This window comes from Saccopteryx bilineata, chromosome 2 (assembly GCF_036850765.1).
Source record: "Saccopteryx bilineata isolate mSacBil1 chromosome 2, mSacBil1_pri_phased_curated, whole genome shotgun sequence".
Lineage (NCBI taxonomy): Eukaryota > Metazoa > Chordata > Mammalia > Chiroptera > Emballonuridae > Saccopteryx > Saccopteryx bilineata.
In genome coordinates, this window is record NC_089491.1 from 173,932,232 (window position 1) to 174,076,410 (window position 144,179).

At 44.9% G+C, this 144,179-nt stretch overlaps 2 protein-coding genes and 1 pseudogene across 7 annotated transcripts; 2 read left to right on the forward strand and 1 right to left on the reverse strand.

Annotated features, from left to right (window-relative positions):
* The first annotated feature begins 25,653 nt into the window (after positions 1–25,653).
* On the forward strand, positions 25,654–81,605 carry SLC6A13 (solute carrier family 6 member 13). Its single transcript, XM_066258645.1, is given in 15 exon segments — positions 25,654–25,721; positions 26,807–27,013; positions 55,116–55,250; positions 62,517–62,657; positions 66,183–66,267; positions 67,205–67,337; positions 68,214–68,348; positions 74,632–74,735; positions 76,000–76,124; positions 77,754–77,866; positions 78,158–78,295; positions 79,034–79,136; positions 79,615–79,715; positions 80,680–80,850; positions 81,159–81,605. Coding segments are annotated over 15 exon segments (1,833 nt in total). The 5' UTR covers positions 25,654–25,702; the 3' UTR covers positions 81,282–81,605.
* Positions 34,880–36,945, reverse strand: LOC136325006 (zinc finger CCCH domain-containing protein 14-like; annotated as a pseudogene).
* A 6,375-nt stretch (positions 81,606–87,980) lies between the features above and the next one.
* On the forward strand, positions 87,981–117,275 carry SLC6A12 (solute carrier family 6 member 12). Of its 6 annotated transcripts, none has more exons than XM_066258651.1 (16): positions 87,981–88,023; positions 90,290–90,374; positions 92,357–92,599; positions 98,026–98,160; positions 104,318–104,458; positions 104,748–104,835; positions 105,773–105,905; positions 107,210–107,344; positions 109,970–110,073; positions 110,423–110,547; positions 111,048–111,160; positions 111,699–111,836; positions 112,578–112,680; positions 114,476–114,576; positions 115,088–115,258; positions 116,858–117,275. In XM_066258651.1, the coding sequence occupies exons 3-16, from the start codon at positions 92,386–92,388 to the stop codon at positions 116,999–117,001; spliced, it is 1,845 nt and encodes a 614-aa protein (XP_066114748.1). In that variant the 5' UTR covers positions 87,981–88,023; positions 90,290–90,374; positions 92,357–92,385; the 3' UTR covers positions 117,002–117,275. The 6 variants fall into 6 exon arrangements, with proteins under 6 accessions (XP_066114748.1, XP_066114743.1, XP_066114747.1 ...); XM_066258646.1 differs by lacking the exon at positions 87,981–88,023 and adding an exon at positions 88,265–88,523; XM_066258650.1 differs by lacking the exon at positions 87,981–88,023 and adding an exon at positions 88,718–89,163.
* Positions 117,276–144,179: the final 26,904 nt, after the last annotated feature.

Genomic DNA, 144,179 nt, shown 5'->3' on the forward strand with positions numbered 1-144,179 from the left:
TCAGATAAGTGACTTTGTATCAGAGATTTTCTCGTTTGAATATTGGATTAAAGGTTTTGATTCCTACACTATAAAGTGGGGCAGACTGGGAGCTTGTTCTCTCTCGGTTCCTGAGATTAGCATTAGAGAGGAGAGCAGAGAGAGGCCACATGGAGGAGGCCAGGAGAGGCAGCCAAGATGGCGGAGTGTCGAAGGAGAAGCCAGTTTGTGCAGAGTTTGTGCAGGGAGAAGGAAGGAGATGGGGAACAGGGGTGAATAAGTTTGGTGAGCTAGAAACCTTTGATCCTAGGAAACTCAGATAAGTCAGTAGCTTTGTGAGCACTGAATGAGTGGGTTTTAGAGCCCAGTGTGTGTTTTTACTTGCCCACTGGGTGCAAGCTAGAATTAAAGATGATGGCCCACTAGTGCTTGGCTCCATTGTTTCTTTACCGACTGTCTGAATCCAATGAGAACCTGCATGGGCCAGGCGGCTGTGATGGTGGCCATACCTATTGGCCACACAAGTTCCTAGTTGTGTTTTTCAGTAGCTTTGGAATATTGGGCAATTTACTTCACTGTGAAGCTTAGTTTATATAGGTATAATGTTAATCTTTGGGTTGTCAATTAAGAATAAATAAGAGAATGTATATTAAGGTGCCTAGCCCAATTCCATACCTGCTAATATTGAGGACTTTATGTGGTGCTAAATTTTGGTAGTAATAATTGTTGATGAAGAGATGAACATTAATTTATTCTGGCCATTATAGAGCTCTTTTAAAAAGAAATAATAGGCCTAAAATGGAGTCATTTGTGCTAAGCCCCATGTCAGCAAACCAAGATTTAATAACTACCAATGGGAGATGACGTCAGAGTAATGGCGGGGTAGGAAGCGATACCGATAAATCTCCCCCAAAACTCAACAAGATCTTCAACCAGAAACAGAAAAACCTATCCTTGGAGCCTCCAGATGTTTCGCAATACACCCAAAGGTATGATCGAGCAAAAAATTGGCTAAATAACCAAACCCCGAAGGAAATAGGGAGTAAGAAATGCTCCGCCTTCCTCACTAACCTAAACAGGGCGGCTTTCACTGGAAACTGAGAATATAGAAACTAAGCCGGGCAAAGGGGGTGAATAGATCCAAGCCACGGCACAAACGGCCGAACCAGGCTGTGGCACGGAGATCCAAGCCAAGGAAAAACTGTTCCTGTGACAACCCGGGCAATACAGCTAACACTCGCGCCAAACCCAGACAAAGAAAGACAAGTGGGGCAGCCATTTTACCTGATCTCCTGGTCAGTGCGTGCAGATAGTGGGTGAAAGATTCCTTCCAAAGTCCCGGGAGGGTATGCTCGTGTTACCCCACAGAGAGGCAGAGTCAGAGGCCTTTGTGTGGGCCGAAAACCTCCGGGCCGTCCCAGCGCCCTGGGAGAGCTGCACATGGGGAGGGAATGAGAACTAATTCCAATACTGGAACTTTTCCGTACAGGCAGGGGATTCACTCAGAGGGTGAGGCTGCTGGTCTGATATCCTGGTCTGTGCGTGCAGATAGTGAGCGAGAGATTCCTCCGAGTGCCTTGGCAGTGCCTGCCCGTGTTATCCCACAGAAGGGCAGAGTCAGGGGCCTTTGTGTGGGCCAAAAAGTGGAATCTCGGGCCGCCCCAGTGCCCTGAGGGAGCCGCGCACAGGAAGGGAGCGAGAGCTAATTCCAACGCTGGAACTTTTCAGTGCAGGCGGGAGGTTTCACTCAGAGGGCAAGACTTCTGGCCTGACATCCTGGTCTGCGCTCACGGAGAGTGGGCAGGAGACTCCTCCCAGCACCTCGGGAGTGGGAGCCCGTGTTGTCCCACGGAGGGGCAGAGTCGGGGGCCTTTGTGTGGGCTGAGGGCGGAGTCTCAGGCTGCCCCAGCGCCTTGAAAAAGCCGCACACGGGGACGAATTGAGAGCCAATTCCAATGCTGGAACTTTTCAGTGCGGGCCGGGGGTTTCACTCAGAGGGCGAGACTTCTGGTCTAACATCCTGGTCTACACACGCAGATAGTGAATGAGAGTTTCCTTCAAGTGCCCCGGGAGTGGGTGCCTGCCCATGTTACCGGACAGAGTGGCAGAGCCAGAGGTCTTTGAGTGGGTGGAAGCCCCAGCTGATTATGCTAGTGGCTCTGACTGACTGAGCCTTACCCAGAGCCCTGTGCTGAGTGGGAATAGAGTGGGAAGTTGCCAGCTCTTTGAGCCTCTTACTATCCAGGCAGAGGTAGCAGCAACCCCATAGCTGGATTATCAGGCTATTAATTGAGGAAGGAAAGACTAGGAGAGAGGCTCCAGGAACATGGACTCTCTCACTGTCGGAGCCTATAAATGCTAATGAGCCTCGACTGCCAACGAGACTGAAGCACAATACATGACATCGCCATAGAGACTTATCAACTGCAAACCTCTACCTGAGCGTGCCAAAGGGGCAGAACCTGGGGTACAGAGTCACCGACCAGGAAGAGGGAGAGAAAAGAAAAAGCAAGAAGATAACCTCTCAAAATCAAGAATAATCCGCAGACTTTATAACCTATCCCATTTTATTATATTTGTTCGTTTGTTTCTCTTATCTTCATCCTTGATTTTTTTTTTTCCTCCTCCAATTTGGTCGTTTAACTCTCTACCGGTCTTACTCTCTCCTCTCCTTGAACTACACTACCCATAAGTGCTACATCTCCCATTATCTTTTCTTTCCTCTTCCTTTCTCTCTATGAGGGTTGCACTCCAAAACCCTTAACTCTCTCTCTCTCTCTCCTCTCTTTTTCTTTTTTCTTCTTTTAGTGGTTCCCTCTTTTTTCTCTCTCTCTTTCCTTTCTCCCTCTATATTAGTATCTTCCTTTCTCCTTTAAGTCTCCTCTCATTCAAACCTCAATAATGAACAAATAATTTTATCTGGGACTCAAACTTATGTTTGTGGCATTTTGGGGGTTTTTTACTTCACCTTTTTAACTCACTAGCAGTGCTCCCATCCCTGGCTTGCCATTTTATCAAGCTCTTGTTCCACTAAATACAATAGTAATTTTTTAATTTGTCCCCTCATTTTCCTGTTTTCCTCTTACTTCTCTCATCATAACTCTTAGTCAACCAACACCTAAATGCAAATCATTTTATTCTTGATCCAAATTTTTTCATTATTTGCTTTTTGTGGGTCCATACCCCCCCTTTTTATTTTATTTATTTTATTTATTTCTTTTTATTTTTTTTCTTGCCCCTTTATTACTTTTCCCCAATTCAGGCCCTCCATTACAGGCATTGTTTGTTCTATTAAATACAAAATTCACAGTTCACCACAAGATTTTCTCAAGAAAGAGAGGAGAGGACAGGAGAGGAAAAAAGGAGGGGGGGAATAATTTCCTTTTTTAAAATTTTTATTTAATTTTATTTTTCTTTATTTCATTATTAATTTAAAAAAACACAACTTTTTTCGATTTTTTATTTTTTTAACTTTTTGTTCTTTATTAAATCTCATTAATACTATCAACAATACCACCCTCAGATGCCATTAAGGAAGAGAAAATCGAATATCATGGATACAAAAGAAAGAGAGATAACACAGATAGATGGGGAAAAATCTATGGAGAAAAAATTTAATATATTGGAAACCTTGGAGTTAAATGACAGAGAATTCAAGATAGAAATCCTAAAAATCCTCCGAGATATACAAGAAAACACAGAAAGGCAATTTAGGGAGCTCAGAAAACAACTCAATGAACACAAAGAATATATGTCCAAGGAAATTGAAACTATAAAAACAAATCAAACAGAGATGAAAAACTCAATTCACGAGCTGAAAAACGAGGTAACAAGCTTAGCTAATAGAACAGGCCAGATAGAAGAGAGGATTAGTGAAATAGAAGAACAAGCAACTTGAGGCACAACAGAGAGAAGAAGAAAGAGACTCAAAAATTAAAAAAAATGAGATAGCCCTACAAGAATTATCTGACTCCATCAGAAAGAATAACATAAGAATAATAGGTATATCAGAGGGAGAAGAGAGAGAAAATGGAATGGAGAACATACTCAAACAAATAATAGATGAGAACTTCCCAAACCTGTGGAAAGAACTAAAGCCTCAAATTCATGAAGCAAACAGAACTCCGAGTTTTCTTAACCCCAACAAACCTACTCCAAGGCACATCATAATGAAATTGGCACAAACCAATGGCAAAGAAAAAATTCTCAAGGCAGCCAGGGAAAAGAAGAATACAACATATAAAGGAAGGCCCTTAGATTATCATCAGATTTCTCAGCAGAAACTCTACAAGCTAGAAGAGAGTGGACCCCAATATTTAAAGTCCTGAAAGAGAGGAACTTTCAGCCACGAATACTATACCCATAAAAGCTATCCTTCAAATATGAAGGAGAAATAAAAACATTCACAGATACAGAAAAGATGAGGGAATTTATCATCAGAAAACCCCCACTCCAGGAATTACTAAAGGGAGTTCTCCAATCAGATACAAAGAACAAAAATAAATAAATAAATAAATAAAGCCACAAGTAAAAGCTCCAAGAAGAACACAATAAAACCAAATTTAAACTGTGACAACAACAAAAAGAAAGGGGGGAGAGGATGGAGATTAACAGTAGCAAAGGATGATGAAGTGCAAAAGTACTCACAAAATAGTGCGCTACAATGAACAGGGTAAGAACCCTTTTCATTACTTAAAGGTAACCACCATTGAAAAAACCACCACAGAAGCACATGAGATAAAAAAGATAGCAACAGAGGAAAGATGTATGGAATACAACCAAATAAAAACAAAAGATAGAAAAACGAAAGAGAAGGATCAAACAAGACACCAAACTAACAGAAAGCAATCTATAAAATGGCAATAGGGAACTCACAAGTATCAATAATTACACTAAATGTAAACGGATTAAACTCACCAATAAAAAGACACAGAGTAGCAGAATGGATTAAAAAAGAAAATCCAACTGTATGCTGCCTACAGGAAACTCATCTAAGTAACAAGGATAAAAACAAATTCAAAGTGAAAGGCTGGAAAACAATACTCCAAGCAAATAACATCCAAAAAAAAGCAGGCGTAGCAATACTCATATCTGATAATGCTGACTACAAGACAACAAAAGTACTCAGAGACAAAAATGGCCATTTCATAATGGCTAAAAGGACACTGAATCAAAAAGACATAACAATTCTTAATATATATGCACCAAACCAAGGAGCACCAAAATATATAAGACAGCTACTTATTGACCTTAAAACAAAAACTGACAAAAATACAATCATACTTGGAGACCTCAATACACCGCTGACGGCTCTAGATCGGTCATCCAAACAGAGAATCAACAAAGATATAGTGGCCTTAAACAAAACACTAGAGCACCTGGATATGATAGACATCTACAGAACATTTCATCCCAAAGTGACTGAGTATACATTTTTCTCCAGTGTACATGGATCATTCTCAAGAATTGGCCATATGTTGGGCCACAAAAACAACATCAGCAAATTCAGAAAAATCGAAGTTGTACCAAGCATATTTTCTGATCATAAAGCCTTGAAACTAGAATTCAACTGCAAAAAGGAGGAAAAAAATCCCACAAAAATGTGAAAACTAAACAACATACTTTTAAAAAATGAATGGGTCAAAGAAGAAATAAGTGCAGAGATCAAAAGATATATACAGACAAATGAAAATGACAATACGACATATCAGAATCTATGGGATGCAGCAAAAGCAGTGATAAGAGGGAAGTTCATATCACTTCAGGCATATATGAACAAACAAGAGAGAGCCCAAGTGAACCACTTAACTTCACACCTTAAGGAACTAGAAAAAGAAGAACAAAGACAACCCAAAACCAGAAGAAACTCATATCTGATAATGCTGACTACATTAAATAAAAATCAGAACAGAAATAAATGAAATAGAGAACAGAAAAACTATAGAAAAAATTAATAGAACAAAGAGCTGGTTCTTTGAAAAGATCAACAAAATTGACAAACCCTTGGCAAGACTTACCAAGGAAAAAAGAGAAAGAACTCATATAAACAAAATCCAAAATGAAAGAGGAGAAATCACCATGGACACCGTAGATATACAAAGAATTATTGTAGAATACTATGAAAAACTTTATGCCACTAAATTCAACAATCTAGAAGAAATGGATAAATTCCTAGAACAATACAACCTTCCTAGACTGAGTCAAGAAGAAGCAGAAAGCCTAAACAGACTTATTAGTAGAGAAGAAATAGAAAAAACCATTAAAAACCTCCCCAAAAATAAAAGTCCAGGCCCTGACGGCTATACCAGCGAATTTTATCAAACATTCAAAGAAGACTTGGTTCCTATTCTACTGAAAGTCTTCCAAAAAATTGAAGAAGAAGCAATACTTCCAAACACATTTTATGAGGCCAACATAACTCTCATACCAAAACCAGGCAAGGATGGCACAAAAAAAGAAAACTACAGATCAATATCTGTAATGAATACAGATGCTAAAATACTAAACAAAATACTAGCAAATCGAATACAACAACATATTAAAAAAATAATACATCATGATCAAGTGGGATTCATCCCAGAATCTCAAGGATGGTTCAACATACGTAAAACGGTTAACGTAATACACCATATCAACAAAACAAAGAACAAAAACCACATGATCTTATCAAGAGACACAGAAAAGGCTTTCGATAAAATACAACACAATTTTATGTTTAAGACTATCAACAAAATGGGTATAGAAGGAAAATATCTCAACATGATAAAGGCCATATATGATAAACCATCAGCTAACATGATATGAAATGGCACAAAACTGAAGGCTTTCCCCCTTAAATCAGGAACAAGACAGGGTTGTCCACTCTCTCCATTCTTATTTAATGTGGTACTAGAGGTTCTAGCCAGAGCAATCAGACAAGACAAAGAAATAAAAGGCATCCATATCGGAAAAGAAGAAGTAAAGGTATCACTTTTTGCAGATGATATGATCCTATACATCGACAACCCCAAAGAATCCACAAAAAGACTACTAGAAACAATAAGCCAATACAGTAAGGTCGCAGGATACAAAATTAACATACAGAAGTCAATAGCCTTTCTATATGCCAACAATGAAACAACTGAGAACGAACTCAAAAGAATAATCCCCTTCACAATTGCAACAATTTTTTGCAATTCCTAAAATACTTAGGAATAAACATAACAAAGAATGTAAAGGACTTATATAATGAAAACTATAAACCATTGTTAAGAGAAATCGAGAAAGATATAATGAGATGGAAGAATATTCCTTGTTCTTGGTTAGGAAGAATAACTATAATCAAGATGGCTATATTATCCAAAGCAATATACAAATTTAATGCAATTCCCATCAAAATTCCAATGACATTTTTTTTAAAGAAATAGAGCAAAAAATCATCAGATTTATATGGAACTATAAAAAACCCCGAATAGCCAAAACAATCCTAAAGAAAAAGAATGAAGCTGGGGGCATTACAATACCTGACTTCAAACTCTATTATAGGGCCACGACAATCAAAACAGCATGGTATTGGCAGAAAAATAGACACTCAGACCAATGGAACAGAATAGAAAGTCCAGAAATAAAACCACATATATATAGTCAAATAATTTTTGATAAAGGGGCCAAGATCATACAATGGAGAAAAGAAAGCCTCTTCAATAAATGGTGCTGGGAAAACTGGAAAGCCACATGCAAAAGAATGAAACTCGACTACAGTGTGTCCCCCTGTACTAAAATTAACTCGAAATGGATCAAAGATCTAAACATAAGACCTGAATTAATAAAGTACATAGAAGAAGACATAGGTACTAAACTCATGGACCTGGGTTTTAAAGAGCATTTTATGAATTTGACTCCAATGGCAAGAGAAATGAAGGCAAATATTAATGAATGGGACTACATCAGACTAAGAAGTTTTTGCTCAGCAAGAGAAACTGATAACAAAATAAATAGAAAGCCAACTAAATGGGAAATGATATTTTCAAACAACAGCTCAGATAAGGGCCTAATATCCAAAATATACAAAGAACTCATAAAACTCAACAACAAACAAACAAACAAACAATCCAATAAAAAAATGGGAAGAGGACATGAACAGACACTTCTCCCAGGAGGAAGTACAAATGGCCAACAGATATATGAAAAGATGCTCATCTTCTTTGGTTATTAGAGAAATGCAAATCAAAACTGCAATGAGATACCACCTCATACCTGTTAGATTAGCTATTATTAACAAGACAGATAATAGCAAATGTTGGAGAGGCTGTGGAGAAAAAGGAACCCTCATACACTGTTGGTGGGAATGTAAAGTAGTACAACCATTATGGAAGAAAGTATGGTGGTTCCTCAAAAAACTGCAAATAGAACTACCTTATGACCCAGCAATCCCTCTACTGGGTATATACCCCCAAAACTCAGAAACATTGATACATAAAGACACATGCAGCCCCATGTTCATTGCAGCATTGTTCACAGTGGCCAGGACATGGAAACAACCAAAAAGCCCGTCAATAGATGACTAGATAAAGAAGATGTGGCACATATACACTATGGAATACTACTCAGCCATAAGAAATGATGACATTGGATCATTTACAGCAAAATGGTGGGATCTTGATAACATTATACGAAGTGAAATAAGTAAATCAGAAAAAACCAGGAACTGCATTATTCCATACGTAAGTGGGACATAAAAGTGAAACTAAGAGACATTGATAAGAGTGTGGTGGTTACGGGGGGAGGGGGGAAAGGGAGAGGGAAAGGGGGAGGGGGAGGGGCACAAAGAAAACTAGATAGAAGGTGACAGAGGACAATCTGACTTTGGGTGATGGGTATGCAACATAATTGAAAGACAAGATAGCCTGGACTTGTTGATATTTGAATATATGTAACCTGATTTATTGATGTCGCCCCATTAAAAAAATAAAATTATAATAAAATAAAAAAAAATAAATAAAGAGACATCAGCAGTCTGCAAACCAGAACTGTCCAGAATCCCACCCTGATCTTGAACGTCTGGCCTCCAGGACTGTGAGAAATAAATAAGTTTCTGTTGTTTATTAAAAAATAAATAAAAATAACTACCAATAACCTAATTGCAGTTTCAGCGTCTCCCAGGAATGTGACCTTAGACCAGTCAACCTGGGATTACCTAATCAGCACTAGTCAGGTAATCTGCATGGTAGACCCCTGCCATCCCTTAAAGGAAGGTGACCTTGCCTGAAATAGTCTTCTCTTTGTTGGAAACTTCCTTTTTCCTCTACATCTTTCTGCCTTTAAAAACCTTCCATTTTGGCTTTTTGCAGTTTAGGGAAATAGGGAGAGGAAACTTTTAGCACCTGATATTCTTAGAAAATTTCCCATCCAAGTATTTAATTAGGATTTGTCAGATAGCTTGTGCACCAGAAGAACCCACAGCTGGCCCCCAGGCTCAGCAACACTGAGTGGCTTGCTGTTGCTCACACTCCTCTCTGGCTTCCTACCACCACCCTGTGCCTTCCACTTGAGTCCAACTCTTCTGTTTCAATAAGGTTGGAGTAGGGTGCATGCCTGGCTTGTGATTTCCATTTTAGAGTCAGGTAAATGGGGACCCTCTTCCATTTACCATTCCTTCCATTGGTGGGTTTGCTCCCTCTCTAGTGCAGAATACTTTTGAAGTACTGGGTTCCAAAACAGCATGGGGAACTCATCCCACAGAGCACCAGGTAGGCCTTTGAAGTGCAGGTTTTATACCCAGAGCACTGGGAGTTGGGGGAGAAAAAGCTCTCCCTCTGAACTGGATTGTCCATAGTGGGAAGGGATTTCTATTTTTGCGTGGGAGTCTGGGACCACTCCTGAGGGACATGAGGAGTCCTGAGGGATGAAAGACTCCTTGTTCTATGGAATGTGTATGCTTGAGTGTGTTTGGCCTGCCTGCGATGGTAGCAAAAGAAGGAGGCCAAAGCCTATAGCACCCTGCATTACTAGGCATTCTCCTATCCCAGTACTAACCAGGCTCCACATGCTTAGCTTCCACAGTAAGATGAGATGGGGGGGTGATGTTCAGGGTGGTATGGAGGCAGATGCCATCTAGGCCTATTACTATTTGACTGCCCTCCTGCGTGCACACCCCACTCTCTCAGATCTGCTCTGGCTGACCCTTCCACCTGCCCCTCCTCAGGTTTGAAGGGACCGGGAAAAGGCACTTCCTATGGGGCCTGGGATTCCCTCGTTAGATAGTGTCCAAGGGGCAGCCCGTCACCAAATGGTGAGGACTGAGCTCTCTCAAGTGTAGTACTCCAGCCTGCTGGGAACTACCAGTGTCACGTGGAAGAAGCCTACTCAGGACACAAACTTATATCAAGAGGAAGAGAGAGGGTGGCTTGCCAAGGGAAGCAAAGAAGATCTCCTGAATTTCCTTCTCCCTCAGCTTCTATTGATCAGAAGCAGGACAGAGGTAACAGAATTACAAAGGAGGGAGATCAGGTGATAAAGGGAAAGAATGATTAATGGCCATTTTGCTGACATGGAGAAAGGACTAATTTGGTCAATACATTCTTTTTCTTTTGCTAATTAACAAGCACAAAGGAAGGGGCAATCTAGAACCTCTAGGCTAATTTTCCTTCTTTTTTAAAAATTTTATTTAGATAATTAATTTTAACAGGGTGGCATTGATCTTTTAGAGTACATAGATTCAGAGAAAACATCTCCAGATCATTTTGACATTTGATTATGTTGTATACTCATCTCCCAAAGTCAAATTGTCCTCCTTCACCTTCTATTTGGTTTTATTTGTGGCCCTCCTCTCCCCCCACCCTTTCTCTCTCCTTCTTTCCCCTCCTCCTGGTAATCACCACACTCTTGTCCATGTCCATGAGTCTCAATTTTGTGTCCCACCTATGTATGGAATCATACAGTTCTTAGTTTTTTTCTGATTTACTTATTTAACTCAGTATATTGTTATCAAGGTCCATTATGGAAGAAAGTATGGTGGTTCCTCAAAAAATTAAGAATAGAACTACCATATGACCCAGCAATCCCTCTACTGGGTATCTACCCCCAAAACTCAAAAACATTGGTACGGAAAGACCCACATTCATTGCAGCATTGTTCACAGTGGCCAAGACATGGAAACAACCAAAAAGCCCTTCAATAGAGGATTGGATAAAGAAGATGTGGTACATATATACTATGGAGTACTACTCAGCCATAAGAAATGATGACCTAGGATCATTTATAACAACATGGATGGATCTAGGCTAATTTTATAAAGCCTGTTCACATGCATTCCTTTGTGTCTACACAAAGGTCTCTCACTCACACTTTCTTGGTGTTTGCATCCAAGAGACAGTCACTCAGGACTTTTCACTAAAGTTTCCCAATCCAAGTCATAGAGGGTTCAAGGTTAAATGGGCAATTCTCTACACTCAAGATTATGGAGTTCCCACTTAGCTTGATTTGCTTCCCCCCAGAGCTGGAGCGCAGCCTCTCCACCCGGGTAGGAGCAGAATTCCCAAAGTAGCACCAGACTCTCTTCTTCCACGGGCGGGAGAAGGGAGTGGGTCAGGAAGGAGGTATTGTGGGCTCTGGAGTTCCAAGTTTTCTCCTTAGCGTGCCTGTTTCTCTCCCAAGAGCCAGGCTTCTACCTGTCACCTCTCTTCTAGGGCCTTGGTATTTCAAAGTAGCTTGGGATTCCCCCCTCCCAGCTGGGAGTTTTAGGACGCCCCTTTGGGTCCAGGGTTCCCAGAGTGGCAGGTGTACCCTCCCCTGCATGCAGGGAGATGGGCCCACCGGGATTCTTTTAGCAAGTTGGTGAAGGTAGGTCCTTCTGCAGAACTGGGTACATTTCCCCTATTAAAAAAGAAAAGAAGAAAAAGAAAAAAACAAACACATTATCTTCCATTTTGTACAGCTCCTGGGAGCTCCTTTCTACTTTCTAGATGGGATGCTGCCTGACTCATCAATTATTGAATAAAGCCAGTTACACCTTCAAATTTATTCTGTTACCAGAACAAGCCAGGGTTCACATTGCCGGTTGCTCTTTTGTTGCCAATTCACAAGTGACAGGGACATAGTGGGTATAAGAGCATCTTGGGTTAAAATTGCCAGGAACTTGAGAAGACGGGGGAATCAGTTCAAAAAACTGCCTTCACAGTCTCAGCTGGCTGGCCGGTTTAAATACTTTTGGGGGCCTGACCTGTGGTGGCGCAGTGGGATAAGGCGTCGACCTGGAACACTGAGGTTGCCGGTTCGAAACCCTGGGCTTACCTGGTCAAGGCACATATGGGAGTTGATGCTTCCTGCTCCTCTCCTTTCTCTCTCTCTCTCTCTCTTTCTCTCTCCCCTCTCTCTAAAAATCAATAAATAAAATATTAAAAAAAAAATAAATGAGTACTTTAAAAAAAATAAATAAATACTTTTGGGGAGGTTAGTCATTAATTACTGAGCATGCAGTTAATCACATAGTAGAACACAGGTGGTTGGGATCTGGTGTGCAGGCATGTCCTCCAGAATGCTTACTTGACATAGGTGTTCTTTAACTTTGTTTCCAGGGCACTGGTGTCTTGAGTCCTTGGGAACCTACCTGCAAAGCAACTCCCTATGTTCCTTGGAAGGTCATAAAGCAAAGAGTATATTGTTCGTGAGACAGGCTATTTATTCTTGCTAAGAATTATTACTATTGGGTTGGGGAATAAGTTCGTAGCGTTTTTATATTTTCTTTTATTTTACAACGATTTGTTTGCTGTTTGGCAAAGGGTAAGTATTCATTTGATAAAACTCTTTCTGCTCTACAAAACTATGTTAATTGTATTTTTGAGTTATTTAATTTTTTATTAGTTTTGAGGCTTAGAAATCAACATTTTCGACACCTGCTCTTCTTTGCTTTTCATCAAGGTCAAAAAGCTGCCGAAGCAGCCCGGGACATTTGCGACGTGTATGGAGAAGGTGTCATAGGCGAGTCTACAGCACGGAAATGGTTTGCAAAGTTCAAAAATGGCGACTTTGACGTCGATGACACGTGCTGCAGCGGAAGGCCTTCTGAATTCGATGAAGAACTGGGAAATGCTCGAAAAGAATGCCATGGTCAACAAGGAGCTCTACATTGCCCAGCTACACCGCGTGAATGAGGCTATTCACTGAAAAGACCTGATCGACATGGTCAAACCATACTCCTTCACGACAACGCCAGGCCCCATGTTGCACAAGTCGTCAAAGCCGCACTCCAAGAGCTTGAATGGGAGGTCCTTCAGCATCTGCCGTATTCTCCGGACCTTGCACCGACCAATTCCCATCTTTTCCGCTCCCTGTCAAACCATATGAAGGGTGTTACCTTCGATAACAAAGAGGTCCTTAAAAACTGGCTCAACAACTTCTTTGACACCAGACCAGGCGGTTTTTGGCAGAACGGCATCAACAAATTGGTCGAGAGGTGGGAAGAGGTTGTAAACAGCAACGGCGAATATATAATTGATTAACTTATTGATATAATTAGTGTTTTTTGTTTAAATAAAAGTCTTCGGTAAAAACGCTACGAACTTATTCTCCAACCCAATACTTGGCCCTGGCCGGTTGGCTCTGTGGTAGAGCGTCGGCCTGGCGTGCGGGAGTCCTGGGTTCGATTCCCAGCCAGGGAACACAGGAGAAGCGCCCATCTGCTTCTCCACCCCTCCCCCCTCCTTCCTCTCTGTCTCTCTCTTCCCCTCCCACAGCCAAGGCTCCATTGGAGCAAAGTTGGCCCCGGGCGCTGAGGATGGCTCCGTGGCCTCTGCCTCAGGCACTAGAATGGCTCTGGTTGCAACAGAGCAATGCCCCAGATGGGCAGAGCATCGCCCTCTGGTGGGCATGCCGGGTGGATCCCTGTCGGGCGCATGCGGGAGTCTGACTGTCTCCCCATTTCCAACTTCAGAAAAATACCAAAAAAAAAAAAAAAAATTATTACTACTTAACCCTTCAACTCCTTACACTGGAAGGACATGAAGTAAAGATGAAATTCCTTTACTTTACTAAAAGTATATAGTAATTAACTCCTAACATGTTGATTTTTTTTTTTTTTGGACAAGCTGTAGTTCTTGGAGATTGAGGAGAATATCTTTAACTTATTATTATTATTATTTTTACAGACAGAGAGTGAATCAGAGAGAGAGGGATAGACAGGGACAGACAGACAGGAACAGAGAGAGATGAGAAGCATCAATTATTAGTTTTTCATTGCGCGCGTTGCAACACCTTAGTTGTTCATTGATTACTTTCTCATATGTGCCTTGACCACGGGCCTTCAGTAGACCGAGTAACCCCTTGCTGGAGCCAGCGACCTTGGGCTCAAGCTGGTGGGCTTTTTGCTCAAACCAGATGAGCCCGCGCTCAAGCTGGCAACCTCGGGTCTCAAACCTGGGTCCTCCGCATCCCAATCTGACGCTCTATCCACTGCGCCACCACCTGGTCAAGCTCTTTAACTTATTTAAATGATTCAAGTATCTGCTGAGTGGACTGGTACTCGAGGATTTTACTATATTCAGGGGATGACATTGTACTGTCTTGAAGCTTCCATTCTAGTGGTGAAGGTGTGGACTATAATCACTGACTATTAAAATTGGGAAAATAATAATTCTTGGAATGACTGCAGTTGCTGGGGGAAGGAATTATGGGCAGAGCAAATAGAAGGGGACTGATCAGACCAACTATTTCTTTCTTTTTGTATTACAGCCTAGAGACAGCTGTGGAAATTTCAGAAGTGAAACCTAGACACAATCCAGTCTTACCCTCTTATTTTTCACATGAAACACTGAAGACTAGAAAGGTGAATTGACCAAGGTTACGTGTCTGACTGAGGTCATACCCAGGACTAGAATTTTGGAGTGCTGCCTCCCAAGCTATCCCCCCACCCCACCCATCATGTGGAAATTTACACTTGCCCCCTTCACCATTTATGCCCTTTTTTTGCTTTCCCTCCTGACCCTCTCCAGTGGTCAGAGGCGGATTAAGGTCAGTTGAGGCCCTGGGTGCAGAAGAAAATATTGGGCCCCTTAAAAAAAAGGGATACAACCATATTTTTAACCATATTTTTAAGTAAATAAAAAATATTATGTATTATTAATGTTAAAATAGCACATATGAAACCAAACTTGGTGTTATTAGAAAAAAGTGTAAAGTTGGGGTTTTCTGGGGCCCTTCAGAAGTCGGGGCCCAGGGTGCATGCTTGGTGTGCCCACCGTTAAATCTGCTTCTGCCAGTGGTCACCAAGCAGTTCACCCTATCCCAAAAGTTGTTTCTAATGTAGGCTTTTGCCTCTTAGTCAGCTAGTGAGTATGTAGAGTTCCTCAATTGCTGAATTTCTTAATTGGTGGAAACCAAGAATTCAGTCAGCAATGCAGAGCTGTTGTTGACACAAACACAACCCTAGCCAACCACAGCACAAATCATGAAGTTCTCAACACTCCAGATTGACAGGAATGCTGAAAACATCTGAGGAGGAGGAGCAGTGAACACAGTGGGTGGGGTAGGAAATAAGAACTCTTAAGAAAGATGAAAGAATTTGTGATTATTAATCTTGGAGAGAGAAAGGCTGAGGGACGCTTTAAAAGAGTGTCAAATACAAGATCAGTGTAGAACGTCTTCCTTGTGGACAGCATGAAAAATAAGATAGCAGCAGCCAGAGCAGTTAGGTTACTGAGGTTTTCAACTTTAGCTGCCCATTAGAGTCTCCAGGGAGCTTTCTTTTTTTTCTTTTTCTTTTCTTTCTTTCTTTCTTTCTTTCTTTCTTTCTTTCTTTCTTTCTTTCTTTCTTTCTTTCTTTCTTTCTCTCTCTCTCTCTCTCTCTCTCTCTCTCTCTCTTTCCTTCCTTCCTTCCTTCCTTCCTTCCTTCCTTCCTTCCTTCCTTCCTTCCTTCCTTCCTTCCTTCCTTCCTTCCTTCCTTCTTTCTTTCTTTCTTTCTTTCTTTTTTGTCCAAAGATCGAAATTGCTCTTTTTAGATACTGTCAGCCTGCACTAATCCCTCATCATAGCTCTGAGCTACAGTGTCAGGATGTGGAAGCCCTGTGGAGAACTCCATTCACTCAGAGCCTCTGATCACTGTTAATCAGCCAAGGGCTTCCTGCTGAGACTAGTTACATAAATGTTGCTCTCTCCTCTCTGAGAATCAGACAGGAAATCAGGGAAACAGGGATCAGAAGAAACTGGATACAAGTGGAAAAGAACAACAATTAACTTTCTGGAGTTAAAGAGAAAAGCTATGATTTTCCTCCCTTGATGGGGAGGGCAGAGCACTGGGGAAGTATTGTAGAACACATCATGAGATTTAAAAAATACTCTTCAGGGCCCTGGCCAGTTAGCTCAGTGGTAGAGCGTCGGCCTGGCGTGCGGGAGTCCCGGGTTCGATTCCCAGCCAGGGCACACAGGAGAAGCGCCCATCTGCTTCTCCACCCCTCCCCCTCTCCTTCCTCTTTGTCTCTCTCTTCCCCTCCCACAGCCAAGGCTCCATTGGAGCAGGGTTTGCCCGGGCGCTGAGGATGGCTCTGTGGCCTCTGCCTCAGGCGCTAGAATGGCTCTGGTTGCAACAGAGCGATGCCCCAGATGGGTAGAGCATCGCCCCCTGGTGGGCATGCCGGGTGGATCCTGGTCAGGCGCATGCAGGAATCTGTCTGACTGCCTCCCCGCTTCCAACTTCAGAAAAATACAAAAAAATATATATATATTCTTCAGGTCTGATGAAACTTTCAGTGAAAGTAACATATTTCTTGTCATTTCATTATTCGTCTCTTTACTAAGAAGGTTATATTTAATTTCATGGCCAGCAATAGCCCAAATAAAAACAGTACTAGAGCTGGGCTTGTTAGTGTTTTTCTTACCCTCTACCCTCCCACCAGAAATTAAAGTGTAGCATGGTAGTTATAAATAATTAAGGTGACCAATTGTCCTCCTTTAGGGAGGACAGTCCTTCTTTTGTAAGTTCTGTCCTCCCTCGAAAAGTGTCCTCCTACATGTCCTCCTTTTTGATATTGGAAGACTAATCTGTAAATGTCCATATTCGATTGATGCAGAGTCGATCCATTGCGTGTGATGTGATTTATTTGTATTTGACATGACAATTCGTCAAGGATCAGTGCAGTGCCATGAGACGTGATTTTGAGATGCATGTGCTCTGCACGGGAGACCTTGAGAGAGCGGGGGATGTACCGAATGCACAAATGGCTTTGTGTACTTCTTACTGAAACACAACATGGCACATGCAACATTGTAGACTCACGATTATTTCTTTCTCAGTGAATATTCAATAATAAACAGGTAGGCACAATTCATGATTTACAAATTCATTATCTAATAATTTTCAAATACATATAATTTTATTTACAAGTATTTTCCCGAAATTCAATTTTTATTTATTTATTTATTTAAAACCATTTTATTTACTTATTTTAGAGAGAAGGGAGGAAACAGGAAGCATCAACCCCCATATGTGCCTTCACTGGGCAAGCCCAGGATTTCGAACTGGCGACCTCAGCGTTCCAGGTCAACGCTTTATCCACTGCACTACCACAGGTCAGGTCGAAATTCAAATTTTAAAGTGGAAATCTAAGGCCCTGGCCAGTTGGCTCAGTGGTAGAGCATCGGCCTGGCATGTAGAAGTCCCGGGTTTGATTCCCGGCCAGGGCACACAGGAGAAGCACCCATCTGCTTCTCCACCCCTCCCCCTCTCCTTCCTCTCTGTCTCTCTCTTCCCCTCCCGCAGCCGAGGCTCCATTGGAGCAAAGATGGCCTGGGTGCTGGGGATGGCTCCTTGGCCTCTGCCCCAGGTGCAAGAGTGGCTCTGGTCGCAGCAGAGCGACGCCCTGGAGGGGCAGAGCATCGCCCCCTGGTGGGTGTGCCGGGTGGATCCCGGTCGGGCGCATGCGGGAATCTGTCTGTCTCTCCCCATTTCCAGCTTCAGAAAAATACAAAAAAAAAAAAAAAAAATTAAGTGGAAATCTAACCTCAAGCCATATCTATTAATAACACACACTTTGATTACATAGTTGCATAAAACATACTTTTTTAAATTTGAAAATGATAAATACACCCAAATATCACTCCAAATTAGTGGTTTTGTTTGATATTTAGTTTTACTAAATGAGTACTTTATTCTTCCAATTATTATTAAAAATTAATAGGCATGTAAGCATAATTACAGTATAAAATATTACAAATGTTTTTATTATGCATTTATCATATTTTAGTGTATTATTGTTGCAATGAATAAGAAGTTTATTTTACTTATGATATTGTTTTCTTCAATTTATTTTTGTCTTCCTTTTCATTGTAAAAAAGTTGGTCACCTTAAAATAATGGGCTTTAGAATCCTACAAGTTTGAGTTCAAGTTCTGGCTCTACCATTTTCTTTCTTTCTTTCTTTCTTTCTTTCTTTCTTTCTTTCTTTCTTTCTTTCTTTTCTTTTCTTTTCTTTTCTTTTTGATAGAGACAGAGAGAGTCAGAGAGAGGGACAGATAGGGACAGACAGGTAGGAAGGAAGAGAGATGAGAAGCTTTAGTTCTTTGTTGCGGCTCCTTTAGTTGTTCATTGACTATTTTCTCATATGTGCCTTGACCAGGGACTACAGCAGAGTGAGTGACCCCTTGCTCAAGCCAGTGACCTTTGGGCTCAAGCCAGTGACTATGGGGTCATGTCTATGATCCCACACTCAAGCCAGCAACCCCGCGCTCAAGCTGGCGACCTTGGCGTTTCAAACCTGGGTCCTCCGTGTCCCAGTCCGATGCTCTATCCACTATGCCACCGCCTGGTCAGGCTACCATTTTCTTTATTACTTCTTTAAGAGGGCATAATAAAAATTTCTGTTTCATTGGCTTGTTCTGAGGGTAAAATGACAGAATGCACATATAGCATTTAGCACAGTGTCTGGCATGTTGAAGTGCTTAATAAACATTAGTAAGGGTGAAAATCAATGGTATTAATGTTCTTTGTCATTTTATTTCTTTAAGATCTTGAGCATATAGAATTTAGGCTAATTATCCTATCTGAACTCAAACATGGCACAAGAGTCACCAAAGTCTTCAGTAACACCTATGGTTCCTCAGTGTGATATCTCAGCACTTTCACAGCAAGGCCCAGTACCTGGACTGCAACAGTCAGGGAGCAAACCATGATCTTTAAAAACAAAAAACAAAAACTTTTTTATTTTAAATTAATGTTTTATTTATTTATTTTTAATTTTTATTTTATTTATTCATTTTAGAGAGGAGAGAGAGAGGGAGAGAGAGACAGAGAGAGACAGGGGGGAGGAGCTGGAAGCATCAACTCCCATATGTGCCTTGACCAGGCAAGCCCAGGGTTTCGAACCGGCGACCTCAGCATTTCCAGGTCGACGCTTTATCCACTGTGCCACCACAGGTCAGGCTAAATTAATTTTTGACTTACAGAAATATTGCAAAAATAGTACAGAGAGTTTCCATATATCCTTCACCCAGTTCTCCCTAATGTTAACATTTTACATAACCGTAGTGCAACAGTCAGAACCAGGAAATTAACATTGGCTAAGTACTATCAAACTACAGATCTTATTCAAGTTTTACCAGTTTTTACACTAAGGTCTCTTTTCTGTTCTAGTAGCCTATCTAGGATTTTATCCATAATCTCACATTCATTTAGTTTTTATTTCTCCTTACTCCCCTGTAGCCTAAAAATGTTCCTCAATCTTTTTGTCTCTCATGACTTTGATGCTTCTGAAGATTAGCGATCAGTTATTTTGTCCAGTGTACCACACTCTGGGTTTGTCTGTTTTTTCATGACTGTACTGAATTTCTTTATTTTTGCAAGAGCACCACAGAAATTTTGTTGTGTCCTTATTACATCATCTCACAAAGTTCATGATACAGATATTGAAGTCTTACTACTGATGATGACCTTGGTCACTTGGTTAAGGTGGGTTCTACCTTATTTCTTTACTGTGAAGTTACTATCTTTCTCTTTGTAGTTAATAAATATCTTGGGGGAGATAACTTGAGACTGTATAAACTCTGTTCCTCCTTAAACTTTCACCCATTAATTTTAGTATTCATTGGTAAATCTTGTTTATAACAATTATTACAGTGGTATTTGTCTAATGATGATTTCCTATTTCTCTCTTTTCTTATATAGTTATTAATTAAATTCTAGTGTACAGAAAAGCTCTTCTTTCTCCCTTATGTATTTATTTTAGCATAAATTTGTGAATATATTTTATTCTTTGGGTATAATCCAATACTATCATTATTTATTTCGTTGGTAAAATTGTTTCAGTCTTAGAATACCAAAATTTGTTGTTTAGTTTATTATTCCACTTTCCTTTCAGTGTCATATTTGAAAAGAGATGAAAAAGGTCAACAGGTTTCTCACTCCTGTGATTAAACAGAACTATGCCTATTCATGTAAAGGTCTCCAGAGGAGAGAAACCCACCACTTCCTCTACCAACTCATTTCAACACTGAAATTGATGTTGCTTGGAAATACTCTTTTTGAAATGAATCATGTTCCTTCTTCAATTCATTTGCTCTTGTTCCACTTCTAGTAGAGACAACCCCTTGCTGGGAGCATATATCAAGGCTTGTGGTCATTTAACTATCTATGCCCAGGGTTAATTTGTTAGGAACCAGACCTCCTAGCCTGCTTTCTCCATGGTCCTACTTTGTTTCACACATGTGTTTGGGGAGCATAGCTGTCAGTTATTCTTACTAACGATCTGCAGTGAATCTTAAAGCTTAGGCAGCCTCTTCAAATAAGAACTCTTGAATATTGAATCTAGTATGACCTGTTTCTAGGTTCCCTGATCCTACACTCAGGAGACCAAAGAGTGATGGTAGCGTGAGGTCGATGGAAGGCCAGCCCTGCTCAGTCATGATGAACTGTGCTAACTCTCTTCTACCTGTGTAAAAGTCTTCTCAAACTTTGAAAAACTACAGTCAGCCCTGGCCAGTTAGCTCAATCAGTTAAGAGCATTATCCCGAAATGACAAGACTGCAGGTTTGATCCCTGGTCAGGGCACACATGGGAAGCAACCAAAGAAGGCACAACTAAGTGGAACAAATGAATGCTTCCCTTCCCCCTCCCCTCTCCCTCCCTTTCTCTGTCTCTCTAAAAATCAACAAAAAGGCCCTGGCCGGTTGGCTCAGCGATAGAGTGTCGGCCTGGCGTGCGGGGGACCCGGGTTCGATTCCCGGCCATGGCACATAGGAGAAGTGCCTATTTGCTTCTCCACCCCCCCCTTCCTCTCTGTCTCTCTCTTCCCCTCCCGCAGCCAAGGCTCCACTGGAGCAAAGATGGCCCGGGCATTGGAGATGGCTCCTTGGTCTCTGCCCTAGGCGCTAGAGTGGCTCTGGCTGCGACAGAATGAAGCCCCAGAGGGGCAGAGCATTGCCCCCTGGTGGGCAGAGCGTCGCCCCTGGTGGGTGTGCTGGGTGGATCCCAGTCGGGCGCATGCGGGAGTCTGTCTGACTGTCTCTCCCTGTTTCCAGCTTCAGAAAAATACAAAAAATACAAAAAAATTTAAAAAAAAATTAATAATCAACAAAAAGTCATCGCTGGCCAGAAAGCTCAGTTGGAGCATTGTCCCAAAGCGCAGAAGTTGCTGGTTCGATCCCTGGTCTGGGCACATACAGGAGCAGCTCAATGTTCCTGTCTTTCTCTCCCTGCCTCTCTCTCTCAAAATAAATAAATAAATAAATAAATAAATAAATAAAAACTATGATCAATCTAGGCATGACAAAAGACCTGCCACATCCATTCCTTTGTTACAGAGAAAAAGAAATTGGGAATTACAAATCTTTATAAAGCAATAAAACAACAACCAAAATGGTTGGCAGCAATTTTGTAAAAAAATAAAATAACAACAACAAATACAACAGCAACCATTTAAAACTCTGACTGATCCTAATAGTGCCTGATGATCACGGGGTCTTCCTGGAAACTGAAGTCTCCAACTATTCACATATGAGGACACAGGACGGGTTGTGCACCATTGCCAAAGGCTATATGGTGTCCTAACTTCCAGAGTACTGAATCTGAGTCCTCAGTAAACCCCAGTGATCTGGTCATTTTAGATCACAAGTGCCAGAGTTTCCAGTGCTTAGTAGGTCAGTTAATAGGTCAGTAGTAAGGACCATGCACTAATGAGTGAAAATTCTTATTAGCATTGCCTTTGAAGTTGGGCTTTTTGGAATGAATTTGCAGTCTCTCTCAGTTAAATCAGATGCATGGACGGTTAGAGGAGGGAAGGGAAAGGGCAGCTGAGACAGGAGAAGAAGAATCTCCATCAGGCTCCCTAGGTATTATCATGATGTGCTTCCCTGTCCCTGCTTCCACACCTGAGGTGGATGCGGAGTGCGAGGGAGAAACTCCCTTAGACTGTCTGTTTTACTTTCTTTTCCACTCTTCTGGGTCCTTTGGGGTACATTGTCATTATCCCATTCAGTCATCCACCCCGCACTCACCCTCACCCCTACTCCCAACTCATTCTGAGTGCCTGCCCTGAGCCTAGCTCTGCTCTGGGCTTTCCCATCCCCTTCAAGAAAACTTCCCCGCTTACTGGAAATAATTCTTTAAGGATAAATAATAGCTACCTTTTGAGGGCTTGCTATGATTCAGGCTTTTTACACACAGTACACATTATCTCACGAAACCTCACACAGTTATGCAAGGTAAAGACTGTTTGTAGATGAGACAAGATTTGCAGAAGTTGAACACCTTGAGCAAGGCCACAAACTGGAAGGTGACAAAAGCAGGAAGGACTGAGCAGCGCCTGCCTGGGCCATCCGGCTTCAAAGCCTAAGCAGCTTTCCCTTGCACTGTGCTTTGGCAGCCAGCTGAGCCAGGGCTCCCCCGGCCAGCCAGCTGTCGGCGACCTGACTGCAGGTGACAGGAACGTCCTGGCGCACTCCACTGTCTTGGAGCTGCCTCCACCCCTAGCCACTGCCAGCTCCTCACTAATGATGGGATTAGGGCTTTGCTTTGTTTTAAACATTGACACTTCCTTTTCTTTATTGGTTTAAAAATTATTTAAAAATCAATTCTAGCCTGGCCTGTGGTAGCGCAATGGATAAAGTGTTCATCTGGAACTCTGAGGTTGCCGGTTTGAAACCTCGGCCTTGCCCAGTTAAGGCACATATGGGAGTTGATGCTTCCTGCTCCTCCCCACTTCTCTCTCTCTCCTCTCTAAAATGAATGAATAAATAAATAAACCTTAAAAAAAAAAGAAAACATGTTTAAAAAACATTAATTCTAGCACATTATTTAAAAGTTCAAACAACACTGAAGTTTAAAAAGCGGAAATGAAAAGTGTCTCTTTTACTTCATCTACTTACTCCAGTCCTACTCACCAAATGAAACTGCTGTGAAGCTTTTGCTGAATATTTTTTCAGATTTTTCTCTGTGTGTGTGTGTGTTTAGGAAGTTTTCTTTCTTAGAGTTCCATAATCTATGTATCTTTATTCTAAATCATCATCCATTCCAAATTGTAAGCATGCAAAGGGTAAAAGAAATGTACTTTTAAATTAATCTACACAGACCTGACCAAAGAAACACCTATTCTTGATGGATTTATGGGAACTCTTGAGTTGTAGAATGGAGTGAAAGGCAGGATCCCTCTGGAGACCCCGAGACCACCTAGAGGAAAGAACATGTGAACCACAGGGAGTACAGCATGCAGCCAACGAGCTCCCTGGCCGAACTGCCCAGGGTGCACACTCCAGGGGCTGTGAAATCACTCCCTGCCAGTTGTCTGGTGCTGGGGGAGGAGAACGTGTGGGAGGGAGTGGGAGGCAGGAGGGCTGAATGTGGGCTGAGCCAAGTTTAGAATTGCAAGTGCCACAGGGTAGTTGGATCCACAGTTTAAATAGCTAGCACTTTCCCCTGCCCCCCTAGATAATTCTTCTTCCCCTGACTGGACCTCTGTCAGCAGTTTCAAGGAGGTTGGTAATGTTTTCTTCTCTTCTTTTTCTGTTTCTGGGTCTCAGGCTATAGGTTGGTGGGATCCATAGTACTTACAATCAAATGGTTTTCTGATCCTCTCCTAGAAAATGTCTCTGACATTTATGTGTGTGCATATGCAAAGAACACATGCTATTTTCTTTACTTTTTGAAACATCAGTGGCTGTTGTCCTAAGGGACAATGTGATTTGGAGACAGAGAATCCTAGACTGAAAGGAAGGACATTTGGGTTTAATTATAAGAAAAAGGCTTTCTTCTCTGTGAAATGAGTTAAGATAGAAAGAACATAGAAATTTTGACAGGATTGAAAGAAAACAAAGATTTGAAAGCCTGTGATTCTACTCAGTGCTTTTAGGCAGTGAGTGATGGGGCATAAAGCAAAAATCTGAATCCAGGCTTGTTTGACTCTATGCTTCATTTCCTTTCAATTGCACGATGCTGCTGCTGAGAAACGGTACTCTAATGAGGCCAAGGCATGCAGGATAAGGTTACTGCTTTTTATGGGGTCTGGAGGATGAAGAAGTGAAAAGAGGTGTTATTCCTTCTAACCAGGTGGTACAGTGGATAGAGTGCTGGCTGGGGAAGCTGAGGACCCAGGTTTGAAACCCCGAGTTGCCAGCTTGAACATGGGTTCATCTAGCTTGAACATAGGCTCACCAGCTTAAGTGAAGGATTTCTGGCTTGAGCATGGGATCATAAACATGACTCCATGGTCACTGGCTTGAACCCAAAGGTCACTGGCTTAAGTCCAAGGTCCCTGGCTTGAGCAATGGGTCACTAGCTCGGCTGGAGCCACCCCCCTCTCCCCAGTCAAGGCACATATGAGAAAGCAGTCAATGAACAACTAAGGTGCCACAACGAAGAACTGACGCTTCTCATCTCTCTCCCTTCCTGTCTGTTTGTCTCTCTCTCTCTCTCTCTCTCTCGCTTAACAACAACAACAAAAAAAGATGGAAGATATCCATTAGATGCTAAAGGGAGACCCAGAATTGGCACAAGACATTAGACAACCCTCTCGAAAGACTGAGGAATCCTCTTGGAATCAGATGCTTGGGCTTCTCCTTCTTAGCCCACACACTATTCTTGGAGTTCATTCCTTAATTTATCAACTAAGCAAAGGTGCCTACTGCTGTTTCCTGACTTTCTGAATCCCTCGGGTAGCTCAGCTAGGGAGGTAGAGCCACAGGGGAGTCTGTACCCAGATAGGATTCCTGCTGAGAAAGTTCTGTTAATGTGAACTTTTCTTGAAGTGTAGAAAAAAGTCCATGTGCCCACTTTTCCAGAAAAGGGGTCACTGCATACAATGAAGGGAGAGTCATTAGAAGATGCTTATATTAGACATGCTGATAACAAAGGCAGCCAATGTAATAAAGGGATGTAATTGAAAGTATAGAAACAGAGTAAGTTCAAGTCCTGTAACCCAATTTACCACCTACATGGCTGCAGACACGTTATTTAACCTCTTTGAGCTCCAGTCTCTTCACTTACTAAGCAGAGGTAATACTGCTTACATCTCAGGGTTATTGCGCGAATTAAATGAGACAAATGTATGTAAAGTACTTAGTTTATAGTACTTGCTCACTAAATGTGAGCCACATCGAATCCCTTTCTTAATCCCTATAAGACCCTAGAATAGGACAATGAGGGTTTAGAATTGTTGTTCTTTATTCATTTTGCATTGTCTTCTCTACTTAAACAGTTTCCTACATGTGTCATCACCAAGAAGGAAAAGGGCCCAGAGTTTGTCCTTCTCTTATGCTGATTTCAGAGAGAGATGAGGGAACCCTGGAAAGGTCAGCTCATCTTAGCCAGAGTTCTTGGTCCCACTCAACCGCCCTCAGTGCATTGGAAGGATTTTTTGTTGTTGTTTTTCATTTTTTTTACTAAGTTTTATTTTCACATTACAAAATAAAACATGTTATTTGGTAAAAGAAATGTAGAAAATATACAGGGTGGAGCAAAAGTAGGTTTACTGCTATTCATGTGGGAAATAATCTGATAATTAATAAATAATAATAAAAGAATAAGTTCTGTTTTATGTACTTGCAACTATAAACCTACTTTTGCCCCACCTGTAGATAAAAAAATATTTCTATAATCCAACGACTAAGAGAAAAACATTTTGCTGAACATCCTAACCTTTCAGTGAATATAAATGTAAAATAGTTTTTCAGCAGTCATATTGTATGTCTTATTTTACAACTCTTTTCACTTCATATCTTATGAACTCTTTACATTCATTGCATTTTCTTCTGCAATGAAGGAAATTAATGATTATATGCTAGACCATTTTGTGTATATTCCATAATTTATTAATTTATTTACCATTTTTAAACATTTATGTACTTTCTAAATTTTTGCTGTGATAAGCAGTGAACATCCTCAAGCCCAAATATTTACCCACAGTCACAATTATTTCCTTAGAATAAATTCTTGCAATAGATATTGGTGGCTTTGAGGATTTATAAAGATCCCATCCCTTCAATGACCCCCAGCATACAGAATGGAGAAACCAAAGCACATGCTAGTACAGACAAGGCTAGTTTAGGGTGGCCGGGAGAACTAGACAATCCCACGCCCGTGTGAATTCTTCCATGTCCACTAACCCTAACCCAAGAGAACCTGTGTAGTGGAAGCAATGTCTGCACTTCAGTATCAATCCTTCTTCCTAAAACAGGAACAGAATATGTATTTTCAGCAGCTGTCATCCAGCCTTTCCTAGTAAGAGATGCTAAGGAGGACATGGGTCTGCAGATGAGCGGGTAGGAATTCACTCTCTTCCAGTGAATTTATTCCCTTGGAAATGTGCTGGTGAAGGACAGGGGAAGGCTGTCCTTCCAGCGTTCCCAACAGTGACAGTTCCTTGCTTCTTTTCCAGGTGGGATGAATAACCGGGTTTCGGGCACAACCAGTAATGGAGAGACAAAACCAGTGTACCCAGTCATGGAAAAGGCAGAGGAAGATGGCACCCTGGAACGGGGGCACTGGAACAACAAGATGGAGTTTGTGCTGTCAGTGGCCGGGGAGATCATTGGTCTGGGCAACGTCTGGAGGTTTCCCTATCTGTGCTACAAAAATGGGGGAGGTAAGAGCCATTGCACCATCCCACCAACTCCTGGAAGGAGGATGTCTCCATCTCCTGCACAGAATGCTGGAGTTGGAAAGACCCTTCCTTAAGACACTTGCAGGAGACTGAGACCTAAATAGAATACGACTTTCCCAGGGCTTTCTATTATAGCATGGCTTCATAGAAATAGGAATACAGACTTGGAAACAGATCGGTCAGAGTTTGGATTCTGGTTCTGCTACTTTCTCTCTGTGTAATCTTGGGCAAGTTGCTTGAGTCCTCAGAGCTTCAATTACTCCTCATGGGAATTGAGATAGTAATACCCGCCTTTCTAGGTTGTATTACTATCTCAATACAATCTGTTGTAAGGATTAGAGATAATGTATATAAAGTGCTTAATAAACAGTAGCTTCGTGGAAGATGATGTTGACACCAAACTGTCCCATGGTCTTGAAATTGCTTAGCCCTGGCTCTGTGTCTTCCTCCTATTCTTCTGGTACAGGGCATTCCTTAAGCTATTCACGACGAACCCCCCCCCCCCCAGTGTCATAACCTTGATATTGTGGCTCCTCCTTTGTACATATCCCATTGCAAATGTGCATGTGGGGCAAGAACTCTAAATCTTCCCATTAACTCTTGTTCTTTATTGGCTTCTCATTCCCCTCCCTTTGCACCCCTGTTATAGCTCTGCTACCCGCATAGCAGTGGGGGTAATTTTCCCACACTTTCAGGGAATCCCAGATAGTTGTGGGAAGCTCCAAGGGGGTTTCTCAGGTACTGAAGGTTCTGGCGGAGCAGTCGGTTAGGAAGATCTCCTTGTTGGTGGTTGGGCTCCCAGGTCTGGTAATTGAAGTGAGGCTGCTGTCTGGGCTGGAGGAAGGAGAGAGCAGATGCAGGTCACAGAAGAACTGCTAAGGGGAGTGGTAATTTGACGGGCCACAAGGATTGAAGAGTACCCTAATCCAGCAACTACCCTTTTGCTGGCAATTAAGAGCCTCCAAAATGCATCAAGCTCAGTCTCACAATGGTTTTGGAGAGAGAAAACCTCCAACACAGAGTGGAGGTAGGAGGAATGGGGAGAGCCCAGAGAGGAGCTCTGCCCCCCACAGTGTTGTTCTCAGGGTATGGTGATAGGGCACTTGCCGTGGGCTTGGGAGTTAATTTGCACTTTCCCAGAGGGGTGGGAAGGGCTTACACGTCCTTTCTCTCCACAAAGCTTTGGCCAGCAGCCTGAAATCACAGGACTTTGCTCAGTCTGCATCGTGAAGGAAGGAGGAAGATTGTTCCAATTTTGAACTCCTTCTGACACCTCACGTGCTTGTTTAGGAATTTAGGCCTGAGCACTCTCCCTTCAGAGAACTGGGTGGAAGGTCTGGGCTGGTCAAAGGAGAGGGAGAAGCCTGGGACCTAAGCTGGGTATGGAGACTCTGGCTCCTGGTAACCTGCTTAGCTCCTCACGTGGCAGAAGCTTTGGTGGTGAGCAGCTTTCTCCAAGCCTCTCTGAAATTGGTAAAGATTGGCCTAGGAATTGGCAGGAATGGCATGAAGAAGTGGGAGAGTTATTTCCAAGTCTAGTGCAAAACCACGAGGTTGAAGAAGGGGAAGGAAAAGCAGCAGTGTCAGAAGCTGCAGAGGGTACAGGGCTCACCCTGTTGGGGGAGGTGGTCTGCAGTGTTTGGAACTGGGCTCTGCTTCAGGGCTCTGGGATACCTTGGTGCAGACCTGGGAGTGTGTGATATGTCTTGGGTATAAATGCAGGCCCAGGAAGGAAAACTCTTTTCCATGGTCTGTGGTTTTCCACATGGGCGCTTGTGGGGGAGGTAGAGGCAGAAGGGTGGCTGCTGTGGTCCCTCCCTCCCTGGAGAGAGCTTGCGGGCCAGCTCACAGGCATCGTAGAAGCTGGAAGCAATTTTAGGGGTCATGGATCCAGTCATATTCTCTTTATTTATTCCTTACACCAGCACCCAAAATCTCTTCTCCAGGACAAACGCAGGGCCTGAGGACACCTCCTCTCTCTCCCTGCTGGATAACAGCAGCTGCAGGAGGGGTTCTGAGGGACTTTGGAGCTGGAGGCTGATGCCCCGCTCTGCTTGAAAGACATGAGTCATCCAGGGCCACCAGGTACATGAATAGAAACACTCCTTTGCCGAGGTAACCAAGGATATGTACGGTGGTTAGAAGAACTTAGACATGCCTGTTTTCCTGGGTTCTGGTGTTCCCAGTAGTTTCACTCCTGTTACCGTTTAACTCCCCTCATTTCCCAAGCAGTACAAGCTCTTACGGAGACTGGCCCTAACACTTCTTCTTGTCATCTCCTTGTCTCTTTGTCAAGCAGAGACTGATGCTTCTTTATGACAGGACCCTTTGCTGCCACTGTGAGGAACCAGGGTGAAGAGAACAGAGACCATTAGATCGGTTGGGTTCCCTTTCTCCTGGCTTAGTGGTTTTATTTAAATCCACGGCTCTCAGATCGGCCTTGGGCTCTTGGGGGATGAGAGGAATGTTTGGAACAAGTTCTGGGGTAGGGTGCTTGGGGTGTACCATGCTCAAGAAATGTATGCTATCAGCCTGCTCTGGGCCCTTTCTCCGATTTCATAGCTTTAAACAGCTGCCGTTGTGCTTGGAAGTGAGGATAAGGAGGGAATCCACGATTCATATTTGTTCAGTGGCGAGGCCAGGCATGAAAAACTCTCCAAAGCATAATTTTAGTTTCAAATAAAAAATATGAGTGATGTCTTCTTTGGTTCCTTGCAGCTCTAACATTGGGTGGATCCAATCTGAAGTGAGTTCCAGAACAAGAAAAGAGCTGAGACAAGATTACAGTAAAAGAATAGATAAACAGTTAAACTCTGTAGTTGAAAATAACAACACCACCACTGTGGTTGAAAACCAGAGAAGCTGAGAACGTTGTATAAAGAAGCCCACCTGAAATCAGAAGCAACTAGCAGACTTTTCAGAGTGACACATGAGAAGGATGCCTGCTTCAATCTCCAGGGCAAATACCCTCCCTCCAGGACCTGGAGCCAGTCCACCTTAAACGTCTGCCCCATCCTAATGGCTTTCTAGACCAGGGGTCCCCAAACTATGGCCCGCGGGCCACATGCGGCCCCCTGAGGCCATTTATCCACACTTCCGGAAGGGGCACCTCTTTCATTGGTGGTCAGTGAGAGGAGCACATTTACCATCTCATTAGCCAAAAGCAGGTCCATTGTTCCCATTGAAATACTGGTCAGTTTGTTGATTTAAATTTACTTGTTCTTTATTTTAAATATTGGATTTTTTTTTTTTTTACTTTAAAATAAGATATGTGCAGTATGCATAGGGATTTGTTCATAGTTTTTTTTATAGTCCGGCCCTCCAACGGTCTGAGGGACAGTGAACTGGCCCCCTGTGTAAAAAGTTTGGGGACCCCTGTTCTAGAGTCTCCAATATCAGTCAGTTGCCCCATCATATAACCAGCCACCCTGACTGACCCTGACGGTGTCACTTGGTAACAATTACTGAGTACATACCATAAGCCAGGAATTAGTCTATGTCCCTGGGATGCATGTATAAACCAAAAAACCCCAATTCCCTGTTCTTGAGAGCTTATATGCTGTTTGTAGATACTGAAGAACAAAGAGAAACAAGAAGCTTCTCCCGGCCCTGGCCGGTTGGCTCAGCGGTAGAGTCGGCCTGGCGTGCAGAAGTCCTGGGTTCGATTCCCGGCCAGGGCACACAGGAGAAGCGCCCATCTGCTTCTCCACCCCTTCTCCTTTCCTTCCTCTCTGTCTCTCTCTTCCCCTCCCGCAGCCGAGGCTCCATTGGAGCAAAGACGGCCCGGGCGCTGGGGATGGCTCCTTGGCCTCTGTCCCAGGCACTAGAGTGGCTCTGGTTGCAACAGAGCAACGCCCCAGAGGGGCAGAGCATCGCCCCCTGGTGGGCGTGCCGGGTGGATCCCGGTCGGGCGCATGCGGGAGTCTGTCTGACTGTCTCTTCCCGTTTCCAGCTTTAGAAAGATACAAAAGAAAAAAAAAAGAAGCTTCTTCCAACAAACAAGGTTTTCTTCCTGTAAGAGTAATAGCAACATGTGACAATTTGGTATCACTGTGAGTTAATTACTTAACACCAAGAATTGGACAGAGTATTGCTGATTGCAGCATATATACTGATGCGCACTGATTGATTGCTGTTCTGCTCACAGGGAACTATCATCAGTTTATGTCTTTAAAAGTGTCACATGGCACATTACAGGTGATACCAGAGTGTGCTTGTGAGAAGGGAGGCTGGCAGAATGATGCCTTTCTAGGATAGACATGTCCCTTCCATCCCATGTGAAGAGTGCTGGCACATTTTAGAATTTGGGAAAGGAGATGAACATGGTAGATTTGGGGGAGCAGCAGGTAACTGGGAATGCCAAGCTCCATATCCAGGACTAATGCCCTCTTTTACTGGTGGTGACTGGGATCTGGGTGGGGAAAGAGCCAGTGTCCTGCAGGGCTCTTCAGTCTGCACTTTGGTCCCTCAGGGGCTCCATTCTGCTCCTTACTTTCCCCCCACTTTTAGGGCCAGTGGCTCTGCCTGGGGGGTGTGGACCTCATCCCTGCAGCAGGTTTCCCAGATGCTTAAGGAGGGAGAGGAGGAAGGGAGCAGAACGGACCACAGGACCATGAGTTAAACACTGGCGTGGCTTATTGGGGGAAAGCAGGTAGAATAAACATGGGGAGGAAGGTGCTTGTGCTGGAATGAAAACACTCCTTTCCCTTTCTTTCTGAAATGTTTCAGACTCTCAGCAGTGACTTTATATCACCCACTATGTTATCACTTCCCTAATTTTCCCCTCCTGCCCAACAAGACTTGGATTGATTCATATCCTTATCAGACTTAATTGTTTAAGATCTTAATTTCTTTGCCCTAGTGGTAATTCAATGCTTCCCTCAGTGCCTCTAAGGATGCAGAGATGTAGAAAGTGAAGAACTAGAGAACTCTACTCCCTGTTAACTTATATACTAACTAGTTTTATTGAGGTAAAATTGATTTACAACAAATTGTATAGTGCGGCGGACCAGCGCGGTCTCTAATAACGGTGCAGAATTAAGGAAACATACTTATTAAGAAAAAAATGGGACTGGGAGGACTCTTCAAATGCTGATGGCAATATCCAAGTGCCCCATAGCCCCAGTTTGCTTTATTATATAGCCATATGCAAATCAAGGAAGTCCTTGTTACAAAGTTACACATCTGAGGTTAAAGCAGGAACTCTCCCAAGGCATAAACAGGAATCCCCTCACCAGGCATAAGTGAAATCAACCAACATCTGAACAAACAAAGAGGAAGAGGAAGGGCATGTAAATTGCTTCCAGCAACTTAAGGAAGCAAGTGAAATGGGTGCAAATACTCAGCTTCATAGCCAATATGGAGGTGGAGGGGGGAGAACTCAGCCTTTTGCTAAACCTTGAATCTACAAAGGCTTTTTGCCATTTACCGTCCACAACAGTACAACTTGACTGGTGGTGGCACAATGGATAGAGCATTGACCTGGGATGCTGAGGACCCAGGTTCAAAACCCAGAGGTCACCAGCTTGATCATGGACTCATCTGGCTTGAAGTCAAGCTCATCCAGCTTAGTGCAGGCTTGCCGGCTTGAGCATGGGATCATTGACACGATCCCATGATCACTGGCTTGAGCCCAATAGTTGCTGGCTTGAAACCAAGGTCGCTGGCATGAGCAAGAAGTCGCTAGCTTGGCTTGAGCCCCGACTTCACCCCCACCCCCCGTAAGGGCACAGATGAGAAGCAACCAATGAACAACTAAAGTGACACAACCAGAACTTGATGCTTCTCATCTCTCTTTTCCTGTCTCTCTCTCCCTCTCTCACTCTCACACTAAAAAAAGAGTACATATTTAAAGTGTACAATTTGATGTTTTGACACATGTATACATCCTTGAAATCACTGCCACAATCAACAGCATGAATGTATCCGTCACTCTCCCAGATTTCTTCCTGTCCCTTTCTCTCGCCTCTGACCTCTGCCACCCCATCCCAATGCAACCCCAGACCTGTATTTTTGAAATTTATGTATATTTCCAGCTACTGATATATTAATATATAACATATGTAAGTTTAACATGTATAACATGATAATTTAATACATGTATATGATATGAAATGACTACCACAATAAGGTTAGTTAACACCTCCATTCCCTGACATAATTACCCTTTTTTGTGTGGTGATAACATTTCAGATCCACTCTCTTAACAACTCTAAGTATGTAATTCAGTGAGGTTCACTGTAGTCACCATGCTGTACATTACATCTCTAGAACTTACTCATTTTGTAACTGGAAGTCTGTACCCTTTGACCAACGTCTCCCCTCTGGCAACCACCATTCTACTCTGTATTTCCATGAGCTTGGCTTTTTAAAATTCCACACGTAAGTGAGATCATATGATATTTTTCTTTATTTGACTTATTTCACTTAGCATAATACCTTCAAGTTTCATCCATGTTGTTGCAAAAGGCAGGATTTCTTTAGTTTTTTTATGGTTGAATAATATCCCAGTGTGTGCATGTGTGCACACACATCTGTTGGACATAGGTTGTTTCCATATCGGTATTCTTTTACTATACTTCAGTTTGCTTTTCTTAAAATTTTATATAAATGAAATCATGTAGTATATACTTTTCTTTACCCGGTTTCTTTCATGCAGCATAATTATTTTGAGATTCATCCATATTTTCATGAGTCAGTAGTTTATTCTTTGTCCTTGCTGAGTAGTATTTTATTATATGGGTATACTCCAATTTGTTTATCTATTCTGTTGATAAACATTTGGTTGTTTCCAGGTTTTAGTTGTTACGCATAAAGCTGCTAAGAACATTTGTGTACAAGTCTTTGTATAAACATACACTTTCATTCCCCTTGAGTAAACAGCTGGAAGTAAAATGACTGGATTTTGTGGTAGGTGCACTTTTTACTTTTAAGAAACTGCCTCTTTTCTAAAATGGTTGTACCATTTTACATTCCTGCCAGCAGTGTATGAAAGTGTCAATTTTTCATATTTTTGCCAATACGTAGGCAGTTTTTTTAATTTTTAATTTTCTAATTGGTGTATACCATTATCTCACTGTGGCCTGACCTGTGGTGGCACAGTGGCTAAGGTGTCGACCTGAAATGTTGAGGTCTCTGGTTTGATGCCTGGCAACTACGAATCGATGTTTCCCACTCCTCCCCTCTGCCTTTCTCTTTCTCTCTCCTCTCTCTAAAATCAATAAATAAAATCTTTTTTTTTTTTTTTTAGGTGAGAGGAGGGGTGATAGTGAGACATACTCCTGCATGCGCACTGACCGGGATACCCCCCGGTAAACCTATCTGGGGATGATGCTTGAGTACTGAGCTATTTTTAGTGCCTGAGGCTGCTGTTCTGAACAATGAGTCATCCTCAACCCTGGGCTGATGATGCTCAAACCAATTTAGCCACTGGCTGAGGGAGGCGAAGAGGGAGAGAAGGGGGAGAGAGAAGGGGAGAGAAGCAGATGGTCACTTCTTCTTTGTGCCCTGATTGGGAATGGAACCCGGATGTTCATGTGCGAGGCTGATGCTCTATCCACTGAGCAAACTGGCCAGGGCCAAATAAAATCTTTAAAAAATATTATCTCACTGTCATTTTAATTTATATTTTCCTAATGGCTAATGATGTTGAGCATTTTTTTTATGTACTGTACTTATTTGAGCCCACATTTCTTCTTTGGTGAAAACCTGTTCAAATCTTTTGACCATTTAAAAAAAAAGGTTGTTATCATACTATTGCATTTTGAGACTTCATTATGTATTCTGGATACAAGCCTTTTATCAAATATGCAGTTTGAAAATATTTATTTCTTATTCTGCCTTATATTTTTCTTTCTTGGTATATTATGAAAGCAATATATTCCAAGTTTCAGAGACTTGATAAGTTCTATAGAATCTCTTCCATCAGGATGCAGAAACTTTCAAACTTCACAATCTTCTGCCAGGTAGGACTGGTAGGTATTCACGGGTCTGAGGCCAAATCCATTTCAAGGCATGTCGTGGTGGTATAGTCATGGTGGAGTGATAAAACGTACAGTCAGGCTTTGTCCAATGAATGTTGAGCTACAGTGATTTGGATGATAGAAGGGACGTTCCATTTTCTTACAAGCAGGGACGTAATGGCAGGTCTGACTACTAGAAAATGGTGTTGGTGTTATAACTCAGTTCTGGGGGCAGTATTGGAATTCTCCTACTCATATAAGGGAAGGGACAATCTGACTTACTACATTTTGCATTGTATTCACAATTTGAATGGGCAAGCACACATATTCCAGCAAACTGACAACTGAAGAAAGCTTTGCAAGGTGAAACAAGGTGACGCTAAGTACATCTGGCCCCGTTTTTGCAGGCAGGCCAGAACTTGCCACGCTCTAAAAGTTCTTATGGTTTCTGTGTCACACTCAGTTCCCTTATCTCAGCTGGCTCGGTCGGTAGTCTCCACCATTACTGGATCAACCTGCAGCCGGGATAAAGAGTGCCTCTGGCGAGTTCCTTGACTTTTCTATATCATTTCCTTGTGTTTCCTCTTCTTTAATCGGGGGACTTGTTTTAGAGGTCCTGCTTTGTTCCTGGACCATTTCTGCCAGCCATTCTTCTTAAGAAGTTCGACTTCTGCGAGCCACTGGGAATGTGTTTCTGTGAGACTGCAGAATAGTTGTTTTTGTTACCAATTATTGAGCTTTAGATACAACCTTCAAAATTACGGTAGATTCTTGTTAGCTTGATTAGAAGGAGGAAGTGAGAGTCTTCTCTAGGGCTTTGCTGGCGTGGACGCTGCTGGATTTGCCTGCTGGATGGGACCCGCAATCATCATCTTCCTCCTGCTCTTCTCCATGGGGATTGATCTTTTATTTTTTTTTTGTATTTTTCTGAAGTTGGAAACGGGGAGGCAGTCAGACAGACTCCCGCATGCGCCCAACCAGGATCCACCCGGCATGCCCACCAGGGGGTGATGCTCTGCCCATCTGGGGCATTGCTCTGCTGCAACCAGAGCCATTCTAGCGCCTGAGGCAGAGGCCATGGAGCCATCCTCAGTGCCTGGGCCAACTTTGCTCCAATGGAGCCTCAGCTGCGGGAGGGGAAAAGAGAGAGAGAGAGGAAGGAGAAGGGGAGGGGTGGAGAAGCAGATGGACACTTCTCCTGTGTGCCCTGGCCGGGAATCGAACCCGGGACTCCTGCACGCCAGGCTGACACTCTACCACTGAGCCAATTTTATTTTATTTTAACAACTCAGTTTACTACAGGCAACTTTCTCTTCTGAAAGTTTCCTTCCTCAACTCATTTTTACTGAGTTGTTTCTGAAGAAGGAACTGTTGAGTTTCTTCTAAGTTGTTCAGCACTTCTGGTTCTCACAAATGTTCTGTTTCATACCCGGCTGTACTGTAAATTGAGTTCCTTGGCAACATGAATACTGTTTTGCTACTGCTGAAATTGTAACCTGTTTAAAGGAACACCACTCTCTGCAATTCAACTTGCAGGTGAGGATACATTTCAAAAGAAGGACGAGGAGAACCACATATGTCGCTGTCAGTTTTTTTCTGAGATAAGGGATACTTCTGCATAAAATTGCAGTCTTCATCAGTGGGATCATCTAGTTTCGGGCTTAATATCAATCACATCTTTCAGTGGATGCTGGCTCCCTCAGAGGTTTCGCTGTTGACATTAGTTGGGTTACAGCTACATTTATCAAAAGTCTGTCTGACATTAATGGTTTTCTGCTCCTGTGAACTTGAAGAAACTGCAATTTCTTTGCTCAGGTTCAGAGCTAGAATCTGCAAGGGGTGGCACTGCAGCTTCTGCCTTCTCTCATCTCTGACCAAAACTGCTGTTGTTTAAAGCGTGTTGCAATTGAGTATGCTGCTATCGGAAGACTTTAGACTAGAAGGATGAGTTGTAACAGAGCGAAGTTTATCTAATACACCATGAAGCCATATGGTGACAAGGACTGGTCCTCTGTCCTTTGGTCCTTTCTTATTGGCTACCATCACCATATTGTAATCAGGAAGTTCTTCACTGAACCATAGTAGAGGCAAATGCCAGAAAGCCTCAAGCATCCCATATGCAAAATCATTCAATATGAGCTCCTAACTCTGGCAATTTCCCTGTTTAACAAAATGTTTTCATCTATGAATCATGTATTTTGGTTTCACATGAAAGAAATCTTTGCTTACCCAAACCAAAGTCTTATATATTTTTTTCTAGAAGTTTTACGATTTTGGGTTTTACATTTAGGTCTGTAATTCATTTTGGGTTAATTTTTATATATAATGAAGGTATGGATTAAAGTTCATTTTTACAAGTGTATGAGTATCCACTTGTTCCAACATCATTTATTGAAAAGACTATCTTCTTTTTTGTTTTCAATGAATTGCCTTTTCACCTTTGTTGAAAATTAGTTGTTGCCTGACCTGTGGTGGCGCAGTGGATAAAGCGTCGACCTGGAATGCTGAGGTCGCCGGTTCAAAACCCAGGGATTACCTGGTCAAGGCGCATATGGGAGTTGATGCTTCCTGCTCCTCCCCTCTTCTCTCTCTCTCTCTCTCCTCCTTCTCTCCTCTCTAAAATGAATAAATAAAGTCTTAAAAAAAAAAGAAGCCTCAACTCTTAAAAAAAAAATTAGTTGTCCATATGTGTGTGAGCATGTTGCTGGACTATTCTGTTCTATTGATTGATTTATTCTGACACCTAAATCACACTGTCTTGATTACTGTAGCTTTATAAGAATGTGAAAATAAGGTAGAGTTCAGCCTAAAACTTAGTTCTTCTTTGTCATAGTTGGATTTTCGTATGAATTTTAGAATCAGTTTGTCAATTTCTGCAATAAAATTTTCCAGAATTTTGATTGGTATTGCAATGAATCTATAGATCAACTTGGGAAGAACTGCCATCTAAGTAATATTGAGTCTTCTGACCGTGGATAGAAGGGAACTACGCCTCATCATTTATTTAGGTCTTTGATTTTTTTCCTCAGGAATGTCTTGCTGTTGTGAGTATACATATTTCACAGCTTCTGCCAGATTTATTCTTATTTTGTTTTTGATGCTTTTATAAATGATGTTATTTCTTAAATTGAATTTATAATTTTTTGTTGCTAGTATATAAGTATACGATGGATTTTTCTATGTTGATCTTGTATTCTGCTACCTTGTAAACTGACTTATTGGTTCCAGTAGTTCTTTGGTAAATTTCAAAGGCTTTTTCTTTTCTTTTTAAACACATTTTATTGAGATATGATTGACACACAAAAAGCTGTACATAGTTAATGAACACAACTTGATGAGTTTGGAAGTAATATCTACCATGTCCAAAAGTTTTCATCTGCCCTTCTTTTAATTTTTTTTTTTTTTTTGCGATAAGAACACAACATAAGATTTATCTTCTTAGTAAATTGTTCGGGGAACAATACAATATTGTTAACTATAGGCACCATGGTATATACCCTTTGACCAGTTCCTGCCTGTCTGTTTCCCCATTTCTCAGCCCTTGATAACCACCATTCTACTCTCTGCTTCCATCAGTTTGACTACCTTAGATTCCAGAGGACTTTATACATAGATTATCATGTCATTTGAGAATAAAAGAATTCTATTTCTTTTCCAATCTGAATAACTTTTAATTTTTTCTTTGCCTTTTTGCTTTGGCTAGAAGCAGTATTTCTAGAAATTATGTTGGATAGAAGTAATAAGAATAGATACCTTGGTCTGATTCTTGACCTTAGCAGTTAAGCAGTCTCTCTCCATTAAGCATGATGTTATCTGGAGGGTTTTTGTAGATGCCTTTTATCAGTTTGAGGAAGTTTCCTTCTATCCTTTGCTTCAAAATATACATTGTGTTGTATTAATATAAACACTGCAGCTTTCTTTTGCTGAGTATTGGCATGGCAAATCTCTCCCCATCCTTTTACTTTTAACTTATTTGTGTATGGATATTCAAAGTGCATTTTTTCTAAGCAGCATATAGCTGGGTCTTGCTAGTTTTTAAAAACTAATCTGACAATCTCTACCTTTTATTTGGGATATTTAGACTACTTACATTTAAATGCAGTTGTCTACAGCCTGACCAGGCAGTGGCGCAGTGGATAGAGCATCGGACTAGGATGCAGAGGACCCAGGTTCGAGATTCCGAGGTCACCAGCTTGAGCACAGGCTCATCTGGTTTGAGCAAAAGCTCACCAGCTTGGACCCAAGGTCGCTGGCTTGAGCAAGGGGTTACTCAGTCTGCTCAAGGCCCACGGTCAAGGCACATATGAGAAAGCAATCAATGAACAACTAAGATGTCACAATGAAAAACTGATGATTGATGCTTCTTATCTCTCTCCGTTCCTGTCTGTCTGTTCCTATCTATCCCTCTCTCTGACTCTGTAAAAAAAAAAAAAAAAAAAAAAAAAAAATAAATAAATAAATAAATGCAGTTGTCTACAGAATTAAGTTTAAATTTAAAAAAAATATTTTTCTATTATAGTTTATAGTCAATATATATATATATTTTTTAGTTTTAGGTTTACAGCATAGTGGTTACTCAATTATATAATTTATTAAGTGATTCCCCAATAATTCTAGTACCTACCTGGCCCCACACATGGTTATTAGAATATTATTGACTATATTCCCTGTGCTGTACTTTACATCCCCATGACTATTTTGTAACTCTACCAATTTGTTAGTTAAGTTGTCATTTTACTGTTTGTTTTCTAATTTATCTTATCAGTTCTTTCTTTCCCTTTTCTTCTCCTTCTGCCTTCCTTTAGATCAGTGATTTTCAAACTTTTTCATACATAAACTAATTACTAAAATTCTGTATCATACCAAAATATTATATTTTTTCCAATCTGACAAAAAAATCCATAGTTTTAAATTTGATTCATTCATACCAGATGGCTATTATTGAATTGGCTGCTGTCATTTTTTAACTTGACAGTCTAAGGGAAAAGAGGTCTATGCCCGACTAAATAGTCAGGTATTGCATGTCTTAAAAATTGTGTGCATGCGGGAGAGACAAGATGGCGCTGGAGTAGGCGGACGCACCAGCATCTACCTCCCAGAACCAATGTGGATTACAAACTAATTTTATGAACTATCAGCTGGAAAAACCAACTTTGGACTAAACTAAAAGGACTCTTCAACCCAGGAACGCTGAAGAAGCCACCCAGAGACTGGTAGGAAAAGCGGAAACGCGGAGAGGGCTGCCCAGCTTCTCGGAGTGAAGGGCAGCAGGGAGAGACTCGCGTGGCGGGAAGTGAATTTAGCAGAGGGGGAAGGGTCCTGAGCCCCAGGAACAAAGCCCCAGCCTGCAGCCCCAGACCCCAGAAGAGGCGTAAGGACAGTATTTAGCTGGAAACAAGTCAGGATACTGTTTGTGAGAGAGTCTGATTTCTCAGACCCAGGATCCTTCTTAAAGGGACCACGCAGAACATCTCTCTCACAAACACTCACCCGGGGCTCCTGGGGACGGGAGGAGAGAGGAGAAAACCACAGTAACAGGAAGAGAGTGCAATCTAGGAGGCATAGGGAGAAACATTTTGAGAGATAGCCACCCTAACCCCTGGGACGAGGCACTCCCCAAAGCTGAAGTGAATATTTCCCCCGGAAACAGCAATACCAGCAAAGGGACGCAGGAGGCAGCCAAACAAGCTCCCCCGCAGCATTCAGAGCAGAGTCGCATAGAAAGAGGGAGCTTTCGGGTCTACAGTAGTGAGTCTTAGGGTCCGAGCTGCAACGCCCCCACCCACGCGGCTGAGGGCGCACCGGAGAGTGGGCGGCAGCGGGAGACAAAAGCGCGGTTCTGCTGGCAGGGGCGGAAGCCGGCTGGCCACCAGTGGGCTCAGGTGTGAGCTCAATCTTGCCCGGCTAGGGAGAAGGGGGCGTGCAAAAGCGGCCAAGCTCAGCGGCTGGCAGCCTGTAATCCAGGCTCCGGGAGAAGGGCGGGAAACCCAGAAAGGGTAGAAACCAGCCCCGGGGCAAGGGCAGAGGAGCACATCCCTGCCCCGCCCATGCAACCCAGGCTTGCGGTCTGACTTGGTAGCCGGCTCCTCCCGCGAGGGTGGAGCCAAAAGCCCAGAAGAGGCGGAGTTGCGCTACGAAGCTGAGCTTGGGCACGCAGCCCTGCCTGGCGGTAGAGCCAAGGCTAGCAGCTGTTCCTTGAGTGGGATCATCCTGCAAAGGCAGGGCGAAAGCTCGGAAACAGGCGGAGACCCGCAGCTGAGCAAAGGTGCTCGCCAGTGCCCTCAGGACCGAGCATAACGTCACACACGGGGGCGGGGCAAAGGCCAAAGCCACCAACCCTTGTGCACCCGAGCACGTGATCACAGCCACTCTTGTGAAGAGAAAATGCGGAGGCAGAGAAATACAACACAAATAAACCAAGAGAAATCCCCAGAAAAGGACCTAAGTGAATCAGATATAACCAAATTACCAGATGCAGAGTTTAAAATAACGATTGTTAGGATGCTCAAAGATATTAGAACCACCATAGATGGCCACTACGAAAACCTAAATAAAGAGATAACAAATATAAAAAAGGACATTGAAATAATAAAAAAGAATCAGACAGAAATGACAAATACAATATCTGAAATAAAGAATACAATGGAAGGAATTAAAAGCAGGATGGATGAAGCAGAGAATCGAATCAGTGAGTTAGAGGACACAATAAATAAAGGTACAGAAGCAGAGCAGAAAAAAGAAAAGAGACTCAAAAAGTCTGAGGAAACTCTAAGAGAGCTCTGTGACAACATGAAGAGAAATAATATCCGCATCATAGGGGTTCCTGAAGAAGAAGAGAAAGAACAAGGGATAGAGACTTTGTTCAAACATATTATAACGGAAAACTTCCCCCAATTAAGGCAGGAAAACATTTCACATGTTCAGGAAGCACAGAGAACTCCATTAAGGAGAAACCCAAAGAAACCAACACCAAGACACATCATAATTAAATTACCAAAGCTAAATGATAAAGAGAAAATATTAAAAGCTGCTAGAGAAAAAAAGACTATCACCTACAAAGGAGCCCCCATAAGGATGACTTCTGACTTCTCAACAGAAACACTTGAGGCCAGAAGGGAATGGCAAGAAATATTCAAAGTAATGCAGAAGAAGAACCTACAACCAAGACTACTTTATCCAGCAAGGATATCATTTAAAATTGAAGGAGAAATAAAAAGCTTTACAGACAAAAAAAAACTCAAGGATTTCACTGCAACCAAACCAAGGCTGCAAGAAATGCTAAGGGACCTGTGGTAAACAGATCAAAGGAAAAAAAGAATATAGCAAAAGAGAAAAACAGTTTTAAAGAAAAAAAATGGCAATAAACAATTATATATCAGTAATAACCTTAAATGTTAATGGATTAAATGATCCGATCAAGAGACATAGGGTAGCTGCATGGATAAGAAAACAGGACCCATACATATGCTGTCTACAAGAGACACACCTTAAATCAAAAGATGTACACAGACTAAAGATAAAAGGATGGAAAAAAATATTTCACGCAAATGGAAATGAAAAAAAAAGCTGGGGTAGCAATACTTATATCAGACAAAATGGACTTTAGAACAAAGACCATAGTTAGAGATAAAGAAGGTCACTACATAATGATAAAGGGAGCATTCCAAAAGGAAGATATAACCATTATAAATATCTACGCACCTAATATAGGAGCACCTAAATATATAAAGCAGACTTTGATAGACTTAAAGGGCGAGATCAACAGCAATACTATAATAGTAGGAGATTTCAATACCCCATTAACATCATTAGATAGATTCTCAAGAAAGAAAATTAACAAAGAAACAGCAGACTTAAAGGACATATTAGATGAACTTGATTTAATAGATATCTTCAGAACCTTTCACCCTAAAACAGCAGAATATACATTCTTTTCAAGCGCTCATGGTACATTCTCTAGAATAGACCACATATTAGGGCACAAAAGCGGGCTCAACAAATTTAAGAAGATTGAAATCATATCGAGCACTTTCTCTGATCACAATGGCATTAAACTAGAAATCAACCACAATAGAAAAATTGAAAAACATTCAAACACTTGGAAACTAAATAGCATGTTATTAAACAATGAATGGGTTAACATTGAGATCAAAGAAGAAATTAAAAAATTCCTAGAAACAAATGATAATGAGCATACATCAACTCAAAATTTATGGGACACAGCAAAAGCAGTCCTGAGAGGGAAGTTTATAGCATTACAGGCATACCTCAAGAAGCTAGAAAAAGCTCAAATAAACAACATAACCCTGCATCTAAAAGAACTAGAAAAAGAACAACAAGTAAAGCCCAGAGCTAGTAGAAGGAAGGAAATAATAAAGATCAGAGCAGAAATAAATGACATAGAGGCTAAAGAAACAATACAGAGGATCAATGAAACCAGGAGCTGGTTCTTTGAAAAGGTAAACAAGATCGATGAACCTTTAACAAGACTCACCAAGAAAAAAAGAGAGAGGACTCAAATAAATAAAATTAAAAACGAGAGTGGAGAAATAACAACTGACACAACAGAAATACAAAATATTGTAAGAAAATACTATGAAGAACTGTACGCCAAAAAACTAGACAACCTAGATGAAATGGACAAATTCCTTGAATCATATAATCTTCCAAAAATCAATCTGGAGGAATCAGAAAACCTAAACAGACCAATTACAACAAATGAGATTGAAACAGCTATCAAAAAACTCCCAGCCCTGGCCGGTTGGCTCAGCGGTAGAGCGTCGGCCTAGCATGCGGAGGACCCGGGTTCGATTCCCGGCCAGGGCACACAGGAGAAGCGCCCATTTGCTTTTCCACCCCTCCGCCGCGCTTTCCTCTCTGTCTCTCTCTTCCCCTCCTGCAGCCAAGGCTCCATTGGAGCAAAGATGGCCCGGGCGCTGGGGATGGCTCTGTGGCCTCTGCCTCAGGCGCTAGAGTGGCTCTGGTCGCAACATGGCGACGCCCAGGATGGGCAGAGCATCGCCCCCTGGTGGGCAGAGCGTCGCCCCTGGTGGGCGTGCCGGGTGGATCCCGGTCGGGCGCATGCGGGAGTCTGTCTGACTGTCTCTCCCTGTTTCCAGCTTCAGAAAAGTGAAAAAAAAAAAAAAAAAAAAAAAAACTCCCAAAAAAGAAAAGTCCTGGGCCTGATGGCTTCACAAGTGAATTCTACCAAATATTCAAAGAAGAACTAACTCCTATCCTTCTCAAGCCATTTCAAAAAATTCAAGAGGAAGGAAGACTTCCAAACTCCTTTTTTGAGGCAAGCATAATTCTGATTCCAAAACCAGGCACAGACAACACAAAGAAAGAAAATTATAGGCCAATATCCCTGATGAACTTAGATGCAAAAATCCTCAATAAAATATTCGCAAACCGGATCCAGCAATATATGGAAAAAATCATACACCATGATCAAGTAGGATTTATTCTTGGGAGGCAAGGCTGGTACAATATTCGCAAATCAATCAATGTGATTCATCACATAAACAAAAGAAAGGAGAAAAACCACATGATAATTTCAATAGATGCAGAAAAAGCATTTGATAAAGTCCAGCACCCATTCATGATCAAAACTCTCAGCAAAGTGGGAATACAGGGAACATACCTAAACATGATAAAGTCCATCTATGACAAACCCACAGCCAACATCATACTCAATGGGCAAAAATTAAAAGCCATCCCCTTAAGATCAGGAACAAGGCAGGGGTGCCCCCTTTCACCACTCTTATTCAACATAGTTCTGGAAGTCCTCGCCACAGCAATCAGACAAGAAAAAGAAATAAAAGGCATCCAAATTGGAAAAGAAGAAGTAAAACTATCATTATTTGCAGATGACATGATATTGTATATAGAAAACCCTAAAGTCTCAGTCAAAAAACTACTAGACTTGATAAAAGAATTTGGCAAGGTGGCAGGATATAAAATCAATACTCAGAAATCAGAGGCATTTTTATACACTAATAATGAACTGTCAGAAAGAGAAATCAGGGAATCAATCCCCTTTACCATTGCAACCAAAAAAATAAAGTACCTGGGAATAAATCTAACCAAGGAGATTAAAGACTTGTACTTGGAAAATTATAAAACATTGATAAAAGAAATCAGGGAAGATACGAATAAGTGGAGGCATATACCGTGCTCATGGTTAGAAAGAATAAACATCATTAAAATGTCTATATTACCCAAAGCAATTTATAAATTCAATGCAATACCAATGAAAATACCAATGACTTACTTCAAAGATATAGAACACATATTCCAAAAATTTATATGGAACCAAAAAAGAACACGAATAGCCTCAGCAATCCTGAAAAGGAAGAAAAAAGCGGGAGGTATCACACTTCCAGATATCAAGTTATATTATAAGGCCATTGTACTCAAAACAGCATGGTACTGGCATAAGAACAGGCACATAGATCAATGGAACAGAACAGAGAACTCAGAATTAAACCCACAGCTCTATGGACAACTGATATTTGACAAAGGAGGTAAGACAATACAATGGAGTAAAGACAGCCTCTTCAACAAATGGTGTTGGGAAAACTGGACAGCTACCTGCAAAAAAATGAAACTAGACCACCAACTTACACCACTGACAAAAATAAACTCAAAATGGATAAAAGACTTGAATGTAAGCCGTGAAACCATAAGCATCTTAGAAGAAAACATAGGCAGTAAGCTCTCTGACATCTCTCGCAGCAACATATTTGCTGATTTGTCTCCACAGGCAAGTGAAATAAAAGACAGGATAAACAAATGGGACTTTATCAAACTAAAAAGCTTCTGCACGGCTAAAGACAATAAGAACAGAATAAAAAGACAAACTACACAATGGGAGAATATATTTGACATAGCATCTGATAAGGGGCTAATAACTAAAATTTATAAAGAACTTGTAAAACTTAATACCAGGAAGACAAACAATCCAATCCAAAAATGGGCAAAAGAAATGAATAGACATTTCTCCAAAGAGGACACACAGATGGCCAATAGGCATATGAAAAAATGTTCAACATCACTAATCATTAGAGAAATGCAAATTAAAACCACAATGAGATATCACCTCACACCAGTCAGAATGGCGCTCATCAATAAAAAAACACAGAATAAGTGCTGGCGAGGATGTGGAGAAAAGGGAACCCTCCTGCACTGCTGGTGGGAATGCAGACTGGTGCAGCCACTGTGGAAAACAGTATGGAGATTCCTCAAGAAATTAAAAATCGAACTGCCTTTTGACCCAGCTATACCACTGTTAGGAATATACCCCAAGAACACCATAGCACTGTTTGAAAAGAAGAAATGCACCCCCATGTTTATGGCAGCATTGTTCACAATAGCAAAGATTTGGAAACAGCCCAAGTGTCCATCAGAGGACGAGTGGCTTAAAAAGCTTTGGTATATATATACTATGGAATACTACTCAGCCATAAGAAATGATGACATAGGATCTTTTACAACAACATGGATGGGCCTTGATAACATTATACTGAGTGAAAGAAGTAAATCAGAGAAAAACTAAGAACTATATGTTTCCATACATAGGTGGGTCATAAAGATGAGACTCAGAGACATGAACAACAGTGTTGGGGTTACAGGGTGGGGGGAGGAGAGGGAGGGTGTTGGGGAGGGGAGGGGCACAAAGATCATGGCTTTTCATCATTTGCCATATTCCCCCCTTAATCTACAGACTGCAAATATTTACTTATGGTGTTTCCACTATAAAGACTGCTGTCTTAGGGACAAATGCTGATAAACTATTTCAGCAGTTCCTCCTTCTTCAAAGACTTATAAGTAAACATAGAGCTCCATGTTTCATAGGACATACTCAAGCTCACTCCATGCTCCCTGGAGCTTTAGCACAAGGGAATGCCCCCCCCCCTTTTTGTGTTTTTTTTTTTTTTTTTTAGTATTTTTTCTTTTATTTATTTATTTTTTGTATATTTCTGAGGATGGGGATGGGGAGGCAGTCGGACGGACTCCTGCATGCGCCTGACTGGGGTCCACCTGGCATGCCTACCAGGGGAAATGCTCTGCCCATCTGGGATGTTGCTCTGTTACAACCGGAGCCATTCTAGCGACTGGGGCGGGGGCCATGGGGCCATCCTTAGTGCCCGGGGTGGATTTGCTCCGGTGGAGCCTTGGCTGCGGGCGGGAGGAGGGGGGCCTGGAGGAAGGAGAGGGGAGGGAGTGGAGAGGTAGATGGGCGCTTCTCCTGTGTGCTCTGGCTGGGAATCGAACCCGGGAATCCTGCACACCAGGCCAATGACTCCAACGGGTCTACCATATCATGCTTTTTACTTAAAAAAAAAAAAAAATTTACATTTCTTTTGAATGCTGATGAACAGGAGACACCAAATCTTTTTCGCCTGCAAACTACTACCTTCTTTATTAGATCTAGCTAATAACACTGTTCTGTCTTTTTTCCAAATAGCTCCAGATATATGGAAAAGATTTATATAGGCGGATGGGGATCCTCAAACCCCTCAGCGAGATCTTCTGAGAATGGCTCTTAAGATACCTAGAGGCAGAAAAAGCCCAATAGAGATCAGGGGGAACTACCAGCTTTTAGGATACACCCTTAAAGGCTCCAACACCCCAAAGGGGTCTCATAGGATGCCATCTGGGTCCTGCTTCAATAGTGGAAAGGAAGGTCATTGAGCTAAAGCCTGCCAGGCTTACACGCCTCTGCTGTGAGGAAACAGGGACACTGGAAGGTGGGCTTCCCCCTCGCTCCTCTAAGGGAGGGTTCAGTCTCTTCCAGCCCTGCTCCAGCCACCTATGACCTAACTTTGCCCAGAAAGCTGGGGTTTGCCACTGAAGGCTGAAGGTGCCCAGGGCTGTCGGCCCCATCTACGACACTGTGGACGAGCCTAGGGTATTTCTTCCAAGAAGCAGGTAAACTGATCTCATTTGCACAAGGGCCACTTAACTATGTCTTGCCTGAATAGTCAGGTTTTTTATTCTTCCCTCAAAGATCTCTGTTGTGGGTGTTGATAGTCCTATTTTCTGCTGCTTTGCTTAATATATAGTGTTTCCTTTATCCCTCCTACCTCAATGCCCCACTCATATTTCAGGCTGGGACCTACTCTTAATTTAGAGCTCTCTTTCCTCCTTTTGCCAACTTGTATTATGAATTTACCTTTGCCACCAAGCTTAGTGTATCCCAAGGTTCTCTTTACCAGGCCACAGCCACAGAGCTCCAGGGAAAAGCAACCTGGTCTCAACTCTCCAGGCAGAGGAGAACAGGAGCTCCATATCCACGCATGCTGCAAATGGCTTTTTCCAGTCTACCTGAATCATTACCAGCTAGAAGCAGCGGTCATTGGGACTTGGACATGAGCTGCAAAGTATAGAATGGTGACAACAATTCCAGTGCCATGCGGACTTTTCCTGTGGGGAACTTTCCTGGACTCCTGCTCCCTGTGACAGCTCCTAACAGACTGAACTGTGGTTGGGTTGCATTTTTCAGGGATTTGGCATGGTGATGGGGTCAACTTGGACTTGGGGAACATGTTAAGGACACTACTCATTTATGGATTCTTGCTGTATTCGCCAAGAGTTTGCTTAAAGGCTCTTAATCACTGTAAAAAAAAAATAGAGGACTGGATGAAGAAGATGGGGCACATATACACCATGGTATATTATTCAGCTAGGAGAAATGGTGACATCGGATCACTTATAGCGGAATGGTGGAGTCTTGGTAGCATTGTGCGGGGTGAAATAATCGAATCAGAAAAAAACAGGAACTGCAGGATTCCATACATTGGTGGGACATAAAAGCGAGACTAAGAGGCATGAACAGGAGTGTGGTGGCTATGGGGGGTGGGGGGAGGGAAGGAGGGAGAGGGGGAGGGGGAGGGGTACAGAGAGAACTGGATGGAGGGTGGCGGAGGACGATCTCTCTTCGGGTGATGGGTATGCAACATAACTAAATGACAAGATAACCTGGAAATGTTTTCTTTGAATGTATGTACCCTGATTTATTGATGTCACCCCATTAAAATAAAAATTTATTTATAAAAAAAAAAAAATTGTGTGCATGCCACAGAACACCGATAGAAAATTGCTGTTTTAGATTAATTAGGTGCCTGACCGCTGGTAGCGCAATGAATAGAGCGTCGACCCAGGATGCTCAGGTCCCTAGTTTGAAACCCTGAGGTCACCTGCTTGAGTGTGGGCTTATAGCTTGAACGCAGAATCATTGACAAGATCCCAAGGTCACTGGCTCAAGCAAAGAGACACTGGCTTGGCTTTAGCTCCCCTGGTCAAAGCATGTAAGAGAAGCAATCAATGAACAACTAAAGTTGAAGCAACTACAAGTTGATGCTTCTCATCTCTCTCCTCCCTCTCTCCTCTTCCTGTCTCTTTCTCTCTCTCAAATCAATTAGGTATTTTTTATTATTCTATTGTCAGCTTTCTTCTTGTTGGCTTATTAGCTATAACTTTTGTTGTGTTAGTTTAGTGATTGTTAGGGTTTTGTAATGTGCATCTTAAATTTATCACAGTTTACCTTCAGGTGATATACCACTTTACAAATAAGAGTCTCACAATAATACACTTCTATTTTTCTCTTCCTGACTTTGTGCTCTTGTTGTTACACACTTTACTTTTTCATGTATTATAAATTTCATATTACATTGTTATTATTTTTAATAAGTCAATTATCTTTTAAAGATATTTGAATAATAAGCAAAAGTGCTTATGTATTTACTTATTTATATAGTAAGCATGTTCATCATTCCTTTGTATAGATTCATATTTCTCTCTGGCATCATTTCCCTCTGCCTGAAGGATTTTCTTTAACATTTCATGTAGTGCAGATCTGCTTGCTGGTGATGGATTCCTTCCAGTTTTGCATTCCTTAAAAAGCATTGGTTTTGCCTGACCAGGTGGTGGCGAAACGGATAGAGCGTCGGACTGGGATGTAGAGGACCCAGGTTTGAGACTCTGAGGTCGCCAGCTTGAGCACGGGCTCATCTGGCTTGAGCAAAAAAGCTCACCAGCTTGGACCCAAGGTCGCTGGCTTGAGCAAGGGGTCACTCGGTCTGCTGAAGGCCTGTGGTCAAGGCACATATGAGAAAGCAATCAATGAACAACTAAGGTGTCGCAACGAAAAACTGATGATTGATGCTTCTCATCTCTCTCCATTCCTGTCTGTCTGTCCCTATCTATTCCTCGTTCTGTCCCTGTAAAAAAAAAAAAAAAAAAAAAAGCATTTGTTTCACTTCCATTTTGAACAATATATTTATTGTGTATAGAAGTCTAGCTTGACAGCCTTTTTCCTTCAGTACTTTAACAAATGTGCTCTCTCATCACTCTCTTCTTATGCAGTCAGTCATTGTTTCCAATGAGAAATATGATATCTACATTGTACATATCTTTCTTCCTCTTCTGGTTCCTTTTAAGAATTCTTCTTAAAATCTCTTAATCACTGGTATAAATCATTTTATTATAATGCCCCTTGTTCAAGTTTCTTATTTAGCAGTTCACTGAGCTTCTTGGATCTATGGATTTATAGTTTTCATCAAATTTGGAAAAATTTCAGTCATTATTTCTTCAAAAAATTTTGACACCCCTCTCTTGTCTCCTTCAGGGTATCAATTACGAATATATTATGTGGAATCTAATAAACAAAGCAGATTAAAAATAAAGTGAGCCCTGGCCGGTTGGCTCAGCGGTAGAGCGTCGGCCTAGCGTGCGGAGGACCCGGGTTCGATTCCCGGCCAGGGCACACAGGAGAAGCGCCCATTTGCTTCTCCACCCCTCCGCCGCGCTTTCCTCTCTGTCTCTCTCTTCCCCTCCTGCAGCCAAGGCTCCATTGGAGCAAAGATGGCCCGGGCGCTGGGGATGGCTCTGTGGCCTCTGCCTCAGGCGCTAGCGTGGCTCTGGTCGCAATATGGCGACGCCCAGGATGGGCTGAGCATCGCCCCCTGGTGGGCAGAGCGTCGCCCATGGTGGGCGTGCCGGGTGAATCCCGGTGGGGCGCATGCGGGAGTCTGTCTGACTGTCTCTCCCCGTTTCCAACTTCAGAAAAATGAAAAAATAAAATAAAATAAATAAAGTGAAAACAGACTCATAGACACAGAGAACAGACTGATAGCTGTCAGAGGGAAAGGGGACTGGGGGACTGGGTGAAAAAGGTGAAGCGATTAAGTGAAAGGACCTCATAGACACAAACAACAGTATGTTGATTACAAGAGAGAAAGGGGGAGATAGAAGACTATAAGGGTGATAAATGGTGATGGAACAAGGTTTGACTTGGTGGCGAACACACAATGCAATATGCAGATGATTTATTGTAGAATTGTATACCTGAAACATATATAATTTTATTAACCAATGTCACCCCAATAAAATTAAATAACTAAATAAATAACAAGTATATAGGCTGCTTCAAGTTGTCTCATAGCTCACTGATGCCTGCTTTCTTTTTTAAAATTCTCTTTCCTCTGTTTTATTTTAGATATTTTCTCCTTTGTGGTTCAAGTTCACTAATCTTTTCATCTGCTGTGTCTAATCTGCCATTAATCCAATTCATTGTATTTTTTTATCTCACAAATTTTGGGTTTTGTTTCTAGAAGTTTGATTTGGAGCTTTCCAATATATTTTATTCTCTGTTTAACTTTTTGAACATATGGGAATACAATTATAATAACTATCTTAATGTCCTCATTTGCTTATTCTAACATCTGTGTAAATTATGGGTTGGCTTCAATTGATTGATTTATCTACTAATTATGAATAATATTTTCTTCTTCTTTATTTTCCTGGTAGTTTTTAATTAGATGTCAGATCTGGTGATTTTTGCCTTATTGGTGCTGGCATTTTTGTATTTCTGTCTATATTTTTGAGCATTTTTCTGGGACCAGTGAAATTATTTGATCCTTTGGGTTTTGCTTTCAAAATTTGTTAGGCAGAAGCAAAGTGTGCTCAATCTAGGACTCATTATGCCCCACTACCAAGCAAATGCCTTCTCTTTCCAGTGCCCTCAAGTCCTGAGAGACTATCCAGTCAGGCTTGTGGAAACAGTCACTTTTCCAAGCCCTGTGTGAGCACCATAATCTCATTCCCCCCCCTCACCTAAGTTAGCTTCCTTACACATTAGTGCTGACCAGAACTCAGTTGAAACATTGTAGAAGGGGACCTTCTGCAGATATTGGATCTCCCTCACTGAGCAGGTCTATCCGCTCTTGTACTCTATGACCTTCCCTGTCTACTTTGCTAACAGATAAAGGTCCATGGTGGATAAAATGCTAGCGCCTGTAGCATCATTTGACTTGTCTCATCCAAAGATTGTGAAAACAAAAGCAGAAAGGATTACTAAAGGAAACTATGATTTTAGCCACTTGAAAGTTTTTATCTAACACCAACAGCAATTATTTCCTTGAAAATAATTATAGTCTATGGGCTGTGTTAATGCTCCTGGACATCCATTATTCAATGTACTCCTTGTTATTGCCACGAGTTATGTGTTATTTAGGCAATAATTGATATTCAATGAGAAGCAAATCTTGGTAAGAATAGATTAAAACTTCAAAGTGGAAAAAAAAGGGGGAGGGACTGGTTAGGTTCTAGGTAACTTGGTGACTCTTGATCTCTGCTATGTCTCCAGACACCTGGCCAGATGTGGACAAGGCCCACTGGAGGTGAGGACGATGGAGACGCAGTGACCCGACTCCGGGGACCAGGTTCAGTGACGCAGATCTGCTTTATTCAGGAAGCTAGCTAGCTTATATACACAGGTTCAGCCTATAGGGTGTTACAGCGTGTTCTTCATAGCCAATGGCTGAAAAGATCAGGGAGCTGCCTGGTTGGTGCTGAATCACTTCTTTATAGTGGGCGAGCTCCCTCCTGGGTGTGCCTAGGAGGGTTCAGGTGCTGGAATGTTCTCACAGCACTGCATCAGCCACAGCTGCTAGGAATACATGCTGTGCTCCACCCACATTTCCCCCTTCTCTCTCTCTCTCTTTTTTTTTTTTTTGTATTTTTCAGGGAGAGACAGTCAGACAGACTCCTGCATGCGCCCCACCGGGATCCACCTGGCACGCCCACCAGGGGCGACACTCTGCCCACCAGGGGGTGATGCTCTGCCCCTCCGGGGCGTTGCTCTGCAGTGACCAGAGCCACTCTAGCGCCTGGGGCAGAGGCCAAGGAGCCATCCCCAGCACCTGGGCCATCTTTGCTCCAATGGAGCCTTGGCTGCGGGAGGGGAAGAGAGAGACAGAGAGGAAGAAGGGGGTGGGGGGTGGAGAAGCAAATGGGTGCTTCTCCTATGTGCCCTGGCCGGGAATCGAACCCGGGTCCCCCGCACGCCAGGCTGATGCTCTATTGCTGAGTCAACCGGACAGGGCCTCCCCCTTCTCTTTTAATTAGGGCCAATTGGACTTGATGAATAACAGCTTGCTGTTGTTGTCTCTAAGGGCAGAATAATGCCAGGGTGGGAAATGCAGCCCAGACATGGGGGTCCGCCCTCATCTGGGTGTTAGCAGTTACTATAGCACACATAAGCAAGAACAGAGCACCAGGGCCTGGGACCCATCAGGGGCCATTCTCTGGACCCGCCCCACCAAAGCCTCCACATCCCCCCAGGTGATGGGGTGTGCACACCAGCCATGAGGTCTTCTTCTGGAGCGCTGAGGACCTCCTCCCCTCAGGTGTAGTCAGTGTGGAGGAGGCCAGGGCTGTGGCTTTGGATGGGTGAAGACTGAACCACTTAGTGGGTACCCAAGAAACCCTGTCAAGCAGGTTGGGGGGTTCCTGGGATCCAAATTGGCTGAAAAACACAAGCATAACCTCTCCCTTGTGTTAGAAGAGGATGTGATCCCTGCCACTGTGCCATGCCTGGGTCCTTCCAGCATTATTTCAGAGAGAGGGGAGGGAGAGAGTGAGAGTGAGAGATATAGAAAAATAGACAAGACAGACAGACAAACGAGATGGTGAAAGAAAAAAGACACATGGGGGTGTATAGGTTGGCCCATGGGTATACAGCGGGAACACATGTTGGAGTTAAAGCTGGGGTAGAAAATGGCATCTGAGAGGCTGGGGTGGGGCATTGAGCCCCAGCAGGGAATGTGGAAGTAGCGACTTCCGCTTCTTTGGGTGGCAGAGCTGATGGTGCGGTTTCTAATATATCTAGTTTTATTTCTGCATGCTCGGCTGCAAGTCCATCAAATTCGGTGGCTAAACTACTTTCCTCCTCAGTGGAGGGGGGCAAATAGGAAGGTAGGGGCTCCCTAAAGAGAGAGGCAGCCTGTAATATCTTTAGCACTGGCAGAGGGTCCCCAGCAGGAGCACCAGTCAGGCAGGCATGTATTGCTAACAGAACAGGAATGAGGCTGAGAGGGGAAGGTTTGTCCTTCATGTACTTTGGCCAAACGGATGCACCAGAAAGCTTGGGCCCAAGTATCGGGGTCCCAAAGAGGCACATCCTGGAGCCAAGGATTGAAACCTGAGAGGATTTCCCAGTAGGTACAAAGATCCTTTTCACTAACTTTAACTTGCCTACTCTGCAATAGGGCATAGAGGGCTTGAGCTTGCGGGGCTCGGGAGTGAGGGAGAAGGTTCCCCATTGCAGAGGGTCACTCACCCATCCTTTGAGTGCCAGCTGGGATCCTGTTTGAGGTGCCAGTAGTGGACAAGGCCCACCAGGGGTGAAGACGATGGAGATGCAGAGACCCAACTCTGGGACCAGGTTCAGTGATGCAGATCCACTTTATTCAGGAAGTAAGCTAGCTTATATACATAGGTTCAGCCTATAGGGTGTTACAGCATGTTCTTCATAGCCAATGGCTGAAAAGATCAGACCTGCCTGGTTAGCGCTGAGTCACTTCCTTATAGCAGGCAAGCTCCCTCCTGGGTGTGCCTAGGAGGGTTTCAGGTGCTGGAGTGTTCTCACAGCATCATCAGCCACAGCTGCTAGGAATGTGCTCTGCGCTCCACCTACTAACAGAGGTCCCCTGAAGAGTTTCATGACTCTCTCATCTCCAGGATTCTGGTGGGCAGTATGAAGTAGAGATGGGAAAAGATGGATTTGGAGCAGGAGGAGGCTAGTGCCAGGTAACAGACAGCCTGTTTTTGACCCACAGGTGCTTTTTTCATCCCCTACCTCATCTTCCTTTTCACCTGTGGCATCCCTATCTTCCTTCTGGAGACAGCACTGGGCCAGTACACTAGCCAGGGAGGTGTCACAGCCTGGAAGAAGATCTGCCCCATCTTTGATGGTGAGTAAACTATGTGCCTTATCCTGGGGTTTCTGCCCTTAGGATTATAAATGTTATTTGAAATGACTGGGTGGTTTAGCAACCATGCTAAATGAGATAAGACTTGTGTCTTTATGTTAAAATCCTCTGTTTACAAGCTCCATACTGAGCTGGTCTCTCAGACTATCAGAGAATGGAGAAGATGGTTATGAGAGTGGAGCAAAGGCTTTGGGTTAAATAAATAGACAGCAAAATTATTTCAGTTATATATTTTAAAAATGATTTTGTATTTTCAAAATATATATAATCGATTATAAAACATTTTAAAAGAATTTTAAATAAGAGGAAAACATTCATAATTCTACCATCTTGATATAACAGCTATTTAAAATTGAGGGTGTTAGCCTGATCAGGCAGTGGCTCAGTGGATAGAGCATCAGACTGGGATGCGGAGGACCCAGATTCAAAACCCCGAGGTCATCAGCTTGAGCCCAGGCTCATCTGGTTTGAGCAAGGCTCACCAGCTTTAGCCCAACGTCGCTGGTTTGAGTAAGGGGTCACTCGGTCTGCTGTAGCCCCACAGTCAAGGCACATATGAGAAAGCAATCAATGAACAACTAAGGTGCCATAATGAAGAATTGATGCTTCTCATTTCTCTTCTTTCCTGTCTGTCTGTCCCTATCTGTCCCTCTCTCTGTCTCTCTTTGTCTCTGTCACACACACACACAAAAATTAGTGTGTTTTATTTCAATATTTCTATGTAGGATTTTCTTAAGTTTCTATTTTGAAATAATTTTATATTCATAGAAAGTTGCAAAAATAGTACAGAAAGGTCATGTGTACCTTTCACAGTTTTCCTCAATAATAATACAATATCTTACATAACTGTAGAACAATATCACAACCTGGAAACTGACATGGCTACTATCCAGACCTTATTCAGATTTCACCAGTTTTCCTTGCACTCACTTGTATAATTATGTTTAATTTCATCACTTTGTATATGTAGATTTGTGTCACCACCACGATAATCAAGATACAGAATTGTTCCGTTGCCACAAAAATCTCTGTGATGCTTCCTCTACAGTCACATTACCCCTCCCCTCCCCATCTTTAACCTCTAGCAACCACTAATTTGTTCTCTCTATAAATAATTTTGTAATTCTGAGAATGTTCTATAGCTGGAAATATACAAAATATAACCTTTCAAGGTTGGCTTTTTCACTCAGCATGACGCCCTTGAGATTCATCCAACTTGTTCTTGTGTCAATAGCTCATTCCTTTTTATTGCTGAGTAGTATTTCATGGTATGGATATATCACAGGTTACTTAACTGTTTACCCACTGAAGAATATTTAGATCATTTCCAGCTTTGGGGTTTATTTCATTCTTTCTGTCTATATAGAGTTTACGTCTCTATTAATATGGAATTTACACAGTTTACATCTGCTTTACAGTTAGGGTTATTTTCCATTTCCTACATGACAATCATTTAGTAATTATATAAATTTCCATCAAGTAGATATTTGATAATTTACATAATAATTCTTTGTGCCTTTTAAAATTTTCAATTACTTATTGTCATGTGTATTTGTTGAGACAGATTTTTACTACATTTATGAAATTATTTCTTTAGCATAAATTTGCAGGATTAGGATCACTGGATCAAATGTATGATCAAGTTGATGCCTTTTAATCTGGTTTATTAAATTGTTTGTGGAACTTGACCAGGCATCATACCCTTCTACCATTCATAACTGAGTTATGTGTGGTTCTCAAACTTGTCTGCACATTGGGAACACCTGGGTTCTCTTAGGATTCATTTCTTTAACTCTGCCAGTAAGTCTCCTTTCAGGGCTTGCAGCAAATGACTAATCATAAAGGAATGTCTGATGTCACAAGCCAAAAAGTCCTGGCAAACTTCCATAAAAGATCCTCCTTGATCCAGCAGCTAATGGGCTAATGCCTCACGACCCTTCTCACTCCCCCTCCCCAAAGGGAAAAGGGAAACGAGGGTAAAAAGAAAGTCAATTGTCACTAAAGGTTAAAGATTTTTAAATCAAGAGTTCTGACTAGAAAGGAATTGTATGATTTTGATAATAGAAGGTATAAGGTATGGAAACACTTTTGAAAGAAAAAGGAAAAAGCAAGTTGTTATGAAGGCCAGTTATTTCTGGGTAAGAAAATGTATGAAAGTTGAAGGTTTATGTAAGTTGTAGAAGGTTTGTGCAGGTTGTATGAGGTTTGTACCGAGAAAAAAAAATTTTTTTGAACAGTCAGAAAACTGGTTTTCAAAGAATGTTTAATCTGTCACCCTAACTAACAATCCTCTACTCTCCCCACTTATTGGGATGACTCTTTCCTCCACCCTGACCATCTGGAGCTCAGAAACAGAGAAACAAAACCAAACCCTTGTCTTTCTATTCTCTATTCACCTCTCAGCCTGCCTCATCCAATCAGGGGCTTTCAATTTGTGTGGGACCAACACCTATATGTGTCTCCCTACTAATTAGACAGAAACCTGTACCCTAATCTATCTCACCCCAAATATCAACCTAATCCCATTCCATGAGCCTTTCAATTCTTAGTACACTCCCCATCAATCTAAGGTCCAAATGAGCTGTACAGGTGTTAGAATTAATCAGAGTTCAAAAAGACCAGTGCAAGCGTCCCCAAACTACGGCCCTGCGGGCAGCATGTGGCCCCCTGAGGCCATTTATCCGGCCCCTGTTGCACTTCCAGAAAGGGCACCTCTTTCATTGGTGGTCAGTGAGATGAACACTGTATGTGGCAGCCCTCCAACGGTCTGAGGGACAGTGAACTGGTCCCCTGTGTAAAAAGTGTGGGGACCCCTGGACCAGAGTAACAGGCTTTATTAAAAGAAAACCTGCTGGCTGGCCCTCAAGGGGAGTCACGCCAGGCACAGCCTGGGACCTGGGTTTTTAGGATTTTGGGGAGGGGGAGTGAGAAAGGTCGTGGGCATTCAGCTGATTGGCTGCTGAACAAAGGAGGGTCTTTTATGGAAGTTTGCCAGGATTTTTTGGCTTGTCAGACATTTCTTTGCGGTTGGTCATCTATGAGCCCTGAAACAGACTTACTGGCAGGGTTAAAGAGATGAAACCTAAGATTTCCTTCTATTTTATATATATATATATATATATATATATATATATATATATATATATATGAAAGAGAGTGGTTCCTAGAGAGGCTCAAGGGAAAAGGGACGGAGGTCATTGTCTTCTGTAACTTCTTCCTGCTGAGTAGGGGCAGTGAGGGGTGACTGCCTCTCTAAGGGTCACTCTCAGGGGGGTTAAGTCGGTAATGGGAGTATGGGTGTAGAAGCATTTGGTTAAAAGTAACTTGGGTGACTTCATGGATGCGACTTTGTAAAAAATTTAGGAAGAAGGGGGCTAACATAAGTAAGAGGCATACAATTAATAAAGGACCGAGGATGAGGATGAGCCAGGCAACCAAGGGGAGTCTTCTACCAAGCGGGCCGACAGTGGGTCTGCTTTTATGGAGTTTTTCCTGTAGGCGGTGCAGAGAGCTGATGTTTTCTTCTACTAGGACGGACTCATTGATATAATAACAGCATTGCTCCTGTAGGAAGAGACAAGTTCCTCCCTTCTCAACAGTAAGAAGATCAAGAGCCCTGCGATTTTGTAAAGCCACTTGAGCTAAGGATATAAGTTGTCTTTGTAAGGAGGCTAGGGAGGTTTGCTGAGTCGTCCAAGGCCTGTTCTAGGTCTACTTGGAGTTGGTCAGTGGCCCACAAGCTACGAGTTAGTCCTGCTCCCCCAATGCCTCCTGCTGCCAGAGAAGTTCTAGGGTTAGGCCTATTAGGATAGGGAGGATGATAGCTCGCTTATGTCTGTTACTGGTTAGCCTATTTAGTTCTTCCTCCCCATAGAACATTAGCTGTAGTACAATAATTATGGGTATACAAGGTAGAGGTGATGAGGAGTTTATAGTTTTAAAGACAGTCCCATTATACCAGAAGTGGATACCTGTTGGGCTGGTGAGTGGAGTGGTCACCTGTGTTGTCGGATTGCACTTTGGATTAGGTTGTCAAATGTAACAGATTGATAAGTTTTGAGGCAGGTCTCCCCTTAAGAGGGGTCTCCCGGTAAGAAAAAAGAAGTCTTCTTTGGGAGTAGTGGTTAAGGGCTGTGTTATTGGAACTGCCGTCAAAGGGGGGCGATTCAGGAAGGCACACAGGAAGCAATTAGAAATGTTTCCTGTATATGTTAGATTAAGGACTTTGGCACCTTGCTGAATTAGCCCTAACCAGGAGAAGGAATTCGTTGTTAGTAGGGTGGAGAATTGAGCTTCCAGGGCCTTTTCCTGGCCTAGGATTGTGTTGGTTAGGTCTTTAAGGTCCTCCAAAAGGGCCCGTGTTCTTGTAAGTTTTCGGAATATAGTGAATGTACCCGATGGTTGGAGGCTTTGTAATCCTTTGTAGAATTTACCCGTTATTCCTTTTTCCCAACTTTGGTCCCACGGATCTAGAATAGTTAGGAGCCAGGCTTTATTGTGTTCCCAGGAACGATATCTACAAAAGTATGGTGCATGCCCCATTGGGCCAACAGGTAATTCCTCTTCCTGTTGCTTTAAAAATTTCTATAAAAGTAGGTCTAGGGGCAGGGGGACTGGCCACTTCCCTGTCTTATGCCCACTCTCTTTCTCTCTCTCTCTGAAGCCCAACAAATTCGTAAACATGGAATCAGTGGTTTCACACAAACTGGGTGTCTTGACTATTGCCTTTCATTGGTCCAGTCACTCTCCTATTTATTTTTCTAACTTTTAGACCCTGCCTCTTACGTTTGTTCACTAGTTTCTTACAGAACCGCATGCAGACCTTCGCCAATCAGAAAACTGGAAAAATCTACCTAGCCCTACACACCAACCCTGAAACCTGCCCTCGCAAAACAGAAAAATCTGGAATCCTATAAATACACCTCTACCCAACAAGAAGCCCATCATGGCATCTCTTTACACCTCAGTGAGAGTAATCCTTAGAGAGGCCATAACCCCTTACCGCCCCTATTCAGCAGGAAGAAGTTACAGAAGATAATGACCTCCGTCCCTTTTCCCTTGAGGCCTCTCTAGGAACCACTCTCTTTTTTTTATACAGTGTGTCTGTAAAGTCATGGTGCACTTTTGACCGGTCACAGAAAAGCAACAGAAGACTATAGAAATGTGATATCTGCACCAAATAAAAGGAAAACTCTCCCAGTTTCATTCCTATTCAGTGCAGTTTGATGTGGGCTCACGCACAGATATTTTAGGGCTCCTTAGGTAGCTATCCCGTATAGCCTCTACAGACTCGTCCCTGACTGATGGCCTACCAGAACGGGGTTTCTCCACCAAACTGCTGGTTTCCTTCAACTGCTTATCCCACTGAGTAATGTTATTCCTATGTGGTGGTGCTTCGTTGTAAACGCATCGATATTCACGTTGCACTTTGGTCACGGATTGAATTTAGCGAGCCACAGAACACACTGAACTTTCCTCTGTACCGTCCACATCTCGACTGGCATGGCCGTGGGCTGCTCCGCTGTATATATGGTGTTACATCATCATCTGCACATGTGCACATGCTGCCACATCATCCTACAGAAACTGGGAGGGTTTTCCTTTTATTTGGTGCAGATTTCACATTTCTATCGTCTTTTGTTGCTTTCCTGTGACCGGTCAAAAGTGCACCATGACTTGACGGACACACTGTATATCAAATACTCGGGAATCTTAGGATTCATTTCTTTAACTCTGCCAGTAAGACTCCTTTCAGGGCTTGCAGCAAATGACTAATCGTAAAGGAATGTCTGATGTCACAAGCCGAAAAGTCCTGGCAAACTTCCATAAAAGATTCTCCTTGATCCAGCAGCTAATGGGCTAATGCGTCCACAACCCTTCTCACTCCCCCTCCCCAAAGCCCTTAAAACCCAAGTCCCAGGCTGTGCCTGGCGCAACTCTCCCTTGCTAGTCAGCCCGGCAGGGTTCCTTTCTTCCTTTCAATAAAGCCTGTTACTCTGGTCTTTTTAGACTCCCATGGATTCCAACAGGTTCCACCTTCAAAATATCCTGAGGTCTTGTACCATACCCCCAGATTGGGATTTAATTTGTCCAGGCTTTGGAATTTTAAAAATATCCCCAGGTAATTCTAATATGCAGACACATTTGGAAATAATTGAGTTATATCACTTGTAAAAAATTTCACTCGGGCTGTAGATGCATACTAATATGTCATTATTGTTTGATTTGTACACCTGCAGTTATTAGGGAGGATCTATTTATATTTTCTCTTATGTGAATTGTCTGTTCCTGCTCTTAACATGTGGTTTTATATTTCAGAAATATATCAGAGTAATTTCAGGGAACATTAATTATTGGAATCTTAGTCTACACATTTAAAAAACACCTTTGAGTTAGTGAACTTTCAGAACCTGATAAAGATTACAGTGCATAGGAAGCCAGGATAGGGCAGCAGAAGGGTGACTAATCGTAAAGGAATGTCTGATGTCACAAGCTGAAAAGTCCTGGCAAACTTCCATAAAAGATCCTTCTTGATCCAGCAGCTAATGGGCTAATGGAAGCACTGTAAGGCTGGTGGCAAAGGCCACCGTGGTGCAAGTTCTCATTGGATTCAGGCAGATGGTAAAAGAACTGTGGAGCCAAAACATGGTGGGCCATTTCGTTGATTAAAGTCTCCCTCATAATGGTGAATGAGCAAAAAGGCAGGGAAGACCACTCCCTCCTCACTCAAGGTTCCCAAAGCCCTGACCCATTCTCTGGACTCTCCCGAACTCACAGGCCCTCACAAGCAAAACAGCACTCCCCAGCCAAACAAGGCTGGCCCAAATTCGGGTTTTCCAAGCCTCAATTCTCTCCCCCCCACCCCCCTTCTCCACTCTTCTGCCCAGCAAAACAGGCTGGGGAAAAACCCTTCTCCAGCAAACAACAGCAAACAGCAGCCCCTCCCAAGCAGGAAGGAAGCCCCAATTTGCAACCTGCTGCCCTGAGGACAGGTACTGCAGCCTTCTGTAGATTACAGTACACACACAGGCTGCTGCCCTAATATAATTAAAAACATTTGTTTACCTAACAAGCACCCAGCACACTTCTGCCTGCTGGGGATGGGGAGAAGAGAGCCAGGAGCCAGGCTCTAGCACTTCTTGTTCTAGGACACTGGCAGGAGCACAAACCCTCTCCTACACTGGGGTGGGTATTGTGTGAGAAATCTGTCCATTGCTCCTGGCTCAATTTCACCCTTTCCCCTTCCAGGCATCGGCTATGCCTCCCAGCTGATCCTCATCCTCCTCAACGCCTACTACATCATTGTCCTGGCCTGGGCCCTCTTCTATCTCTTCAGCAGCTTCACTATTGACCTTTCCTGGGGAAGCTGCCGCCATGAGTGGAATACAGGTAAGGTCACCTCTGGGCCCATTGCCTCCTGTTGCTTGCTACATGGACCAGGAGTGGGACTATCCCTACATCTTAGGCAACCCAGTTCCCAGCCATAATTTGGGACTCAGTAGAAATTTGCCAAGTAACTCATAGAGATCTTATACCAAAGATAAGAGTGAGATTTCACCAGCACCACAGGCAAAATGTCAAAAAAAATGTTTAAAAAGGTATTCAATTTAATGTATTGTGAATTCATGTATTATGCAAATAAAACTGACTATTTATATAATTTAGCTATTTATTTATTCCAGTTTGAAATATTGTATTGTAGGGCCAGGGGCCGCTGCCATGGTAGCCATTCATGAGCAGGTTCTCATTGAATTCGAGTAGATGGTAGAGAAACAGCGAACCGGAGGATAGTGGGCCATTCTGTTTATTTGTTTCTCACCCACCAAGCCAGGCAAGCCACAAGAAAGCCAAGGAAAAAGCAGGAATCTGCTCCCCTGAAGGGCAAGGGATCAGGGAGGAAAAAGAAATCCTACCACACCTGGTGGGGGCAGAAACTCTCTTCCCCTCTGTTCTTTCCTTTCAAAACTTTCTGGTGGGAAACCTCTCCTCCAGCAAACATTAGCAAAAACAATGGCCCTTCCCAAGCAGGAAGCTAATTTACAATTTCACAGACCACATACACCTGGCGCTGCCCAGCCCCCAATGCAAACTGTAAGTGAGCAAACATAAAAATCATATTTTACAAACTTATTTGACCAACATGTATATATTCTTTGTAATTCTTTTTGTTTCTCATGCCTTCCCTTATACTATTTTAGTTCTTTCCAATTCACAATTCATCTGGATTTAACCAGGGAATAAGTTGTTTGGTATGTCATCAATATTAATTTTCTCTTGTGCCTGAAAAACTACCAGCATCACCTACAGCAATAGAACTACTGAGTCCAATGAATTGAAAGTAACAAAAAATAAAAAAATGCCTTGGGTAGTGCTATCCAAAATAACTTTGTGTGATGATGTATGTATCTGGAATGGTAACCAGCATGTGGTTATCGAGCACTTGAAATGGGGCTAGTGTATGTGAAGAACTAAATTTTCAAAATTTTTATATAGTTTTAATTAATTTAAACATAAAGAGCCACCAGCGGTTAGTGGCACCCTGTGGCCAGAGCAGATGAAGAACGTACTGGACACATCCTGTTGGAGTCTCAGCACCACATGCTGCACTCACAGCCAGACACCTCGCAGGGCCTCTCAGCAAGACCTTCCTGTGCCATGATTAATTTCTCTTGTTCATAAGTTACTCAGTTCTGAGCTGGAGTTTGAATCTTTTGCTGGCCAGGGAGGCACACTTCTGCAATTGTTGGCATCATATTTGAGGCCTCTCTTGCCCTCAAACTTTATGCTCCCTTTCCAGGCATCCCCTGGACAACTTCTGCTGCCACCTCCATTCTGCCATTTTTCGAGTGAAAAGTCAGATGGAGGTACTTCCCCCACTATCCCTGGTGCATTAGGTTTCTCTCACATGTCTGGTGGCACCTGCACTGGCCCCTGGCCCTGCTGTGCCTCCTACATGCTTTTTGTCTGTTTGTTGGTCTGGTTTTCCCACAGATCAGCAAGAACATGAAGGCAGAAAAGATGTCTTTATCTCTTTGGCCTTTGGGCCTAGCACAGTGCAGGCTACATTACAGATACTAAAAAATATTTGTTGAATGAACCAAGTTTTAAACATGTTATATTCTCCTAATTTCTTTATATAATACATTTACCTTCCCTCCCTCTCGCCCTCTTTCCCTCCTTCCCTTGTTCCCTCCCTCCCTTCATTCCTTCATTCCTTTCATCTATGTGCACTAAAATCATCTTTGACAACCAGCTAATCGGGTGATAGTTTTATCCAGACCTCAGTGGAGTTCTTCTTGGAAAATTTGTGAATTTGTGAGGCCTAGGCCTATTGCTTTAGGCCTGCCCTTAGGTTGATGGGGGGAGGGGTGTCTCTGAGTCAATTCTGAGGCAATACCCAAGTCTTCTGCTTCTTGACAGTTTGGACAGTTCTAGTGTATCTGGTTTTACTCTGAACCTAGTATCTTGAATAGTATAGGACATCCCGTCCTGTCAAGATGAAACACTTTTCCCGTTGTGCTGAAGCTTCAAGGAAAGTGATGTCTAGTGAAAAGTGTTCGACTGACATTATCATTCAGCAGACACTGTTTAGCTCCCATGGTGCCGGCTCTGTTCTAAGAACAGGGCATGTGGTAATAGTGTACAAAAACAAAGGTCCCCGCCTGCATGGAGTTGTCATTCCAGTGACAGAAGACACCATGAACAAGATAAATGAATACGAGGTATCCTGTTAGAAGTGCTGTGGAGAAAAATAAAACAAGGAGGATGTTTTGGGAGTTTTCATGTGGGGTGTAATTTTAAACAGGCCATTGGTTGAGGCGTTACTGGGAAGATGACATGAGCGATGCTCTGGAGGATGCCGAATGAGCCACTGAGACAGCAGGAGACAGACACTAGGTAGAAGGAAAACTCAGTCAGAAGCCCTGGGGCACCAGAAGAGATGGGGTAGATTGAATAGGGCCTTGGAGGCGACTGTAGGGGTTTTGGCTCTTTTCTCTGAGTGTGATCAGAAACTCATTGGAGAGTTTTGAACTGGGGTGTGATATAAAATGTGCCTTAAATTTTAACAATATCACTCTGCCTGCTGTATGGAGATTGACTAGAGAGACCGGAGTAGAGTCAGGAAGCCAGCTGAGGAGATAGGGGACGATGGTGACCTACACCAGTGGTGAAACTGAGAAAGTCAGATTCTAGATATTTAAAAAATAGACCCCAGTCACTTACAAGCTAAGACAAGCCATTTCTAAGCAGACTCAATTTCTTCATGTGTACAATGGAAAAAAACACCATCTGTCTTAGTATTTGAAGATTATTGTACTAACAAAATATAAAGACAACAACAATAACATGAATGCTCTTTGTGAAACTCCAAAGTCATGTACAGAAAATTAAGGGCTACTAGTTATTCAGTACTTTATAGACATGTTTCATTTAATGCCGTATCAGTCCTACAAATGGCTAGTTTTAGATCCATTTTAGAGATGAGGAATGTGAGACCGAGAGCCACACTGTGAGTCAATGGAGGATCCGACCAGAGCCTCTTTGCTCCTCTCTGTGCTCTTTATCAACTTGACTAACTTCGCTAGAAAGCTGCTTATTGTTCTTCAAAGATTGTGACTTTATACACAACAGTTACCTGGAAATATTTATACTTTGAAGCAGATGGCACGTAGAGCATCTTTCTTGATACCATCTGATCCTACTTTAATAAGAGTATGTATTCAAAAAACATTTAGAAACCTACAAGTAAAAGCATGGAGGAGAGGGTGATGGGGCTCTGTTGAGGTTATGCTTTGTATGGACAGCTTCAGCCCAGTTCCTTCCAGATAACTTATTTCCATTCTCCTAGAATTTTACCCCAAAAAACTGGCTAATTATTTTTCTTTTGCTTCCTTCCCTGGGACCCATGAATAGAACATTGTGTGGAATTCCAGAGGACCAATGGCTCCCTGAATGTGACCTCTGAGAATGCCACCTCTCCTATCATTGAGTTCTGGGAGTAAGTGAAGCCGTTTTTTTATCCCATTGTGGGCTGTGTGCTTGAAAGGAGGGTGCGGGGGGGGGGGGTGTCACACAGTGGGGACTCTGGCCTTGTCACCTAAGTGGCTTTTTTCTGTTGTGCCTATATTAGTGGTTATTTCAGAATTGGTTTCAGCCTGACCAGGCGGTGGCACAGTGGGATGTGGAGGACCCAGGTTCGAGACCCCGAGGTCGCCAGCTTGAGCGCGGGCTCATCTGGTTTGAGCAAAGCTCACCAGCTTGGACCCAAGGTCGCTGGCTCGAGCAAAGGGTTACTTAGTCTGCTGAAGGCCCGCGGTCAAGGCACATGTGAGAAAGCAATCAATGAACAACTAAGATGTCGCAATGAAAAACTAATGATTGATGCTTCTCATCTCTCTCCGTTCCTGTCTGTCTGTCCCTATCTATCCCTCTCTCTGACTCTCTCTCTATCTGTAAAAAAAAAAAAAAATTGGTTTCAGTGGTGAAAATTTTTCAACTCACCTGCTTTTGCTCTCTTATGTGTCTGCTGCCGTGTCTGATGGTGCACACACATATGGTCCATATCTGCAGCTTCCTCCCTCTTCAACTGCATGTGTATTGCCTCTTCTCTTCCCCTCCTCCCAATACTGATATTAATCTAGAACATGATTCCTAATATGAAACCATCCTAAAATCCTGGTTGAGAAAATATGTGTTTGCACCTTCTTCTCTAGGTTAAACTGGTATTCGGCTTCCCAGAGTAAACTAACCTGGGAACAGTTGAGATCTGCCTCTTTTTATACGCCCCCCCCCCCATCTCTGGGCAAAGGAAAGCCTCATGGATTCAGGTACAAAGAGCTGACAAGCTTTATATGGCTCCACTGCCTGAAACGTGCAGGCTGGAAATGGAAGCTGGCAGCAGCAAAAGTGGAGCTGGCTCACCCTTCTCTCTCCAGTAGGCGGGTCCTGAAGATCTCTGATGGCATCCAGCACCTGGGGGCCCTGCGCTGGGAGCTAGCCGTGTGCCTCCTGCTTGCCTGGGTCATCTGCTACTTCTGCATCTGGAAGGGGGTCAAGTCCACAGGCAAGGTTTGTGTTGGAGAGCTTCTGGCTCTCTATCCCAGGATGCTCTGCCCTCACTGGGGGTTCAATTACCCAGGAGTTCCCTAAGTTGTGGTCCAGTTAAGGATGGGAGGGAATGACCTAACGAAGATTTTTGTGTCTTGCCCTTCTTTGATTCTGTGCCTCTCTTGAGTTCAATCCCAAATCCTTCTGGTCTTTGGAGAAATTAAATGGAACTAAGAGGGAGAGAGAAGATGAGCACTTCCGGAGGAATCTGACCTTGGGATATACCACATATGTGGGCACACTGCAGACTGAACACAGTTCCTGTCTCCCTAGTTCATTCAACATTTCTTTGGGGGAAAAAATATTCTGTTAAGACCATTAATCTCAAAATGATTCTCAATCAACCTGAGAAGTCGGGTGGACTTGGCCCTCGAGTGTATGAGATGTTAGAAGGGCATTCTGAGTTCTGGACTCTTTCCTCAGAGGCCTCTAACCAGGCTTCCTTCTTAATCTGGCTGCCTGGCTGCACTAAGCTTGTAAGCTCCGTGAGGACATGTGTTACAGATCTTTTCATACCTAACCGCCTTTGCCATAATTCCAAACATATTTGTTAGAAGAATGCTAACATTCATTCAGTCACTCAACAAATATTTATTGGGTATGTGTCAGGGGAGGGTGCTATAGGCTGGAGGGGGAAGCGAGAGGAGAGGTTGTGGGCTCCCAGCACAGGGGAGGTGGAACTGAACAGTTGCTGAGGTGAGAAGCTAGGAGCAGATGGGAAACTCCTTAGACCTCTTCTGTAGGTGGGGGGCTCCTGCCTCTGGCCTTGCTGCTGGGTCTCCAGCCCCCTCCCTTTTAACTCACTAGTTTCTTACCTCTTATCTGTCCCTTGGCCAGGTGGTATACTTCACAGCCACGTTCCCTTACCTCATGCTGGTGGTCCTGTTAATTTGAGGAGTGACGCTGCCTGGGGCAGCCCAAGGGATTCAGTTCTACCTGTACCCAAACCTCACACGTCTGTGGGATCCCCAGGTAAGAAGTCAGAGACTGAGGCTCTTGCATGGCTTTGCAGGTGCTTGAGGTTCAGACTTTCCCTGTGCTCTGTTGAGCTATCCCTGCTCCTGGCCCAGCTTTAAAGTATCCATGGTGGGTAGGGAGGGTTGCAGATGTTTGTTAGTAGCTGTTTGTGGTCCCCTTCTTAGCTTACAGTTGTCAGAAAAGCCCTGAGGTCCTAGTATCATTCCTCAGAAGCAGCAAATATGTCACTAACAGCCTTTACTCAGGGGCTAGACCCATTTTCCCACATCTCTACCCATTCCCTTTTTGCATTTTTTTCCCTTGGCAATCTTATTTCATTCCTTTCTCTTTATTTCTTTTCTTTTTTTTTTTTTCCTATTTTTCTGAAGTTGGAAATGGGGAGGCAGTCAGACAGACTACCGCATGCACCCGACCGAAACCCACCCAGCATGCCCACCAGGGGGCAATGCTCTGCCCATCTGGGCCATTGCTCTGCCGCAATCAGAGCCAGTCTAGTGCCTGAGGCAGAGGCCACAGAGCCATCCCCAGCGCCCGGGCCAACTTTGCTCCAATGGAGCCTTGGCTGCGGGAGGGGAAGAGAGAGACAGAGAGGAAGGAGAGAGAGGGGTGGAGAAGCAGACGGGCACTTCTCCTGTGTGCCCTGGCTGGGAATTGAACCTGGGACTCCCGCACTCCAGGCTGACGCTCTACCACTGAGCCAACCGGCCAGGACCCTGACCAGTTTCTTATCATCTCCTGTTTGGCAGCCATTTTGAAAGCTGGCAAAGCCAGGAGGTGTCAAGGGCCGGGGAGCATGGGTCAGCTTCCCTGCAGACTCTCTAAGACGTGTTACCAGCTCCGTGCCCTGCCACGGCCTCCCTGGGGAGCACGTGGACAAGTTAGAGCTTCTCCCTTGGTGCTGGAGAAGGCTGTCTATGCCAGCAGCCCTGAGGAGACTAGGCTGGGAGGTGCCCAGGACAGAGAAGGTGAACAAGTAGATGGCTGTTTAAACTTTTTAAATAGTAAGGCACCAGCACAGGCACTGACATTACTGAAAGGAGCAAAAGGAAAGGGAGAGGCACACACTTCCACAGGTCCTCCAAGGCCGGGATGCAGTTCACACAGAGGCGACGACTGCCCCTTGTCAGAATTTGGGATGACTCAGCAGTTCAGTTATTCTCAGCCTCCCAGCCACCCTGGCGGAGTTATGAGTTCTTCCATCCGGGAGTCTACCAGGGCTGCAGGAACTCCCACAGTCAGAAACATCCCCAGAGGATCAAAGAGCCTTGCATCCTGGGTATTCTTCAGTGATCTTCTGGTGGGACAGAAGCTTATCCTTCTCCTTATCCCATTTCTTAGATGGCGCAGCAGTACAGATTGCTGCTGTGCCATCTACACACGGGGCACAGGGTTGCAGTCAGGCTTTGGAGTCAAACTGCAGAGCCATAAACATTGGAGTTAAAAGGGCTTCAGAGGTTATCAAAGCAAACTCTACATTGCACAGATGAGCAAACCAGGCCCAAGGTCACACAGCAAGTGGCAGGCCAAACAAAGTGCATTTTTATTTTGTGAATCATAAGCCCTTTGGTTTATCTGGAACCAAAGGTTTGTGATGGAGAGTAGGTAGCAAGCAGGAGGCTGTGGGGCAGCAGAGTTGAGGGAAGGCTTTGAAAGACAAGTGTAGAGCTTGGCTTGGTTCCCCTGTGCAAAAGGGAGCCATTGTGGTTCAGAGCAGTAGAGGTGTAAACCAGAGGTATGGCTAAGCTACAAAGCCCACCTTTACTTAGAGGGCAGGCGGGGAAGGAACAGTCATGTTCAGGCCAGGAAACAGGCAGGTAGGCTGAGAGAGAAAAAGGAGAGAGGGTCCAATATTTCTGGAACAGATTTGTGGCTTCTGTGATCAGTACTTTGTTTGTCCTGATCAACAATTTATAGCTCACAATTAGTGAGGGTTTATAGTGTACTTTGGCATTAAGAGCCCGACAGATTACATGCATTATTTCAGCTCACCCTCACAGCAGATCAACCAGGTATCCTTATTTTATAGATAAGGAAATTAAGGCCTGAGAACGTAAAGAACTTTCCATTCTTACATCTGCACCTAGAATACAGGTCTGAATAATGACAAATTCCACATACTTTATAATCTCTTGAAAGCAAAATCCCCATCTGTATGTGTGTGTGTGTGTGTGTGTGTGTATCTCTCTCTCTCTCTCTCTCTCTCTCTCTCTCTATATATATATATATATATATATATATATATATATATGTGTGTGTATATATATCTCCCAGCAAATATACAGAAGGTAGACCAAATAGCTTTGAGTGTTAATATGGACATAATTCTGTGTCCAGGTTACTACAGGGAATAAGAACTCTTTTAAATCTGCTCTCCGGGATACTGTCTTCCAACCCCAAACAGCTAGCTATAGGCTTTGTAGGGAGCATATGTCTTCTAAGTGCTCTGAGGCCATGGGGAGGACAATGTTTCAAGAGCCAGGCTTGGTCCTGAGCTTTCGAGCTGCCTGCCTTGTTAGCTGCCTGGTCCTGGGCCCATGCAGAAGTGAGGCCTCTGTTGTCTGTGAGCAGAGCAAGCCCTGCAGGGTGAGGTGCCCTGCCAGCGCACTCACTGAATGTACTTGGCATTCCCCAGAAGTGTGATAATTCTAACTGGCATTTGCCTGGCATTTGAGAACGATGCAAAATTCCCGCTAGCCAACACAAAGGCCAAACACATCTCTCTAGCAAGCACTCAGTGTCGGAGTGGGGAGCCAGGCAGAGACAATACTGGGTTATCTGGTTTCCTTTGGCCAGGCTTTCTGTGTGCCAGGTGGCTGCTTGTGTTGGTGCTCCTCAGGGCTTGTCTCTCTCACTTGGGGAACGGCCACTGGAGACTCAGGACTTACCGGTGCAGTGCATGCTTTATCCAGGCACCTGTTTCTTTCCTTCTGTCTGTCCTACTGCACTTTGGTAGATTGGTAAAGGCAGGGGCTGGGGGAGTAGGGTGGCCAAAGGGCTTTTGCTGAACCTTTCAAATCTCCATGCTAAACTATTCTAATGAAGGATTTATTTAGGGAGGAGGTTGGAACCATTGATTAGAATGAGTCCTTTTATTCTGATATCATATACTGAAATCTGTGATACCTCATTATCACAGAAAGGTGGGCTGCTTTCTGAATAACCCAATGACAAACAGCAGCCCCAGCTGACACACATATCTCCTGCTTGTTATTTGCCAAGCACTGTACTACAAAACTGCCACAGTGTGATCCTCCCATTAATCCTGCTGGGAGGTAGATGTTAGTCCCATTTAACAGATGAAGAAGCGGAAGCTTAGAAAACTGAAGGAATTTGCCTTAAACTAGAAAACTAGCATATGGGGAAGGTTGGGTTTCATCCCAAGTAGTCTTTTGGGTTCTGTTGTCCTGATGACCATGATGATACTCACTTTCCAAGGAATATGAATTATTTGAGAGCTTTTAAGGGCTGTTGTCTATTATTCTAGAAGGTAGGATAAAGAACTATTTATTTATTTATGTGTTTGGCATTTTACATACATTATTTTGTTTATTATTATACCCATTTTCTTAATGAGAACAGTAAGGTTCAGAGAGGTTAAGTGACTTGCCTAAGATCATATAGCTCATAATTAATAGAGTTAGTAATTGAACCCAGTTCATTTTGACTCCAAAGCCCAGGCTTTTTCCATTACACATGATTGCCTTCCTAAAAATAGTAAAGGGGGTGGGATTCAAAGTTGAACACATCTTTCCTGGACCTTCTGGAGCTCTCTCTCTCTTCCTCTGTGCCCCCAGAGAATTTTTTTTGCCCACACTCCAAGTGTTTTTCACACTTGTTTTATTCTGGGTTAGTCTTCTGCCCCAGCTAAAGACACACTGGAGCTTGTTCCACAAGCGGGGCTCCGGCACAGGCAGGGAGTGGGTTGCCTGTGGTGGACCAGAACAGCTACTCTGCTGACTCTTCCAGCCTCCTCTGACCCCATTCCTTCCCCCATCCCAGTGGGCTTGCCAGGCAGCGGCTGTGGAGAGCTGGGGCTTGCCAAGCTCCCAGTGAGGGGGCTTTAGTCCCAGGCACCCTGTCTGACTTTCGCACTCTGAACCCTCAGCCCTCCTGCTGCATTTTTCTCTGTTCTCGTTAACCTCTCCTCCCAATTCAATCTTAGTCTGTCCCCCTCAGGGTGAGGTAAACTGCCAAGTCACAATTTTTCTTCCTAAGTCCAAGTTTGCAAAACTTTCTAACCACAGGATTTGCTCCCCCCTGCCAGCATGTGGGCAGCCACAGACGTCTCTGTGGGCACTCAACATCTCCCTGGTAACACGCAGGTCCGTCTGTACTCGGTGTGCTGCCAGGCACACAGAGTGCACATCCTAGATCTGCACGGCCAGTTTGGATCGATTACCTGCTCTCAGGACAAAGTGAGCCCCCAGGCAGATACATGTGGCTGCCCAGCCCTTCATCTCTGACCTGGGGTAAATCTGTGCCTACAAGCTCAGAGCTGCTTGTAACCCCCTGAGTGAGCAGAAAGTAGAAAGAAAAGAGTGCCCTTCAGACAGACAAGAGGTCAGTGAGTTTGCCTGAGATGCCCATCCTTAGAGTGTCTGGGCCAGAGTTTTAGAAGAAAAAAAAAAGGATTCAAAACATCTCTTTAACTTTTGTGACATCACACTGAATTCTGCCAACACCCCCGCTCTTGTCTGCAGCTTCTTTATTTTCATTCCTGCCTTGTCCTCCTTTGGCTTCAGAAATAAATCCTGATGACTCCTCCCCTTCCCATTATAACTTCCCTCAGGTTTAAAGATGTCCCCAGGTGTTTCTATGCCTCGCCTTGTGCTATTTCTTGCTAGTTGGCTTCTGGGTGTGCCTCTGAGCCCTTTCCCTTGGTGACAGCTTCTGCCTCACAGAATTCCCTGGGCGTGAGGGTCACAGTGGGCAGAAGGGACTGGAGGCTAGAGACAGTCTCTCCTTTCCTTCAGCACTTTCCCCTGCTCTTTTTCCATTCCTGCCGACACAGAAATATCACAAGAGGAGTGAGTGCCCAGTGGCTCTCTGTCGCCCACATCTGACTGTTCAGAAAGCTTTAAACATGATACAGACTTCTGGGTTCTCTTTGAGCCTGAGAGTCAGTGTCTGAGCTGGGGGTGTTGGTCAAGGAGTCAGGGTGATTCTGGTGCTCTCCGCCTGCCAGCAGGTGTCTGAGACCCACTGTGATGCTGAATGAAATTGCACTTTGGTAGGGTGGGTGTGATAAGAGAGAAGTAAGGGAGACTGAGGGTGATGATGACAGGAGGGAGGCAGGAAGAGATGGGGAAGCTTAGGAGCTTTGGACAGAAGGAAGCTGAGCCTTTGGTGTGTGTGTGGGGGGGAGGGGACATTGGGAGCATAATAGCGGTGAAAGGGAAGTGGGCACCTGTGTGGGGTCTATTGGAGCAAAGCCAAGCAACAGACAAGAAACGGGACACAGAAATATTGGGACAGCTGTGGGCAAGTAGAGCTCACATCTGAAGGCAGGAGGTGCCTGGGGCAGGTCTGTCTCTCCAAGACCCCACACCCTGCCGAGCTACATGGTTGCCTTGTCCTGTTTACCTAGATGTTCTTTCTCTTTGGGATGTTATTTTAGCTGTTAAACCTAAATCATAACATGTGCAGGCTGGGGCAGCAGCTGAGATAATAACAGTAACAACCATACCCTATGTTTAGGGGAGAGCTCCCCCCTCCCCAAGGAATACAAAGCCCTTTGCAGACACATTTCTGCTCATCCTCTTGACTCTTTGTGAGCTAGGGTTACTCTTCCTCTTTTTCAGACAGAGGGATTTGAGATACAAGGGGCAAAGGTTCATGCTGATGAGAGCAATAATATTAAGGACCCATAACCTCAGAGATCCTGTCCCTGGATTTCTTCCAAACTGGTCACTTTACCAGGAGAGCCCAAGACAGGAGCAAGTGGAGGCAGAAACAGGGCTTTGTTTCCCTGATGAAAACCTGGTGCCAGGTCTGGCTTCGAGCCCCCTCCCGCCATCACCCTCCTCCACCATGGGTCCTTCAGTCTTCCTCGAATGCCTGATGCCTATGTCATCCTGGCAGTGCTCGAGAGACCCCATTTAGGGGCCCGCCCATGGAGCCTCTTGGGATAGCAGGATTGCAGGGGGCCTGCACAGGCTGAGGGCGGGGTTCTTGCCATCACTAGCCAGTGCCTGGCTCAGCCATGGGCCTGTGTGCTCCATGGAGTTCAGATGTCCTTGCTTCCCTGTGGTGCAGCTTCTTGCCTTTCTCTGTGTAGGTGTGGATGGACGCGGGCACCCAGATCTTCTTCTCCTTTGCCATCTGTGTAGGGTGCCTGACAGCCCTGAGCAGCTACAACAAGTACCACAACAACTGCTACAGGTGACTGGGGGCCACAAACCCGCATCGCTTTACTGCACCTCCAGCTGTGCTATATCTGGTATGATTTGGAGGTTGCAGCAGCTAATGGATTTGCTCACCCCCACCCTTCACCCCACTTCCCAATACTCTGGGGCTTCCAGTTGCTGAAAGGGGCCAATTGCAGGTCATGGGTTGGCTGGGAAAGCCCAGCGGTGCCCAGCCTGAACAGGGCTCATGTAGAGGCTTTGGGCTCAGGAGTGTCAGCATGCCTGGGAGGTGAGTAGTCATGTCATGCAGTGGGGCCTCCATCTTGCCTGCTTTGTGCGTTTGCCCCAGCAAACATGAACTCCTTACCCATTTTGTCCAGCTTGTGCCCCCTCCCCATGGTTCCCTTGGCCTACTTGGTTCATATAAGAGAATTTAAGCCAATTTTAATATTAGCCCAAAATGTTGTATCAGAGATTTCAGAATCAAATTTAGATAACTAAGAATTGTGGTTGGCTGGGATTACCGAGGCCTATGTCCTTGACATTAGCATGCCACACTGAATTGTGTCACAGTGATGGTGTCCCAAAGGCGTGGTGTCAACATGGCAGGGGACAGAGTGGTGGGACAGTTAGTAATCTCTAGATTAATATTTTACTCCTTCAGAGCCTCATTCTTTTATTTATTTATTTATTTAAAATTTTTTTTTTTTTCTGAAGTGAGAAGCAGGGAGGCAGAGAGACAGACTCCTGCATGTGCCCAATGGCGATCCACCCAGCATGCCCACTAGGGGGTAATACTCTGCCCATCTGGGGTGTTGCTCCGATGCAACCAGAGCCATTCTAGCGCCTGAGGCAGAGGCCACAGAGCCATCCTCAGCGCCCGGGTCAACTTTGCTCCAATGGAGCCTTGGCTGTGGGAGAGGAAGAGAGAGATTGAGAGGAAGGAGAGGGGGAGGGGTGGAGAAGCAGATGGGCGCTTCTCCTGTGTGCCCTGGCCGGGAATCGAACCCGGGACTTCCACATACCAGGCCAATACTCTACCACTGAGACAACTGGCCAGGGCCCAGAGCCTCATTCTTTTAGGACGACCTTGATTTATTCCAAGTCTGAGTTAGTAGAGTGGGTGTAGCAGAACCGTCCTTCAAATGCTCATTTTAATTCTGCCAGGCAGCCCCTTCTGGCCTGTCTCCTGAAAGGGACAGGCTCCTCTGGGGTTCCCCTTGGCTCTGGACTGCTGGCCTGAGACACTGAAGCCCTTTTCTAACCTGCTTGTTCCTATCTGCCCGCCTCGCCCACAGGGACTGCATGGCCCTCTGCTTCCTTAACAGTGGCACCAGCTTTGTGGCCGGGTTTGCCATCTTCTCCATCTTGGGCTTCATGTCCCAAGTGCAGGGGGTGCCCATCTCCGAGGTGGCAGAGTCATGTGAGTGTTGGGGAGGCTCATGGCCATCGATTCTGTGAGCTTTGAAGCTTCACCAGCCGGATTCCAGAGGCATTTCTACTGTCCCCCTTCCCTGTACATGAGCTCTGGTCACCCTTCAGTGGATGCATCCTGGAAAGAGCTGGTGGAGGACTTAAAACAGTAATTCTGGCTTCAAAGGGTTGAATGGGTACACAGTGAACATTTTTCCTCCCGCCCCCCAATGTTATTAGGCCACCTATGTTACCAGGTTCACATTTATCCCTCCAGAAATAGTTTGGGCATAAATGAGAAAAAAACAACAACACATATCCATAGTACATACACATTCATTCATACATATGGCTATTTCTGTTCCTTATCCACTTTTTAACAACCAGTTGATAACATCTATATATACTGTTCTGCACCTTGACTTATTTTGTTCACTTTAAACTGTACCTCAGAGATAAGTTTATATTGGCTCATAGAGTTTCCTCCCTTTTTAAATGAATGCTTTTCTACCATATTGTCTTGTTTCTTCTTTTAAATAAACTCAAGGACTGGTCCCCTATTGGGTAAACTGTGAACATTGATCTTGCTCTTCCCCTGTTCCTGTGGACCACCCACTTGAACTGGTAACAAGACAGTTCTTATCACAGCATTCGCAAGCACACCCTTGTTACACAGAGAGCCCAGTGCTGGACAGTTAACATCGTTGACTCTTATAAAAAATGATTCAATTTTACTTTTATCAAGCACTTACTATATGCCAGGCACTGTGCAGAGCATCTGCCTGTACCATGTGATGGCAGCTTGTGAGGCAAGTGCTAAGATTGTTCCCATCTCATCAGTGTAGGGACTGTGACTTCCAGAGGTAAAGGACTATCGAAGGTCACAGGGTCCCACCCATTTTTTCCAAAGGAAGGTTCCTATGGATGAACCTAAGCCCTAGTGCATGAATCTGTTCCTGCTATTTAAACCAGATAAGAGGAACATTAATATATTTGAGAGATTGTACATCAGTGGTATTCTGAAATTAATGCCAGTTCACTGATTATAGGGTGACAGAAAAAGCCTCAGGGCAGAGGTGGCCGACTGGTCGCCCCAAGTGCAGTCTAATTTTGGAGATGGGTTTTTTTTTTTTGTTGTTGTTGTTTTTTGTTGTTGTTTTTAATCCATCTCCTCTCTAGAAGCAGCACAACGATTGCCTTAACCTGATTGGGGGCAATGGCTGCCGATCTCATCAGGCCCTCCCACTCTCTCAGTTTACCCTCCATCTTCTTCATAAAGGACATAGTCTGCCTGGACCCTGAATTCTTTTTAAGTTTGAAACTTCTTGTTTGCACAATAGATCTGGAGAGTGAGATTGGAAGATTTGGGGTAGAACTTACAGAAATGTGTGTGATATGCCCCTTTCCGTTTTTCAGAGTCCTTGATACATATAGCCTGTAGGTTCTGTTTCTGCCCATGAGACTACAATGGGTGGTGCCTTGGATTTTGGGAGCAGGTAGAGGTTTGGGTGGCTTCTCCTGGGTGAGGCTGGTAGTGGTGACGGCCACTCTGGCTGCAGTTATCCCATGGCACCACTCCGGGGTTGTGTGTGGCCTGAGGTCACCCAGGCACTGGGTGTGTCCTCTGCTCTGTGTGTAGGCCCTGGCCTGGCTTTCATTGCCTACCCCCGAGCGGTGGTGATGCTGCCCTTCTCTCCTCTCTGGGCCTGCTGCTTCCTCTTCATGATCATCCTCCTGGGACTGGATAGCCAGGTATCAAGAGGTGGCCGCTGGGGGAGGAAGAGCAGTGGGCATGAAGTTGAGCTTGATGCCTTGATGGACCTTAAAACAGTCGTAGACCTGGCGAATGTCAGACATGGACCCCTTCCAGGGACCAAGAGGAGCTTTGGAGGGTGGGCCAGATCTAACCATGCAAGGAGGGCTCTGGGGACCTGAGATAGGGAACCTGGCAGGGCTGAGCCCAGGAGCAACAAGCCAAAGCTAGCTGATGGAGCTTATTTTGGGAGCTCTCTTTCCCTCCAATTCTTTTTCCCTCTCACTCAGTTTGTGTGTGTAGAGAGCCTGGTGACCGCACTGGTGGACATGTACCCCCGTGTGTTCCACAAGAAGAACCGGAGGGAGGTTCTCATCCTTGGAGTATCTGTCATCTCCTTCCTTGTTGGGCTGGTCATGGTCACGGAGGTAAGGATCCAGGAGGCTTGAAAGTGGGGACTGAGTGAGGAGGCGGAGCAAAGGTGGACAGGCCACCTGTCAGGCGGAGCAGGCTGCTGGGCTTTCAGGACACTGAACGCTTTCCTTTCCACCCATAGGAAGCAGGAAGAGAGCAAATCCTTCCTCTGGCCTTTGGGCATTGCCACATACTTTTGGGGCTGGGGGAGGGGTAATTTGGCTCCATGCTGAACTAAGAGGTATAGTAAGGATGGCCTTGGATTAGGAAAAACTGTCTCTCCAGCAAGATCTCATTTGCCAGGCAGCTGCAGTTTTAGGGATAAACTTCAAAGAGAGAAGACTATCACCTGGGGGTGGGGGGATATTCTGTGTGATGTCTCAGAGAAGGAGGAAGGAGATGGAACTTGTCAGCGTGGTGATATCAATGACAGACCCATCCTGATTTTTGCCAAAAAAGTGCACATTATGTCTTGGGCTTCTGGATCCAAGACAACCCGTAACTGTTCTCAAGGACAGCCTGAGAATAGCTATTTCATCTGTCATCCATCCAAAAACAAGAATAAAAAATAATTATTGCCTCATATCTGCCTAGTGCCTTACAGCTTACAAACTACATTCTCCTTAATATCTATCCTCTGTGATCCCTACCAACCATGTTCTGTGCCCTGAGGGTATGAGGCTGGATGGCAAGGGGGCAAATCTGTCTGTTTCCCCTGGATAAAGTTCTGTTTTTCATCCCCTTCTTGGCAGGGAGGTATGTATGTGTTTCAGCTTTTTGACTACTATGCAGCCAGTGGCATGTGCCTCCTGTTTGTGGCCATCTTCGAGTCCCTCTGTGTGGCTTGGGTCTATGGTGAGTAACTCTCCCTAACCCCAGGACTCACCTCCACCCCAGGGCCTTGTCTCACAAAGGAGAGACATCCACTGCTCACACCCACCTTTTCTTAGGTCTTCTCTCCTACCCAACCTCAAATATCTCAAGAATTCTAAATTGCTACCATTGGAAGGGCCCTCCAGAGATTGCCTTGCCTACCCTTCTAGTTATGGCTACACATAGACTCCCCCAGATGGGCCCATATCCTGTCCTGTCCAACCCTTTTCAGCCTTTAGAACAGCCTCAATAACCAGAAAGTTATTACCTTTGCTGCCCAGTGCCATTTTATGCTCTGAATCCCAGGGAAGAGTTTTCTTCCAGCACTGATCAGTAAAGACAACCATGATACCCTCTGTTTATTGGTCCTTGCCCATCCTGGTCTGTGCAGGCCCCGTCCTGATACTTTGGATGCTAAAAAATGTCCTTTCTTCCCCTTCCTTCTTTCTCTTCATGGTAGGAGCTGGGCACTTCTATGACAACATTGAAGATATGATTGGGTACAGGCCTTGGCCTCTTATCAAATATTGTTGGCTCTTCCTCACACCAGCTGTGTGCACAGTAAGATAATCTTTAGGGAAGGAAGCCAGATGAAGGGATAGATAGATGGTGGTGGCAAGAAGCTAGGTAGGCTGTTAGCCTGATAAGAGACTTCTCTGTGGGGACTAGAAGTCATTTTAGATTTCCATTCATCCTCCTGTTGGACTCTAAAAATGACAGCAAGACAGATGCTTCCTTCCCATTTTTCAGAAGGATAAACTGAGGTCCAGAGCTGTCAGACTGATTGACTAATACAACAATGTGAGTCTAATGTTGCCGGCAGAACTGAAACCCAAGTACCCTGGGCTGCTCATAATAATGCTGATCACAGCAATAATATTAATAATAGCAACAGTTACAGAGCATTGACCTTAAGCTGGGCACAAAGTACTTTATACTTTTTAACACACTTAATCCTCACAAAGACCCCACAAAGTAAGAATTGCTGTTACATTTATTTTACAGATAAAGCCAAAGGTGTTTAGCAATTTACCCAAGCTAGAAAGTGGCGTCGGGCTAGGACAGGCCCAGGTGACTTGGCTTCAAAGTCTGAGCCATGAACCGCTCTGCGCTGCTTCCTCTGGCTTAACCCTTTGAGCCAGCAGTTCCCCTGAGCAACCACTGCAGGCAAGATGTAAATGAGGCCTCATGTCTGCCCTTGAGGTATTCAGTCTCCTGATGATGCGGGGAGACCTGACTGAAAGCACCAGCAGGCACACTGTCATGTCGTAATTGGGAGACAACCATGTGTAGAGGTGCCAATGGGCGCGGGGGCCCTGGAGGGACAAGGTAGGTGCCCCTGGAAATACCTATTTGGGGTATGTGGATTTTGAGTAGAATGTGATGGAGTTGTAGGCTGATTGGCCCAGAAGAGCCTGGATGAAAATCTGGACTTGAAGCATCATCCCGGCCAGTTCCTCCAGGGGGTGCTGAGGGCACAGAGCCCCTGCTTCCTAGCCCCTTTCTCTTCTGTTCTCACCCTCAGGCCACCTTTCTCTTCTCCCTGGTCAAGTACACCCCGCTGACCTACAACAAGAAGTACACTTACCCCTGGTGGGGGGATGCCCTGGGCTGGCTCCTGGCTCTGTCCTCCATGGTCTGTATTCCTGCCTGCAGCTTCTACAAACTCAGCACCCTCAAGGGCTCATTCAGAGAGGTAGGGGTTAGCAGGGAGGAAAGCAGTCAGAGGGGAGGAACCCTGGGGGTAATGGTGGATGGCTGCCTGCCAGGCCAGAGGCTGGTGCACACGGGGCAGTGAGCCTGGTGTGGGAGTCAGGGAGGGACACAGTGAGTGTTAAAGCCTCAGAAGGGGACTATAAGGACAGGCTGTTGATTGTAGGGCTGGCACTTGCAGGGCGCCATTGTGTGTGGGGAGTCAGGCAGACAGTGGTGATGGGGGCAGTGGGCAGACCACCCCCCGCAGCCCGCTCCCCCTTGCGGCAGCCACCTCGTCTCTCCTTCCAGAGAATTCAACAGCTCGTGTGCCCAGCTGAGGAACTGGCCCAGCGGAACCAAGCAGGACCCTCTGGCCCTGCTACAACCAGCACATCACTTCTCAGACTCGCAGTACTAGAGTCTCACTGCTAGGGGGTAGGGGAAGGCCCTTGGACAGTGCCTGTGGGCCTGGTGTGAGGACAGGAGCAGCAGGGAAGGCAGAAGCAGTCCTTCTGTGCATCTCTGTCTCCCACTTGGGGTAGATAAGACAAAGGGGGTATTTTAGAAACCATCTTTAAGGGTGGGTGCCTCCCACTCTGAGTTCCCTGCCCCAAGGATTGCTAAACAGGCGTGATCCCCTTTGAGTCCCCTTTGGGATAGGCCAAGGAGGAGGACACTGGGTGAGGGCTGGTGGGTGGGCTGAGAGGTCTCTTCGGCTTCTGGGATCTCTTACCCTTCACTCCATTAAATGCCAGTTCTTCCCACTGACTGCTAGAGGTTCTGCCTGGTTCCTGCCCCTCTGCCTTGCTGCCTGGACCCCTTCATTACTTTAAAGTTGTGGTTTAGAAGAGTGGTCCCCAATCCCGGGGCTGCTGACCGGTACCGGTCCATGGGCCATTTGATACCAGTCCGCAGAGAAAGAATAAGTAACTTACATTATTTCTGTTTTATTTATATTTAAGTCTGAACGATGTTTTATTTTAAAAAATGACCAGATTCCCTCTGTTACATCCGTCTAAGACTCACTCTTTTTTTTTTTTTTTATAATTTTATTTTTTTTAATGGGGTGACATCAATAAATCAGGATACATATATTCAAAGATAACAAGTCCAGGTTATCTTGTCGTTCAATTATGTTGCATACCCACCACCCAAAGTCAGATTGTCCTCCGTCACCCTCTATCTTGTTCTCTCTGTGCCCCTCCCCCTCCCCCTTTCCCTCCCCCATTCCCCCCTCCCCCCCGTAACCACCACACTCTTATCAATGTCTCTTAGTTTCACTATTATGTCCCACCTACGTATGGAATAATACAGTTCCTGGTTTTTTCTGATTTACTTATTTCGCTTCGTATCATGTTATCAAGATCCCACCATTTTGCTGTAAATGTTCCGATGTCATCATTTCTTATGGCTGAGAAGTATTCCATAGTGTATATGTGCCACATCTTCTTTATCCAGTCATCTATTGATGGGCTTTTTGGTTGTTTCCATGTCCTGGCCACTGTGAACAATGCTGCAATAAACATGGGACTGCATGTAAGACTCACTCTTGACACTTGTCTTGGTCACGTGATACATTTATCCGTCCCACCCTAAAGGCCGGTCTGTAAAAATATTTTCTGACATTAAACCAGTCCGTGGCCCAAGAAAGGTTGGGGACCACTGGTTTAGAAGACACCTATCTCTTTCCCTCACCAAATTCTTGTGGGCCAGGAGCAGAGGGGATTGTTATGAGACCCAACTGAGGTCCTCCATCACCAGAGACTCGGACTGGAAGGGATGTCTCCCCCACCTGTGGCCACGCTTCTACTAGAGTCCCTCTCCTCCTTCCCTCTGTGAAGTAAGAAAGGCAGTGGAGAGGAATGAAAGAGGAGGCCTGAGCCCTAGCTAGAGGAACGCAGTGGAAAGAGTGGTTGGGCTTCTTCTGCTCACATCTCTCCTGCCGTGTCCCTGCCCGACCCTGCCTGCCAAACCTATGTCTGCATGAGCCTGCCCAGGGCTGGGGCTGGGGCATGAGAGCAGCGGCAGTGGCTTTGCAGACTTGAGGCAGCAGGTACGAAAAGCCCTGGCAGAGCAGGGCACTACCCTAGCTCAGCCGGCAGAGGGATCCCACTTCCCTGGGGGCCACCCTGCACTCAGAAGCTGAGAAAAGGATGGAGCCCTATGGGCACCACCAGACGTGCCCATGCAGGGGTGGCCCTGCTGTCACCATGATTGAGCTCTCAGGCCCTGGGCTGCAAGATGAACTCTTAGGGTTAGGCTATAAAGAAGACCCAGGTGGAAGGCCAAGCCTGTCCTACTCAGGGTCAGTGGGCATGCCTTGGCCCCAGAGGATCCCACATGTGTGTCTCTGCAGCCTTATGTCTGAGCTGCGTGTGTGTGTGTAAGTGTCTGAACACACACAACTGCATTTCTCCCTGTGGAGGCTCTGCTGGCTGTTGCCCCACCCCTGCTGCAACGGTTCTTCCGGTGCTGTTCCAGAGGACCGTCTGGCCGTTCCTGGAGCAGCAGGCGAAGGGCGCACGGCATTCCCTGGGGGTATCCTAATTTTTTTTTTAATTAATTAATTTTTTTACAGAGACAGTGAGTCAGAGAGAGGGATAGACAGGGACAGACAGACAGGAACGAAGAGAGATGTGAAGCATCAATTATTAGTTTTTCGTTGTGTGTTGCAACACCTTAGTTGTTCATTGATTGCTTTCTCATATGTGCCTTGACCGTGGGTCTTCAGCAGACCGAGTAACCCCTTGCTGGGGCCAATGACCTTGGGTCCAAGCTGGTGGGCTTTTGCTCAAACCAGATGAGCCCGCGCTCAAGCTGGGGACCTCGGGGTCTTGAACCTGGGTCTTCTGCATCCCAGTACGATGCTCTATCCACTGCGCCACCGCCTGGTCAGGAGGTATCCTAATTTGTTTGTTTGTTTTCTTACAAGTCACTTAGTGGGGGAAAAGCACCATAATCTTTTCCAGTCTTTGGGTTTTGATTATATTTTTTGTTGTTGGGAAAGTTTATAAGAATTAGTAAAAGCAGCCCCACAATCTGTTGGCCTTACCTGCTCCTTCCTGGACAATGACTGGGGTGGGCACCCCCTACGTGCTCGACTCAGTCACCGTCCTAAGATGGGAGAAATAAACCTTCTAGAGAAATGTGCTGAAACTTAAAATACTACACACCTGGCATTTCCAACTATCTGAAAATATTTCCAGAACCCTACTATGTGGCTGTGCTGTGCTCATGACACATGAAGAGCAAAACAGACACAGTTTAATCCTGGCCAATAACTCGGTTGTTTATAGCATCATCCAGAAGCGCAGAAGTTGCTGGTTTGATCCTCGGTCAGGACACACAGGAGCAGCTCTATGTTCCTGCCTCTCTCCATCTCTCTCTCTCTCTCTCTCTCTCTCTCTCTTTCTCTCTCTCTGTTTCTATCTTTCTCTCCCTTCCTCTCTCTCTAAAATCAATTAAAAAACCCCCAAAAACAAAAACATAAACACAGTTTCTTAAGTGACAAATGCTATGAAAGAAAAGAGCAACGTGCTATAAGAGGCCCTGACCATTTAGATAGGTGGTCTTGGAGGGCCATTCTGAGGATGTGTTACTTGTCTCTCTCCATCCAGCTGATCAAAGTTGCAAGAACCCGCTAGGCCTAGGAAGGGATGTAGGTGGTTCAATAACGGCGATTTGAATCCCATTTAGGAGATTCATTAATGGTGGGATATAGTATCAAAATAATCCACTGACATGAGAATTAGGAGATGTGGGTTCTAGTCCTGACCTGCCTCTATCTTGCTGTGTGCCTTTGTGGAAGTTACTTGGAATTCAGGTCTTTGTTGTTGTTGTTTCAGCTGAAGATAATAATTCTGTGTACCTCACCCAGCCACAAGTTTGTCTAGGGCTCAAATGAGGCAGTGGGTGTGCAAGCCCTGAAGTCATTAAACCAGTGGGGGATGGGGTGGGTGCAGTGGATCTGTTCTAGCAACGCAGTGGGTTGACAGAGAAGTTCAAGAGAAGCCACCAGCCTGGGTCAGGGTGGGGAAAGGGAGCAGGAATGTGCAGACTTGGTTCTAGCCAAGGCAGATGTGACCAGGGTAAGCTCAGTTCCGTTTGCTTTCTCTGCCTGGAAGGGCGGGTACCAGATCCTGCAGTTCTCTGAGGAAGAAGACACAAAGGGAAGGGGAGCCCTCCTTGTTCAGAGGCTGCACCTGTTAGAGGAGAAGGGCAGAGGAAGACAGGCGGGCAGAGAGAGCCTGTGGCACCTGAGAGCTCAATGGAGTGACCAGAAGCATAGGAAACTGGAAGGTCCTTGGAGACAGGGAGGGGGAGCCTAATCACATATCCAGCCCACCGGGTTGCCTGAGGCCTCAGATTTCATACCTCAGACCTAGCACATGTCTCAGATCCATAGATGTGCACAAAGACACACTCCCTCATTAGTGTCAGGTAAATCTGCACAAGTTCTGACACACCACCAACAGCTGAGGACACTCCTTCAGAAAGGCTTGCAGTCCTGACAAGTGGGTCCTAACTTCTAACTCACTAGCTCTGTGACCTTGGACAAGTTAATTTCTCCGATCCTTCATTTTCTCTCTATTAAAGTGGGAATAAGAATACTGACATCATTGTTTTGTTAGGAGTCCAGTGGTGAGGAGCTGCCCTGGGAAAGCAATCCGTCCTGTTTCCTGTGGCTCCAGTCCCACCACATTGGGTTGTCAATGAAACAGAAAAGCCCAGGAGTTCAGAGACATCCTTGCTGTCCTCTGGCTTCCTGGCCACACACAGCAGGTGCACTGGGCCCCAGTAAGAAGTCTGCACATTTATTGAACTAAGCATTTTTGCTAGAAGGCAAAGGAAAGGTAGACCCAAAATAACCCGGCTTCCGGTGGGCCTAGTGCCCCGACAGGACCAGCAGTGTTGTCCAAGAAAATCAAGACTGAGTCTTCCAAGTCCCAGTCTATCCCCTGGTTCTGGGAGAGCTGTGCCCTCCCAGAAGAGGGAAGACTGAGATCATTTTCCCCCCTCAAGTTGCATCCATGCATCCATCCAACCATCCATCTGATAAACATTGAGTGCCTACACTATTAAATGCTAAAGGCAGAAACAAAGTTATGAAATGTGACCCCTGCTTTTTAAATATTCAGGGTCTGGGAAACAGCATGCTGCCATAGAACAAGCGTAGATTTTTGGAGCCAAGAGGTGCAGGTTCAAATCCCAGCTCCATCATTTACTAGTGTATGGTCTAGAGGCACATCACTTATCTTCTAGTCACAGCAAAGTTCTCATCTGTAAAACGAAACTAATAATGCCTACATTTCAAGGCTTCCGTGAGGATTAAATGGGATAAAGTCAAGCACCTAGCCTGAGTCCAATGCTTAAGACATAGGTCCTATGCCAGGCCCTCCAAAAGCAGGCATGGGGGTAGAAGGTCAGGAGATTCCATGAGGTTCACGATTTCCATTGCAGCAAGATAACAGATTCATTTGACTGTATTCTATCTGGTCTCTGGACCCTTCACAGTAAGGAAGCAGCCCAGTCTTAGGTAGACTTTCCAGGTAATTTAGGGACCTTAGTTTGGCACAGATAGGGGTCTCTGGGCTCCAGCAGTTTACAAATTGGTCTGAATGCCCAGTGGGAGTTGGAAGTGGCGGGGGTTGGGGTGCACTTGAGTATGTGAGGGCTCAAGTCACAGGGAAGCCAGTTCAGACAAGGTAGCTGATCTCCTACAAAGTGAAGGAGAGATGACAAGACTGCTGACCATGCATATCCCCAGATCCTTGCAGAAAGCCTGGCAAATTGTAGGCACGAAATCAAATTTTTGAATGTATGAGTGAGCTATGGAACCCCTCCACCCGCCTAGTCTGATTCTCTGTTCTTGCTCCCCTTCACGGAGAGGCTGGGTGGGTATTTTCCTCTGGAACAGCTTCATGGGTTTTGGTGTCCCCTTCACAGTAAGCTCCATAGTTGACACATGGTGGCCTGACCTGTGGGGACAAGGCAGATGCAGCAGTGCCTGACTCAGCACCCCAGGTGAGCATGGGGGTGACTGGCATGTGAGTTCCAGCTGCTCTGTTTACGCCCTGCTCTGCCTGAGCTGACCCCAGCCCACCTCTTGCTTTCACATAGGCAAAGTTCCAAGAACTGAGACTCACTCTGGCTTCCTCTTCATGGGGAAACCCACAGGAGGTGCTGAGAGGGGCCTGAGAGACAGTGAAGTGGGTGCTTTGATGGAAAATTACAGACTGAGATTCTCACTCCATACCCAGCCCTGCTTGGAAGTTCTCAAATACGAAGGGGAAGCTCATGCTAAGGGAAATTTCCTTTTCTCCCCTCGACTTCCCCTCCTCCTCACCACCTAGACCTCAGGAAGCATCTTCATTGCCTCAGAAGAGTCTCAGGCTGTTCTGAATGAATGGGCCTGGGGCAGTCCTGTCCCCAGCACTGCAAAGGCACACTTGGGAATAGTGACGGGATCCTGTTCTGGATAAGCTTGCTGGGCACATAGCACAGGACACACATATTATTCAGTAAGTTCACCACTGATAGCTGCTAGGCAACCAGACAAGTCTCGGCTATGTGCCTCAGTACTGAGAGGTTATGGGAGCGGTATTGTGCTGCCTGGGACCACACACATCACTACCCCAGCCCCAGCTTTCTGAGGACCCACGACAGACACCTACAGCTCCCCGTAAGCACCTGTGATATCCCAAGCAGTTTCCCTATTGCTCTCAGCCCTCATAGCCACTCTGCAAAGTGGGCATTGCTATCTACCTTTTACAGATTGATAAAGTGAGGCTGAGACCCTTGCCTCACTGATAGGGTCGGTAAATGACAAGAGAAGTTCAGACTTGGATTTGACTGCAAACCTGTGACCCATGGGTTCCTTGAGGTGTGCTCTGGGCACTTTCTCTAGGAAAATCCCAAGGAGGAGACTGGTTGTGAAGGTCCAGAGCCTGCCTTGAAACCACAGAGGGCAGGTACTTGGTGGAAAAGTCCAGCGTGTGATTCACCCTCCTCCCGCACTCTGTCACTGAGGACAGCTCTCCTTCTGAGGTTCTCAGTTTCCAGCCCGAGAGTTGGTGGCTCCATCCTCCTGCTCTGGTGAGAGAGGGCTGTCCTCTCCTGTCTGTCCCCATCTTATCCTGTGGAAGGAGCCAGTTCTGGCACCCAGAGGGGCAAGGTGAGAAGGGGGACAGGGAAAGGGCAAGGAGAAAGGAGGGGAGATAAGGTCAGGCAGGAGTCTCCGAGCCCCGCTTGGAGGGGTCCTCTTGGGACAGTGCCACTAGGAGGGCAGGAGGGGCTACAGAGGGAGGGAGTGGGGGTGGGGAACTGGGGATAGAGGACTTGACTTACTGAGGTTAGATGTTGTAATCCTGGTTCACAAACTTTTGACCTCAATCCCTCCTGCTGCTTGTGGTGTTTCTCTGCCTCTTCACTTCCCAGTACACTCATACACACACACACACTCACACACACCAGTCGCTTTCCATCCAGGAGCCCCCGAACAACGGCTTGGATGGGATTCTGAGCTGAGAGAACAGGATAAGGAGCAGGGGTGGAAGACAGTTTTCCTTTCAGGTCCTGTGTCTCTGAGCATTCCTGTAGTGGCTTCCCTGGGGCTGTCTTGGGGACCCAAGGCATGGCGTTGAGTTGACCGCAGAAACCGGACTGGGGGCTGAGGTGAGCAGGAGGTGGAGGGCTGGGTCTGTTCTTCCTGTCCTGGGAGGATCATCGGAGGGGCTGGGGTGTGAGGCCCCAGAGGCAAGACTTGGAGTGTGTGTGTCTGTGGTGCAGTGCACTGGAGCCAGGGCAAAGTCTGATGTCCCGGAGCCCTAGGACAAGGGGTGTCCCGGCTCCCCCTCACCATTCACAGCATCTGCATGCTCAAGTGGAAGCCTGGGGAGCAGGAAAGCCACAGGGAGTGGGTGAAAGAGGGTGATCAGCTGACTGAGAAGGAGAGGGCAGCAGACAGTGACCAGTTGTGTGGGAGGAAGAGCAGACAGGAGAAAGCTCGGCCATTCCTGAAGGCCCATGGTCTGCAATTACTGCAGTTAGTGACTGCAAGTGAGGGGTCCCTGACCTTCCCCTACCAGCAGAGCAGAAGCAAGCAGCCTGGCTCAGGGAAGGCATGGGCATACTGGTGCCTGAACGGGGTACCGAGGGGCTGACGGAAGGCACAGGTGGCCACCAGCCAAGCCAGGCAGCCCCCAGGGTATGAAGGACGAGATGGGAGCCAGGTTTTGGTGCCATGCACACAGGTATGTGTGTGCAAAAGGACGTGACGGGATTGGCACCAGTGTGTGTATGGAAACAGAAACTGGTATGTGGATGTGGGTGTGGGCTGGAGCAGGAGCAGGGGTGTCCTGTGCTGGCCTGAGATGTCATGGGGCTGAGCCGAGGCCCCAGCAATCTGTGGGGAGTAGCATTTCTGCACTTGTCTGCTGCTGGGCTAGACCCCGGCCAGCACTCCGGCCACATGCCTGCCTCCTACAAAAGTTTATTTGGAGCTTGCTAGACTCTTGATTATTTCCTTGACGGGCAGCACTCAGCCCAGGGTGGCTGTTGGTGTCTTTGTTTCTAGAAGGCACTGAGGTATGGTGAGGTCCGATGCATGCCCCTGGGGAACTGGGACTGGAAAGGTAACAGCGCTAGGGGGGGTTCTTGGGAGGGGGAGATCTGTGGAAGTCATCTTGATTGTGGATAACACTGTTGTTTATTCCTAGCAAACAGGCTGCTCTGGAAGGCACAATGGGGGCAGGGTGAGGGTGGCAGGAGGGTCCTTGTGGCTAAAAGTAACCCAAAAAGGAGAGCTTATTTTTATGCCTAACATCTTCCTGGACATTTCTTCCCTGAGTCTAACTTGGATCCCGCTTGCTGCAATTTAAGCCTGCTCTCCCTGCCCCACTTACCATGGCCCCAGGCCACCTTTCCTTTTCACATGCCCTTGCTTTCATTCTATTCCAGTTTTTCATTCTTACGCCTAAGTCCTTCCAATAACCTTTTAAACATATATATATATATATATATATATATATATATATATATATATATATATATAATGCCACATTAGTATCAGTTCATCAGTTCATGTTCTCATCTCTCTCCATCACATCTGTGATGCAACTCAAATCCTGTGCCCAAACTGGGCTCTGAGGCTGCTTCTTGATCCCAAACTCTCCTCTGGTTCTGCCTTCATTTATTCTGTTTCCCTACCTTCAACCGTTGAGGGCAGCTTGGTCCTGAAATAGCTGTTCTTGGGCTTGGAACAGTAAGGCTTGCCCCCTGACCATTGCCTTGGCGACTCTTGTGCTTGGGCTCACCCTGAGCTGAGCTACCCTATGGCTTGGCAATCAAAGGCAATAATCTCTCCTTGTCTTTTATGAATCTGATTTTTATCCCCTGCCCTCCCTACACCCTTGTTGAGCAGGAGCTGTTCTCTCTTCCAGGGAGACTTAAAGCCCAGAGAGGAAGTGTGATTTGCCTAAGGTCACCCAGCAAATTAGAGACTCAGCTCCACCACTTACTGTATTGGTAAGTTTATTCAAACCATTCCCCCCCAAAAAAACCAAAAACATCTTTTACTGAGCATCTGCTAGATGTCAGGTCTTGTTCTTAATTTTTTTGAGCATTTCCTCATTTATAAAATGGAGTTAATAGTAATACCTACTAAAAAGATTTTTATGAAGATAAAATTTAATAATATATATAAAGATGTGCATGTTTTTAGGAAAGTGCTTACTCAAATGTTAATTTTGGTTACTATTATCAGCTAGATCTGGACTAGAACTTGGGTTTCTGTCAGGTGCTATTTTCATCAATGTTTTTTAGTTTATTCATTCATTTATCCTTCCACTCATTTGTTTGATAATGACTCAGGGGCTACTCCTCGGGGTGCCCAGCCCCAGTTCTATAGCAGCATTCACAGTTAATTTAGGTGTGACCAACTTTTCCCCTGGAGCCAAAGAACCCTATTCTTTCAACCTGAGGTTCTGGTTCTCAAGGCCCCTGAGGTCTTCTGCTTACTCTGAACCTGGGGCTGTTCCCTTCTTCTACTCTTCTTCCATTATAGCAGAGGCTGAGGGCTTCTGATTTCCACCGGGGGCCCCTCTCCCCATCTTCCCTCCTGGGCTGAGCTTGTACTAGTAGCCTCTGAGTAGGTGCCAATACCGGAATTTCACCCTGACATGCTTTCCCATTCCTGGGATTACCTGCCACCTTCAAGTCACCTTCAAAAATTTCCATAACCTCAAATGGCTCCTGCCACACCTTTCTCACCAACTTGGGCTTGGGCTGTTGCCTGGGTTAAAAGGACCAACAAATAAACACAGACTCTTCTTTTAATAAAAAGGGTCCCTTGTGTTTCTCTAGAGGCCTGGAGGAGCATGCAACAGTTGGTGACTCCGAGTCACTGTGTGCCCCAACACCTTCCTTCGCAGGCGAGGGCCGTGGGTGGGTTCTTCCCTCTGCAGCCTGGGAACCTCCTCCTGACAGCTAACTAGAAACAGAAGCAGAAGAAGTAGTCTCAGGGACATTATGGGGTGAGGGGGACAGAGGAAGGCAAGCAGTGATGTTTCAATATAACACCAGGGTACAGCCATCTGTTTCGTGGCAGTTGACAAACAGACAGCGGGAGGGCAGAGTAAAACTGAGTGGCCCACATCATTTTCCTGGAAGTCCAGGAAGCTTTGGGCTGTTTGAGGGGCCGGGGGTAGGGAAAGGCAGAGACCTGCCACAATGTCAGCTCTTCTGGGTCTCCCTTGAAGGGCCCGCATTCATGTGGGAAGATCATGGCCCAGGCGAGAATTGCTCTGGTAGCCCTTTCTATTACCAGGGCTCCACTGTGGTTCTCAGGACAGAGGAACAGGGTTCCCGTGAAGGCCTAGACTGGCCCTGGCACCAATCCTAGTCCTCACCTGGCCTTGTTCAGATGCCCCACCTTCCCCTTGCCTCCCAATCAGATGTCTCGAGCTAACTGGCTCCCATGTTTACCCTGAGTTGGTCGATCATCCTGGCACAGAGATGAGCACAGAGCTGGCCGGGGGAGGACCACACAGTCACCGGGCCACACCTGCCCTTTGACCTCCTCTCATCCCTGACAGCCTTTGATCCTTCAGGCCTGGAAGCTGGAGGCTGAAGAACTGGGACAGATAGGTGGCTGGCTATAAAGATCAAAAGGGACTTGGAATAAAAGCCCCCAAGCCTGGGTTTTAATATAGTCCTAAATGGTTTTAGGCAAGTCACTTCATCTGTCCAGGCCTGAATTTTCCCATCTGCAAGATGAGCAAGCTAAGATTTGGTCCTTATTTGCTCTCCGAGTCATGAGAGCAAAGTACAACTTTAAGTGTAAATGTCATTGAGAGCTTCAGAAAATAACTCACTATTAAAGCAATATTCCAACAATAATGAAAGGTTGGGATAGAGAAAGTGGGGATAGTGGGTAGGTGTTGGGGTACACCACTCATCCCTGTACCTCCCACCGGTCTGTGCCTCTCACCGTCCTGCCTTGCTCCCAGCTCAGCAGTCCCGGATCCATTACGACGCTATGGAGAGAAAAGTGGCAGTGCATGAAGATGGGCCTCCTGTAGTCTCCTGGGTCCCTGAGGAGGGAGAGAAGTTGGATCAGGAAGGCGAGGACCAGGTGAAGGATCGGGGCCAATGGACCAACAAGATGGAGTTTGTGCTGTCAGTGGCCGGGGAGATCATTGGGCTGGGCAATGTCTGGAGGTTTCCCTATCTCTGCTACAAAAATGGAGGTGGTGAGTTCATTTTGAGGTAGGCGTGGTGGGGAGAGCTGTGCCCTGATAGCCAGGTGGTGCCTACGTGGGTGCCTCCTCCTGGGCATTGTGGTAAAACGGAAGGAGGCTGGAATGGAGTTGGAGGACTTGAGCTCGAGTTCTAGCTCCACCACTGGCCTTAGTGTCCCCTTCTGTGAAATGGCCATGATACCCCAGAGGACTACAGTGAAGGTTAAATGAGGCAACAGCAGGGCATGGGAATCGGAATTTTTAATAAGCTCCTTCATTGCTCTGTATAAATGTCAGTTGTTGACAGGATTCATTCATTTATTCAATTAACACTACTGTGGGCCCAGCATGTGCCAGCCACTGTTCTAGACACAAAACAGAACATGTTCCACATGTTGTATTCTAGCGAAGGGTGGCAGATTACAGACAAATAAGCAAAACAGGTGCTATGTCACGTGGTGATGAGTAAAGTGGTGAGAAGCAAAGCCAGGAAGAAGAACAGGGGATGCTGGGTCATGGGGAGCAGGCAGAGGGTTTGTAACGTAAAATAAGGGCCAGGAAAGGTTTCACTGAGGAGGTGGCATCTGAGTAAGGAAGGAGGTAACAGAATGACTGTTATGGATGAGTACTAGGTGGAGGACATTCCAAACAGGGAAGAGTGGCATAGACCTTGTAGGATCTGCTCAGTGAGATGGGAACCCCCGAGGAATTTTGATCAGAGAAAAGATACTATCTTGTCTAGCTATGACTTTTTAATTAAAGAAACACACTTTTATTATTTTTCAGCACTACTAGTAAAAATGAGATGCAGCATGGTAGGGAGGGGCCGGAATAATCTTTTTAAGTGTACAATGAAAAGGCTTTTAGTGTATTCACAGAGCTGTGCAACCATCGCCACCACTGATTTCAGGACATTTTCATCATCCTCCCCAAAAGTGCCATCATGTTAACCATAGCTGTCATTCTCTTTCCCCACCAGCCCTTGCCAACTGCTAACCTACTTTCTGTGGCCATGGAATTGCCTATTTGGAATGTTTCATATTTCTACAAATTTATTTGTAACTGGCAAGATCCATTCTTGCCTTTTGAAATGCCTGCATTCTTCTTGCAGAAATAATATATATCTATACTGAACATTAGAAACATTCCAGAAGGTTAAAAAACAATTCCCATTTAAAGATAACTGTTGTTTAGAAAATCCTTCTAAACACTATTTATATTTACTTGACAAGTTATTACTGTGTCTCTACCATGTATCTTGTTCTGTGTTTTAAAACTTAGAGTTATTATTACACACTGCTTGAACCAATGACTCCATAAAAATAGAAGTGGGATTTCCTGGGCATGTCTGGGCTTTGGAGCCAAGACTGGGAGTGGGGGACTAATGCTGACCCAGAGATGAGGGGAAGCAGGGAGATGGGATTGGGGTGGTGACTTACTTCTTTGTCCCAGGCCACAGTCTCATGGAGATATAGGATGTCAGAGTCAGAACTAAATATGATCTAGGCTGAGCCCTCATTCCATAGATGAGGACACGGAGGGTCACAGTTCATCGATTTGCCCAGAACCATAGAGCTGGACAGTAGCAGTGCGCCCCAAATGCCAGGCTTGTTGGTCCCACATCACCACATGCATCTGGCCCTGTCATTTGAAAAGAAGGGAGGATGCAGGCCCAGGTGTCTGTGTCTACCCTGCCTCTCTCCTGCTTGGTGGCTGCAGCTATGGCTGTGACCTCTGTGCTGGCTGTGGGGCTAGGTGGAGAAACAAGCTCCTGGGACAGCATGCAGTGACACTGGGCTGAGCCTGTCGTCTGGGAAATGGCAGGACCAGACAAATTCACTGTATGCATCTCTGTCACCTGTGTTCTCACTTAGCACTGTCCCAACCTAACTAATTGGGAAAGAGATATTTCCTTCATCATTAACACGAGAGGCTAAGTGAGCTCGGGGGTCTCCATCTGGGACCACCGGCCTTTGGGGCTCTAGAGAGGTAGTAATGAAGGTCCAGGGATTCATTTTCTTCTCTAGATAACTTAATAGATGTGGGAATACAACTTCACAAACTGACTCAAATGTTATTTTTGCTTTAGGCTAGAATTATACTAACTCACTGTGGAAATATAGCTCATCTCAAGCTGACCATAGCCTTGATGAGCAGTTAAAAATAGTTTTTACTAATCTATTAATTAAAAATTAATTATTAATAATGAATTAAAATTGTCAATTAACTAATTATCAAATAGTGATTTAATACATAGCTTTGTAGAGAAAAATCTTTCAAAAAGGATGAGAAAATAATAAAGTTATTGGTCTAATGATGTCTTTGGTTATGACAAAGCAGGGAGTCACCAAAGTAGATTGATCTCAAGAAACTATTTATTCCAAAAGAGAGTTTTATGAAATTCTGAGTTTCTTGACTGTCAGTGGTTCAGGAGACAGTGCTGTGCAGAGGTAGGGGGCATATGTTGGCACAGGGCGGGGCAGGGTGGAGAGTTTATACAGGCCCCTGGTCATCCTGTGTGCACAGATCCCTGTGGGCATCACAGACTGCCTGTGCCATGGCCTGGGCAGGTGCCAAGGAAACTGTGAGCCAGGCTCAGCTCCCAAAGCAAGGGTTCTGAGAAGCTCACTGGAGGGAGGGCATTTGCAGTGATCACGTGTTGGGAATCCAGGGAGAAAGCCAAGGATGGAGGACACCCCTATAGTCTAACCATACTCAACCTTCTCTCACTGACTCCAAATGCCCAGGCCTATTGCTGCTCCTTGTGGGTGGAATCAACCTGAGGCAGGCCCAACTCCAGGCCTCCTGAGGTCACTGCATTCTGTGTGAGACAGAATTCTGCATTTCAGGGATAGAACTGAAGCCATTTCCTTTACTAGAGGGGAAGAATCACCACACAGCCAGTGGGAAGGAGTTTTGAGGTCATGTGCCTCCACAGTCTTCCTATAAAATGCCCTCTGAGGAGTCCCACGACCACGTCCCTTCTCCTGAGCACTGCCTCCAGCTGGGCCCCTCTAACCATCTGAGCCACAGAACCAGACAGTCAGTAGTGTTGATTAGCCTGTTGTTTACTGAGGTTCTAGTGTGACTCCGGATGAAAAGGCAAATACGCTGTTAAAAAGGACCTCAGGACTTGGGGGAGGGTTCCTGGCTGGCCATGGCTCCCTAGGGTCTAGAAGACTCACAAATCCTTCTTGCATGTTGTGGTTGGGAATGTAGATTGGTACACAAGTTTTGGAGGGCAATTAGGAAATGCACGTCAAAGATCTTAACAATGTTCATACTGGAAGGTGGAAAGAACCCAAATGTTTGTCCATGGATAAATGGATAAAAATATGTGGTCTATATATACATGGGAACACTATTCAGTCTGAAATAGGAAGGACTCTCTGACACAAGCTACAACATGGTTGAATCTTGAAGACATTATGCTAAGTGAACTCTTCAGTCTCAAAAGGATAAGTACTGTATTATTCCTTTCGTGTGAGGTGCCTAGAATAGGCAAATTCAGAGAGAGAAAAAATAGTGGTTACCAGGGGCTGGAGAGAGAGAGAATGCGGGGGGAGGGTTAGTGTTTGATGGATACAAAGTTTCAGTTTAGGAAGATGAGAAAGTTCTGGAGATGGATAGCAGTGATGGTTGTACAATAGTGTGAATGTACTTAATGCCACTGAAGTGTATACTTAAAAATGATTGAAATGGTAAAATTTATATAACAAATTTTACCACAAAAAAAGGCAAAAAGAAAAAAACGTATGCTGCCTGACCCACCAATGCTTGTACTGGAAATTTATACTGAAGAGCAAATTAGCAAGTGCACAAGGATGTGGACGATGGCCTGCATCACGACAGCTTTCTCAGGAAACAACAGAAAAGGCCAAAGGAGGCGCTAGCCAAATAAACTAGGACAGGTGCCTAAGGTGGACTACTGTGCCGCTAGAAAAAGGGTGACATAGCGATGTATTTATTGATATCAAAAGAAGTTCATAATATACATTTTTTTTTAATCTCCAGGGACAGAGAGAGAGTCAGAGAGAGGGATAGACAGGGACAGACAGACAGGAACGCAGAGAGATGAGAAGCATCAATCATCAGTTTTTCGTTGCAACACCTTAGTTGTTCATTGATTGCTTTCTCATATGTGCCTTGACCGTGGGCCTTCAGCAGACCGAGTAACCCCTTGCTCGAGCCAGCGACCTTGGGTCCAAGCTGGTGAGCGTTTTGCTCAAGCCCGATGAGCATGAGCTCAAGCTGGCGACCTTGGGGTCTCGAACCTGGTTCCTTCCGCATCCCAGTCTGACGCTCTATCCACTGCGCCACTGCCTGGTCAGGCCATAATATACATTTTAAAATGGTTCTCAAGAAATACATAGTAGGTTCTCATTTTTTCCAAAAAAGAAATACATATGTCTGTGTGCTTATAAGAAATTGGAAGGATGTGTAATGCTTTTTCCTTTCTCTTTGTACTTCCTATTTTTTTTTACAAAACAATATGGATTACTTGAGAGACATTATAACATAGTAGTTAAGAGCACAGACTCAAGATCAGGCCACTTGGATTTGTGCCTCAGTTTCCTCATCTGTGTCTCAGTTTTTTTGAATCTTTAAAGTGGTCTCAGTTTCCTCATCTGTATAATGGACACACCAGCAGTACCTACCGCACTGGAGATTGTTGTGTGAGGACTTAGTTGTGTGAGGTAAAATGTTTAGAAGCGTGCCTGACACACAATAAGCAACAGATAAGTGCTAAGTGCTATTATTGTGTGATAATCATCTATCCATGGGTATATTTCGGAGGTGAGGTGTATATATATGTCTTTGTGACTGAAGAAGGTACTGTGGGCTTAGGGGTGCCAAGAATTTCATTTGTATGTAATTTGCTGGGTGTCTTTTAGGCCCTGCCTCCTGTCAGGGCTGTGGGTCAGTGCCTGATCACCGGCTGGCTGACACCACAGCCCCAGCAGCTGGGCTGAGCGGAGGAAAGGCCTTCTCTGCTGAGAGCCCAGTTCAGATCAGGGCCTGGTAGAGGGGGAAAGATCCCTTTGAAAATTATTAGAGGGAAAATAATATTTCCAAAGTGTTTTTGTTTGTTTTTCTCTAAAATGTAACAAACTTGATAATTTAATAAGCATATCAAATTATACAGAACACATGTTTTTGTTCCAAAAGTAATAAATTGACTAAATTTTTGAAGCACACTGAGCAAATAAATAGCACATACATTAGATTTCCACTGAAATTTCCTTCAAAGATCTTTCTTGTCCCAAGGAAGGTTCAGACTGGAAAATTTCTGCCTGTCCCTGGGCACAGACAGGAGGAGGCTGCTTGTGCCCCTGGGAGGGGTGAGGAGGGAGGTGAAGGACCTGGGGGCTAGAATATAGGTCTCTGGGAGAGGCTAAAGCTGAATGGCTCAGCTTCTTCCTCCCTCTCCTCTGTAGGAGCCTTCTTCATCCCCTACTTCATCTTCTTCTTCACCTGTGGCATCCCAGTGTTCTTCCTGGAGGTGGCATTGGGGCAGTACACCAGCCAAGGAAGTGTCACAGCTTGGAGGAAGATCTGCCCCCTTCTTCAGGGTGAGTGTTCTCCCTTGCTCGCCTCCCGGCAGGACACCTCTGCCTCCATCCCTCTGTTGACTCTCCCTTTCTATCTGCTCACTCCCCTGCCATTCATCCACTCTCATCCCGTGCTAAGTGCTGGAGGAGACACAGGAAATATAATCAGCTTTGAGCGGCCTGAAGCTCATAAATCCCGAGAAGGAAGGCACTCCTCAAGCAAGTCAATACAAAATCACAAATGAAAAATCAGGACCAGAGCCTTGCAAATAGGGGACCCTGAAGCTTCACCTTCACCAGCTTCATGGAGAATGTGTGCCTGCAGACATGGTGTGGTCCCAGACATGCCTCCAAAGCAGGGGTCGGGAACCTTTTTGGCTGAGAGAGCCATGAATGCCACCTAGTTTAAAATGTAATTCCGTGAGAGCCATACAACAACCCGGGTACATTACGCATTATCCAATAAAAATTTGGTGTTGTCCCAGTGGACAGCTGTGATTGGCTCCAGCTACCCGCAACCATGAACATGAGCGGTAGGAAATGAATGGATTGTAATACATGAGAATGTTTTATATGTTTAACGTTATTATTATTTTTATTAAAGATTTGTCTGCGAGCCAGATGCAGCCATCAAAAGACCACTAATTGGGGGGGGGGGGGGTGAAGTGAGGGGCAAGGATAGCCTGGTACTGATAGCTCTTGGGGCCTCCTGAAGCCTCTGTAGGGGCAGCAGTAAGGGTCTGGGGCAAGGAGGAGATTGACCCACCCAGGTTTCTACTCCTGATTCTTAGTGCCAGGAGCATTGTGCTTTCAGCCTGAGCATACAGCTACCGGTGTTCTGCTCTGGCCCAGCAGTAGCCTAATTCCCACCCAGCTGGGTTCTATACCCAGGGCCAAGCAAGCTCATGGGTAGAACGCAGAGATGACTTTCGGGGGCCTAGGGGTGGCGCCATGGACACTGGCAAGCAAACCCAGCATTAGATGGGGAGTGGGGGAAGGCACTGCTGCTATTTCCTTATTTTCTTAATTGAAGGGTCCTCAAGCAAGGCCTAGGCCCTAGGGTCTCTGGGAGGGACTCACTCAAGTTGCATGCACCTATGTTGATGGGTGGGACGATCAGACCGCTTACTACCTGCCCTCTATCTGCCCCACTGCCCCCATGCCACGACCTCCCTCCAAGGGAACTTGTGCGCACGGGCGGGGCACCAAGAAAACACACCCTTCTGCTCCCACAGCCACCTCCTCTCCCCGCTTACACACAAGCTCGGACTCCTTCCCGCCTTCTCTCCACCTGTGGTGGGCATGCCCCTTCCTAGCTCGGCGTGGGGCCCGGAGGTGGCTGGGGTTGCTGGGGCCGGCGGGCGGTGGGAGCACAGCGCGTCCCCGCCAGACAGTGGCTGCCTGTTTGGTGTGAGAGTGTCTGTACGCTCTCAGCACCCCGCCCTGCGGATGCAGGTCTCCGGGGACCACTTTACCACCTCCCCTCCGGAGACTCAACCCCAAGCTGCCCCCTCTCCCTGTCCGCTCCCCAATGACAACAACCTGAATGCTTCGCAGAGACCCCACGTAGGAATGCTTCCTGTCTCCTGCGGAGTTTACCAGCTCGGTGGGAACAGACAGGCTGGGCCGCTCGCCTGGCATTGGGGGTGGGGGTGGCATTGTTGGCAGTCGGCACTGATTATTCGACCAGCCCTAGAGCTGTCTGGTGTTCTCCAAACTTCATTAATTAGTTCTTGAGCTCGACTTCCTCTGGGACAGGAGGCAAGCGGACAAGCCTTTCCTCTGCGGGCCGGGCTCGGCCCACTGCAGTCGCGGGGCGTTCACGCTAACAGCCGCCCTGGCGACTGGCTGCATGGCAGAGATCCCACTCTCGCAGGATGCAGGCGAGTGGGTGGGTGACCGCTCCTGCTCTTGCCCACTCCAGGAGACAGGCTGTCCACTGCTGCTGCGTGTTCAGACTAAAGTCGCTTTACCCTCTGCCTACATTTGACCCCTGGGTGTTGGGGTTGGGGTGGGGGAAACGACTCTCTTCCATACTGCTTTCTTTTGGTGTTGGCTCTTATTTTGAGACTGATGGTACCAGGTTTTCACTACTTGCTCTTGTGTTCTTTTCACCATTTTTTCATTTTACAGGAAATGTATGATTGTAATAAAAAAATAAAAACTAGAAAATGGGCCTGACCTGTGGTGGCACAGTGGATAAAGCATTGACCTGGAAATGCTGAGGTCGCTGGTTTGAAACCCTCGGTTTGCCTGGTCAAGGCACATATGGGAGTTGATGCTTCCAGCTCCTCCCCCCTTTTCTCTCTCTGTCTCTCTCTCTCCCTCTCTCTCTCTCCTCTCTAAAAATGAATAATAATAAAAAAAAATCTAGAAAATGAAGATAGGCAAAAAGAAAAGAAAAACGCTTTTTAGAAATGAGCTTAAAAGCATTGCTTTTCAACCGATGCGCCACAAGAATTTTTAAAACATGCAATACCTGACTAGTCAGGGGCACTGACCTCTTTAACCTTAGATTGTCAAATAAAAAAAGGACAACACCCAGCACAATAATAGCAACTAGGTATGAATGAATCAAAATTATACCCATGTTGGGGGGTCAGATTAGCAAAAAATATATTTTTTGAGGTGCCACAGAATTTTACTTATTTACTTATTTATTTTTAAATCATTTTCATTTTTCAATTATAGTTGACGTAGTATGTAGTTTCAGTTATACAACACAATGATTAGACATTATATAACTAAGTGATCATCCCAATTAGTTTCATATCCATCTGACACCATACATAGTTACTAGAATATTATTGACTATATTCCCTGTGCTGTACTTTACATCCCTATAACTATTCGGTAACAGCCAATATGTACTTCCCAAACCCTTCACCTTTTTCATCCATCTTTCCAACTGCCCTCCCATCTGGCGATCATCAAAATGTCTTGTGTATCCATGAATCTATTTCTGTCTGCTTGTTTCTTTTTGTTTTTTAGATTTAATTGTTGATAGATATATATTTATTGCCATTTTATTGCTCATATTTGAGATCTTTTTTTGTTGGTTTCTTTTTCTTAAAAAAATTCTTTAACATTTCATATAATACTGGTTGGTGGTGATAAACTTCTTTAACTCTTTCTTGTTCTGTCCTTCAATTCTCAGTGACAGCTTTGCTGGGTAGAGTACTAACTAGGTCCTTGTTTTTCATCACTGAATATTTCTTGTTAATCCCTTCTGGCCTGCAAGGTTTATATTGAGAAATCAGCTGACACTCAATGGGAGCTTCCTTATAGGTGAGCAACTGCTTTTCTCTTGCTGCTTTTAAGGTTCTCTCCCTCTTTCTCTTTAACCTTTTGAGTTTTAATTATGATATCTTTGTGTGGGCCTCTTTGGGTTCATCTTGTTTAGGACTTCCTGTGCCTCCTGGAGTTGTATGTCTATTTCCTTCACCAAATTTGGAAAGTTTCCCGTCATTATTCTTTCAAACAGGTTTTCAATTTCTTGCTCTCTCTTTTCACCTTCTGGCAGCCCCACGATGCAATTGTTGGTACACTTGAGGTGCCTCTTTTTTCTAAACTTTAAATTGTATTAATTCTTTAAAAACTTGTTTATTGATTGATTTTAAAGAAAGGAAGGGAGACCGAGAAAGAGAGCAATAGAAACACTGTTCCTGTATGTGCCCTGACCGGGGATTGGACCGGCATCCTTTGCATTTTGGGATGATGCTCTAACGAAGCAAGCCATCCTGCCAGGACTGTTCCAAAGGCTCCTTACTAGCCTCATGTTTTTGGATTCTTTTTTTTTTTTGTTCTGATTGGGTGTTTTATGCTTCTTTATATTTGAAATCACTGGTTTGATTCTCGGCTTCATCTGTTTTACTGTTGATTTCCTGCAAATTATTCTTCATTTTATTAGTGTATCCTTCATTTCTTTTCTTTAAAAATTTTTTTTATTATTTTTATTGATTGATTTTAGAGAAACAGAGAGGAGAAGAGAGAGAGAGAAAGAAGCATTCATTTGCTGTTCCATTTAGTTGTGCATTCACTGGTTGCTGCTCGGATATGCCCTGACTGGATATTGATCCACAACCTTGCTGTTTCAGAACAATACTCTAACTAACTGGGCTAACTGGCCAAGGCCTTCATTTATTTTCTTTAATTTTGGTTTTTTTTTTTCTATTTCAATTATTTTCCCTCTGACAGGATACAAAACAAATACCCAGATTGCTTGAGTTTTAAAAGGATAGTATCCTTCATTTCTGAGTGATCTTTTTTATGCTGTTGAGGTTCTCACTAAGTTCATTGAGCATCCTTATAACCAATGTTTTGAACTTTGCATCTAGTAGGTTGCTTGTCTCCATTTAGTTTAGTTCTTTTTCTGGAGTTTTGTTCTGTTCTTTCATTTGGGACATGTTTCTTTGTCTCCTCATTTTGGCTACTGCCTTGTGTTTGTTTCTATGTATTAAGTAGAGCTGCTGCATCTCCCAGGCTTGGTGGAGTGGCCTAATGTAGTAGGTGTTCTGTAGGGTGAAGTGGCACAGCCTCCTCGATCACCCAAGCTGGGTACCCGAGGTGCACTTCCCCTCCCCTGTGTGGGCAGCACATACCCTCCTGTTATAGTTGAGCCTCCATTGCTTTTGGCACCTCAATGGAAGGGATTTGGCCCAGGCCAATCAGCTGCAGCAACTGGCTGTGACCATAAACCTCTGACCACTGGGAAGGATCAAGGTGCAGGGACCTAGCCACAGAGCAGGGCTTACTTCAGTAGGGCTCTGGCGTCCACTGAGTTCATCCCCTGAGTGCCACTTGAGGGAGTTGGGTGGTGATGCTTCAGTGCGGTCTGAAGCTACCTAGTGGGTGTGCTGGCTCTGGGGCCTCCCAGGGTTGCAGGCCAAGTCAGCTGCTGCCTGTGTTCTGCCTGGGGACACCCGGGATGAGCTACAGAGTGATCTGCAGATGGCTGCTAGTTGTGCTGCACTTGAAGGTGACCAGGAGAGGCCAAGCTGTGAACCAAAGCCTGCTGCTGCTAGTGCCAAGACTGGGGCCACTTAGGAGAGGTATGGGGCACACTGAGGCCAGACAGTGCTTGTTTGAGAGACTTTAGGAAAATCTAAAGCATGAGCCAAGGCAGGCTGTTTGTGTGGAAAAGCCACTAGAAGCCGTTTGGGCAGGTCCAAAACAGTAAGGAGGACTTCAGGGCATCACCAGGGTGGGGTGAACAGTGTGAGCCAGGTTGCTGGAGTCTTGGATATGGCACCTGCCTGCCAGGTTTGTTGTGGGAGGGCTTAGAAAAGGAACAAGGTCCTCTGCCAGCACTTCTGTCTGGGAGAAAGATGCCCCTCCAGCTCTCATTCTGATGCCAGGTCATTCAGTTCCTCCCTGTATGTCTCTGGTGCTCTTCAAGCTGCTGCCCCAGCACTGGAGCTCAGAGCTAGTGAAGTCCATGTGCAAGCCCTTTAAGAGAAGCTGCCTGGGACTCTAGCAGCCCTTCGTTTCCCTAAGCCTCAATCCCCACTGGTTTTTACATCCAGAAGTCAGGGGACTTCTCTTCCTCACACTGGAATCCTGAGATTGGGGGCCTGATGTGGGGCTAGGACCCCTCGCTCCTCAGGGGGGAACCTTTACAACAGAGATATTCTTCCTGATTTTTATTCACCACAAGTAAGTGAAGGACCAGCCCATTCCGCTCTCCATCCCTCCTGCCAGTCTCAGTGAGGCTTCTCCTTTGAATCCCTGGTTGTAAGACTTTCTGTTCAACCAGATTTCAGGCAGTTCTGAATGACAGTTGTTATGTAGTTTAGTTGTAATTTTGCTGTGGTCCTGCAGACTTGTAGTAATTAGTTTATGTGTGCCATGAGATGAAAGAGGTTGAATACCCTTATTAACTTTTGGATGATGGTCCTTCCAGAAATTTTCTTATGAAAAAAAAAGATACACATTTAAATATATATTATTAAAATGGGAGAATACATAGGATAGTGTTCTCTAACCTGCTTTTCTTACTCAGAAAAATGGGCTGTAAATCTGTAAATGGCTTCTCAGGCCAATAAATAAACCCTGGTCATTCTCTTTGTGTAGCATCAAGTATCCTAATCACCAACGGCAGTTTCTAGGTGATTTTTGGGGGCTGACACTGATCTGTTGGATTCTCTTGTTGCTTCCCACCCCTCCCCCACTTCGGAAGGTATTGGTTTGGCATCTGTTGTCATTGAGACCTATTTGAACGTCTACTACATCATCATTCTCGCCTGGGCCCTCTTCTATCTGTTCAGCTCCTTTACCTCTGAGCTGCCCTGGACAACCTGCACCAACACCTGGAACACAGGTATCATCTTTTTAACTTCTGGGCTGTGGGCTCTCCCTAGGTGGCTGAATTGTGTTAGAGGTCAGCGGGCTGGAAGGAGAGCAGTGCGAGTCACGTGGGGAGGGGGCTGGTCCCATGAACCACCTGAGCAGCCAACTCCTGACACTCTGGAAGCAGGAACTTCACAGGAAGCTCTTGGGACCTGGAATGATGGAAACCACCAGGCTATCAGATGAGAAGGTCAGAGGTATCAGGTGTGAGGGCCTCTCTTCCCTTCTGCTCCCTAGCTCCTCACCTTGTTCTCCAACAGAGCACTGCATGGACTTTCTGAACTACTCAGGAGCCAGCACAGTGGAACCCTCAGAGAACTTCACCTCACCTGTCATGGAATTCTGGGAGTAGGTGCTGGGCCTGGTTGCCATCGCCAAGGGACCTCGAGCAGAGGACATTTGGATATCTGAGTCCTGGGATTTGGGGTGCAAGTTTAAGGCTCTCTGTACATGTTATCCAGCACTTACCCCCGCCTCACACATCACTGAGAGATGAGGGGACACTCATATCTACCATAGTTGTTCACCTATGTCTCCCAAATCCACCTATGTTCACCCAGACTCACACATTTATCCGTGTCAGCCAGCATTCTCACACATGCCTCCCTACACATCTACCAAGACTCACACATCTACCCACACATGTCCACTAGTGTGCTGGAAACAGTCTGGACCAGCTTAGAAGAGCTGTTTGTGCACATCCCTTCCCAACTTCATGTTCAGTCATATTGGCCAAGGTGTGAACACTTACACCACAGAAATTGGCAAGCCCTACACCCACACATTTACCCTCCCACATGACCACTTATACCCTCACACTCACCTGTGCCCACACATGTCCACCTACACTCTCATACATTTCTATCATCCGCATACACATCTTTTGACACTAGCACACACTCAATCCTTCCATTTGATACCCACATACTTGCTCATCGACTTGCACATATAAATATTTACTCTCCACATACTCATTCATACATTCCTCATCTCTCTTTCTTTCTCTCTCTCTCTCTCTCTCTCTCTCTCTACAACAGAGAGATATGGATGAGTTAGAAAGACAAAGATACCTATGGTATTACGTGATTTGGTCTTCTAACAGCCAAGGGCATACAGACAACGGGGGGGAGCATGGAGGGCCCTAAGGAAGTGGAGTGGGTGGGGGCAGGGGAAGCCTGGAATGTGAGATCTGTGGGGTTCAGCTCTAAGAATGAGGAGACCTAGTAACAGAGGCAAGTTGTCCCGTTAGCCTTTCACCTGGTTATTTATTTTTCCAACCCATTAGGAGACGTGTGCTGGGAATCACTGCAGGCATCCACGAGCTGGGGGCCCTGCGCTGGGAGCTGGCCCTCTGTCTCCTGCTTGCCTGGGTCATCTGCTACTTCTGCATCTGGAAGGGGGTCAAGACCACAGGCAAGGTGAGGTTTTCTGGCTCCTGGTAAGCACTCTATGGCGCCCAGAGTCTCCAGGGACACTCACAGCATCTCTCTGGAGAACTGAAGGGAAGCGTAGTTTAAGGGAGAGGCCTGGTGAGGTGAGAGGAAGGGAAGTTGTAGGAAGGCAGAGTTTAGTTCAATACCAGGAAAGGCTTTCTTTTTTCAATATGATTTTAAAAGACTTGTTTACACACGTAACTAAGAAACATATAAATTATACAAGTCTCACTGTCAGAGCTAAGCACTCTACAAGCCATCAGCATGACAGCAAATTGGGTCTGTTAATCTTTCCTATTGACGTTTTGCTGTGTTGCCTTCTGGTTTCCTTTATGTGTATGTATGTGTGTCACTGTATCTATTACATGTGTATATTACACAATCAGGATCAGACACTCTTACAACTTGCTTTTTTTGTATTTAACAACAAACATATCAAGGCAATGTTTAGCTCACCTGTCTTTGAGGTGGTGAGTTTCCAATCACTGACGGGGTTAGAGCCAAGAACGGACAACAGGGCTTGTTGTGTGTACAGAGACAGCTCAGCTTTGATTATTAATTTCAACTTGGAGACGCTGAGGCTGATGCTTCATACTTTAAAGCCAGGAGCTGAACCCTCTGACTAGCCTGCTCCTGCAGCGACCCCCTTCCAGGGGTTGTTGAAATAACAACAAAAGTGATAGTAATGACAAAAGTAGCAATAGTGATACTAACAACAAGGTCAGTGCCACCACCTTGGGTAAAGGACTGAGCTGGGTCAGGGGCAGAATGGGTCCCCCCCTGAGTGTCTCCAGTATCACAGAGCTCAGGCCGCTGCTGCGCCCCCAACCTTAAGCTTGGAAAACACAGTCTTAGTTTCCTCACAGATCACTGTACACATCCGCTCCCTTTACCCTTGGTGGAGGGAGGTCCACCTACCCCAGGGGACATGGGAAGAACAGCCAGAATAAGGGGTTCAGAGAGACCAGATTCTGGATTTAACAATAACCTTTGAAATGTTTTGGCTGGAAACCTGTACCCCTCCCTCTCTGCCCTTCCTCCTTCCCCTTGCCCCATTGAAGTGTGTCTCACCCTCTGCGGGGGACCATGGCCCACTGGAACGTGGACAGAAAGGGGTGGAAAGCTTTGTGTGCCACCCTTCTCAGATGTCTCTCGGAAGGTGTTGAGCACTGTGCTGGCTTGGCTCATGCCTCCTGGGGAAGGGTGACAGGAGAGCCACTGCAGACTCCCTGTCACCTGCTGGCTGCTGTGACTGCACCAGGAGTGACTCTGACCTGCTTTCCCTCCAGGTGGTTTATTTCACAGCCACGTTTCCCTACCTGATGCTGATCATCCTGTTGGTGCGAGGCATCACGCTGCCCGGAGCCTATGAGGGCATCATCTATTACCTGAAGCCGGACTTGTCTCGCCTGAAGGACCCTCAGGTAGGAACTGTGCCGGGGGCTATTTCCCCAAATGTCTCTAACCCCAAACCAGATCTGTACTTTTGAAAATCTTTGATTGCTTTCCCCTTGGTTTATAAAGACAATACATGTTCACTAGAGAAAAATTAATATGGAAAAAAGTTATGAAAAAGGAACTAAAAAGCCATCACTCAGCTACATCTCTGTTAGCATTTTAGTATAGTTCCTTCCAACATTTTTTCCTAGGTGTGTGTGTGTGTGTGTGTGTGGTAACGTGGTTGTGATGATTAGATCATATATAGAAATATTTTTCACTTAAATCTTTATTATATGCAGCTTAAGTGTCTGTTTGTCGCTGATAGCTTATTGGTTGCTTGCGTAACTGTACTAGCCAATGGGGTGAAGTTGCCACGGCTGAACGCAAATTGAGCGGGTCAGGGGGAAGGTGAACATTTGTTTGCATTGGCAATCATCTGTTTTACATAAAAACTACGTCTTAATGTAATTTCTTTTAAGAATGCCTCCTAGAAAATACAGCACTGAAGAGGAGAGAAAAGGAGCTAAAGCTGCACAAAAACAGCTTTCTCGACAAAAAGAAACCACTGAGCAGAGAAAGACAAGGCTTGCTTCAGTCGCAGAGCAAATGCGTCTTTCTCGGCAAAATGAGACTGATGAGCATAGAGAAACAAGGCTTGCCTCACACCTTTATTTATTGAGCTAGCCGTGGCTCTTAAGAAATGTACCACCAGTGGTTTCCTTCATTGCACTCTACTTTAAGCAATTAAGCAAGTAGAAGGGGGAAACCCTGTGGGGCACTAAGCAAAGGGGTGTCCTTGCCGCCTGTCCTGGGTAATTCAGTCTGAATTAGCAGACACCTTTGCACAAATCATTTTAATTACAATTTATAATATCTAGAACAGTGGTCATTTCGTATGACCGCTGGGCTTTCTAGTTATATTATAAGCACCCTGGCCAATTGGCTCAATGGTAGAGCATTGGCCTGGCGTGTGGAAGTCCCGGGTTCAATTCCTGGCCAGGGCACACAGGAGAAGCACCCATCTGCTTCTCCACCCTTCTCCCTCTCCTTCCTCTCTATCTCTTCTCCTCCCGCAGCCAAGGCTCCACTGGAGCAAAGTTAGCCCAGGTGCTGAGGATGGGTCCGTGGCCTCTGCTTCAGGAGCTAGAAAGGCTCCATTGCAACGGCGCAATTCCCCAGATGGGCAGAGCATTGCCTCCTAGTGGGCTTTCCCAGTGGATCCTGGTTGGGTGCATGTAGGAGTCTGTCTCTCTGCCTCTCTACTTCTCACTTCAGAAAAAAAAATTATAAGCATTTTCCATGTTATTAAATTCATTTGTAAATGCTATTTTTAACACATGGTATTTCCTTTATCCATCATCCATTCATTTCTTCATTCAACCACTATGTGCCGAGGCTCCACTGAGTGCTATAACTCCCAGGGAGTACTGCAGTGTCGGGCAGAGCAGGCACAAGAGCCCAGGCCCCACGCCTCTGAGCGCTCACGCCTGGGGCGGGGATCGTCATGTACTCAACTCTTCCCCTGCTCCTGGACATATAGGTCGTGTATTGTTTTTATGGTTGTGTGTATAGCCACAGCAAACACCTGTGTTTAACTCTTTGATCACATCTCTGATCATTATTTCCTGACAGTAGTTAGACATGGAATTATCAAATCAAAGAGTGTGCACAACTTAAGGTTCTCAAACGGCACTGGCTTTAGAGCAATATGCACCTTCTCTGCCGGAACCTCCTTCCGCAGGACCTGTGAGCAATTCAATTATAATTTATTTTAATCTTTACTAACTTGATAAGTTAAAATAGACCAGGGTGTTGATTTTTTTTTTTTTACAGGGACAGAGAGAGTCAGAGAGAGGGATAGATAGGGACAGACAGATAGGAACGGAGAAAGATGAGAAGCATCAATCATTAGTTTTTTGTTGTGACACGTTAGTTGTTCATTGATTGCTTTCTCATATGTGCCTTGACCATGGGCCTTCAGCAGACCGAGTGACCCCTTGCTTGAGCCAGCGACCTTGGGTCCAAGCTGGTGAGCTTTTGCTCAAACCAGATGAGCCCGCGCTCAAGCTGGAGACCTCGGGGTCTCGGACTTGGGTCCTTTGCATCTCATTCCGACGCCCTATCCACTGCGCCACCACCTGGTCAGGTGGTGATTGATTTAATTTTATTTTTTTACTACTGTGAGGTTGGACATTTCTCTACATATATTAATACAAAAAACCTGCTCTAGGACTTGTCTGAGCACATTCTTTGTCTCCATATCCCCCCACCTCCACCAAAGTCTTGGTGTTTTTTTCTTTCTATTTTGATGGAGTGACCCCTTCACCCCAGCATGGCTGCCTAAAACACACTCTGCTTGTTGGGTGAGTGCAAGTGCCTCTTAGCTCCCCTGCAGAGGTCCTCACTTTCTCTGGATATAGCCACGGGGACAGACTCCACCTAAGAAATTCAAGTAACACGCACTTATTTGGTGCTCCCTTAGTGCCCACGGAACCAAGTTAGAAATGGGCTGTGCTTGTGAGAGGAGGACGTGCTGAGGAAGAGCAGGGAACCCGGGAGGGCCTGCTGGGCTCTGCTTTCCCTCACCACTTTCTTGGGGCCTCCTGTAGGTGTGGATGGACGCGGGCACCCAGATCTTCTTCTCCTTTGCCATCTGTCAGGGGTGCCTGACAGCCCTGGGCAGCTACAACAAGTACCACAACAACTGCTACAGGTAGGATGTGAGCTGTGCACCCTGGGGGACCCGGCCAGCTCGTGTCTGCGGAGGGCGGTTCCTGGCTGTGGGCCTCCCTCCTCATCTTTCTTCTCAGGGAGTTACAGCTTGTGTGAAATTAACATTATGGGTTCAGGCTGAATTTCTTTCTTTTCCCCTTTTCTCTCTCCCTTTGTTCTCTCCTTCTGAAACCCCACCTTGGTCTTTTTCTTCCTGTTTCACTTCCCATTCATTTTTCCTTTTCTCTCTCCTCTTACGCTCTTTCTGCCTTCTGAGCTCTCTCTCGCCCTGTGATGGCTTGCTTTCTCCCTTTTCCTTCCTGTTTTGTCCCTACCCACCTGGCCCACAGGGACTGCATTGCCCTCTGCTTCCTGAACAGTGCCACCAGCTTTGTGGCTGGCTTTGTGGTCTTCTCCATCCTGGGCTTCATGTCCCAAGAGCAGGCAGTGCCCATCTCTGAAGTGGCTGAGTCAGGTAGGTGCAAAAATGCTGTGTGGGACCCCAGGGGAAGGAGGGTCAGAGAACACAGATACTCCTACAGAAAAGCAGGGGTCCTGTGGCCCTCTTAGTATTATTAGGGGCAGTGCTAGGCATAGAGCAGGGCCTCCACAACTGTGGGAGGGAGGGGGAGAGGGGAACAGATGGGTAGATGGACCCACAGTTGCATGCATGGGTGGAGAACTGGTGGATGGATGAACAAATGCTCCCCAGAACCTCGGAAGAGCAGAATAATGAATGGAATCACCCTGCCCTCTTGAACCACCCCTGCTACACACACACTCACTGACGTACACACAATGAGGTGCACACAAACTCATATGCACAGGCACACTCATGGGCACACACACACTCATGTGCATCACACTCACATGCACGCATGCACACATATGCACACACACAGTGCCTCTTGCAGGGGCCCTTCCCGAGGGACAGTAAGAGTCCTGGGCTCACCTGATTGTGCTGTGTGCTGGCAGGTCCAGGCCTGGCCTTCATCGCATTCCCCAAGGCCGTGACTATGATGCCCTTATCCCAGCTGTGGTCTTGCCTTTTCTTCGTCATGCTCATCTTCCTGGGGCTGGACAGCCAGGTTTGCTGCCCCAGCCCGGCCTGCCTCACCCTGCCCTGATGGCCGTCTCTCCCCTTCTTCATTTCCTGGCACCACCTTCCCTCTAGCTCCCTTTCTCCTGACCACACGGTCGGGGTTCTTTCCGCAGTCCAGGGCTTGTTCTTGGTGTTAGGTGGTTGGCCTCAGACCTTGAGACCCTCTTTGGTGAGGGTGCCACTTGCTTTGTTCCCCCACACCTGGCCCTTCTTCAAACATGGGTGCACCTCCCAAGTGTCCCTCCAGCCTCCTCCCAGCTACTTGGCTGAGGCTGCCCACCCTGCCCCATAGCCCTGGGGACAGGACACACATGCCCTCTCCAGCTCTCTCTGCTGGCACCCTCTGTTGTGAGTATGTGGTCAAAGGCACAGCTGGCCCCGTCCCAGCCACCCCCACATTCTGGCCTTGCACCCTCCCTGGGCTCCTGCTCCTCAGTGAGGGGAGTGGGGAGAGGAGGTGGGGGGACTGCTGGGGAGGGCCAGGGGCAGGTGGCCCTCACCTCCACCTCCCTCCTGGCCCACAGTTTGTCTGTGTGGAGTGCTTGGTGACAGCCTCCATGGACATGTTCCCCAGGCAGCTCCGGAGGAGTGGGCGCAGAGAGCTCCTCATCCTTGCCATTGCTGTCACGTGCTACCTGATAGGGCTCCTCCTGGTCACTGAGGTGAGCAGGGGCAGCGGCCTGCAGGCCGGACTCCAGAATGGGGGCGCCATGGGGGACACCACTGACCCTTCTCAGAGCCACGCTTTTCTCATCTGCTAAATAGGGGTGCTGTACCCTTACAGTGAGGTTGTATGGACCACACCGTGGAACCAGCCTGTGTTTGTTAACTCACTCTTGGTTTCAGGTGACAAAAAACATGCAGACAGGCTTAAGCAAAAAGGGGAATTGGGGTGGGGGGAGTCAATGAAATACTTTGTTTCGGGTATGGTACATCCAGTTGCTCTAGCGACATGGTCAGAAATGCCTGCTTGTATCTCCTTGCTCCCCTTCCTCTAGTGACTTCATTCCTAGCCAGAGTGCCCTCCTGATGTTATAGAAGGTGTGCCTTCTGCTACCCAGCCAGCCCTGGAGGACAGAGCACCCTTTCCTGAGAGTGTGGCTGGGGTCCAGCTATGACTCCTCTTCAGGCCTAGAACAGGGAGCAGAAGGCTGGGGGACACAGCAGTGTATGTCTGCCACAGTTCCCAGAGGCCATGCAGATGTTAGAATTGTCCTGATGTTAAGCGAGGAGCCAGAAGGCAGGGAGAGGTTGGGCACACTCCTTTTAGATGCAAAGAATAGCTTCTCATGGGCTGGGTAGGGTGGCACTCAGATGGATTTTTGCCCTGCTGCTGTTTGGTAGAGCGTGTCCCCTGCTGCCACTGGCCATGGCCTCACTCAGCTTGCCTCCCTTCTCCACAGGGGGGGATGTACATCTTCCAGTTGTTTGATTATTATGCTTCCAGCGGCATCTGCCTGCTCTTCCTGGCTGTGTCCGAAGTAATCTGCATCAGCTGGGTGTATGGTGAGTGGGGTGGGGGCGGAGCCTCTGGAACTGAGCTAAGGGCGGGGCTTGCCTGGGGTTAGAGACAGGGCTTGCTAGCCTCTGGTTTCTATGTTTTTGAATTGCTGCCCTTGTTCATTTTCCTTGGGGAAAAGAAGTTTACCCATCGCTGGAAATTCAGGCATTCCTAATTATGCATGTAGAGCAGGGATAATGACACAATGAGTTTCTTGAATGATGAGGGTCATTATAAATAATGGGTCAGTTTGAGTTTCTTTTCTCTTTAATACAGACAGAGACTGCTAGAGGTCCTTCCTCAGTGGGAGTTGTAGTTAATAGGGAACTTCAGGGCCACTTATTCTGATTCTCCACAGATCCCCACAGTCCCATTCAAAGTCATCACCTAGACTTTGCTTGAATACTTCCATGAGCAGGAAAGTCAGTCCTGGGTTTTTGAGGTACCTTGCCCATTGTGGCTGTTGTGCATTTCTGTCTTACACTGAGGCGAACTGTGCCTTCCACTGACTTCTTCCTGCAGCCCTGGCCTCACAGCTCGGAGGTAACTGGCCAGTGGTGCTGAATGCCCTCACACCTCTCTGCTATCCTGCCTGATAACAAAGGGGGTAGGGGAGGCCTTCAGGTTCTGAGCTTGCTCCCCTGTGTGCAAGCGCTCACTACCTCACAGCCTGTGCAACAACCCTTTACAGGGGAAAGTGGAGCTCAGAGAGGTTATGGTTCTTTCCTGAGCTCACACAGCTAGTGAGTGGAAGAGCCATCACCAATAGCCCGGGTCTGTCTGGCTCCACTGGGGTTGGGGGAACACACAGCAATGTCACAAGGCTCAGGGAAGAGAGAGGGAGAAGGGTGCCATGTGCTGAGGCCTTGGGACAAGCGTGAGTAGGAAAGTTGTGTCTGGCTGCCCTCAGGCTTCCTGTTTGGTGCCCCTCCTCTCCTTAGAGATGTCCCCTCCCTTCTCACTCAAGCATCTGATGTCTTCCTGACTGTCCCCTACTTCTTTTCAAAACTTGTTCTCAGAGAGGGCCAGAGGGTCTGATGAAGTCAACCACAGTCAGGTGTAAATGGCTGATGAAATGTAATATGTTAAGTTTACACGCCAAGGCAATGACTCTGTAACGGTGGCATTTCCTGCTTTAATGACCAGAGGGAAGGTATTTTTTTGGTGAAGGGAGGCTAGAGGGGTCTTCTATGTGTCTTTACTAATCAGGGGCTCTTCACTTCTTAGGAGACAGAGCAAATGTGAAAGCCTGGGGACATGAAACAAAACCAGGCAGTGTTTTCCTGCACACATGTCAGCCCTGTCACCGTGCTCTGCTCTGCTGAGAATGCAGAGGGTTCCTCTGGGGCCTAGAGTCAGACTTCCCAGTCATGATCGGTAGCGATCTGGCCCTATCTGAGCTTAGAGGGATCTGCCTGAGCAGTGGCACACTGCTGTTTTGCCATTTTGACTTGAAACTAAATTCATCTTTGCTATGCAGACCAACAAGCATCTGTATAGCTCTGAGGCCCGTTTTAGGCTCACACCCTCCTCTGTTGTTAGGACAGTGGGGTCTTTATCCCATGCTAGGGGGACAGAGATTGCACAGGGAGGGTGGGTGACCCCAGGCCCCTGGCTTGTTGGTGGCAGCTCCTTCTCCCTCCTTGTGCTGTGTCTGGGCTGTCAGGCACCCATCTCAGTCATGTGCCCTGATCCAGTTCCCTGTGAATGGAAGAGCACAAAGCCAGGTGAGCCCTTCCCAAATACCCACGAGCTGTCCCCACCCTTCTGTTTTCACCCTTCCCTATTGTGCCTGGACAGGGGCAGACCGTTTCTATGACAACATTGAGGACATGATTGGCTATCGGCCATGGCCCCTGGTAAAGGTCTCCTGGCTCTTCCTGACCCCTGGACTTTGCCTGGTATGTGTCTGCCTACCTAGCTCTTTACTTCCTCCTGCCTCCAGAGGACATAGGGAGATTAAGGACAGGCTACCTGAATCCTGGAGCTCTGTCCCTGCCTGCCCGGTGACCTTGGAAGGCAGATCTATTCCCTCTGATGTGTTGGTTCCCCTGGCCCTTCTTTTCTGGGCTATCTCTCTAGCTGTTTGTTTTACCATCATTATCATCTATTCCAATTCCTGCTCCATCCCTTTCTCCCAGCATCTCTACCCATCTGCCTGATTTCCCAGTTTCTGGTCTCTCTGTCTGCTTAGAGCCACTCCATATCCCCTCCCCTCCTTTTATATCTCTTCCCGTCTCAGTCTTTGATGTGGGTGACATCTGGGCCCACGCTTTGCAAATGGCTTTTACTATTCCACCTCCTAGCTGTACCACAGTGTATTTAATGTGCCTCTGTCACTGATATTTAAGTTGATGAAGAGGGAGTTTCAATGGCTCGTTCTCTCATCTGTGCCCTTCTCCCTCCTTCTAGGCCACTTTCATCTTCTCCCTGAGCAAGTACACACCTCTCAAATACAATAGCATCTATGTGTACCCTCCCTGGGGATACTTTATTGGCTGGTTCCTGGCTCTCTCCTCCATGATCTGCGTCCCACTCTTCATCATCATCACCCTCTTGAAGACCCAAGGTTCCTTCAAAAAGGTAGGGGGCTAGGGGAAGGGACATATTAAAGAAGGCATCAAGAGGTGGTACTTTGGGCAGCACACTATAATTTGGGCCCAGCTGTGAATGTGGTGTAGCCCTTCAGTCTAATGGAACATTAAAGAGAAGGTTCTTTGAAGACCAGTCTGATAGTTTCATTTTTCAGAAACACTCAAAAGTCCCAGAGTCCTAGACCTTCAGAATCTGACCTCTAGAAGATCATCAGAGCAGGTTAACCAATGGTAAACTATCAACGGGTTAAGGGAAATGAAGTCACAAATAAGAACATAAATGGGCCCAGACACAGAGGTTTATAGAGCACATATTTCTTGCTCTTGGGAAACTGATAACTAGCTATAATGGCCACTCTGCACACAACTTCCTGACTTCTTATCTTAACCCTGTCTGAGGAACCATGTGCAAAGGCTTCCTGTGTAGAGTATGGGACATGCGTTCCTGGAAGGATATAAAGCCAGTGTCCCACAAAGACATTACGTCTATAGAAATCTATCTGGCCTACAAGTAGCAGAAAACTCAACTTGCATAAGCAAATAGACTTATTTTTTTTCTTACAAATCAAGAAGATCAGAGACAGAAGTTGCTGGATTTGGTTCAGCTGCTCAAAGAGGCCATTAGGGACCAGGCTCTTCCTGCACTGCCATCGTGAGCATGTTGTGTCTTTATTATATGCTTATCACCTCGTGGTCACAAAAAGGTTGTCATGACTCCAGTCATCACATTGGCAATCAAGGCAATAAGAGGGGAAGACAATACCAAAAACACCAATAATGATAGTAATGTAGTACTACTAGTAAAAACAATAATAGATGTCTATTGAGCATATAATAGTAATAAAAATAGTAATAATAATAATAACAAAAGTAGATAATGATTGATGACTTATCCTATTTGATGACTTACCCTGTGCCAGGCACTGTTCTATGAGGTATATATTCTTTTTTTTTCTTTTCTTTTTGTGACAGATAGAGAGACAGACAGACAGAGAGAGGAACAGATAGGGACAGACGGACAAGAAGGGAAAGAGATGAGAAGCTTCAATTCTTTTGTTACAGCACCTTAGTTGTTCATTGCTTGCTTTCTCATATGTGCCTTGATCGGAGGGCTACAGCAGAGCGAGTGACTCGGGCTCAAGCCAGTGACCTTGGACTTTAAACCAGCAACTTTTGGGCTCAAGCCAGCAACCATGGGGTCGTGTCTATGACCCCACACTTAAGCCAGCAATACCATGCTCAAGCTGGTGACCTTAGGGTTTCGAACCTGGCTCCTCTGCATCCCAGTATGATGCTCTATCCACTGTGTATTCTTATTATCCTCATTTTGCAGATGAGTCAGAGGGGTTTAATGGATTGCCTAAGATTGCACAGGTAACAGAGCCAGGAGTGGAACCGAGTTCACACTCTTAATCACCATATTATGGCCTCTTCTTTCGTCTCAAAAGATTTATTTCTTTACTCACTTATGTATACTGAGCTTCCCTTATGTTTCTGGCTCTGTGCTGAGCTCAGGGGGTACAGAAATGAGGAAACATCTTTGCCTTTCTCTCTAATAACATTCACGCATTCCCTCTTCTCTCCACAGCGCCTGCAACAGCTCACTATCCCAGACCCCAGCCTGCCACAGCCCAAGCAACAAGTGTATACGGGTGGCGGCCCTGACCAGGACTATAGGCCCTCCCCAGTGAAGGAGGGACTGCTCAGTGGGGAGAAAGAGACCCACTTCTAGGATGTGGCTGAAATCCAGGTGGCTACCAAGCCAGGAACCTGAGTCAGAGCCACCCTTTTTCCTCAATGGACAGCCTTCACCTCTGCCCCCCCCCCCACAGCCCTGCTGAGAACATCTATGATGACTGTGGGCACTCTCCCGTGGAGGCAGGACTCCCCCCTCTCCTCTCCTCAGCTGGAGCAGTGGCTTCTGGTGGGCTAAAGATGGTCCCACTGGAACATGCCATGCTGTGAAGCAACTCCCTGTTGGAATACACCATCTTATTTATAAAGAAGGGTGGTCTTTTTGGAGTTCACCATCTGATTATAACACATTACACTGTGAGGGGTCTCCCACTACAGGGATGTGTCCTGACAGAGTTTACTACGTTGGTACATTGGGAAGATAGTGCCAACTGGAATACATATTATGATCTGATTCAGAGAGTGCAATGGAACACACAATATTGGATTCTGACATTCCTCTAACGGGGTTCCTTATCTAGGTTTAGCATTCTGGAGTCCAGGGGGAGGGGACTAGTGAATCAGCCAAGAGGCAAATCTTCATATGCCATCATTGGGTTGAATTTTTCAGGAGGCATTCTGTGCAGGTGTTCCTAGCTCCAGAGCTAGTTCTACATTCTTCTTGAAATGTTATCAACTCATGGAACGTTCAAACAGAAGGGACTTACAGATGATACCTGGGCTTTGCAAATATGTGGCATGTAGTATGTCCTATGCCCAAGAAAAACGGCTAACTGATCACCAATTCTTTCCCACTTTATAGTCCTTCCAAACACAGTGCTCCAGGCAGCTCCATTTGCCATGCTGCTTTTGTCCACATTCCTGACTTCATGGATGATGACCAAAGAGACAAAGTGCCTTTTTCAAGTTCATATACAGCTCCTCAGCACCAGAGATATGTCTAGAACCTGGTCTTCAGGTTCTCAGGCCAGTGTGCCTCCCATTCCCCACTCTTACCTTAATTAACAAGCATGTATGGATGCTTGCCTGTGTACCGCCTTATGCTCTCTTGGGGTAGGAGGGGGGAGGTCCCTTCTGTGAAGGGAGAAGCAGCTCTCCCTAGATCAATGCTCCCACCATAGTATTTTCTCTGCCAACCCCTACTCACCTGACCAGATTTCCTTTCTGGGCCCTTCATTCTTGCATTCTTGCCACTTTTATCCCTCCTCACCCAGTGGGGTACTTGGGGGGCTTCTGGTCTTAAACAGAGAGGGAGATGTATGTGGGTGGGGTGCTCCTTTCTCCATGTCCCTGGCAGATCACACAGGTCCTTCCCTGGCTGGAGGAGGCTTTCTGGAGGAGGAAGGCAGGGCTGTGTTCAGGGGAAGCATGGGGGAGGGTGGAAAGGTGGGTAGGCCACTCAAAATAGGTTCCTGGGGCACAGCCTGAGAGCCAGAAGAAAGGAGGTCACCTGGGCAGACTGATACATAGGTAGCTATCACACAGAGCCAGTGGCTGGTGGCCGGAGTAAAATAAAATTCTGTGGTCTGGCCATGGGGGTTCCATCTTCAGCAGCCCAGGCCATCCAGATCACTCACCATCCTCTGCCCAGAAGTGTAGGTGCTTCTCAACTTGTAAGAATAAATATGTTGGCACACTGGGTACAAGCAGATGTCCAGACTCATAGGTTCTGGTAGTCCCCTTCTGCATGCCTCAGGACTGCACCATGCATCTTTGTTCACCTTTTTTTTAACTAGTCGGTGGGTCAAGAAGGAGGTACAGCCTGACCAGGTGGTGGCGCAGTGGATAGAGCGTCAGGCTGGGATGCGGAGGACCCAGGTTCGAGACCCCGAGGTCGCCAGCTTGAGCGCGGGCTCATCTGGTTTGAGCAAAAGCTCACCAGCTTGAGCCCAAGGTTGCTGGCTCGAGCAAGGGGTCACTCGGTCTGCTGAAGGCCCGCGGTCAAGGCACGTATGAGAAAGCAATCAATGAACAATTAAGGTGTCGCAACGAAAAACTGATGATCGATGCTTCTCATCTCTCTCTGTTCCTGTCTGTCTGTCCCTGTCTATCCCTCTCTCTGTCCCTGTAAAAAATAAAAAAAGAAAAAGAAAAAAAAAAGAAGGAGGTACAGGAGGAAGGGATGGAGAGAAGCTGCTTCAGTCAGATCACTCTGGTGGATGAGACCAGGGAGCCTGGCTTGGGGTAGGCCTAGTGCTCTCTGCTTCCCTCTGATGGCCAGTAGGAGCAGGGCCACCTCCCCACGCTCCCCAGGCTCCCAGCCTCAGGCCTCCTCAGCACCCTTTACAAATAGGAGGGAAGTGCCCTCCCCTTGTCCTCAGGATGAATGGACAAGCTGGGCATCTATCTCTCCTTCCCTGTGTAAGCTTCCACCATCTGGAACCAAAACACTTCCCTCATCCTTCTCCCCAAGTTCCCAGTGGGGCTCCCCAGGAGAAGCAGCTTGCTATAGGGCAGCGGCTGCAGAGGACAAACGGGTGGCCAGGCCTGCTTCTCAGCTCCCTGTTGCCACCCCAGTGTGCCATGCTGTATGACCTCGGTTCTGTCAGCCTGGCGAATGGCATTTCCTGTTGTGGGTACAAACTCTCCAGCTCACAGGGTCCTGAATCTCAGTCTCTTTGCCTCTGCAGACTGTTCATGGACACCACTGTCCTCTCCCATCTTTCTCACCCCAGGCAAATTCCCCAGATCCTCTGGCTTTAAAGTCACAGCCTGTTTTATAAAGTCTCTGCTCCAGCCCAGGAACTGCTGGGGGCGGCCTGCCTCCTAGTCCCAGCACTCAGGAAGGAGCCTCCGGGGCCGGTGGGTCTGAGGGATCTGGATGGGCTGGCATGTGGCTGGGGTAACAGGGCCTCAGGAAAAAGGACTTCTGGCCAACTTCACAGCTCATGGGAACCCACTCATACTGGTGCCACAATGTGGGCAAGGAGCAGCAATTTGATTCTTTTCTTTTTTTTTCTTTTGTATTTTTCCAAAGTGAGAAGTGGGGAGCAGCAGACAGACTCCCGCATGCGTCTGACCGGGATCCACCCGGCATGCCCACCAGGGGGCGATGCTCTGCCCATCTGGGGCATCGCTCTGTTGCAACCAGAGCCATTCTAGCGCCTGAGGTGGAGGCCATGGAGCCATCCTCAGCGCCCGGACCAATGGAGCCTTGGCTGTGGGAGGGGAAGAGAGAGATAGAGAGGAAGGAGAGAGGGAGGGGTGGAGAAGTAGATGGGTGCTTCTCCTGTGTGCCCTGTCCAAAATCAAACCTGGGACATCCACATGCTGGACCAACACTCTACCGCTAGCAAATTGATCCTTTAAAGAGCACTGATACAGGTGTGTGTGTGTGTGTACATGCACATGCGTGCATCCAGAGCAGGTATAGGGTTAAACTGGGGTTCTGTTTTCATCTCATCTCCTTGGCTTAGTTTCACACTGGTGGCCAAAGGCCTAATCTAGCAGCTATTACTTGTTTGATCAGTGTGAGATTAAAAAATATTTTTTAAGTGTATGCCCAATTACCCAAACCTGAGTTTTTCACACTTTTGTGTCTAAAGGCATTTGAATTCATAACCTGTGCCCTGGGGGAAGGACTGAGAACTGTGGAAGGCAGGGAACCAGAACCCTGGCTTGAGTAGGTAGGGAACCAAAAGTCAGCAGTCTCAGGAATCTCAGGAATCCCAGTGCCTCCGAAAGGGGTTAGTCATAGGACAGCCACCAACTCTGGCTTGCTCATGTGGGGCTTCTGTAATGCTGGTGGTTGAGTCCAGGCAATTTCTCATTGAATTCAGACAGACAGTAGAGGAACTGCAGAGCCAAAAAAATGTCAGGCCATAGCCATTTATTGGAGGCTCACAGAGACAGGTGAGTGAATAAACAAAGGAAAGCCTGCTTTTTGCAGTGAAAGGCAAGGGATCAGGGAAACTGCTCCTCGCAGTGGCGGGAGAGAAATCTGGGAGAGTCGCCCCCAAGGGCAAGCACCCACACTTTTACGTAGACTATAAGCTCGTGGCACTGCCACATGCTCATGCACTAGTCAGGCAAAGTTCTTTCAACCGGGAAACCAGAGAGCAAGCCTAACACAACTGTTTTCCCCACAGCTTCCCACTCAGTAGACCCTCTGATATTTATGAATCCTGATTAATTTACCATCCCCCCTCGGCGCTTCCCTTTTCCAAAGAAGCGTGATGGCCATGTTACCTGAAAGGGGACCTGGCCCTTGGGTCTGCCTAGGGTTGGCCAGTAGTGTGTGGGTTCTTGACTTTGTGTAGGAAAGATTTCACAACACGAGTGCAGGTGATTTTGAGAGTATATTTACTAAAGCTGGGGACAGTGAAACCAAGGAAGGGCTTAGGACAGAAGAAGCAACAGGAGAGCCTAGGTGGGGCTCTGCTTTGGCTCCCAAAAAAATGTTATAGGGAAGAAATGAATGTGGACAGCACTGCTTTGGTTCAATGGAAAGTCAGAGAACAGAGGGCCTTGGAGACAGGGTGAGGGGGTGAGCCTGAGACAAGCTGCTGCATTGCTTCCCTGGTTGCAAGTCTCATGGGGACTCTTAGAGTTTAGGAGATGCATGCCTGTGGGGGAAGAAGACAGGGAAGGAAAAGGGATTGGCATGCTCTTGGAAGAGAGACTGCAGAGAGTGCCCGCTGGGTCCTTTGCTTTGAGGGTTTTTCAAAGTCTGGGAGTTTAGAGGTCTTAAGCAGATAAAATATATTTATATTATGCTCACTTTGTTAAAGATGGCACTGCCCACATGGAAGCCCGTCTCCCAGGTGATGATATTAGTTGCCCTTCTTCTTGGGATGGGCGTGATTATATTAATGTGTGTTGGGAGAGGGCTGTGGGCAGGCAGGATCCTTGGGGCATGGTTTTAGGACTAAGCCTTTCCCACCCTTTTTGATGTGGGGTGGTGCACTCTCATGAGGAATCCCATTATGCCTCAGATAAGTGATTTTGTATCAGAGACTTCCTTGTTTACATATTGGATTAAAGCAGGGGTCTCAAACTCGCAGCCGTGCGGCCCGCCCACCAATTTTGTGGGCCCGCAGACAAATCAAACTTCGTGGATTAATCTGCGGGCCAGTCTGCGGGCCGCACAAAATGCGGCCCGCAGGCCACGAGTTTGAGATTCCTGGATTAAAGATTTTGAACCTACACTACTATATAATGGGGCAGACCGAGAGCTTGCTCTCTCTCAGTTCCTGAGATTAGCATTAGAGGGGAGAGCAGAGAAAGGCCATATGGAGGAGGCCAGGTGAAACAGCCAAAATGGTGGAGTGTTGAAGAGAGTTGCCAGTTTGTGCAGAGTTTGTGCAGAGAGAAGGAGTTGGGGAACAGAGGTGAATAAGTCTGGTGAACTAGAAACTGTTGATTCTAGGAAACTCGGATAAGTCAGTAGCTTTGTGAGCACTGAATGAGTGGGTTTTGGAGTCCAGTGTGTGTTTTTACTTGCCCACCGGGTTCAAGCTAGGATTAAAGATGATGGCCCACCAGTTTTTGGCTCCGTTGTTTCATTACCATCTGTCCAAATCCTATGCATCTTAGGTTTCATCTCTTTAACTCTGCCAGTATGTCTGTTTCAGGGCTCATAGATGACCAACCGCAAAGGAATGTCTGATGTCACAAGCCAAAAAGTTCTGGCAAACTTCCATAAAAGACCCTCCTTGGTCCAGCAGCTAATGAGCTAATGCCCCATGACCCTTCTTACTCCCCCTCCCCAAAACCCTTAAAACCCAAGTCCCAGACTGTGCCTGGCAGGACTCTTCCTTGTAAGTCAGCCCGGCAGGGTTCCTTTCTTCCTTTCAATAAAGCCTGTTACTCTGGTCTTTTCGGACTCCCATGGATTTCAACATTTGGTGCTGAAACCCGGGGCGGGGAACCAGTTGTCTGGACAATCCCTTTTTGCCGTCCAAATGAAGCCTGGACAAGCAATTGTAGGTCGATTGGTCAGCAGTCTGACCCTGTCCCGAACGCCTGCTGAACCAGAAGGTAAGGAGTTTTCTCCCTTCCCCTTCCCCGGTCTACTTCTCTTTTCCACAAAATCTTCTCTGGTTGGATGGTTTTCTCTGACACATCTCACATTTTGAGGGGTTTGAATTTCAGTCTCAGTAGACTGCACGGAAGAGTAGGCACCTAGCCAAACTTCTCCACTCTCTCTCTCAGAACTCCTTGACAGGTGATGACCTCTATCAGGGACGACTCCCCCATATGGAGATTTTCTCCTCTTGGGACAGTGACAAAAGGCGGGGACACCCCCTCTTGCTCACCTGTCTCCACTGTGGGTTCTTCAGAGTCTAAGCCTTCCGACCAGACCCCTCTAGGATGTCTCATAAAAAACCTCACTAAGTTAGGCCTCTCTGACCTTAAGCCAAAAAACCCTCATTTTCTTCTGTAACACGGCCTGGCCCCAATACAAATTAGACAATGACTCCCATTGGCCTGAAAATGGGTCATTCGATTACAACATACTGAGAGATCTGAATAATTTTTGCTACTGGACAGGAAAGGCATCAGAAATTCCTTACATGCAGGCTTCCTTTTACTTCTCTCCTGTCCTTAATTTCTGTGCTGCTTGTTCTACACACAGGCTGATTTTTGGCCAAAGAAACCTCACCTAAAACCTCCACCCCTAATCTTTCCTTCTCCATGGACTCCCAAATCTCTCTTCCTCCTGCATGACCCCTGGGGCGCCCCCTCTCTTGGGACCCTTCTCTGGTCCCTCTGCAAATCTCTTCCACTTGAGTCTCTTCCCTCCAGAAAGCTCCCCCCCTTTCTTTGCTGAATCCTGTTTCTCATTCTCTTGCAAATACCAGTAGTCACTCTTCCTCCTCCCCTGCTGGCCAGGGGCCCCTACCTTAACCACTGTTCTTTATATATATATATATTTTTTTTTTTATTAATTTTAATGGGGAGACATCAATAAATCAGGTACATATATTCAAAGAAAACATGTCCAGGTTATCTTGTCATTCAATTATGTTGCATACCCATCACCCATAGTCAGATTGTCCTCCATCACCTTCTATCTAGTTTTCTTTGTGCCCCTCCCCCTCCCCCTCTCCCTCCTTCCCTCCCCCCCCCCCCATTGCCACCACACTCTTGTCCATGTCTCTTGGTTTCGTTTTTATGTCCCGCCAATGTATGGAATCATGCAGTTCTTGTTTTTTTCTGATTTACTTATTTCACTCCGTATAATGTTATCAAGATCCCACCATTTTGTTGTCATCATTTCTTATGGCTGAGTAGTATATCGTAGTGTATATGTGCCACATCTTCTTTTTTTTTTTTTTTTTTTAATAAATTTTTATTAATGTTAATGGGATGACATTAATATTTCAGGGTACATATATTCAAAGAAAACATGTCTAGGTTATCTTGTCATTAAATTATGTTGCATACCCCTCACCCAGAGTCAGATTGTCCTCCGTCACCCTCTGTCTAGTTTTCTCTGTGCCCCTCCCCCTCCCCCTAACTCTCTCCCTCCCTCCCTCCTGTGTCCTCCCTCCCCCCACCCCTGGTAACCACCACTCTCTTGTCCATGTCTCTTAGTCTCATTTTTATATTCCACCAATGTATGGAATCATGTAGTTCTTGTTTTTTTCTGATTTACTTATTTCACTCCGTATGATGTTATCAAGATCCCACCATTTTGCTGTAAATGATCTGATGTCATCATTTCTTATGGCTGAGTAGTATTCCATAGTGTATATGTGCCACATCTTCTTTATCCAGTCTTCTATTGAAGGGCTTTTTGGTTGTTTCCATGTCTTGGCCACTGTGAACAGTGCTGCAATGAACATGGGGCTACATGTGTCTTTACGTATCAATGATTCTGAGGTTTTGGGGTATATACCCAGTAGAGGGATTGCTGGGTCATAAGGTAGTTCTATTTTCAGTTTTTTGAGGAACCACCATACTTTCCTCCATAATGGTTGTACTACTTTACATTCCCACCAACAGTGTATGAGGGTTCCTTTTTCTCCGCAGCCTCTCCAACACTTGCTATTACCCGTCTTGTTGATAATAGCTAATCTAACAGGGGTGAGGTGGTATCTCATTGTAGTTTTGATTTGCATTTCTCTAATAACTAATGAAGCTGAGCATCTTTTCATATATCTGTTGGCCATTTGTATTTCTTCCTGGGAGAAGTGTCTGTTCATGTCCTCTTCCCATTTTTTTATTGGATTGTTTGTTTGTTTGTTGTTGAGTTTTATGAGTTCTTTGTAAATTTTGGATATTAGGCCCTTATCTGAGCTATTGTTTGAAAATATCAGTTCCCATTTAGTTGGCTGTCTGTTTATTTTGGTATGGGTTTCTCTTGCTGAGCAAAACTTTTTATTCTGATGTAGTCCCATTCATTTATCTTTGCCTTCACTTCTCTTGCCATTGGAGTCAAGTTCATAAAATGTTCTTTAAAACCCAGGTCCATGAGTTGAGTACCTATGTCTTCTTCTATGTACTTTATTGTTTCAGATCTTATATTTAGGTCTTTGATCCATTTTGAATTAATTTTAGTACACGGGGACAGGCTGAAGTCGGGTTTCATTCTTTTGCATGTGGCTTTCCAGTTTTCCCAACACCATTTGTTGAAGAGGCTTTCTTTTCTCCATTTTGCGTTGTTGGCCCCCTTATCAAAGATTATTTGACCATATATATGTGGTTTTATTTCTGGGCTTTCTATTCTGTTCCATTGGTCTGAGTGTCTATTTTTCCGCCAGTACCATACAGTTTTGATTATTGTGGCCCTATAATATAGTTTAAAGTCAGGTATTGTAATGCCCCCAGCTTCATTCTTTTTCCTTAGGATTGCTTTAGCTATTCGGGGTTTTTTATAGTTCCATATAAATCTTATGATTTTTTGTTCCATTTCTTTAAAAAATGTCACAGGAATTTTGATGGGAATTGCATTAAATTTATATATTACTTTGGGTAATATGGCCATTTTAATTATATTCATTCTTCCTATCCAAGAACAAAAAATATTTTTCCATCTCATTGTGTCTTTTTCTATTTCTCTTAGCAATGTCTTGTAGTTTTTGTTATATAGGTCCTTTACATTCTTTGTTATGTTTATTCCTAGGTATTTTATTTTTTTTGTTGCAATCGTGAAGGGGATTATTTTTTTGAGTTCGTTTTCTAATATTTCATTGTTGGCATATAGAAAGGCTATGGACTTTTGTATGTTGATTTTGTATCCTGCAACCTTACTGTATTGGTTTATTGTTTCTAGTAATTTTTTTGTGGAGTCCTTTGGGTTTTCGATGTATAGGATCATATCATCAGCAAAAAGTGATACCTTTACTTCTTCTTTTCCGATATGGATGCCTTTTATTTCTTTGTCTTGTCTGATTGCTCTGGCCAGAACTTCTATCACCACGTTAAATAAGAGTGGAGAGAGTGGACAACCCTGTCTTGTTCCTGATTTAAGGTGGAAAGTCCTCAGTTTTACGCCATTTAATATGATGTTGGCTGATGGTTTATCATATATGGCCTTTATCATGTTGAGATATTTTCCTTCTATACTCATTTTGTTGAGAGTCTTAAACATAAAATTGTGTTGTATTTTATCGAAAGCCTTTTCTGCGTCTATTGATAAGATCATGTGGGTTTTTTTTCTTTGTTTTGTTGATATGGTGTATTACGTTAACCGTTTTACGTATGTTGAACCATCCTTGAGATTCTGGGATGAATCCCACTTGATCATGATGTATTATTTTTTTAATATATTGTTGTATTCGATTTGCCAGTATTTTGTTTAGTATTTTAGCATCTGTATTCATTAGAGATATTGGTCTGTAGTTTTCTTTCTTTGTGCCATCCTTGCCTGGTTTTGGTATGAGGGTTATGTTGGCCTCATAAAATGTGTTTGGAAGTATTGCTTCTTCTTCAATTTTTTGGAAGACTTTGAGTAGAATAGGAACCAAGTCTTCTTTGAATGTTTGATAGAATTCACTAGTATAACCGTCTGGGCCTGGACTTTTATTTTTGGGGAGGTTTTTAATAGTTTTTTCTATTTCCTCCCTGCTGATTGGTCTGTTTAGGTTTTCTGCTTCTTCATGACTCAGTTTAGGAAGGCTGTATTGTTCTAGGAATTTATCCATTTCTTCTAGATTGTTGTATTTGGTGGCATATAGTTTTTCATAGTATTCTACAATAATTCTTTGTATATCTATGATGTCTGTGGTGATTTCTCCTCTTTCATTTTGGATTTTATTTACTTGAGTCCTGTGTCTTTTTTCCTTGGTGAGTCTTGCCAAGGGTTTGTCAATTTTGTTGATCTTTTCAAAGAACCAGCTCCTTGTTTTATTGATTTTTTCTATAGTCTTTCTGTTCTCTATTTCGTTTATTTCTGCTCTGATTTTTATTATCTCCTTTCTTCGACTGGTTTTGGGTTGTCTTTGTTCTTCTTTTTCTAGCTCCTTAAGGTGTGAAGTTAAGTGGTTTACTTCGGCTCTCTCTTGTTTGTTCATATAGGCCTGAAGTGATATGAACTTTCCTCTTATTACTGCTTTTGCTGCATCCCAGAGATTCTGATATGTCGTATTTTCATTTTCATTTGTCTGTATATATCTTTTGATCTCTGCACTTATTTCTTCTTTGACCCATTCATTTTTTAGAAGTATGTTGTTTAGTTTCCATAATTTTGTGGGTTTTTCCTCCTCTTTTTTACAGTTGAATTCTAGTTTCAAGGCTTTATGATCAGAAAATATGCTTGGTACAATTTCAATTTTTCTAAATTTGCTGATATTGTCTTTGTGGCCCAACATATAGTCAATTCTTGAGAATGTTCCATGTACACTAGAGAAAAATGTATACTCTGTTGCTTTGGGATGAAGTGTCCTGTAGATGTCTATCATATCCAGGTGTTGTAGTATTTCGTTTAAGGCCACTATATCTTTATTGATTCTCTGTTTGGATGACCGATCTAGAGCCATCAGCGGTGTATTGAGGTCTCCAAGTATGATTGTATTTTTGTCAGTTTTTGTTTTAAGGTCAATAAGTAGCTGTGTTATATATTTTGGTGCTCCTTGGTTTGGTGCATATATATTAAGGATTGTTATGTCTTCTTGATTCAGTGTCCCCTTAATCATTATGAAATGACCATTTTTGTCTCTGAGTACTTTTTTTGTCTTATAGTCAGCATTATCAGATATGAGTATTGCTACACCTGCTTTTTTTTTGGGTGTTGTTTGCTTGGAGTATTGTTTTCCAGCCTTTCACTTTGAATTTGTTTTTATCCTTGTTGCTTAGATGAGTTTCTTGTAGGCAGCATACAGTTGGATTTTCTTTTTTAATCCATTCTGCTACTCTGTGTCTTTTTATTGGTAAGTTTAATCCATTTACATTTAGTGTAATTATTGACACTTGTGGGTTCCCTACTGCCATTTTATAAATTGCTTTCTGTTAGTTTTGTATCTAGTTTGATTCTTCTCTTTTGTTTTTCTATCATTTGTTTTTGTTTGTTTGTGTTCCATACTTCTTTCCTCTGTTGCTACCTTTTTTAAGTCAAGTGTTTTTGTGGTGGTTTTTTCAAGGGTGGTTACCATTAAGTAATGAAAAGGGTACCTACCATATTCATTGTAGTACCCTATCTTATGAGTATTTCTGCACTTCATCGTCCTTTGCTACTGTTAATCTCCATTCTCTCCCCCCTTTTTTTCCTTTGTTGTCACAGTTTAAGTTTGGTTTTATTGTGTTCTTGTTGGAGCTGTTACTTGTGGTGTTGTTTTCTTTTGTTCTTTGAATCTGGTTGGAAAACCCCCTTTAGTATTTCCTGGAGTGGGGGTTTTCTGATGATAAATTCTCTCATCTTTTCTGTATTTGTGAATATTTTTATATCTCCTTCATACTTGAAGGATAGCTTTGATGGGTATAGTATTCTTGGCTGAAAGTTTCTCTCTTTCAGGGCTTTGAATATTGGGGTCCACTCTCTTCTAGCTTGTAGAGTTTCTGCTGAGAAGTCTGATGATAATCTAATAGGTCTTCCTTTATATGTTGTATTCTTCTTTTCCCTGGCTGCCTTGAGAATTTTTTCTTTGTCATTGTTTTGTGTCATGTTTATTATGATGTGCCTTGGAGTGGGTTTGTTGGGGTTAAGAAAACTCGGTGTTCTGTTTGCTTCTTGAATTTGAGGCTTTAGTTCTTTCCACAGGCTTGGGAAGTTCTCATCTATTATTTGTTTGAGTATATTCTCCATTCCATTTTCTTTCTCTTCTCCCTCTGATATACCTATTATTCTTATGTTATTCCTTCTGATGGAGTCAGACAATTCCTGTAGGGCTTTCTCATTTTTTATTATTTTTGAGTCTCTTTCTTCTTCTCTCTGTTGTGCCTCAAGTTCCTTGTCTTCTATTTCACTAATCCTATCTTCTATCTGGGCTGTTCTATTAGCTAAGCTTGTTATCTCGTTTTTCAGTTTGTGAATTGAGTTTTTTATTTCTGTTTGATTTGTTTTTATAGTTTCAATTTCCTTGGTAATATATTCTTTGTGATCGTTGAGTTGTTTTCTGATTTCCCTAAATTGCCTTTCTGTGTTTTCTTGTATATCTCTGAGTATTTTTAAGATTTCTATTTTAAATTCTCTGTCATTTGGCTCCAAGGCTTCCAGTATGTTAAATCTTTTCTCCATAGATCTTTCCACATCTATTTGTGTTACCTCTCTATCTTTTGTATCCATAATATTCTATTTCCTTTTTCTTATTGGCATCTGAAGGTGGTCTTGTTGATATTGTTAATTAGAATTAATAAAGAATAAAAAGGGGGGGGGGAAAAAAAGAAAAACACTCCACACTCAAAAAAAGTAATGATTTATTATTTTTCCCTTTTTCCTTTCTTCTCCTCCCCTCCTCTCACCTCTTTAGGTAAATATTGTGATGACCTGTGAATTATATTATGCTAAATGGAACAAAAACTGCCTATAACAGAGGGCCTGATTTGGGGTGAAGAGTTCAAGGGGCAAAAAAGGGAGTAGGGACCTACTAAATGCAAAAAAAAAAAAAAAAAAAAAGAAAGGAGGATATCTTAGACAAGCATAAAATGATTTGCTTGTAAGTGATGGTCGACTAAGAGATATAGTGAGAGGGATAAGAGGGAAACTGAAAAAGGGAGAGAAAAAATAATATTTAAAGAAGAAAAAAATAAAAATAATAAGTAAAAATCTGTTGTATTAAGTGGAGTGAAGACTAAATACAATGGAGACTTTGGGTTGGGAGGAATGCTAGTGAGTGAAAAAGCAATGTAAAAAGTACCCAAAATGCCACAAAAACAAACAAACAATGGAAAACCAAAAACAAAAGCAGAAAATAAAAAAAAAAAAGAACAAGCAACAAAAACAAAAAAAACTTGAGTCTCAAATTAAATAATTTGTTCGTGATTGAGGATTAAATGAGAGGAAAAGTAAAAGGAGAAAAGAAGGAACGAATAGAAAGGAAAAAATAAGAAAAAGAGAGAAACGAAGGAAGAAAAAAAGGAAAGGGGAAAAAAACAAAAAAGAACAAAAAGAAATCAAAAGGGGAGCGAGTGGGAGTTAAGGGTTTTGGAGTGTAACCCTAAGGGAGAGTAAGGATGAAGAAAAGAAATAAAATGTAACACTCATGGGTAGTGTAGTTCAAGAAAAGGGTAGCATAAGATGGGCAGAGAATAAAAGGACCGAGATGGAGGAAATACAAATAAAGGCAATAAGAAAGAAGAGAGAAACAACAACAACAAAGAATTAGTGGAACAAGTTATAAAGTCTGTGGATTTTTCTTGATATTGAGAGGTTAACTTCTTCCTTTTTCTTTTCTCTCCCTCTTCCTGGTCGGTGACTCTGTACCCCAGGTTCTGCCCCTGTGTCACGCTTAGGTAGGGATTTGCAGTTGATGGGATTCTATGGCAATGTCATATAATTGGCTTTAGTCTCGCTGGTAGTCAAGGCTTGTTGGCGTTTGTAGAGTCCAACAATGAGAGAGAGTTTGCTTTCCTGGAGTTTCTCCCCTAGTCTCCCCTTTCTGAAATAGCAGCCTGGTGATCCAGCTATGAGGCTGCCACTGCTTCTGTCTGGGGAGTAAGAGGCTCAAAGAGCTGGGAAATCCCCACTCTATCCTCACTCAGCCCAAGGCTCTGGGTAAGGCTCTGGCAGTCAGAGCCTCCAGCGTAATCAGGTGGGGCTGGGAGTCAATTGTTGTCAAGGTGACTATTCAGCGCCTACCATTCAGTTGGACCACTCAACCCAGGCTTTCCACACTTTGTAGCCTGTTTTGGCTGGAAAGAAGATGCACTATTCGCTGCTTGCTATATAGATCTTAATATCTGCCAAGTCCCTCTTGTTAGGTATATCCCTGAATATGGAGGCTCTGTCAATCAGATATTGCCCCCGCCCCTTTAGCGAAAGGCACTGAAAAATATTATGCCTCTTGTCTTGGATCACTGAACTGGGAGAGATCTTATCAATTAGAGCCCCGTGGGTGCGTAGATTTCGTGGGTTAAGCTAATTTCAGTGATTGGATCCGCAGCTGTGCTCCAGAGAGTATTTCAGGCTGCCTACGCGCCCCTCGCCCAACGCTTGATTGTTAGCTCGAATGGCTGGGTGAGGTGCCCCATCCACGGAGAGAATCTCCTGACTAGGAAAGACAGGTTTGGCGCCCCTCCCAGACTATGGCACGGGGCCCGCGGCTTCTCAGAGCACGCCGGTGGTTGCTGGCACTCCCTGGGACGCAGCTCAGGGCGCGCGCGGCTTCTCAGAGCACGCTGGTGGTTGCCGGCACTCCCCGGGACGCGGGGGCTTGGTGCACGCGGCTTCTCAGAGCACGCCGGTGGTTGCCGGCACGGACGTGGCGGCTCGGGGCGTGCGCGCGCGCTCGGCTTCTCAGAGCATGCCGGTGGTTGCCGGCACCGACGTGGGGGCTCAGGGCGCGCGCGGCTTCTCAGAGCATGCCGGTGGTTGCCGGCACTCCCCGGGACGGGACGCGGTGGCTCGGGGCGCGCGCGGCTTCTCAGAGCACGCCAGTGGTTGCCGGCACTCCCCAGGACGCGGCTGGGGGGGGGCGCGGCCTCTCAGAGCACGCCGGTGGTTGCCGGCACTCCCCGGGACTCGGCGGCTCGGGGCGCGCGCGCGCAGCTTCTCAGAACGCGGTTGGGGGGGGCGTGTGGCCTCTCCGAGCACGCCGGTGGCTGTGGGCACTCCCCGGGACGTGGCTGGGTGGGGGGGTGCGGCTTCTCAGAGCACGCTGGCGGTTGTGGGCACTCCCCGGGACGCGGCAAGCTTCTCAGAGCATGCTGGTGGTTGCCCGCACTCCCCGGGACGCCGCGCGGGCAGCTGCACGCGTGGGTTGACTCACCACAGGCGTATTCCCTCCTCAGCAACAGTCCTTTTGCTTTCAGTGTGTGTGTGTGGAACTCTAGGATGCTCCGAAGATAAATTTTTCTGTTTCTAGTTGACAAATTTGTTGAGATTTTGGGGAGATCTGTCGGACGCGCTGCTCACGGCGCCATCTTCGTGACGTCACTCCACATCTTCTTTATACAGTCTTCTATATATTTTTTTTTACAGTGATTAAAGCCTTTAAGCAAACTCTTGGCGAATACAGCAAGAATCCATAAAAGAGTACTGTCCTTAACATGTTCACTAAGTTCAAGTTGGCACCAACACCATTCCAAATCCCTGCAAATGCAACCCAACCCCAGTTCAGTCCATTAGGAGCTGTCATAAGGAGCAGGAGTCCAGGAAAAGTCCACATCCAGGAAAAGTCTGCATGGCACTGGAATTGTTGTCACAATTCTATACTTTGCAGCTCACGTCCAAGTCCCAATGACCGCTGCTTCTAGCTGGTAATGATTCAGGTAGACTGGAAAAGCCATCTGCAGCATGTGTGGAGATGGAGCTTCTGTTCTCCTCTGCCTGGAGAGATGAGACCAGGTTGCTTTTCCCTGGAGCTCTGTGACTGTGGCATGGTAAAGAGAACCTTGGGGTACACTAAGCTGGGTGGCAAAGGTAAATTCATAATAGAAGTTGGCAAAAGGGGGAAAGAGAGCTCTAAATTAGGAGTAGGTCCTAGCCTGAAATATGAGTGGGACATTGAGATAGGAGGAATAAAGGAAACACTATATATTAAACAAAGCAGCAGAAAATAGGACTATCAACACCCACAACACAGATCTTCGAGGGAAGAATAAAAAACCTGACTATTCAGGCAAGACATAGTTAAGTGGCCCTTGTGCAAATGAGATCAGTTAACCTGCTTCTTGGAAAAAATACCCTAGGCTCGTCCACAGTGTCATAGATGAGGCTGACGGCCCTGGGCATCTTCAGCCTTCAGTGGCAAACCCCAGCATTCTGGGCAAGGTTAGGTCATAGGTGGCTGGAGCAGGGCTGGAAGGGACTGAACCCTCCCTTAGAGGAGCGAGGGGGAAGCCTACCTTCCAGTATCCCTTTTTCCTCACAGCAAAGGCATGTAAATCTGGCGGGCTTTAGCTCAATGATCTTCCTTTCCACTATTGAAGCAGGACCCAGATGGCATCCTACGAGACCCCTTTGGGGAGTTGGAGCCTTTAAAGGCGTATCCTAAAAGCTGGTAGTTCACCTGATCTCTATTGGGCTTTTTCTGCCTCTTGGTACCTTAAAAGCCATGCTCAGAAGATCTCGCTGATGGGGTATCCACTGTTCTTAAACCCCTACTACCTCCTTACAGACTGGCGGCTCTGTCTCTTTTTCTTCTTTAATCCATTCCCCACGGATGGACAGCTGTTCCAGTACTCAAGTCTCCAGGCACAAGAACACCAGAAAGGCAAGGACAAGCTGGCTTAAAGTTGGATGGGGAGAAGGAACGGTGTGGTGAGCTGGGAGGGAGCTGGCTGTGCAGAGGGATCAGGTCTCTTGCATAGGTTCAAAGTCCCTGGTCTCAGCCAGACGCGCGTCCGTGCCCCTGTCGCCCAGCAGGCGGAGCCAGAGCGCAAGCCACCTGTGACTCGGGTCCGGGACTGGGTGGGGTGAGACAATGCCCTGTGTCTCTGGGCATTGGAGCATGGCGACAGTCACGCCATGGGAAGGACGGACAAGCGCTCCGCAGGACCCTGCACGCCATGGTCGAGTCCACCACCCGCCACTGCTGCCTGGGCTGGGACTTCAGCACGCAGCAGGTACTGTTGCCCGCCCAGGGTCAGGGCGGGGTGGGGCCACCTCCTCCGCATCCTCAGGCTGGCTGGCGGGAACCGGTGCTGAGTCACCTGGGACAAACCGGGGGCGCACCTCCCTCTCTGACTTCTCCGGGACTTGCTACCCGCTAGCAAGATGAGACAGTGGTCCAGCCTGTACCCCAGCCCTCCCGGAAACGGCCTCCTCCCCCCACCCCACAGCAGGTGGATCCTGGGGATGTGTGGTGGGGAAGTGTCCAGAGGCACCTGGGGACCCTGTCGGCTTGTGCGCGGTTCTGGCCATCGAGTGACAGGAGCCCGAAGGGACTCAGCTACTGTAAGATGGGGAAACAGACGGGTAGATAAGCACACAGGCATAATCCATGACCTGGAACCAGATCACTGTTGTAAAGTAACTAAAGCCCCAATTCCACAGGTTTTTGTAGAGGCACCAGGTCCAAATAAGTTTTTGAAAAGTTTTATTAAAGGAGGAAATTTATTAAATATGCTGGCTGCATATGGCTGACACAGGGCAACAGACCCAAATTATGCAGACCCCCCAAATAGTTCAGGGGCTGTATACATACTCTTAATTATACATGAGAGGGGAAGAAACCCGACATCACAGCATAAGTTTATACCTTTGTTTAGAGATACATACATTAACTACATGCTTTCAGGAGGGGAGGGGTAGTTTCCATAGAGACAAATGCCCGTAAATGGCTCATCAGTATAAGAAAAGATTTTAATCTTTTCTTCCTGTACCTGGCTAGCTATTCACCCCTCCTCCCATAGGTATGGGGGAAGGTCAGAGAATCCAAGTCTCCTTCCTCTTCTGCATTTACAACACAATGCCATCGGCCATGTTAGTTTTGATGCTAATCACACAGGCATAGAAAATCACACTTACAAAATCTTTCTGCACGCCTAGCCCAAATTAATAAAATGTTCTTTAAGCTTTCTAAAATATTAATATTAATTCTGTAGCTTTTGGCACCTTACAACATCACCACTTGAATCTTTTTCTTTTTTTTTTTTTGAGTGAAATGGGCACAAGGTACAACTGACCTTCATTCCATCCTTGGTTTGCACCAGCCTGCCGGGTCTGCTTGGGTCAGCGTGTCCAGCACTGCTGGCCAGAGATTGGGATGTGCTCCTCCCAGGACCCCTGCACAAGAGAGCAGTCAAATTTGCCTTCCAGCCTCGTGTGGGTGCCAAGGCGCTCTCCCTTAACTACAGTCAATACAATTGTAGTCAGGCTTCTCCGCAGATCGGCCAGGGAGGCAGGCCAGTCCATGACCATAAAGTCCTGTGAGACCCTGGATGTGTCAGATTGCCTTGCAAAACCTCAGTTTTCTCATCTATCTAGGAAAGTAATTGGACCCCTGGGTTTGGAGGTCTGCAGCATTGGGACAGTATATGTCTCTGGACCATGGACATGGCCTATGGGAACAGCCGAGGGGCGTTTGCATGGTCTCTCAGATCCCTGCAGACATGGTCCCCAGAGACATCTCCAAACCCTAATGTTCCATTTCTTGGCCTCCAGGGCTTTCTCAGGCCTCCTGACCAGGGGCAGGAACCAGCTCATCTGTGAACATTCATCTTTAGAGGACCTTAGCTTTGGCTGTTTGGTGGGCAGAGAGATTTCTTGAGCCACACAGGTGTTTCAACTCAGTCTCAGCTTCCTCACTGTACTTAATCTTTGCGTATGTCCCCAGATGAGGCTCTGTTGCCATGGTTACGACGATGCACCCCCAGCCTTCCAGGAAGTCTCCAGATTGGACCAGTGTAGAATCTGAGGAAATCATAAAACATTTAATTGGAAATATCCATCAGATAATTTGACTATATCAGTTTGATGTCTGAAGGAAATAAGAACTAGAAATATAGTTTTGTGAATCATTTAAATAGAGCTGATTATCAAATGTATGACTTCTCTAAAAGAGTGTATATGGATAAAAAATGGATATCCAATTAAATCTTGGGAAAGGTCCCCAGTGAAGTGTAAAAAGAGAAAGAAGAGCCAGCATAAAAGTGGCCAATGTAGGAAAAAAAACAACCATCACAAAGATCAAGGGAAGAGAAATTTTCATGAAAATAGAAGTGGGTACTTCTATCTCATCACCCTGTTGAATTTAGTCAATTGGAAGAGAATCCAGCTGAACTCAACTGCATAGACTACTCTGCCTGGTGGTTCCACTTGCAGGGCCTCCTTGTGTTAACGGTACTTTACTGAGAATAGTCAAATGTAAATAAAGGAAACCTTAGTTAGGAAAGGAGCAGCCTGTTAGCCACTAGCCCCACCATCTGTGCCAGTCTCAGGAAGCGCTTGAGAGTGGTTTGTGCCGAGTGTAAAGGGTAAAATTGAAAAAAAAAAAAAAAAAAAAAGATAAACTTGAGTTATAAATGAAAGTATTCACTGACCTTGTTAACTTGAGAATTTAAGTAATGTATACTTTTTTTGCCACTATCGTGAGTGTGGTCAGGGAAAATAACAAACTATACATTGAAAAACCTATATTACCTAACCTGTACCACCTGATAGCCCGTATGAAAGTTAAACCATTAGCTGGAAATTAAATGCTTTTGTGCATTAGCTTGGTTTAGGAGCAGCTGTTGGAGTTGGCTGTCTGGGTGGCTCTCTCTACCTCTTGCTGTGACAAGAAAATTCAAGCTTAACAAAGCAAATTCGTTTGGGACAGTGGTTCTCAAACTTTAGTATGCATCAGAGTCACCTGCAGTGTTTTGTTAAAACACAGATTACTGTGAATCTCTGACTGAGTAGGTGTGGGGTGAGTTCCAAAAATCTGCATTTCTAACACAGTCCTAGGTGCTGTTCCTGTTGCTGGTCCTGAGACCTCACTTTGAGAATCACTGGCTTAGCCAAAAGGAGACAACATCTATGGCTGCACACAAATCCGAAAACTAATAAAAAAATCACTTATTGGCTTTAGTAATTGCTTTTTGGTAATTTTTGAAATGGAATTTATAAAGCTATGAAATTGCAAAGAGCTTCTAGTATATAACTGCTGAAAAAATAGAAGCAACACATATATATTATTATCCCTTAAGTCAGCTTTACATTGGGTACATAATCCTAGTGGGAAACTGAAAAAAAAAAAAAAGATAGCCTTTGAACAAAATTTGAATATGTCATTCATTCATTCTTTCATTCAATTTATTTATTTAATATCCAGAATAAGCCAGGCACCATATTAAACTCTGAATGGTCACAATAGACATTGTCCCCAATATCTCACTGAACTTAGAGAGGATTTAGAAAAGACAGAAAGCAAATGTACATCTATATGATAAGTACAGATTTCAGGGAGCTCATAGAATAGCATCCAAATAACAAGATTCAAGGAAGCTTTATATAGTAAGTAATAATTAAACTGAGCACTGAGGATATGTAGGATTATCTAGGTGAAAATTGGGGGGTATTGGTGTGGGGAAACTGGCAGAGAGAACAACAGTGCTGTCTAGAGCAGTGGTTTTCAACCTTTTTACACTTGGGGACCAATAAAAATAGGAGAATTATTTCAGGGGCCACTAAGACAGAAATCAACTAATATTATTGGGTCTATAATCTTCATACAACAGCAGGATGGTTAACTTTTGCTGACTGGCACAAAGTTTCTGGCAGACTGGTATAGGCCCATGGACTAGTGGTTGAAAGTCATTGATCTAGAGGCAAGATGGAGGATGTCAAGTTTAAGGGACCCAAACAAATTCAGGGTGGTTTCAGTACATGGGCATAGGGCATGCATAAGAGGTGAGGCTGAGGGTAAATCAAAGCATCATAGACCATGTCAAAAATCTCGGGCTTTTTATGAAGAGCAATGGGGAGCCAATGAAAGTTTTTTAAATAACATTTTTTGAAAACATAATTTATATACCATATGATTCACCTATTTACAGTGCACAATTTAATAGTTTTTAGTATATTCAGAGCTGTCCAACCATTAACACAATCAATTTTAGAACATATTCACAGCCAGAGAAACCTCATACCTATTAGTAATCACTTCTCATTTCCCCCCAATTTTCCCAGTCCTAGACAGCCACTAATCTATGTTCTGTCTGTATAAATGGAATCACACCACATGTAGTCTTTTATGGAAGAGTTTTAAGCCAGGAAGTGGCACCATTTCATTTGCTATATATGGAAAGATAAAATCTGGCTGACACATATAGCCTGGATAGGGGATGGTGGGGGAGGGAGACAGAGATGATGGTGAACCTAGAAGTAGAGACCCATTAGGGAGTTGTAGAATGAGTCAGATGAGAAGGCATGAACCAGGTTGTAGAGATGGAGAGAAGAGAATGAAGAAATATTTAAGAGGTAGAATTGGCCGGGCTTGGTAATTAAGGGGGTGTGGCATATGAAGGGAGCAAGCAGAAAAAAGATGGCTCTCAAGTGTTATCTTTGACAGTAGTAGATGGTTCTTATCACTGAGGTGGGATCCCACAGGAAAATCAGGCCTGTGATGAAATGGAGGAAATGGTGAGTCATGTTCACTATGACATACTACACGCTGCCCACACTTATGTTGGCATCAGTAGGTCCTAATCATGGTAACACAAATCCTTAAGAAAATATATTATTTTTTCAGTCTTTCATAAGATCCCAGAAAGACCAAAGCAACTTACATATTGATTTCATACTGATTCAATACAACTAAAAGTTTATTTAAATTTTAATGAAAGTATATTGGTATCAAAAGAAAAAATTTAACTGCTCTGCCTTGAGTAATTTTGCTGTTTCAATAATCTGTCATCTTTCAAAATCATAACCAAAGATCCTTCAGGCCACAAGGGGCTTTGTAAAGCCATGCAGTATATTCCCTTGGCCCTGGTGAGAAATTCACCTGTATTAAATCAAAGGAATGGGGATTGATTACAGAGTCAATTTTCAATTACTTATACTAATAGAGCAGTGTTATGGGTAATCCCAAACTGTGGTTAACCAAAAATCACTTATATTTGCTTTTGAATTGGATTATTTAAGCTATTTATAGTAGTTAAGAGTCTAACTACCTTTTTCCTTTGTGATTACTAGCATTAATTTGCACCCCCTGACTTCATGCTAGTTTTTGGCAAATGGAAGTGGCTCAAATATGATAAATGAGAAGGATATACCATTTTAGGATTTTATAAATCCCACACATCTCTACAAATTTGATAATTCACACATATAGATTTTTTAAGGGTCTGCAATGATAGAGATTACAAATCTCCCTTGATAATCTCCTTTCCTATTTAAGAATATTTACCATTGGGAAATGATTTTCCAATGCTAATCTCAATTCTTTTGCTGAAATACAAACTGATCTTTCCTTCTTTCCTCAATGGGGGGAAAAAAACAGGCCTCTCCTCTATGGACTTAACTGTAATAATGCCAAAAACTCCTCTTGAGTCTTTTCCTTGTCAAGCAAAACAATGCCATTTTATTTTGCTGTCCTTATTTCCTAGCCAATCATTAGCTGCTCCCAGAAATCAAGGATCATAAGAACAACATGAAGAACACGACATTTTCTAAGAAAAAGAATAATCTGCATTTTGCCAATAAAAACCAATGACATTCTTCAATAAGAAACCAGTTAATAGGCCTGGCTGGTTGGCTCAGTGGTAGAGTGCTGACTCAGAATGTAAAAACCCTGGGTTCAATTCCTGGTTAGGGCACACAGGAGAGGTGACCATCTACTTCTCCCCCCACTTCTGTCTCATTCTCTCTCTTTTCCCTTCCCACAGCCATGGCTCATTGGTGTGGGTGCATTGACTCCCAGCACTGAGGATGGCTACATGGAGCCTCTGCCTCAGGTGCTAAAAATAGCTTGGTCGTAAGCATGACCCCAAATGGGCAGAGCATCGGTCCCAGACAGGGGTCACCAAGTGGATTGGTTGGGGCACATGTGAGAGTCTATCTATCCCTCTCTCATTTAGAATTAAAAAAAGAGAGAACGGAAGGAAGGAAGGAAGGAAGGAAGGAAGGAAGGAAGGAAGGAAGGAAGGAAGGAAGGAAGGAAAAGGAGAGAGGGAGGGAGGAAGGAAGGGAGGGAGGGAGGAAGGGAGAGAGGGAGGGAGGAAGGAAGGAGTTAAGAAATGTTACCTTGATTTTTTTTCAGTTTAGAATACATATTTGTAAGAATGAGATGGCACTCAAATTTCAGGTGTGCAGGCTTTATTAGAGGAGAAAGACCTGCCGGGGCTCTTCTCCGAAAGAAGGGCCCCAAAAACAGACTGAGGTAAACGTTATAGGGTTGGGGATAGCCTCGAGCAAGGGTGTGCTGGTATGTTCGGCTTTCTGGAATACTCCTCTTTGGGGTGATTTTCCAGCTTCCTGGAATTCCTTTGTCCCAGGGGCGATTGTCCTGTAATTAAGGATGGGGTCAGGCAGCCAAGCGGAACAGCAAAAGGGCAGTTGTAATTCATGTATCTGTCATTCCTCAACTCTGTGTACATATAAAAGAAAGGCAGTTATTAATTTTATAATATATGGTGAGGGGTGACGAAGAGAAAGAGGAGAAAAAATGGAAAATTATTGCTTTTTCTGGAGAGAACTCAAAAAAAGAACCTTGCCAAACCAAGTCCCCCATCCAGTTAAGGGGGTCATTAATTTCCATGCTGTGAGGTCTGAACAATGCGATGTCTTCGAAAACCTGAGTGAAGAAATAAAAAAATTTTGTGAGGTAATAATTGTTAGTTGCTTGCTGCGAGTGTTGAGTGGACAGGGTGACATGGTGATACATGGTCTCCTGGATGAGCCTCATGAGACTTGCTGGTCTGGCTCCTCTTGAATGGGAGTACATGTGGAGATTTTTAGAGACAGGGAACCTGTTGGTGTAAGTTTTTAGAAGGACTGAATATGTGTGGTTTAAAAGGAAGGAGGTTTGGAGAACATTCAGGGGGGGACTTCTCGAGCTGAGGGGTGGCTTCTTCCTGCTGTCATCCCTACCTATTTGATATTTCCCTCGTGAAGTTCTCCTTGGGGTACTGGGGAATAGGCGTGTGGGAGCATTTGATTGTAGGTAATCCTAGAGATTTCTCTCATCCGGGCCTGTAGGAACTTGATAAAGAAGGGAGCAAGCATTAAAATCAGGCACAGAATTAGGATTGGTCCTATAAAATAATTGGTGCTAGCCTGGAGAACAAGGGGTTTTTCCACTGTTGTTTGGAGTAGGGGTCAGTACCGGCCTAGCCACTGCAGATTCGTTCTTGAAGTTTTCGGAGAGAGTTGATATTCTCTTCGACCAGGCCAGACTCGTTAATGTAGTAGCAACACTGTTCCTGTAAAAAGAGGCAAGTACCGCCCTTCTCGGCTGTTAGTAGATCTTTGCCCTCTGGTTTTGTAGGGCGACCTGAGCTAGAGAGGTCAGTTATCTCTAGAGGGAGGCTAGAGAGGTGTTTGAATTATCAAGGGTCTGTTCTGGATCTGCCTTTAGTTGGTTAGTAGCCCATATACTATGGCCTAAACCAGCCCCACCTATTCCTATAGCCACTATAGAGGTGGAAAGGGTAAGGCCAAGGAGGACTGGGAGGAAGGAGGCCTGTTTATTCCTGCTTGTCCTTAGCTGGTTTGAAAATTCTTCCTCTCCATAATATGTTAGTTGTGGCCCAACTATTACCGGGACACAAGGGAGGGGGGAAGAGGTGTTTAAGGTTTTTAGAATGGTTCCATTGCACCAGAAATGAGTTCTGTTAGGGCTGGTTAGAGAAGTTTTGATTGGGATAGTCTTACTACATAATGGGGTAGGCCGATTGGTGTAGCAAATTGAGAGGGTTGAGGTAGGGTCTTCTTGGAAGAAAGGAACTCCAGAAAGAGAAAAAGGGCCTGGATTTTTGGTGATGTTGAGTGGGTGGGATAAAGAAACTTCAGTGATGGGAGGCTTATTAAGAAAGGCACAGAGAAAGCAGTAAGTGTTATACAGTGTGTCCGTAAAGTCATGGTGCACTTTTGACTGGTCACAGGAAAGCAACAAAAGATGATAGAAATGTGAAATCTGAACCAAGTAAAAGGAAAACCCTCCCAGTTTCTGTAGGATGATGTGGCAGCATGTGCGCATGCGCAGATAATGACGTAACACCGTGTATACAGCGGAGCAGCCCATGGACATGTCAGTCAAGATGTGGATGGTACAGAGGAAAGTTCAGTGTGTTCTGTGGCTCGCTAAATTCGAATCCATGACCAAAGTGCAACGTGAATATCGGCGTGTTTATTACAAAGCGCCACCACAGAGGAATAACATTACTTGGTGGGATAAGCAGTTGAAGGAAACTGGCAGTTTGGTGGAGAAACCCCGTTCTGGTAGGCCATCAGTCAGGGACGAGTCTGTAGAGGCTATACAGAATAGCAACCTAAGGAGCCCTAAAAAATCTGTGCGTGAGCCCACATCGAACTGCACTGAATAGGTATGAAACTGCGAGAGTTTTTCTTTTATTTGGTGCAGATTTCACATTTCTATCATCTTTTGTTGCTTTACTGTGACCAGTCAAAAGTGCACCATGACTTTACGGACAAGTCACTGTATACAGAAGTGAGGTTGAGAACTTGGATGCTCTGCTTGATGATTGTAGCCATGAGAAAGGTCGGGAGTAGGGGTGTATTTATAGGGTTTTAGATTTTTCAGTTTTGCGAGGGCAGGTTTCAGGGTTGGTGTGTAGGGTTAGGTAGATTTTTTCAATTTTCTGATTGGCTAAGGTCTGCATGCGGTTCTGTAAGAAATTAGTGAACAAACGTAAGAGATAGGGTCTAAAAGTTAGAAAAATAGACAGGAGAGTGAGTGGACCAATTAAAAGCAATAGACAAGACACCCAGTTTGTGTGAAACCACTGATTCCTTGACTCAGTTTGTTTTTTACGAATTCACTGGGCTTTAGAGAGCGAGAGAGTAGAGACAGGGAAGTGGCCAGTCCCTCTGCTCCCAGACCTGTTTTTGTAGAGATTTCTAAAGCAACAAGAAGAGGGATTACCTGTACAGCTTGTTTGGTCCTTAGATTGATGGGTAGTGTACTAGGAACTGGAAGAGGCTCATGGGGTGGGATTAGGTAGATAGTTGGGGTGAGATAGATTAGGGTACAGGTTTCTGTCTAATTAGTAGGGAGACACATATAGGTGTTGGTCCCACACGAGTAGAAAGCCCCAATTGGGTGAGGCAGGCTGAGAGGTGAATAGAGAATAGAAGGACAAGGGGTCAGTTTTGTTTCTCTGTTTCTGAGCTCCAGATGGTCAGGGTGGAGGAAAGAGTCGTCCCAATAAGTGGGGAGAGTAGAGGATTGTTAGTTAGGGTGACATTCTTTGAAAACCTGTTTTCTGACTGTTCAAATTCTTTTTTCTCAGTACAAACCTCCTACAACCTGCACAAACTTTATAAACCTTCAACTTTCATAAACTTTCTTATCTAGAAATAACTGGCCTTCATAACAACTTGCTTTTCCTTTTCCTTTCAAAAGTATTTCCATACCTTATACATACTATTAGCAAAACCATATAATTCTTTTCTAGTCAGAACTCTGGATTTTAAAATCTTTAACCTTTAGTGATAATTAAGTTGACTTTCTTTTTACCCTAGTTTCCCTTTTCCCAAAGTCTGATTAAAAGAGTCCTTAGTTTTTCATATATTTGCCATATGTAGACCAACTAGCTTCTGGTTCATTGTTGGAGTAAGGCATGCCGTTTTTCTATTTTAGCAACAGTGGGAGTTGTTAGGATCACGGTATGTGGACCTGTCCATGTGAAAATCAGTCCTTGGGTGATGTAATGCTGGAAGCACCTCTTGGACAGTCTTTGAACAGTTTTCTGAGTAACCTGTAAATCCTGCAAGTGCTTAGGGAAAGGGTGGTTACATTTCTACACTTTGCAGTTAGAGTTTAAGTCCTAGTGACCACTGCTTCTAGCTGGAATTAGCAGCATGTCCCAGCCTACAATAGGCATGGGTCATTGAGACAAGAGGAATAAAGGAGATACTATACATGAAATAAAGCAACAAAATCAAACTGTCAATACCCACAGTAGAGATCTTCGAGGGATAAATAAAACTCAAATATTCAGGCAAGGCATAGTAGATGGCCCTTGTGTTTACAAGAAATGAGATCAGTTTATCTGCTACTTGGAAG

What these genes read in the sequence shown, in the direction of transcription:
- SLC6A12 (XM_066258651.1), top strand. Translation starts at nt 92,386, where the DNA reads ATGGAGAGAAAAGTGGCAGTGCATGAAGATGGGCCTCCTGTAGTCTCC. An exon ending in CACCAACACCTGGAACACAG is followed by an intron (nt 104,459 to 104,747) that starts GTATCATCTTTT and finishes GTTCTCCAACAG; the next exon opens with AGCACTGCATGGACTTTCTG. An exon ending in CCCAAGGTTCCTTCAAAAAG is followed by an intron (nt 115,259 to 116,857) that starts GTAGGGGGCTAG and finishes TTCTCTCCACAG; the next exon opens with CGCCTGCAACAGCTCACTAT.